Here is a 121,896-nt window from a genome sequence, read left to right as displayed (position 1 = left end):
TTTGTAAAAATTTCGGCAGAATTTATCTTTGGCTTCAGCCAGCTTTCTGTACCTATAACGATTTCAGCTCCGGTGCTTTCTATCAGCGCTTGAAGTTCCGGTACTTTACCAATGCAGCTTCGACAGTTTACAATTACAATACCGATTGCTGCCCGGTCCCCGCATGTCCTGACTTTGCCCCGCACCCTTTGAGGCTGTTGCCCTTTCTGTACTTGCCCGAGGCCATCTAACCTAAAAAACCGCCCAGCCCACGCCACACAACCCCTGCTACCCGTGTAGCCGCTTGTTGCGTGTAGTGTACTCCTGATCTATCCAGCGGAAACCGAAACCCCACCACCCTGTGGCGCAAGTCTACCCTGTATGGTGAGTAGCAATCTATTGTTCTCATAATATTCTTGTTATTGTATACTACACTTTCCTTTGTCTATAAAATTTCTGGTCAAAAAGTTGAACGATTGAGAAAATTTATCATCAGAGTGGCATAATATTGTGCGACATACATATTAGGACAGGGTGAGAGGATGAATTTGTATTGGAAAATAACAGTGAGTCATATGTTACAAAATAACACTCCGACAACAGTTCTAGAGTAAGCATTCCTTTCAGTCAATAATTACAATAGTAATGTATTTATTACAATTAATTCAGCTACTGTTGCTGCTGCTGCCCTTACTGTCGCCCTTGCCACTGCAGACAGACAATGATGAGAACAATCTGTAAGCACCACATTCTTTTGTTTTTGACACCATGCAAGCACAATTAGGTATCATAGGAAAATGTGGAACATTGTGCATCAGCTGCTAACATCGCCCCTAGGCTACTGTTATTGGTCAGTCACAAAGATATTTTATTTGGGCTATAAAATATTTTTTCAAAAGCGTATAAATATCAGATCTTAAGTCTTGTATTAATATGAACATTTAGTTTAAAATGAAGTTACACAAAGTAAACAGTAGATTACTTTATAACAACACATCAGATCAGACTTCTGTTTCACTTTTACACTACCACTTACTTTCAGTAAATCAGAAACAAAATTGTAGAACACTGGAAAGTAAAAATATATGATACTTCAAACTTTGAATGAATATGTTAGCTCACTTTAAGAAGGAACATAAGAAAATGGTGTGATTCAAATAATTAGAGTAAACACAAAGGAATTTCCATTTCTCATAGTAGAAGCAATAAAGGTTCAGCACTTTACAGGAGATTGAGCAACACATACCACATCTTCATTGGTGCATCACACACTGACTTCTTACTTTTGCATGTAAATTTGCCATTATTTTACACTCCTCATACAAATTCTGGTTGTACACTATATACACTAGCCTGTTTTCAGCCCAAATCTCCCGCAACACAAGTATCACTTACACTTTCAACAATGCTCTGTTGTTGCAGAATTTGATTCAATAAAACATACGAGAATGTCCATACAAAGAAATGAATGGGAAATTTGCTTAATTAGAGTGTATGTAACACTATAGCTACAACTTTTTCCCCTTAAGTTACAATGAAACTGCCAGACATACTTAAATAAAGTTTCACCAGAAGCGCATAAAATTCTGATACATGAGTGCTCCAAAGCTTAAGACACTAAGTTAAGTTTCCTCATTGGAAATCAAATGCATTGGGTTATATCACTTTGATTCAATCTATGTATAACAACATAGCAAGGTTTCAATTGTTTAACAAGGTCATCTACTCCTAAATGGCTTTGGTCTTTCACCACTGCCACTGTTTCGAGTGACTGTGCACTGCTGTCATTGGTGCTATGGTTGTCATTTTCTTCTCTTTTAAAAACTATTTTACCAGGATTTTGTATCCGTTCTAACACTATTCTTAAATCTTTCAATTTCCGTTTCTTCTCTGGGATATGAATACATTTATCTTGCTCAAGCTTTTCAGGCCTAATACGTGAAGATCTCATATTCTGCTTAACATTTGCCAGTTTACTGTGTAACTGTTGATCTGGCTCACAACTGCTGCAACATTTCACTGCAGATTTAGTGGCTGTAGAACGACGTGTAAACATCCTTGTTGGCTGGTAAGTGGTGTTTATAGGTTTTGCAACTTGAGTAGCTGCCTGTGATGAATCTGTACAGGTGTCGCTACTCGTCGCATCCTGCACAACGGCACTGCCCGGACGTGGATTCACTGTACTTGTAACTGGAAGAGAAATTTCTAGACCTGAATTAGATCTTTTCCTTTTACCACTCACTTTTTCAGAAATTACTTCAACATCTTCATGAGAAAGAGTGTTGTTATGTCCATTCATACTTTCTCCACTGCTCTGCTTATCAGTGTTTGCACACAACTCCTGTGAAACGCTTATATGGGAGGATGGTAAATGTGCTTTCCACCTTTGAAGATTGGCAGTAAAACTCCTGTTCACATCTGTAAGTTTCTTGCTGGCAATCTCTAAAAATTTATTAAAATTATTAATCATGTCATCATACGCTTGTTTCTGGTGAGGCTTACTGTCTAATTCTTCTTGAATACACGTTATGCGAGTTAACATGTATTTTGCAACATTCTCTGCTGCCAACAGATTTTCTTTGAACCAGTTTATCTCTATGGCATCTATATTACTTGAAGGCAATTCTGGACAGGTCTGATTCACAACACAAGCCTGTGGAATCTCTCTCATTGAGGGCAATTCTTGGCAGGTCTGATTCACAACACGCCCCTGTGGAATTTCACTCCTCAAAGGCAATTCCGGACAGGTTTCACTCACAGCTTTAGCCTGTGGAATTTCTCTCCTCGAAGGCAACTCTGGACAGGTCTGATTCATATCAGCAGATTGCAGAACTTCTGTGTTCGAAGAAGTACCATTAACTGGATTGGAGGAATCTGGCAACACATCAGTTAATATGTTTTTTAACACACTGGTAGCCTCTAAACTGGCTGTACTGGAAGTGAGCCCACTTACTGGTTTATTTTGTGGATATTTTTTTGAATGATGATCTGTAAGCAAACTATTAAGCATGCTTTGGTCCCTTGCCAACGATGTAGGTGCTGAAGGAACTGTTCCTGATGGACAATCTGGTAATAAAGAGTTATGTATGGACTGCTGTTCAGCACTTACAGAACTAAGTGATTCACTCACTGCCAAAGGACTATGTTCAATATCCGATACTCTAACAGACTGCAATGCAGTAGGACTTCTCACCTGAATATACCTACTTTGCGTTTTTGATTTTGTATTTACAGTAGATTTTGCATATGTTTTTGCTGTACATGCAAGTGTTGCCGACATATTTTCAGAAGTATGACCATTTATGTTGGATTGATGTGGGGCTGCGTTGTTTATGGTGCTGTTATGGGCAAATTTAATACTGTTCTCAGGTTTTTCTTGCTGTTGATTGGGCTGACTTGTTACTGCATTGGTATCGTGATTCTGTACATAGTGTGGTACTTTACTAATCTGACTCGACTCCTTTGGTATATAGTGAAGGCTGGCACTATTATTTACATACACGGGCACATATGCGCCACTACTCTTCCTTACAACTACCAAAGGGGATGTTCCACTCTGAAAACGAAACATTGGATTTGGTTGTTGTGATACTGAACCAACTGGGGGACTACTGTTAAGAAGTGCACCTAAAGATAGTGAATCAGCTGGCGAGTTCTGCTGAGGGAATCTTATAACTGAAGTACGGTGTGGGATATGGACAGGTGGCATCACAACTACTCGCCCACTAGGTATAATCTGATTATTACTGAGAATGTTAGGTCTTATGCCATGATTAAGAAATGGAAGTCCTGCTGTTGGTTGTGAATTAATACTGGAAAAATGAGCCTGATTGATGAGTGGACCTACACCAATGTATGAGATGTTATGAGAAGCCATAGAAGCATGTACTCTTTCTTTGTTTGAATTGCTAGCAGCACCAGTTTGTTCACTGCTTACTATTTCTTCAGAAGCTGCGCTGTGAGTAAGAGTTTTTTGTGTGTCAGCTGACGTATTTTCAGTTTTAAAATCTTCATTTGAGTCCACAGTAATGTTCCTCAACATTTTCATTACAGATGCCTTGACTCTTCCTGCTTTGATATATTCTCCAAATGTAACCTCACTAGGCATGTTGCTCTTTAAACGGGGTATCCGCCGCTCGACAGTAGGTCCGCAGCAGAATTCTTGATTATGACCTGGGGTTTCGTTCTCTTCATCTCCTTTCCTATGGAACCACAAAAGAACAGTGTTACTGATTGCTGCAACAGGCATATTTCTGTTCGAGTTCAGGTCATCTCATATAATCTATTGTGAGTAAATAAAGGATGAGCAAACACTACATCTTGCTATGTGTACAAAGTGTCTCACACAAACTTCACAATCTTCCAGGCAAGTAGGAAAGAATAAGCTGACAGTGACAGATTCGTAACAGTGTGACCAATTATAGAAAAAAAGTATGTAACCACGCACAGCCTATCAGAAAATATGAGTACTTACTGCTGTCTGTGAAAGTACATATTTTTTGTAACACACTTCAGGGTGCCCTTGAATGAAAATATGGAGAAGTGTACAAAAAAAATTACGGTAAGACGTAGTGCTCACCGCAACACATTGGAGAGAGCACTGCAATGCCCTAGCTCGTCCCTTGCAGGGACAGTAAATTCTAGCATAAGCTAGATAAATAAGAATACAGTAAATGTATTCAACATGTGCAAAAACTGATTTGAATGGACCTTGCCCGAATAAACTGGCATCATCTTTTATAATCAACATTCAATAAAGTTCTCACAGAGAGAGGTGCCCCAAAACAATCTTCATTTAAGTTCATGAGCACTGGAAAAAAACAAGCACGCCAAACAACTTTTCAGAACAAGGCAGGTCTCCTCCTCTTCTTTGGTACCAAGTTCATTTTGAAACAACCTCATCTACGAGGTGCATAAGGCCTCCGATATTTTTTCTAATTAACTACTCACCCGAAATCGATGAAACTGGGGTTACTTCTCGACGTAATCGCCCTGCAGACGTACACATTTTTCACAACGCTGACGCCATGATTCCATGGCAGCGGCGAAGGCTTCTAAAGAAGTCTGTTTTGACCACTGGAAAATCGCTGAGGCAATAGCAGCACGGCTGGTGAATGTGCGGCCACGGAGAGTGTCTCTCATTGTTGGAAAAAGCCAAAAGTCACTAGGAGCCAGGTCAGGCGAGTAGAGAGGATGAGGAATCACTTCAAAGTTGTTATCACGAAGAAACTGTTGCGTAACGTTAGCTCGATGTGCGGGTGCGTTGTCTTGGTGAAACAGCACACGCGCAGCCCTTCCCAGACGTTTTTGTTGCAGTGCAGGAAGGAATTTATTCTTCAAAACATTTTCGTAGGATGCACCTGTTACCGTAGTGCCCTTTGGAACGCAATGGGTAAGGATTACGCCCTCGCTGTCCCAGAACATGGACACCATCATTTTTTCAGCACTGGCGGTTACCCGAAGTTTTTTTGGTGGCGGTGAATCTGTGTGCTTCCATTGAGCTGACTGGCGCTTTGTTTCCAGATTGAAAAATGGCATCCACGTCTCATCCATTGTCACAACCGACGAAAAGAAAGTCCCATTCGTGCTGTCGTTGCGTGTCAACATTGCTTGGCAACGTGCCACACGGGCAGCCGTGTGGTCGTCCGTCAGCATTCGTGGCACCCACCTGGATGACACTTTTCGCATTTTCAGGCCATCATACAGGATTGTGTGCACAGAACCCATAGAAATGCCAACTCTGGAGGCGATCTGTTCAACAGTCATTCGGCGATCCCCCAAAGCAATGCTCTCCACTTTCTCGATCATGTCGTCAGACCGGCTTGTGCGAGCCCGGGGTTGTTTCGGTTTCTTGTCACACAATGTTCTGCCTTCATTAAACTGTCGCACCCACCAACGCACTTTCGATGCATCCATAACTCCATCACCACGTCTCCTTCAACTGTCGAAGAATTTCAATTGGTTTCACACCACGCAAATTCAGAAAACGAATGATTGCACGTTGTTCAAGTAAGGAAAACGTCGCCATTTTAAGTATTTAAAACAGTTATCATTCTCGCAGCTGGCGGTAAAATTCCATCAGCCGTACGGTGCTGCCATCTGTGGGACGTATTGACAATGAACGCGGCCTCATTTTAAAACAATGCGCATGTTTCTATCTCTTTCCAGTCCGGAGAAAAAAAATCGGAGGCCTTAGAACTTGAATACACCTCGTATTTTCACCACATGTTCCTCCCACAACTACAAACAAAGAAAAGATCCACCACTAATATGCAATCATTACCATATATGCTACTAAAACATCATGATTGATTAAATGAAACAATGGAAAATCCAGGCTGGAAAGTAACAATATTAGGAAGGAAAGTTGCTACTCACCATACAGCGAAGATGCTGAGTCGCGACAGGCACAACAAAAAGATTCACACTATTATACCTTTCGGCCATTAAGGCCTTTGTCAGCACTACACACACACACACACACACACACACACACACACACACACAGAGAGAGAGAGAGAGAGAGAGAGAGAGAGAGAGAGAGAGAGTTTTTTGTGTGTGTGTGTATTGTGACAAAGGCCTTAATGGCTGAATGCTATAATTGTGTGAATCTTTTTGTTGTTCTTTCGCAACTCAGCATCTCCACTGTATGGTGAGTAGCAACTTTCCTTCCTAATATTGTTACATGATTGATTAAAACTATACATTACAAATTTTAATGGCCTTAATTGTAATATAATGTAATAACACTAAATGATAACCAGTTTCAGTTGAGTAACCATCCTCAGATCATGATTCACTATATGTGGCAGCTAAGGGCAACTAACTCAAGTGTGTCTCAATTTTACACTGATTTACGTGAAAACTACAAAACACGATTTCTCTTTAAAAAAAATAAAAAATAAAAAAAATAAAAAAATAAAATAAAAAACTCTCCAGCGTGGTGGCTGGATGAGATACAGGCACACACAATCACACTCTAAAACAAATCAATCTGTTTGGTCGCCAAGTTGGCACGTTTAGTGATGCTGTAGACTGCAAAACTCACCTGCTTAATTTTTGCTGCACGAATCCGCACACCCGCAGATGGTACATGCGTACACTTTGAATGAAATGATATGCCAGGAAGAGGTTGGTTGGCCAGCAAAGAAGTACTAAACTTTTCTGATAAAAACAGACTATGCAATTGAGGCCCTGTAACTTATTGTTCAAAATAAAGAGGTATGTGCAGCACACCAGAATTCAAGGAGCTTTCATGGGAGCCAATAATTGCGAGTAGTCATCTTTTCACCTTGCTCCGTATGAACTAATGACACCAGTGGGAGATGAAACAGGCAAGCATTACACCCACACGTTCAATGATGCCTCCAAAAAAAGATTCTGTACAGCAGGACTTCATATGGTACGATATCGATGTACTGCTTGGTACCATTCACAAAAGATTCTCCACTACTATTACACTTACCCGGGTTCGATTCCCAATACTGGCTGGGATTTTTCCTTGGTGGGAGGACTGGAATGGGGTGCACTCAGTCTTGTGATTCAACTGAGGAGCTGTCTGAGTGAAAAGCAGACAACAGCTGGGAGCGCAGTGAGCTGACCCTATGCCTTTCCATACCGCATCCAGTGAGACCACTGGCTGAGAATGACACGGCCATCGGTCGATTGTGGCTGGTCCGTTAATGTCAGAAGGCAGAGCTTTGCTTCTTTGCCCCTTCAGGGACAGGGATGAGTTCATCCTGTTGGGACCAAAGGGTACCTCTCCCCTCACACAGTGTTTTACTTTCTTGTTTCGCCAGAGGTGTCCCTATGACAACCTTCTAGAACATTCGAGAGACCACTTTTGTCCCTCTCTGTGACACAGCTTCCACCCACTTCTCCTGTGGCCGTTCTTCATCTCCTCATGTAACGATGGCCAAACATAGCTGCCTTGCACCCTTCCAGGATTCTGCTGTTCTCCTTGACTGAAAATTCCATAACACTCAAACCAAAAGTTGAGTTCAGATGTGGATAGCATCAACCAGTTGCAAACTTCCTGCAGTATATTTTACAACCAATGATAAATCAACTTATGTTTTCAATCAACTTCAGGGATTACATTTTTTTCCCCTTTCTTTCTTTCTTTCTTTCTTTCAGAAATGAGTGTGGACAGTGAAATAGCCTGTCACTGTAACAGGAGGACGAGGAGGTTAGTGTTTAACGTCCCGTCGACAACGAGGTCATTAGAGACGGAGTGCAAGCTCAGGATGGGGAAGGAAATCGGCCGTGCCCTTTGAAAGGAACCATCCCGGCATTTGCCTGAAATGATTTAGAGAAATCACAGAAAACTTAAATCAGGATGGCTGGAGACGGGATTGAACCGTTGTCCTCCCGAATGCGAGTCCAGTGTGCTAACCACTGCGCCACCTCGCTCGGTGTGTCACTGTAACATCTCAGAGTACATTGTTAACCACAAAGCATAACTTGAGTAATATACAAAGATTTATCAAAGTGTGACTGTTAATGTATAAAACCAGTAGGAGACTACTCGTATGCTAACAGTCATTCTTCAGATATTTACAAGTTATGCTTAGCAATGATGTTGTTGTTAACACTGTAATTAGACACCACTTATAGAGTAAATTTGATCTGAAGATAGTTTCTAGTAAACCAAAGCCAGTTATCTTCTAGTGTTATGTCATAACACAGGGGACAAAACCATTACAATTTATAATAAATAATACTGATCACTGTGTCTCCTTCAACTGAAAATTAATACTGAATACTAGACTGTAGCATTAACCTAGAACCTTGTCTTTTGCAAACAATGCTCTGAGTGACTAAGTTAGCTGATGGCACAGCTTCATTCCTGCCGGTACCACTCTTCTACTTTCCAGTCTTCAGAACGAAAGATTTCTTGTGCACTTAGCAATCCTGGAAGACAGAATATCACAGAGCTTAGCTGCAGCCTATGAGTGGCCTCCAGGATAAAGGTGTCACTCTTCAGCAGAGCCTATGCATTTTGAAAGTTACTGATATGTTAAAACTATTTTCCAGACTTTTAGGAGGTGGCTAAGGCACTATAGTGTCTATTATTCCTTACGGAAACAGTCTGAAGGCCAAGCCTTAGAGATATCCTCAACTGGTCACAGGTACACACTATTGTTCACAGTGGGACTGAACGTTCTAACGATTTCATATATGATGAAAGGATTGCATGAATGTATGGCGATGTAAAGAAATATTTAATTCACTAAAGGTGGCAGAAATTTCATTGTAATGGGGCACTCGAATTCGATGATAGGAAAAGAAAGAGAAGGAAAAATTGGAGAACACAGACTAGGTAAAAGGAATAAAGGGGAATAAAAGGAATAAAGGGGAAGACACCTGGCAGAATTTTGCATAAAAAAATTTAATCATATCTAACACAACGTTCAAGAATCATGAAAGAAAATTGTTTACATGGAAAACACTTGTAGATAGAATAAGGTTTCATACACATTATGCAATGTTAGAAACAGATTTTGAAATCAGATTTTTAAACTACAAAACACTTCAAGTAGCAGATGTGGAGTGACTAATTATGTACTCCACATTAAAACTGAAGAAACTGCAAAATGGTACAAGATTAAGGAGTAAACTAGATAAACTGAAAGTGCCAGTGGCTGCTGGGAGTTTCAAAGCAAGCATTAGGCAATGATTGATCAAAACAGGGAAAAGAAATACAACGGATGATACATAGATAGTGTTGAGAGGTGAAATAGTGAAGGTAGCAGAGGATCAAATAGGCAGAAAGACAAGGTAAAAAGAGAGCGATTGACAGAAATGCAAAATGGCTAGGCAGGAATGGCTAAAGAAGAAAACGTAGGCAGGAATGGCTAAAGAAGAAACACTAAGTTGTAGACGGACACGACTATGATATTACATATAGGAAAATTAAAGAAACCTTTGGGGAAAAGGGAAGCATTTGTATGAGCATCAAGATCTTAGATGATAAGCCGGTAGTATATAAAAGTGGAAGATAATAAATACTACAGAAGGGGAATGCGGAGTAGATGAAGATGAGATAGGAGAAATCAAAACAGCAAGAAGAATTTGACGGAGGTCGGACAGATGCCAAAATGAGGCATCTGGCTTAGAAGACATTCCTCGTAATTACTGGGATCCTTGGGAGAATATAAGGTGACAAAACTATTCCATCTGACATGCAAAGATATATGATACAGATAAACACTCTCAGGCCTCAAGAATAATGTCATAAACTTAACTGCAATGAGGACAAGTGCTGATTGTTGATGTATGTGAATATTACTGAATTAACAGTTTAATAAGTTATGGTTGCAAAACAGTAACATCAACTTTTTACAGCAGAATGAAAAGACTGGAAAAATACAAAAATACGCAAGACAATACTGACCTCATCAATTATCTTGCAAGATTGTCTGGAAAAAAGCAAGCCTACATTTACAGCATTCATAGATTTAGAAAAAGCTTTTGACAATGGTGACTGGAATACATTTTTTGAAATTCTGAAAGTAGCAGGAGTAAAATACAGGGAATAAATTATATCCAATTTGTACTGAAGCCAGACTGCAGTTATAAGGGCGAAAAGAAATTTATGGCACAACTTGACTAAAAGTTGGGATTGCTTGCTAGAACACATTCTGAGGCATTAAGGAAGAGTTGGTAATGAGGGAAAGGGGTGTCTTTGGTTCACCTTCACTGCAATATTTTCTATGTGTTCTCTCCAGTTTAAGTTACTCATAATTGTAATTCGTAGGTATTTAGTTGAATTTATGGCCTTCAGATTTGACTGATTGATTGTGCAACAAAAAAAGCATTCATGTGGATGACCTCACACTTTACATTATTTAGGGTCAGTTGTCAACTTTCACACCATGCAGATATCTTATCTAAATCATTTTGCAATTGGCTTTGATCTTTTGATGGCTTTACTAGACAATAAACGACAGCATTATTTGCAAACAACCTAAGACAGCTGCTCAGATTGTCTCCCAAGCCACTTATATACATAAGGAATACCAGAGGGCCTATAAAACTACCTTGGGGAATGCCAGAAATCACTTCCGTTTTACTCAATGGCTTTCCATCAATTACTATGAACTGCGATCTCTCTGACAGGAAACCACGAATTCAAGTGTGTAACTAAGATGATATTTCATAAGCATGCAATGTTATTACAGGCTGCTGGTGACGTACGGTGTCAAAAGCCTTCTGGAAATCTAGAAATACGAAATCAATTTGCAATCCCCTGTTGATAGCACTCAACATTTTGTGAGAGTAAAGAGCTACTTGTGTTTCACAAGAAGCTTGAGCACCTAATTCTACCAGTCTCAAAAGAGTCTTTTGTCGGCCCACATTACAGTAAAATTTTTGGAGGGAAAAATGGAAGTCAAAGCTGATTTGGGGCTCTGACATTCACCACACAAGTACCCACAAAGGAGTTGAGAGCATGTGGGGAAATGTTAGGCAGAGGTTAGACAGAGAGTACTTATATAATTTAATAATGTTCAGCTTATATTCTCATGATTTAATAAAGTCAGGAAACTTCCCTAAAACTGTAATTAAAAGCATGTTTGTGACATATAAATATGAAAGATAACACTTTGAGAAGCAGTTTAATAGTGACTAATACCTCATTTGCTTCATTAATTACGATATCCTGAGAAAGAAACCGAAAAGCCATCTAGACTCTTACATAATACAGATTGATACATAATCTGACAAAATATTTAGCTTCAGAAGCTACAAGTTTGTAAGAAGTCATTACCTTTTTATACTTTACAGCTGACTGTAAAGCTTATAGGACGGAGTATATACAACGCACTTTAAGTCATGATGAAACAGTTATGTTGGTCGTTGAACACAGAAATTGTGTCTAAATTCATATAGTAAAACACACTTAATTCTCAAAACTACTGACACTAACATCCTAATTGGTTATTTGTAATATTGAAACAATTTAGAAAAACTAAAAATTCGTTTTCAGGGAAAAGTGGACATTAAAGTATCATAAAACCTGCATAAATAGAGTTCCTTGTTCTGTTAAAAACAGTAATGCTACATTCTGCAACTCACCCATCTACTGTAGCGGTGGGTTGAATAGCACATACTGCAGCACAGCACTGTGCTTCTGCAGCCAGCTACACAATGGGAAAGTGATTTCCTGTCACAATACACACCACCAGAACAAGTATAAATGCTCCCCACTCAACCATTAGCAACGCTTCAGACTTTCAACAGCGTCTTCAGTCTCCACATCAGTCATTGGTCAAATGCATGGCCAAGTAACTAAAGCCTCATCAAGCAAACAGCACGAATTAGGCGAACAAACTGTTCTACGAACCATCAGCTAGTCCTAATGAACCTGGACTTCAAACAGGTACTTCCAAGGCAGGTCACCCATTGGGCCAAAAATGAGGCATCTGCATTCCCCTACCAGTCATCTTGACATGTGTGCAATATTTACCACTGAGCAGTATCACCATACCTGCTGCAGAACTGACTCCCATTTTGCATCACCAAGGCCGCATGTCCCCAGCCAATGTTATGCTGTCTCAGCATTCTGCTGCCTCAACATACTCACTCACCGGAGTCATCAACCTTCTGTATTGAAGCAACAAATAAAAAATAATGCTACTGTTCAGTAAGCATTCCTGATCCTGTGTTTGCCAAGGTACTGGAAGTTCCACCCCACAGCTTCCACACATTACATTCTATGATAGACATGTGCATCTAGCAGCTCTGGCATCAGCAAAGGAGTGAACACACACACAACCACATTACAAGTGGTGTCAGAGGAGCTGGTCAATATGAGTAACATCACGGAGTGATGATCTGCAGCATCACTTCAACATAGTAAGTGAAAACTGACTTTTTATGTTATTGGTGTTGGTTCCTTTCCTATTGTATTATTCCAATTTACTGTGGTCTCAGACTTTGCAATGGACAAAACATGGGTGGAATAAGTTTACCTCTGTAGAGGCTGTTCAGACTTTGTTGAATCAGATGGTACAAACGTAGGAAAACACTACGGAGATGCGCAAGGAGTTAGATGCATTAAGACAAGACAGGTTCCCACCCAGTATATCAGTATCCATCCTATACCCTGCTGCTACCCTCATTTCTCCTTTTACTGTAAAGACAGGAGAGGTTATTTTAGCTTTATTAGAGAACTTTCTAACTGCCGCTAAGCTGAGGAATTGGACCCAGGAACAGCTTTAGAATATGGCAAAATTATGTATGGTGAAGATGATGGAACGTTTGGAATGTATCATGAGTACTTGAGAAAGCTGACATTTGAAATTCTGAGGTGTGTGTGTGTGTGGTTGGGAGGAGGGGCGGCTTGGCATATTTATAAAGAAGAGAAATTGCAGTAGATATGATAGGGAACAGCTGAGCAACATCACAAAAACAGATAGAAACCCTTGAAAACTTTGTAAATACACAGGAGTTGACGGAAAGCGATAACACCAAAAGGCTCCTTCTGCGAGAGGCACAATAGAGGGCACTGAATAAAATCTTTATATGGTGGTGTTAGTCAATGTGTCAAGAAAAGTACAGGCAGGGTTTCCGAAGAAATTAGCTGAACCCACAGCAACTGCGAAGTTACTGGAAGAGATTGACACAGTGATACGAGTTCAGGATAGAAAAAGAATTGTAACTGTGGATGTTCAATGTTACAGGTGTGGACAAACAATGCACATATGCTGGATGTGCCTTGAGAGACAATGTAGGTAATGTGGACAAATAGGGCACCTGGAATGAGACTGTAGGCGAAAGCCTAACAAGGGGTGTGACAGGTGAACATAGGATGAGAATAGCAGCCTACCATTAAACCAAAATGGGGGTTCTTGAGCGACTGCTTAGTGCTCCCAGTGAATATAAACACAGCAAAATCTTGTGCAGTAGCATAATTTTGATCAGATAGCTTATTGGATGGAAGGTAGCATTAAGTTACAAAGGTTTGCAGGTGTCAGTGGACCTCATGGGGGAAAAGGAGGTTGGGCCCACAACAATACATTCACTGTTTTCAATGGTACTTTAGTTTTTGGGTTGGGGCAAAAAATTTCTGGGTTTGTATGGAAGTTTTGCCAGGTATAGGTGAGGGTTACTGTGCAATCTTAGGGTCATGCTGAAGTTGATTTGAAATGGACACAGTTGAACTGGATGTAAATTTTTCCATCTATGTTCTATAGCCGAGGACATGAACTTCTGCAAAGCAGGTCCCACACAGCCACCTAATCTGTGTGCAGGGGCTCTTTGAATTGACTCGTGAGGCAACATGCCACAAGGTACAGGGCAACTCCTGTGGGTTAAAAAGGGAAATAATTTGTTCAGGGTGTATACGTGGACAAGGAAAAAAAATTCCCGGGTTTTTCCCGGATTTCCCGGTTAAAAATACTTTCTCCCGGGTGAAAAAACACTTTTTCCGTATTAAGTGACAGTATACTCTTATTCGGCACTGTAAGACTCATCAATCCTTTGAATGTTAATGGTTTTATATACCGGAGTAGAACTTCTCGGCACTTTAGAAAACGTAACTCAGGGGGAAAAAATACATTTTGAAAGACCTTTGATGTACAGCAACATGTACACTGCATATTTTCATATTACGAAGGTATAAATTCGAATTCCACCAAACACTGCATGTCACTTTCCAAAGCATTGAAATCGAGATTGCGACATGCTTTTGTAAGCCAGTCATAGCTCATGTCACATGATCTCGCCAGCTGATGACAGCACAGGACACGTGATGTAGTTAGCCAATAGCAAGCTCACTCTTAAGTAGCGCAAACACACAAGTAAGAAAAGTTAACGGTTTAAATTAATATACATAGCATTCACCTATAGTACTGGTCTCTAAGATTAATAAGCTGGAAGAGAAGCTAAGCTTCCACATATAATGTTGATCTATTTTGCGCTTGTTACACTTTAAGATACATCACACAGATGTGCCAGTAAAATTTTTAATAATGACGTAAATGTCTGATCTTCTGGGCCAGAAATTCTTCTAAATGGTCGTCCTCAAAGAGTTGATTTTTAAATGAGAGTCAAATGCTTGGTGATTTAAGAAATTCATCGTACATTCTCGTACATAGCTTATCTTACATAAAAGGAAACCGCCATTCGCAATATTTTCCCACGACCTGTTAGAAATAGGTTCGTTTTAGCAGTTGCAAGATAGCGCCAGATAACAAGCGTCACCGCAATTGCGCAGCTACGATGATGCAGGAAGCCCATATGTTCGTACGTGTAAAACATTAAAAGATTTTACATTATGTCATAAAAGAAACAAGACATCAGAGGATACTTCAAGAGCGTCGGAATTTCATGAACCATACTAAAACGCATAATTCGGCTTAAAATGCACATTCGTATGCAAATTTTCTTGGAGTACCAGTACTGTATTATCTCGTGTTTGGTTCTTTATTATGGTATAATGCCATACGTGCACTTGAAATGCAGCGAACAGTTGAAACTAGCAAATAGTGTGAAATTAAACATTTCGTTTCAAATAAATTGAATGCCTCAACAGAAAAGATTAATAAAAGCCAAATCTCTTTAGCAGACTGGTCAAAATAACTTCATTGTTATCCGTTTTGTTATCATTTAATGTGAGAGCAATAAATGAAGAGGAAACAACAAAATCACTAAACTTAAACACAGGTCATGTGGAGACGATCCACCGCCCCACCACAACTCAGACTGCTCTGTGCATCAGCCCCAGATTTACTAATTTCCGAACCGGGGCGATATTAAGTAGTGGCGCCCAGCCACACATCTGTAACAAGAAGCAGAAGATACTACTCATACGTGACTCAACTGCGCATGCGCAAGAGCCCGCCCGCAAAGGCTAAAACGAATCTAATTTAAACAGTTGTCACGCCACGCTCATCGGAGGCAATTTGTTGTTACAAAGCATTGCGTAGTCTTCCTTAAGCCTATGACACACTTTGCTGTTGGCAGATGCTTGTATGAGCACTGTTTTGTTGTTGTATACGGCGCATTTCCTTTGCAACTTTATTTTTTATTTTCTTTCTTTCTTTTTCTCCTGTTCATGTTATGTTGTTGCAGTATTATTCTGCAGTAGCGGGACACAGTAATATCCTTTGTTAGAGTATTGGTTCTTACCAGTAAAAATAACATAAATTTAACTGAAAACTAAAACAATGAAAAATTCCCCGAATTCTAAACAATTCCCGGGTTTTTCCCGGTTTTCTCCCGGATGAAAAAATTCCCGGTTTTTTCCTGGATCTCCGGGGTCGTGTACACCCAGTTGTTTGTTAATGTATTAGGAGTAGTAGAGCCCCCCCCCCCCCCCCCCACACACACACACACACACACACACACACACACACACACACACACACACACACACACACACACACAAGATAATAATAATATATGACAAGTTCCTGGACCCAAGGCTATTGCCAGGAATGTAACAACCGAGATTTCTGGATACCCCAAGATAATCAATAAGGAAATGATCGATACTATAGTGAAATATACAAACAAATATATTCAGCTCAAACCAGAATTACTGATTATCAGAGAGAAAGAGACAAAAAAGAAATGACGAGGAGTCAAATACTATCACTCCTTGGGTTGCTTTATCTCTTTGGAATGAGGAAAGCTAACCACACCAATGTAATGGAACTGTGGAATACCGATGGATTGGGAATCGAAATTGGAAGAGCTGTGATGAATTACAAGCTGTTTCTATACCTGCTGCATTGTATTCGTTTCAACGATAAAAGCACTAGCGAAGAGAGGTGAAGATCTGATAAGTTAGCCGTAGTACGTTCGATTCTGGACGAGTTTGTAACCAATTGCAAAATTGCCTACAGCATCGGTGAGTTCGTAACCATTGATGAGAAACCTCAAACTTTTTATGGCCATTCTGGATTTGTGCACTATATCCCCAACAAACCTGCCAAATATGGCATTAAGATGACATCTTGGGCTGTCAGGTGTTCTGATGGGTGTCAGCGTTGTTCTCGCACAAGAATGACGCTGATATCTGGCACAACACCTGACAACCCAAGATGTTATTAGATTGCCGGAAATGCCTGAAGCGTTACATGGCATTAAGATATTTGCACTTTGTGATGCAAAAATATTTTTTACAAGCAACCTTGAGTTATATTGTGCAAAGCAGCCCGAAGGACCTCGTGCAGTATCAAATTCAGTGTTGGAAATAGTTCACAGACTTGTAAGTCATATTGAGGGATCCAACAGTAATATAACTATGGACAATTGATATACAAGTTGCCCCTTGGCTATATCGCTATTAGGTAAAAGGCTTACATGTATTGGAACACTCAGAAAGAATAAACAAGAAATTCCCTTGGAGTTCCTGCCTAAGAAATATCAAGTACCTTTCTTCGGATATAAAAACGATTTTACGTTGATTTCGTATGTAGCAAAGAAGAACAAGGTTGTTGTTGTCAACTATGCATGATCCAGGTACTATCGATGAAGATTCTCGAAAGCCATAGATTGTGTTAGATTACAATGCCACTACGGGTGGTGCCGAAACAGTCACCCAGATATGTGGCACACATTCGGTGGCTCGTGTAACAAGAAGGTGGCCTTTGCTAATCTTTTTTGCTCTAATGGACATTGCTGGTATCAATGACCAGAACCTTTTTTACTCAAATTTACAAAATCAAAAGGTTGTGAGACGAGTATTTCTGAAGAACCTGGCTTATGACCTCACGAAACCACATCTAATAGTAAGAGCCAAAATTCAGAGCCTTCCAAAATACGTATCGCTGTTCCTTCAAAGGTATCAGACAACATCTGAGCAAGCTGAGAAGCATTCTGCTAAGAAACGGGGATGCTGTGCTATTTGTGGAAAGGCCAAGAATATTAACACAACAGTAAAGTGTGACTCTTGTAATAGTTTTGTTTGCAGGAAGCTTACGAGTGTTAGTTACACCTGTGAAAAGTGTCAAGTTACACCTGCACACTCAGATGACTAGTGATTTGAATCTTGACATCTCTTAAATTGCTAAGTAGTGAACATGGCCTATCTGTAAGCTGTTATAATATGGTTTCCGTATGTATTCACTATGAATATATTAATTTTCAACTACGATAGCGAAAAATACATTTTCAGAACTATGTCATTTATGTGCTTTGATGTATATCAACTTTTCTAAACAAAGTATAACTAACAGCCACGTTAAATAACTTAACATTCTTTCCCACTATAAGTGAGCAACAGTGTATAGACATTTCTTGGCTAGATATAAATTCTTTTTTCTTAGTATTTTCCACTGTGCCCATAATAAATTATCTGTATTAATTGCACAATAAAATTTGTTATTTCAATATTATTAATATAATTATGAGTGATACTATAGCTAACCTTAAAAACAATAAACTAATTAATATAGATACTAGTGTGAGAGCATATGAAAATAACTACTGAACTGAAGAGTGAAAGTGACGCACAAAATGTGCTGTGCAACTGCTTGTGCCAAAAAAACCACGCCTGCCAGAGGGTTAATTACACTGAAGCACCAAAGAAACAGATACAGGCATGCGTATTCAAATACAGAGATATGTAAACATGCAGGATATGGCACTGCGGTCAGCATGCCTATATAAGATAGCAAGTGTCTGGCGCAGCTGTTAGATCGGTTACTGCTGCTACAATGGCAGGTCATCAAGATTTAAGTGAGTTTCAACGTGGTGTTATAGTCAGTGCACAAGGGATGGGACACAGCATCTCCAAGGTAGCGATGAAGCGCAGATTTTTCTGTACGGCCATTTCACGACTGTACCGTGAATATCAGGAATCCGGTAAAACATCAAATCTCTGACATTGCTGCGGCCGGAAAAAGGTCCTGGACAACCCTGCAGGATTCATGGTGTCAATTCCTTTGAGCACTACTTCAGACATTAGTCAAGTCCATGCCTCATCGTGTTGCGGCACTTCTGTGTACTCACAGAGGCCCACAAAATACTAGGCAAGTGTACCAGTTTCTTTGGCTCTTCAGTGTATTTCATCACTGTATAAAACAGTAGCTTAAATTTATTAGTTGTGCCTCTCCTTTTGCAAGCAAAACTTTTTTTAAGATTTCCATTATTAATACTTTCAAAATGACATTAAAAAATAGAAAAGTTCAGGAATTACTTGAAGGGAACGATTAAGGACTAGGATTAAATTAGTCTATGGATAATTAGAAAGAGTCGGGAAATGAAAGATCATTAGAAATGTTTGTCAGGGACATTATGAAGTTAATAGTTGTAAAAAATGATATGGCTGGAACAAACAATTGAATCTCCGAAAACAACTCTTTAAAAAATGACTGGGCAAGAAACAGCGATGTGATCAAAAATGAGTTAGATCAAATTTCCAAAACAAACAAACAAATTTCTGGAACAATAAAACTGCTGAAATGAACAGTCAAACTGCTAAAAGCAGTGATGCTTCCAGAAGTGAGTTAAAAATTAGCACAAAACAGCTAACGTACTTTCGCATGTAGAAACAGTGAAAGAGGTAGCAGTCGACACCTCACATGTGGAAGCAGTGACAAGTGCCATTGATTACAACATCCTTGCACATGTGCAACACATTTATAGTGAGTTATGTGGCATACTACAAAAATCAAAAGGTTCGAGGTTACAGCTTGTGACATTACCTGAGGCAAATGTAGAGTTATACTGTGACGCAGCAGGAGGAAAGATACGCCCATTTGAGCCACAGCAATTCAGAGCACAAGCAATAGCATCAATGCACAATCTGGCACCCAAAAGTAATGGGCACTGTCAGATTAGTCAAATGAAGCTTTTTATGGCCACATAAAGACTGCAGAACATTTGTGTGTGTCAGAGGAATAAAATCACGTCTGAGCACCATTACGTGAATTTCTTCCACCAAATCAGTGTTTTGAATGCAACTGCCTGCTGGTATCATAGGCCCACACACAGAATCAGCAGGTTATAGTTATTGCCTGAGGTTCACAAGGTAGCCTGAAGCATCTCCAATTAAGGACATCATGGCAGAAACTGTAGCGCGAACATTTTTTCGTGGTTGGATTGCCCAGTTCGGAGTCCCGCTGAAAATTACAACTGATCAGGGACAGCAATTTGAAGGCTACGTTTCCAGAGCAGTGGCCATATTATTAGGTACAACACACATACCCCGCACTACTGCATACCATCCCACAGTATAGATGAGTGTCTTCAGCACCATAAAAGCAGCATTGAGATGTCACGCACCACTGAACTGGTCAGAGACACTGCCTGTCATGCTTTTAGGTCTATGATCATCATTTAAGAGTGATTTGAGGAGTACAGTAACGGAACTAATATTTGGACAAACGCTATGCCTACTGGGAGAGTTTTCACAAAACATGGTGGATGACACAATCACCACCTCAGACTTCACCACCCAATTAAGACAGCATAATTATATGTGAGCTGAGGTCAACAGTGCCTAGAAACCAGTCAGAAAGACCTCCTTTTTGTGAAGTGAGATGAGTGCACACATGCTCTTACGCAATGGTACAGTTTGTAAGCCATTGCAGCCACCGCACAATGGACCATATCTGATAATCAGTATGAAGCAGCGATACTTTCCGCATAATGATCAACGGCACACTCGCGACAGTCGCACTGGATTGTATCAAGCCAGTGTTTCTGGATGCAATAGACATAACAAAGAGCATGGGCTGCAAACTTGAGACGAGAGAAGAATCAGCAACAAGAGGTGTTCCTGTACCCGATGACCACCACGGTGAACCAGGCACTGCATCGCTGAGACTGACGTCGAGAATCACTAACCCATTCCTGTTAGAACCACTGACTCACATGGTGCACCACCCAGTTTCAAGCAAGCAGTAGTTATGGGGGTTGGAAGGCACGTTAAATTCAACCTGTGCTACCATTAGCAATAAAGAGGGAGTCACGTAGTGGCCTTTTCTGATGTTTTGTCCCAGCAAATGTACAGTGGTGATAAACGTTGCATGTGGTGGCAGTTTCTAGGTGTACTGATGTAGTTGTTTCAATACCTACAAATATACTGTTTCTCATTGCATTAGTAATTTGTGTTGTGTATGTATTTTGTCATATTGAAAAGGAAACCTCAGAGGGACACGCACCCTTTTATCTCAGAGGGCAAACACCATTTATATCTCATGTCCTGTGGCGGAGACAGGGGTCTCGTTGTAGTGTCACTATTTCTACCTTAGTTTTCTGTGCTGCATCTGTTCTTCTTCTGCCCTGTCAAACAGTCAATATTATATCTCTCTACCAAAATTATCATACTTTATTAGTGAGGGATCCTTAATTATTTTGTTTTATAATCAAACTCAGCTACACTACTATGAACCATGAAATTGTACATGAAATTATGTTCCTGGAGGAAGGTACTCGTTACATTATTCAATTAAGATACACATACACCACTGAGTTGAGTCTGAAATTATACTATGTTATGAGATTTCACTACATGATGAACACTGATGATTATTTACACTTCCAATAACATTCTGATGATATTTATTATTTATTTTGAACTACTGAATGTTAATATTTGTCTATGCTGTGTGAAATATTAAGGTTATGTGTTCTGTCATACTGCATGACTCAGCATTAATGCTCTGTCATTATACTGGCTTGACTGTGCTGTATAAACACACACACACACACACACACACGTATCTGATCTTTGAAAACTGTTCGGGTAATTAATACTTACAAACAATATTGATTGATTATTGCGTTATCTTATGGATCGTAGGAAGTAGTGGTTACTGAAATTTATATTTTACTTAAATTTGTACTTATTGGCATTTTGATTATTTCTACTATGCGCTGGTATGACTGTCAGTATACAAGGTCATTCAATAATTAGAGAGACAAATTGGTCTGGAGAAAAAAGCGTTTATTTTTACAAAACAGTACTTTATCTACTTTTCAACTTAATCCCCTTTAACATTTGTGCAATTGTTACAACGGCCTACAAGCTTTTTTATTCCGCCTGCAAAGAACTCTGTCTCTTGATGTTTGAACCAATTTCCCCACAAACTTTTCATGTCCTCATTGTCCTGGAACCTCTTCATACGTAATGCCTCCTTCAATGCACCAAACAAATGGAAATCACCAGGTGCTAAATCAGGACTGTAAGGGGGACGAGGCAGTACTTCCCAGCCCATTTTGTAGATGGTTTCACATGTTACTTGAGCAATATGAGCATGTGTGTTGTCTTGCTAGAGAATCAGACCTCTCCTCTGAGATCCACAAAGTCTCTCTCTCATGGCTGGTTTCACTTTGTTTAAAAGCAAGTCCGAGTAGCATTGGCTGTTCACTGAACACTGCTATTCGATACAATTACAAACAACAGGACCTCCAGCATCCCAAAACACCATCAACACAACTTTTCCTGCAGATGCTTGCATTTTGAATTTTTTCTTGACAGGTGAGTTGGTGTGCTTCCACTCCATGCTTTCTTTTTGATTCTGGCTCATAATAGTGAAACCAAGTTTCATATCACGTTAAAATTTTGTTGAGGAAGTGCTCATCTTCCCTTTCATGATGTTCCTTTAGCTCTGTGCACACTCTCAACCTAGTTTCTTTGTGTAGCTATGTCAACTCCTTTAGGAGCCTTTTGCACATGTTTCACGTTACTTCAGCTTGTTACAGATAATTTTATGAGCTGTACCAGTACTAACTTGAACCCTATCAACTATTATTTCCACAGTCACACGGCAGTCGGCACGAATAATGTCATCAACACGACTTTCAAATGAGGGAATTGAAACTGCAATTGGTCGGCCAAAACGGTGTTCGTCAGTCACTGAGTCACGACCATTTTTGAACTGCTATACCCACTTGTAAAAATTTGCATGATTCGTACAACCTTAACCATAAACTTTAGATATTCTACAGTGTATATTCATTGTTTTCTCGCCTTCAGCAAGTAAAAATTGAATAACAGAATATTGTTCAAATAATGTGGATGTTTCAAGTGGACCCGCCATCTTGAAATGTAATTTTGAGGTTATAAACAAAACAATGTTGATACATCAGCTGATCAGGGTCCATCCCTGTGATGCCAACTTAAAGCCAGAAAAGTACCAAACTTGCCCCACTTAAGCTTTTTCCCCAGACCAGTTTGTCTCTTTAATTATTGAATGTCTCTCATATTTAGTTACATATTATAATATGCTGTTCGCTATTGTTCTGCATAGGCTTTCCCATTTTTCCTCACACAGTATAAAGCTTGTTTTCTCATCCCCTGTGAGACAACTTGTCCATTGTTTTGAGATGGCAATTATACATTTACAATTTTCCTATTATGTTACTTGTGTCAGCTAACAAATTCTTTTGCAACGTGATTACATTTTGCATAACATGATATTTCATTTCAGCAAACATTCGGGTTTTCACTTGATTATATAATGACATGCACTTTAATCCTATATTTATGTCAACTTATGTCAACCTATGACAATCATAGTTTCTACAATAACCATATATAAATAAGCCAGTAATACACGATAAACCATATGTGGAAAGAACAGAAGTTTTGTCAAAATTGGTGCAAGAACATGTCACAGAAGCTATCTGTAAGGAGTACTACATTCATATTAGAATACAACTGCAAAATTGGAAAAAAAGGTTGCTGCAAATCAGACCATACGGTGTGAAAATGAAAAGCTTTAAATGCAGTAAGCTATGAGTGTTCAGGCCATAATCTGGTGGTAGCGACGCTGAATATATGGAAAAAGTTATATTTATGGTTTTCTAGATTGGCTGGTCAGGTAGTGGATACTAATGTACTAATTTCATGAGATGTGAGGAATATACTGGAATGCAGGGATTTTTCATGAATTTAGTGCTCAAGGAATACAATGATGATATTGTCTTGTAATGTTACATGTTGGAAAGTTGTGAGAAGGTATGTGCATAGTTGTATTATGGTGAAGGAAATGATGGGGATAGGGGTAAGGATTCAAAGTCACTAAACGAAGTATATCATATTCATTAGATTATATGGAATGTAATTAAAGAGAGGTGTTGATAATGTTGTAAGGAAATAAATATTTGACCAATGACAACAGAGAATTGTAGTAATCTAACTGTGGTTATTTTGGTATTATAATGTACAGAAAAAATCTGACAATTTCACTGCAGCAAACATGTTGGATACTGTGCCAAGGAGGATTATTCCAAAAATAATGTAATCAGCTGCTGATCAGTCTTATCATCCTATAATAATTTAGAAAAAATTTTGGCAAATATAAATGATGACTGTCACGAAAGATGTAGCAAGAAGGTGGAGGGTCAACAGTACTGAAAAAATAGGAAAAAGCTTTGCTGTATTAAACTGATTCTGTATGAACAAATTACCTGAACGTTGAGACATGCATTTAAATTATCAGTGTTCATATCCTGATATATGTCAATACATTCTTGCGGTTCTTTCAACTTACAGGGTGTTTCAAAAATGACCGGTATATTTGAAACGGCAATAAAAACTAAACGAGCAGCGATAGAAATACACCGTTTGTTGCAATGTGCTTGGGACAACAGTACATTTTCAGGCAGACAAACTTTCGAAATTACAGTAGTTACAATTTTCAACAACAGATGGCGCTGCGGTCTGGGAAACTCTATAGTACGATATTTTCCACATATCCACCATGCATAGCAATAATATGGCGTAGTCTCTGAATGAAATTACCCGAAACCTTTGACAACGTGTCTGGCGGAATGGCTTCACATGCAGATGAGATGTACTGCTTCAGCTGTTCAATTGTTTCTGGATTCTGGCGGTACACCTGGTCTTTCAAGTGTCCCCACAGAAAGAAGTCACAGGGGTTCATGTCTGGCGAATAGGGGGGCCAATCCACGCCACCTCCTGTATGTTTCGGATAGCCCAAAGCAATCACACGATCATCGAAATATTCATTCAGGAAATTAAAGACGTCGGCCATGCGATGTGGCCGGGCACCATCTTGCATAAACCACAAGGTGTTCGCAGTGTCGTCTAAGGCAGTTTGTACCGCCACAAATTCACGAAGAATGTCCAGATAGCGTGATGCAGTAATCGTTTCGGATCTGAAAAATGGGCCAATGATTCCTTTGGAAGAAATGGCGGCCCAGACCAGTACTTTTTGAGGATGCAGGGACAATGGGACTGCAACATGGGGCTTTTCGGTTCCCCATATGCGCCAGTTTTGTTTCTTGATGAAGCCGTCCAGGTAAAAATAAGCTTCGTCAGTAAACCAAATGCTGCCCACATGCATATCGCCGTCATCAATCCTGTGCACTATATCGTTAGCGAATGTCTCTCGTGCAGCAATGGTAGCGGCGCTGAGGGGTTGCCGCGTTTGACTTTTGTATGGATAGAGGTGTAAACTCTGGCGCATGAGACGATACGTGGACGTTGGCGTCATTTGGACCGCAGCTGCAACACGGCGAACGGAAACCCGAGGCCGCTGTCGGATCACCTGCTGCATTAGCTGCGCGTTGCCCTCTGTGGTTGCCGTACGCAGTTGCCCTACCTTTCCAGCACGTTCATCCGTCACGTTCCCAGTCCGTTGAAATTTTTCAAACAGATCCTTTATTGTATCGCTTTTCGGTCCTTTGGTTACATTAAACCTCCGTTGAAAACTTCGTCTTGTTGCAACAACACTGTGTTCTAGGCGGTGGAATTCCAACACCAGAAAAATCCTCTGTTCTAAGGAATAAACCATGTTGTCTACAGCACACTTGCACGTTGTGAACAGCACACCCTTACAGCAGAAAGACGACGTACAGAATGGCGCACCCACAGACTGGGTTGTCTTCTATATCTTTCACATCACTTGCAGCGCCATCTGTTGTTGAAAATTGTAACTACTGTAATTTCGAAAGTTTGTCTGCCTGAAAATGTACTGTTGTCCCAAGCATATTGCAACAAACAGTGTATTTCTATCGCTGCTCGTTTAGTTTTTATTGCCGTTTCAAATATACCGGTCATTTTTGAAACACCCTGTATAAGTTGGTATAAACACCAACTTTTTACAACGCTATATTTGTTGTATACAACATGTATGTATACTCGTAGTTGTTTAGTTGTCATTTGATCATCCAATCGATTACAGTTTAATGAGATCTTGTGATTTTATGTAGGTACTTACAGACACTGATTAGTGGTGACACTTGTACTCTCACTGAGACTGTTGTAGACAACTGTTGTGAATCTAATAGCATGCTATACAGTGAATTTTTGAGTTTTCCACCCAAGCTGAGGTTAACCTTGAATGTGCACGGACTAAAGTCGACTGTTGCATTTTAAACAATTTCACAAAAGGTATAAACCTAACACTGTGCTGTAAAGACAGTTATCATGAGTTATCTGAAACAACCTAGCTTCATACATGAAATTTGTTTCAGGTTAATAATTATTGATAATGCTGCTTGTATTGTTGTAGAATAAGTTGTGTACTGTTATAAAATCTCACTTCAAGTTCTCTGGTTCGTTTTACTGCCAATTTTAACACTACCATTTCAGTTTGATGCTTTATTTTGTGTCTATTTTGTCATGTGATATGGGAATGTGGTTCTGGGTTCTAGTACTAAGAGTGTAATTTACAGGTAAAAATTGACGGTAAGTCGATAAGGTAAAAGACTGCTACCATTATAGTTGAGCAGTTGGACACTACAATGGAGTTATGACGACGGAATGGACAGAAGAATAGAGTAATGACCATTTATGTTGGCAAAATTGTGATAAGAAGAACCAATCGTAAGTCAAGACATTACAAAAATAGCAGCATATCTACTGTCCAAACTAGTAATTCTCCACCTTAAAAAACTTCTCTATTTTTATTTCTGTGATAATGAAGAAAATTCTATTAAAATTTCACCATATTGTGGAGATGCTGAGTCACAGACAGGCACAACAAAAGACACTGTCAGAATGTACCATCAAACGCAGGGCCACCAGTGAAACCAGTCATGTGATCTACAAGGTGAGCTGCAACAACTGTGCTGCATTCTACACGGGCATGACAACCAATAGACCGTCTGTCCACATGAATGGCCACCGAAAAACTGTGGCCAGAAAACAGCTGGACCACCCTGTTACTGAGCACACTGCCTAACACAATGTTCTTCATTTCAATGACTGCTTCACAGCCTGTGTCATCTGGATTCTTCTCACCAACACCAGCTTATCTGAATTTATCTGAACTGTGCAGGTGGTAGGCTCTCCCTGCCATATACCCTTCTGGCCTCAACCTTTGTTAGTCATTGTCCTTACCCATCTAGCCCTTCCCTGTTCCCATTGCAGCACTATATTGCCTTCTGATCCACCAGTGAACCCACAGTGTTTTTAGTTTCTCTCCTTTTCCGTCCTTCCCTCCTGCCCTCCGTGTAACTTCCTGACTGCGCCTAGCTGCTCCACCCTCACTCCACCTCGGCCCTGTATGCTCCCACAAGCAGCACTTTACCACCCCCCACCCCTACCATGTTATCCCTCCCTCTCCCCACCCCAGCCACCTCCTTACCCCCACCAGCCAGTTGGTCCTCCCATCATGTGTTGTTGCCCACAGTGTGGCTTCACCAGCCAGAGACTGCAGTCATGTGTGTGTGAGCAGCATTTGTGCCGAGTGTGTGTGCGTATGTTGTCTATTTCTGATGAAAGCCTTGTTGGCCGAAAGCTCATTTTCTGCCAGTAATTTTGTTGTGTCTACCAGCAATTCCACTAAATGGCGAGTAGCAACTATCCTTTTCATAATATTGTTACATTCCATCCGGCATTTTTCATTCTTTTATTAAAATTTCATTACTATCTGCTTGTTTGCATCACTTTGCTAGTAGAACCCCACCAATAAATGTTTATGTATGGGATTCCTGGGAAGTATTGCAATGTAATCAAGCCTAATGTACATTAAGAACACACTGATATCGGAGGGTATCGATAATTTCATATGTAAGGCAATAACCTCATTCAAAACCATATGTACAAAAATGCAACATTTTATGCATTGCTGTTTACATTTTATGTGATTAGACTATTTCCAAAGTTATTTAACACCAATAAATGTAAATCTATTTTCTACTAGGTTATCCTAAATTTATGTAAATAATATTTATCAGTTAATATAAATAATGTGATGTAAATAATTTAAACTCTACAAAAGTAATCATTGATCTCTCTCTCGCTTGGTAGGAAGGGTAGTTGTAGAAAAGTGTCTTGTGAAGTTAACTGAAACGGTCAGATATGTTTTGTACATATATAACAAACACAAAGAATTCTGAAATACAAAAGGATGAAAGGACAAACTATTATTATTATTATTATTATTTTGTAGTTGGAATGATCCAACAATCCTATTAGTCCTAAAAAATTACAGATTGTCTTCGTACAGATAAAACTCTACCATAATACCCCTCAGAAGAGACAACGTGACCAGCAAAATAACAACCTAAACAACAAAATTTTAAATTTATGAAAGTTGGTGTTGCCCAGCAATTTCACTCAGAACTGATGAACATCTGTATAATGGATACATCATAACAAACAGATATTCATTACAGTAACAGCACATCACAAGGTGCAGGGATAAATGTAGACACAGTGTTACCAAATTGTTTTAGTAGTTCACAGATTCAGCAGCAACCTGAATTTTGGCAGACCTCTGGTGAGGGGGAGGGGCAGGGATTGTTGCAGCATCAGCCTCCTCAAGCAGGTGATTGCAACGTGCGAAAGGGTATGCAAGGCAGGCATCCACCCACATACCTCTGCAGGTGTGCACTAAAATAATGCTGACATACTGTTCTGCAATGCAGCTGTTTACCAGAAAGGTGCATTGGATTGCTACACGCAGTAGCACAACGTTGCACTTCTGCAGCCAGCTACGTAACAGGAGGCAAGCTCATAACACACCCAGTCCGAGCACATATTAATGCTCCCCACTCAGCCATTAGCAAGATTTTAGACTTCCAATGGTTTTGTGACAGTCTCTGCAATGGTCATCAGCCCAATATGTGACCAAGCAGCTACAGCTTCATCAAGCAGCATCACCAACCAGGCGAAGCAGTTGTTCTACGAGCCGTCGGGTAGCCTCGGTGATTTCGGGCTTTGAACTGATTCTGCCAACCATTGGGTGCCATCACCGGATGCTCCTTCCAGTCTCCGGGAATGCTGGGTTTGACGTGGGGCATCTGCATATCCTTGCCAGCCACCTTGTGCTGTATGCAGTGTTCATCATTCAGCAGTTTTACCATGCCTGTTGCAGAACTGACACACGTCTTGCATCAGAAAATCCGCAGCTGTTATGCTGTCCCAGTATTACGCATTGCCTTAATGTACTCACTCACTACCTGTTAGCAGCGGCTGGCCCCTGCCCAGTCACTGACCTCCTGTATGTACACAACAATTAATAGAGAGTGCTGACGACGAGTAAGCATTCTTGACTCCACGCTACCTGCAGTACTGGAAGATTCCATCCCACAGCCGTTGCACACACCATTCTGGGGCAGAAGTGGCCATCTTGCAACTTTAGTACCAGCACATTGGTACCACAAAAGCAGTCGACCTGCGCTTGGCCTTGTTACGTATGGTGTCAAACTATTATGGGGACATGCTGATGTGATGGGCTAGGAAGAGAGACTCATTATATAAACGTTCCCTATGCATTGATATTGGGCAATGTTTACAAATTTCGTAACTTTGAGAAATATGCTGAGAAAGAAGCTTGAATAAATTTTCAAGATTTTTAAAATCAATGGCCGAATTTATTTATGAAAATTTAAATCCATTATGCATGTTCATGTAAAGCATGGACTTTTAAGTCTGAAGATACTAATTACACTGTTTGATTTCACTGAGCACTAAGTTAAGTATCGTGTCTGCTTGCTTTCATGGTAAGTAACAGAGTTGGAAGTGCTCCACTCATGTCGGGCATGACGATATGTGCTGATTCAGGCAGGAATGGTTGCAAGAGTCAACATACAACTGTAGATTCCTCACAGGGCAATTTGTATGAAGACTTCTTTGCACTTGTAGCATCTTTTATTGTACATAACAACTTGGTGGGAGCTACGATATACCACTCTATTCCACGACCCTATGAGTCGTTCAGGTATTGTTGTCCATGAATCAGGATTCAGTATTGTTAACTTCAAGGAATCCCTTTTGTTCAACTCCAAAACCAAATAACATACAGTCCCTTGGGATTCCAACATGTCTGGAGGTCTGGATAAATATGACTGATCTTTGGTCTTTTGTACCTCAGAAAAAGCTCTTGAATGGATGAATACCAGCAGATGACATAGATGACAAGAAGTCTCACGTGAGCATGTGTGAATGTGCTGAAGAGCTGTGTAGGATTTTCCTGATTCAGGTTTTCTGCGATTTTTCTTAGTGACTGAAAGGAAGTGTTGGTTTGGTTTCTTCTGTGAGGTGTCTGCCGATTCCCTTCCATACCACTGATCAATCAGGGCTTGTGCTTCGTCTCTGGTGACTACAGCGTTGAGCTCTGCACTTTGGACCATAATCCCATCATAATGGATAATAGTTTTGCACTGAAGACACTACATTCTGTTAACTGGGATGTTGTTCACTGTTACTTGCCTGTATTCAAGGCACAGCTCATTTGGCCACACCATACATTGTAAATAATTCTTGAACTCAGGAATTCATCCACCATCAAACAAAATAGTCATCTTAGATTAGATGGGTCTATATATCTTTTCGGCTGATGTCTAAATCTACACGAAACTGTGTGCAAAAAAATGGCTCTGAGCACTATGGGACTCAACTGCTGAGGTCATTAGTCCCCTAGAACTTAGAACTAGTTAAACCTAACTAACCTAAGGACATCACAAACATCCATGCCCGAGGCAGGATTCGAACCTGCGACCGTAGCGGTCTTGCGGTTCCAGACTGCAGCGCCTTTAACCGCACGGCCACTTCGGCCGGCAAACTGTGTGCAAGGGAACCTCCAAGATGTTTATGGTAATTATGATGTAGAGGTTTTTAGAAATGTCTTGTGCAGTACAGAGAGGACGGATCACAGAATAGCCAATTTTGGCATACCGGATTGAGAGCATTTTTGCGAGGGTTGTGTCCTTTCATCCAGGAAAAGAACATGGTGGTCAGAGGATCTCTGATGCAGCATACATGGACAATGCAGTTAAGCAAAGCTGTAAGAGGGGGGAGGAAGTGGCATGAGGCTCATCCAGTTGTGCATCTCACATTGATAAACTGGGCCTAAAAGACATATAACAAATGCTGATTCATACACCGTGTTCCCATATCCCATAAAGGAGAGTACAAGAGCTCTGCCAAGTAACAGAAAGCTGAAGTGATCGGCACTTCAAAAAGTATTGCTGAGGTAGGGTAGAGTATTAAGTTTTGCCTAACTAAGGGGATTAGTGTTTAACGTCCCGTCGACAACAAGGTCAATAGAGACTGACCACAAGCTCAGTTTAGGGAGGGATGGGGAAGAAAATCGGCCGTGTCCTTTCAGAGGAACCATCCCGCCATTTGCCTGAAGTGATTTAGGGAAATCACGGAAAACCTAAATCACTGTGTCACCTCACTCAGTTTTTGCCGAACACTTTTGTTTAAGCTGGCATACATGAATTAACAATGCAAGATTAGCAACAAGAGATGATCACAGAAAAAGTACATCTTTACTACCTTAAGTAACCCATCACGTAAATATAGGTCACAGTGTGGGTGACTGTTAAGTAATAACAGATTACACACGTTTTGGAAGTAGTAAATTGGTAAGCATGACTGATGGCGAACAGTGGGCATTTTTATGGTCCCCTGCAGTTAGCATTCTGTTTTTCTCACATTTGAAAACCTGTAATAGAGTAAATGATGTATTATCCAGAAACGGGGAAGGTGAGACTGTAAGATCAAGGGCAACTGTATGTTACACTCAGAATGAAGCCACATGGGGCAATTTCTTACTGGGTGTAGTGAAGACAGTGGAAAGTGCCTACTTGAACACAGAAGGATGAAGGACTGAAGATAAAAAGAAATTACTGCTGAAAATTGAGAGCACGGAATGCCCACCCATGTAGAGTATTAATAATATGATGCCACAAAAGGTTTCGTAGGTCAAGAATAATGGCAATAAGATGCTGACAGTGGGTGAAGGCTGTTCTGATGGCAGATTCCATGTGAATTATGTAGTTGCTTGCAGGCTAGTCCTCCAAAGATCCACACTGAAGCTAAGATTGAACTGGTTTAGTCTCAAGGGTCCAAATCACACACTTCATTCAATCCACTCAGATAAAACATTTGTGAAACCAAATGGGGCAATAGTTGTTCACCTGGTGATGTTCCTCACCAATTTGAAAACTAGAGTAACTATGCTTTCACACCAACATGGGGTAAACTCACCCTCATGCCAGATGTGATTGAAAAGCGCAAGAATATGACAGGGAAGGTGGAGGAGATAGTGGCTGTGATGGAAAGGAGAAAGGTAGATATTTTAGGCATGAGAATCTGAAAGACGTTTAATTTTTATAAATTGTATCAACTTAGTGGGCTATATACTAAATGCATAAATAGTTGAGGTCTGTAAGTCATCTCATTAATAAGTAGTAAACTCCATCAGAGGCCCTGGCTGACCCAGCAGTACCTAACGGCCGCTGTGTCATCTTCAGCCCACAGGCGTCACCAGATGTGGATACGGAGGGGCATGTGGTCAGCACACCGTTCTCCCAGCCGTATGTCAGTTTCTGAGACTGGAGCCGCTACTTCTCAATCAAGTAGCTCCTAAGTTTGCCTCACGTGAGCTCAGAAGTAGCTCTCACACGATAGGGAAACTGGTGCCTGATTAATGACTGGGTACACAACCTTGACCTTTCAAACCTGAATTTATCAAAAAAGGTTAGAGTTAGGACAGTGTTATTTGACAGTATTACAATTAAGACATGTAGGTGTCCATATACGAAATATGACTAAATTCAGAAAGGGTCGTCTTATCACCCGCTGTGAGATTACATGGAATGACCCACTGTCTAAGAATATGGGATTAGTTTGCTAGGAATCGGTTTTGATGCAGCACAGTTCAATTCACTGGTTTGAGTGTTATCAGCTGTTTAAAACCCTCAAGTTGACTGATACAGCCATTATAGTTCCAATTCACGGTCATTTCAGGCATTTTTGGCAGTTGGTGGAAGTGGAAGTGGAGGTGGAGGTGGGGATGGGGCTGGGGTTGGGGTTGGGGTTGGGTGGGGTGGGGTGGGGCAAATTGTGTGTGTGTATTCCTAAGGGACCAAACTGCTTAGGTCATCGGTCCCTAGACTTACACACTACTTAAACCAACTTATGCTAAGAATAACACACACATCCATGCCCGAGGGAGGACTCGAACCTCCACTGGGAGTGGCCGAAGGTGGGACACCTTAAGTATTTTACATGATAATTCCCACAAGCACATTGGATTATCCATAGCACACAACTTCATCTAGACTTATCCCTCAGTCCAAAAGATACACAGACCAATCTATTCTGTCATGACTACTTTGATTGGTTGTGAATGAAGTCCCAGTGAACAATAATTCCTAATCCCAGAATGTAGTGTCTTCAGTGCAGAAGAAGAAGTCTTTACGTGGGCTCTTCAACACATCTGTATCTGTTCATATGCAACGTTTCTAATTTACAGTGATTCTTTGAATAGTTTACAAGCTATAGCTCACTGCTATCCCTTACACCCACTGATATAAGTCCATTCATGACTTTCTTTTTCGTATTCGTTCATTCAGGACTCTTTCCTGAGTTACAAATGACCAGAAGGTTGATTTTATTTCTCTGGGCCCCAAGCCATGTTGAAATCCAGACAATCATTTAGTGAAAGAGGTGATCAAAAAGGACACCTGGGAATTAAAGATACTGAAATGACCACACTATCCCAATGTCTCCTAACATCAAGGAATAGCAAGTGAAAGCAGGGAAACTTTATATTACAATTCAGTATCTACTGATATCACCTGTTGTGAGGGATTGTTGTCAATCGGTGTCATTTCTATTAAGTGACATTGGGAATCCAGGTCCAATGAGATTATCAGGTCCATCTTTCCCTCTGGTTTCTTCTTTTCTTCATTTTTCTTCTTTTCATTTTGGGGTTTTATCTCCAGTTGGGAAATGTCAGAGTGGGTTTCTGGAACTGAAGATGAACACGTTGTCTTATGACCCAAAGTTCGCACATCCTTCAGCAACTGATTGTTGTCGAGGTTTAAGGTGGTGGTAGTTTGTGGATTTGGTTAGAGAGGGGGTGATAGCCCTTCTTCAATTGATGTCCGTCACAGAAGATACTGCTCTACAGGTATAAAAACTACAAACCAAATTACTAGAAAGAATAAGATAAAAAAATGAGGCAAACAGCAATGTAACTGTGATCAAAGTCCCTATTATTAGTGTAACAATGAAATGCATGATGCAGTGGTATGGACACATTATGAGAATGGATGAGAAAAGATCAGACAGAAAACATTTTGAAACCAAGACAAAAGACTACGTGAAAGGCACAGAAAATGCTGGATAGATAAAGTGAAATTAGACCTGGAGGTGGGAAGATTCCAGTGGGAAGATGTCCAGGAACAAAAGACCAATGAAGCCAACAGGAGAGGGTGAGCACTTGTACAACTGTGAAACTGGAGTTGGGAAATGGTAATGGTAATAGTGGTGGTGGTGAAGAGGAGGAGGAGGAGGAATTTAGAGATCAAATGTGACAAAGTACCCCAAATATATTGAGTTTGGCTGAGATCCAGATAAGTTGATGGGCTGGAAGTATTCTTAAGACTTAATTATGTTGCTCCATTAAACTTCAGACACTTCTAACAACATGAACTATCTGTTAATGGGCTGCTATACAAACAGTACGAATTCTATAGGACATGCCGAAATGGGATCAAACCAAACTATCTCCACTCCTTACAGGGTACCCTTTCACTTTCAATCTAACTACTGAAACACACACAACTAACTCTGTGATACTCCCGCAACCTTTTTATCTACTTTTGCGCTTCCCCATGCAGACAGCTTAAATATTTTCATGTCTCACTATTGGCAATACAAATAACATTTTAAAGTCTCCCATTACAAAACAGATGCAATCAGAGGAACATAATCTGGAAACACATACATTTGCATCTTCCAGCTGAATTACAAGTATTGTCCAGCATTTTACATTAGTAACATCACCACCAGAATTGAGGGGTGAAGCATAATGTGCGAAGTGTGTACACTCACAGCCAGTATGTTGTTGCATATTCATGCCGTGTACTGCAACAGGAGTGACCTGTTTACTAATATCTCCCTGCAAAACCAGTATTTCAACATTCCGGAGATTTTAATGTGGATGTTGAGGATTCAACAGAAAAGCTTGCAAAATATTAATATCTTTTGTTCATGAATTTTATTTACATAAGCAGCTTTCAGTGACACTGATTAATGTATGTAAGCCATTGGTAACATCTACATCTACACAGATGCTCCGCCAAGCCACCGTACGGTTTCTGGCGGAGGGTACCCCCCACCACTACTAGTCATTTCCTTTCCTGTTCCCACTCACAAATAGAGCTAGGGAAAAATGATTGTCTTTATGCCTCCATATGATCCCTATTTTCTCGTACTTTGTCTTCACGTTCCTTACGTGAAATGTATGTTCGTAGCAGTACCTACCAGTAACAAATCTAACAGACTGCCTTTGAACTGCTTCAGTGTCTTCCTTTAATCTGCCCTGGTATGTATCCCAACACTTGAGCAACACCCGAGAACAGGTCGCACTAGTGTCCTATATGCCGTCTTCTTTACAGATGAACCACAATTTCCCAAAATTTTCCCAATAAACCAAAGTCAACCATTCGTCTTCCCTACCACAATCTTCACATGCTCATTACACTTTGTATCACTTTGCAGCATTACGCCTCAGGTAGTTAAACAATGTGACTGTGTCAAGCAGAACACTACTTATGCTGCATCCGAACATTGTACATGGTGGCAGCCAGCCAACAAATATTTTAGGAAACTGGTTTAAATTTTTTTATTTCATATGCCCAGTCAAATCATCATAAGTTTTCTCCCAGAGCAACTTCTGCTGTGCCGTATTTACTCGAATCTAAGCCGCACTCGAATCTAAGCCGCACCTGAAAAATGAGACTCGAAATAAAGGAAAAAAACATTTCCCGAATCTAAGCCGCACCTGAAATTTGAGACTCTAAATTCAAGGGGAGAGAAAAGTTTTAGGCCGCACCTCCAAATCGAAACAAAGTTGGTCCATTGTAATATGAGACACAATTTAGGTCGAATGAATGACGATACAGCTACGGTAGTTTGGTTTGAGTCGTAAGCTTAGCAGTTAAGCTTTACCAGGTAGCCATTGCTATGCGTCAGGCACTCCGTCAGTATTTATACGGGTACCCTTCCTTTTTCACGTGCTTCGTCTGGTTTGAATCGATTGCTTATTTTGCTTTGATCTGATAAGTGCCGTTTTCTTTGTTATAGGTGTTTACGCCACTGTAAGCTGAAAATGCATTACTGTACTGTGTCATGCACTGTTTGTCGCATTTGATAGTGCGTGTTTACGGCCTGTCGCCGCTCGCGGCATGGCTTGCTTTTGTGCGCGCTACCGCCGCTTACAATTAAAAAAAGAGAGGAATTGTCTCATTAGCAAAACAATGGCAAGAGACTGCTATTTGTTGTTACTTACACTGCTGCTTTCTTTGATAATGATCAACAAGAACCAAATAATAGACTGCGTATGATAGAACATGTTCTGAACGAGAGTTAGGCGAAAATTTTTCTCCGTTTGAAAATCTTTGCGGCCGCTTCTTTAGTACATCAAATTCTGCACAGAAATTAGTCATCTTAGATTTAAAAATCTAGTCAGTTGCTGTGCTTCATTTCTGACTGTATCACTATTAGGCATAAGAATAATACGAATATAAACATGACACGATACGTGTATTCTTCCGCGTTTGCTGTTGTCTCGCTCTAGTTTCGCAGTTTGTTAGGCAGACAGGATTTAAATGAGATAGCAGCAAACACGAAAGAATACATGGCAAAATGTTTATATTCGTATTATTCTTATGGTGAAGAGAATAGTGCATGTGATTCACATTTCATCAGGTTCCTATTAGCAACCATGTCTTCTCACAGGTAGGAAAAAATTCAGAACGTAGAGTTGGCCATATTGACAAACATCCCAAACAGTCTTGCCAGTCGTATTTTCGTAGTACATTCAAATTCTGCTACATTCGAAGATGAACAATACGGAATTTGTATTTACTTCGTTGGATAATGTATGAAAATGGTCGAAACTCGAGACGGAGAAAAAATGCTCGTCTTCCACCTTTTTTAAAAATTTATTTATTGACGCAGAGGTTTTGGCGCCAGTATTTATCTTTGTGTCTACAAAGCATGCTACATATATTCGACGGCAGAAGTTAGTTGTGGCGGCACCTACTAACATTTTTCAGAACTTCCGCTTGCTTTGCACTCGATTCTAAGCCGCAGGCGGTTTTTTGGATTACAAAAACAGGAAAAAAAGTGCGGCTTAGATTCGAGTAAATACGGTATGTGGCCCATGTCGCCTGCCTCTCAGAACCGAGGCAGTTCTGTCCAGTTAAAGCTGCAGACAAGAGGCACCCTCAGCCCTCTGCTGATATCACTAGCAAATTCACGCCATTAGGTTTAGCCAAAAGCATGCATAAAATACAGGCCATGTGTGTGGACACTGGAGGATTCTGCAGTGCAGAACACAGTTGCTTCCCTTTCTTGTGATCCACACCTCGAGCAGAACAGATGTCTTCTTAGGAGGGAGAGCCTACGGCTCTGTGTTCCATGGACCGGCAACTGACATCAATTAACGTGAACCGCCTCCCCTACCATTGCCAGTTTATTAGTTGTTCGACTTCCTTGACTGGCCTAAACCTGGCAACTTCAAACCCTAGGCACACACCTTGTATACCGTGCACTGAAATATATTTTCTTTATTTTACCCATTTTTCTGTTCTGTCATTTAATGGCAGCCCTGGATGCCCACTTACTTACAAGTGTGATGACTGCTTGACCTCCCGTACATGGTCGTTATAAGCTGAATGTAACAACCTTCTACTGTTTCCTTGCCCATGTGCATTGGTGTCAGAAATGCATTTCATTCCCACCATTCAGTCCATAGGGTGGCCGTTCACTTTTGGTTCATGTTTGATGTGTAGCTGGTCATTATTCACGGCTGTTATTCCACTACCAGACGAGCCCAGGTGCTGCAGTGCACCAGATATGGTGCTGCCCAGACACTGCATCTGCACATACCGGCACTCGGGGCAAAGTCTACTTCTTGCCTGTCACAGTGTGCCGCACCAATGCGTGCATGCTGAGTACGCTGAGCTGCACCTCACAGCGCACGTGTGTGCTGCGTGCACAGCAGCCCCATTTGATAGTGCAGCCAGTCCAGCTTCTCCGTATCCACCAGCAAATTCCGAGCAGGGTGCGGAGGCACAAAAGAAAATCGCAAGTTGCATTCGAACCACTCACATTTTGCACTGAGCGCACGGGTGTGCTACTCAATGCCAAGGTCACCACCAACTGACGACACCACTTTACCGAGTACAGTGTGGCAGGCCACAAAACCTCGCTGCCACGCACTGGTCAAGATGTCTGTGTTGCAGGCTCAGCTGTTGTCGCCCAGCTGCGCGGCCCACCTGCCGTCGCGCAGTGCAGAGGAACCGCCCCACATTCGTCGCCAGTCGGCTCCCTGACACCATCTCCGTTAGGGTCTTGGCCTCAACGTCCAGGCACGTAGTTTCACCACCGTGCAGCCAGCCGCCCCCCCCCCCCCCCCCCCCCAATGATGCTGCTGCGCAGGTACCGCACACATCGCAACGCAACGACTGCACTGTAAGTGTTGATATGTACTGAGGCACTGCAGCCATTCGTTCAGAGAAGAACTCAAATATCAGTAAATTATAGTATACAGTTGACTTTTGCACCTTATGCAGTTATTGCTTTTTGTTGGTGGAGCGACATTACTTATCATATTGATCTGAACTTCAAATTTTTATGAGTATAGTTACTGAGAGGTAAGCTGAATGTGTAATTGTTCGTAGATAAGCACTTAAGATGTTTGTTGGTTGGTTAATTAAACCTGTGTAATTAAGACACATTCTTCCATTGAACATGTGTACTGCAATAAATTTCTTATACTTGTTTTAGACTCTCTTGTCATCGAAGTATCTCATGCTTAGTTGTTGCGATGAAAAGTTTTTTAAGGTATATTTTTGAGAGCTTTTGATTAATCTCCAGGGATGTGCAACTTGCGCAATGTGTTTGGCAACCACAGAGTCTCCCAGCCGTTATGACATTTTCTTCCATTTCATTTTCGTGTCGTGAACCTTTCTACTTTTTCCCATCTTTCCTGTAAGCATAATTTCTGTGCCCTCTGATGAAAGTAGGTTCCCACACCTTGCCCCACAGAGTTGAGTGCCTTAAGGGCTCTGAAACCCCCTACACCTCCAAACAACGTCTGAAAGATTTCCGAAACTGTTGGTGGACTAAATCCTTTTACCCTGATGGGAGTTTGTTTTCATTTTAAGACCAGGCACAGATGCAAAATCAGCATCTAGTCCTTGTAAGAAAAGTGACAAACTGTGGATTCTGACAATCCTGGTACTGTCTGTAGTTTACTATTGGTACTAGGCAACTTGAGGCCCCAATAGCATACACAGTCTTAATTACATGATTAGCACCAGTGTTGCCGAAACCGATAGGACACTGTGTGATGTGCCAGACTGCGAAACGAAAGGAATGAACTTGTTCTGCCTTCTTTTTCTCTTGTTTCTGCATCACTCTACTTTCTCTTTCACGACCTTTTATACTTTTTAAATTGGCAGTTGCTTAACTGGTTAACTCAATGCAAGAATTTACGATGTATTAGGTGATGTATCGTGATAAGAGTTATAATGAATGAAAAGAGAATCGATCTCTTGTATCACTGTAAGTTGATAAGAGAGGATATGACGACTTCCAGTTGTTATCCCCCAGAGGGCAGCGAAGTTTTGTTGATACGAAGATATGTATGATGTGGTTGTACTGAGGTTATTTGTGAGCAGGCAAGAGGTTCTGTCTTTCATGTGGTTGGAGATAATTATGTGCAAGAAAGAGTTCCTGTATCAGTTGTTGTAAGTGATGTTATTTTTGTTGTACAGATAATGTTTTGTTGTGGAAGCTGAGGAGGATATAATGAATGCTAATTATGCAGCTGAATGTATGAGAGAAGATGATTCAGTGACGTTAAATGGTCTGTCGCTCCCACAGGACAGAGCAGAACCGCTAACCATGATTCATTTTACCATGCAGCGAGTTTCCAGTTGAAGCAATGTTTTTGGAGTAGTTTAAATTGCAGGCTATACTAGTAAACACTTACACTATGTGATCAAAAGTATCCGGACACCCCCAAAAACATAAATTTTTCACATTAGGTGCATTGTGCTGCCACCTACTGCCAGGTACTCCATATGTCTGTACGTGAGATTTCCACACTCCTAAACATCCCTCGGTCCACCGTTTCCGATGTGATAGTGAAGTAGAAACGTGAAGGGACACGTACAGCACAAAAGCGTACAGGCCGATCTCGTCTGTTGACTGACATGAGACAGCCGATAGTTTAAGAGGGTTATAGGAATTCCAAACTACATCAGGATCCACTGCAAGTACTATGACAGCTAGGCGGCAGGTGAGAAAACTTGGATTTCATGGTTGAGCGCCTGCTCATAAGCTACACATCACGCCAGTAAATGGCAAACAATGTCTCGTGTGATGTAAGGAGCGTAAACATTGGACAACTGAACAGTGGAAAAATGTTGAGTTAAGGGATAAATCATAGTACACAATGTTGTGATCTGATGGCAGGGTGTGGGTATGGCGAATGCCCGGGGAACGTCATCTGCCAGCGTGTGTAGTGCCAACAGTAAAATTCGGAGCCAGAAGTGTTATGGTGTGGTCATGTTTTTCATGGAGGGGGGTTGCACCCCTTGTTGTTCTGCGTGGCACTATCACAGCACAGGCCTTCACTGATATTTTAAGCACCTTCTTGCTTGAAGAGCAATTCGGGGATGGCAATTGCATCACTCAACACGATCGAGCACCTGTTCAAAATGCGTGGTCTGTAGCGGAGTGGTTACATGATATTAACATCCCTGTAATGAACTGGCCTGCACAGAGTCCTGACCTGAATCCTACAGAACACCTCTGGGATGTTTTGAAACGACGACTTCTAGCCAGGCCTAGCCAACCGACATTGATACCTCTCCTCAGTGCAGCACTCCATGAAGAATGGGCTCCCGTTCCCCAAGACACCTTCCAGTGCCTGACTGAACGTATGCCTGTGAGAGTGGGAGCTGTCATCAAGGCTAAGGGCGGGCCAACACCATACTGGATTCCAGCATTACCGATGGACAGTGACACGAACTTGTAAGTAATTTTCAGCCAGGTGTCCGGATACTTTTGCACATAGTGTATTATAAGCAGACACTGCATGGTGCAAACATGTGGACTGGCACAGCTGTTGCATTTCAATAAGCCAGACACGCCTCCACATGTTAGCACTTCGCTCCCTCTTCATCTGATCTGTCATAAATTATGTCTAATTTTCATTTGACTTTAAGTCATTTATTGCATAGGTTTTGAGTATTACATAGAGCATAAATATTAAGTGGTAGTAAGTAACCATTAATATTTTTTGTAAGAAGGATGCCAATTTGTATTATGTAGAAAGTTTAGGTACTTTGAAGATTTTGAGGCATTTGAAGGTACCCTCTCCCAACTACTGTATTGTCTTTGTCATGTGATGAATTAAGCTATCTGCATTATTCCACTTTGTCGTAGAATTTTGGAGTTTTACTACATTTCACTTGTAAATCTCTTGTTGACGAGGATCTTCTTCTGTCTTTCAAAAGAATGCATTAAGTTTACCTTAGTTATGTTTTTCTACAATGCTACTTTTTACAAGCCTACGTCTTCGAATTTTTCATTTGTTGTCAAACCTAGAATTATTGTTCAAAGCACGATGATACTTCAAATTTTCACCTAACTTTAGGAACTAATGTTCTACTATTCCACTGCTTTGCACATGAGCTAACTCCACTGCTGATTTATAAGCATTTATTTCCGTTTTCTTTCAACCTGTCACTAAGAGCTAAAAATGAGTGTGCATTTTTCATTCCCAAGTCCGCTGAATTGTTTCCCTTCGGTCTCTCTTTACAAAACTTTCCTGTCCTGTGTCCAGTGAAATTAACATTTACTTTTTTCTTATCTGTGTGTTTTACATGCTACATTAAGTCCTGCAGTACTCTTATCATATGCTCCGACCATTACGTATCAGAATTTTCGTCACTTTGAGGCGACTCTGTTGTAGTTTTTATGCAGACAACTAATTCCTAAAATGACTGGCCAATGTTTTCTGAATGTTCTGTTTGCTGCAATTCAACACAGAGATGCACTCTTGCCACCCTGTTTCTGTTTTAAATTTAAAACAAGTCCTGTACCGGCGGTCCCAACTAACGCGCTCTCTCTCTCTCTCTCTCTCTCTCTCTCTCTCTCTCTCTCTCTTTGTCATACAAAAGTTAAGAGCCTTTCATGCACAAATTTGGTGTCGCTCTATACTTGCTGTTTAACCTGCTGTCAAACGGCATTGTCTTACTCTGTTTTTGCGCATTCTTAGTTTTATCCCGCCAGTACATGCCACCAGCTGTGCTTCAAAAAACGTTTTCTTCAAGATCGCTTTAGCAAGCATATGTGTGCTGTGCTGAGTGCTGAAAGTGCCACCTCCCCCTCACCACTCTCGCCCTCCCTCCTCCCTTCTGCCTACCTCTCCACTCCTTCACCCTCTGTAAGACATGCATTACACCGCAGAAAATACCCCCCTCCATCACCCTACGAGAGAGAAGCGCCATTAAAATTTGTCGACGTCACACGTGTATATTTTCTTCCCCGTCGTGCTCCATCAATTGGAAGTTTGTTTACAAAAAGAGTGTGTGCTTCTGTCATGCATGTGCTTCTGTCATGCAGAACCACATTCTGGCTGTGAATATTTTCATACTTAATGAACTGATTATAAACTCACTGCTTTCTTTCACTTCTTTTATATGAAATTTTACCAACAGAACGAGGATATTGTTAACTGTTTTGTCACTGGGGACACACATTTTAATTATCTTTTCTAGATTTTTGCCTTCTGTCTCTCCATGCCTGTAACTTTATTTTACAAGCTTATATTACGCCAATGAAGGTCCTCCGATAATCTGAAAACTGTAAACTCTAACACAGTTGACAGGATAGCCATTTTTCTTGAAATCTGCCATTTTAGAGGAAAAAATAAGGTTGAAATCGATCCTCATTTTCAACTGACAATCCAAGTGCTGTTTCTGGTCTTGTCCTCCTGAATTTCTAGTTGTAGGTTTAGTTATAGAAGACAGTTTGTTAATAATTATTGTAACGTATTTGCAGAACATAGTGGTTGACTGACACTACTGGGAAAAACTTTAAACTTGTGTTTTATCCAGAACATTAGATCTTGTACTTTCTTGGAGCATTTTCATATTTTACCTTCTTAGATACTGGGGACTATTAATTTTTCACGTGTTTCATGCAAAAGGGACTTAGAGTGGACCATGGTCTTGATGAGTTAAGGGGCTCCGGAAAGGCTCAAAAAATCATGAAAAGTTCAATTTTTACTTTTTTACGTTTTCTGAATCTGCAGACTATTACCTTTTAATAGATATATAATTTATTCAATTCCGAAGACTACAACTATTTTTAATTTTTTTTTGAAATGTGTTCTACATGGGCGTGACCCACTGTGGCGCTGTTAAACTGCTGTCAAATGGTGTTATTATTAACGTCCGTGTTTATCAGGTACATTTTAGTGATGTGAGATAAAGTATGTGTTGTGGCTAACCTGTAATGGTTCAATATATATCACTGGTGTGATTGTCGATTGTTTCATGTTTATTTACTCTGTCGTTATCTCGAAAATATTCGTAATTAATTCTGTTTCTTGAGTCTCTGTTTTGTTGAAGTATAATAATGAGTAAAAGTAAAGTTATTAGAAATCCTCTGAAGGCTTTTAAGAAAAGGAGAAATGCTGGAAAGCCAAAGGTATGTGTTATTACTGTAAACAATAAAGACGATAACCAAGTGAGTGAACCTAACCTCTCAAGTACACCTGCCCATAGCAGTCAAAGTGGGAAAGAAAATACTTCACAGAAGAAGCTTGGTTCAATGAGTGAAAACTATGAATGTTTTATGGGCGAATCGGATGTGAATGAAATATTTGATATGTCGGTTTTCAAAGGAATTTTTTCAAACTGTGTAAGATGTATTCATTGTAGTGAAGTTGGTCTGGAACTCTCCATAATAAAGCACGTAGGACTTGCTAGTGAAATACAACTGAAATGTGATAAGTGTTCATACATGACCACCTTTTGGAACAGTGTTGCAGTAACTGCAACTGAAGAAAATGGTAGCAAAATCTACGAACACAACAACGAGCGATGCTTGCTTTAGACAAGGAACGCCTTCGGGCTGCAGACAGGGCTGTAAAGAGTCTAGAAATACAAGCAAGAGTAAACAGGAGGAGGAACAAGAGGAAGCTGGAGGAGGAGTTTGCAGAGGATGAAGATAATCCATCCTATGGACCTGGAATGCACTAAAAAGTTAATCCAATCTTTGTCGCTCGATTCCCAAAACTTTTATTTTCTCATACTAATTACATGTTTTCTAAGGATCTTCCAAACATATTTGTTTCAAACTTCCAGTAAATGTTACACAGTACCTTCTGCATAATTTAACACAGCCTTTTTCCAAAAAACTGTATATTTTTTAATATATAAATAAAAAATTGCAAAAAAAGTTGTGAATTTTCATTACAATTGAAAAAAAATCATCTTTAATAACTGAACTAAAATTTTGTAAAATCCCTTGTTAAGTTGTAGCCCATATTCCAATAAAGAATCTGTAAAAAGTTCAACTTCCTACCTCAAATACTTTGTGAGGAGAGATGTAATTTATAAGCGTTATTTTAACATTGCAAGTATAGGGCGTTCCGGAGCCCCTTAATGAGTAGTATTTTTACACAACATAATGGATATTAACAATTTATCACATATCTGTTACCTCTACTTTTTGCCTTACGTTCTTTTTATAATTGTGATGTAATGATGTGACACACGCTGATGATTTTATTTTGTTGGTCTGGGAATTAGATAACAGGGTGTATACGCAGACAAGGAAAAAAAATTCCCAGATTTCCTGGTTAAAAATCCACTTTCTCCCGGGTGAAAATACATTTTTTCCGTTTTAAGTGACAGCATATTTTCCCTGAGAACTGCAAAGCTATCAATCCTTTGAATGGATACGGTTTTATACACAGGCGTAGAATTTCCCGCCACTTTAGAAAACGAAACTCTTGGAAATATCTTTGATCTGCAGCAACATGTACGCTGCATATTTTCGTATTACGGAAGTATACATTGGAATTCCACCAAACTCCGAATGTTACCTTCCAAATCATTGAAATCAGATTTCGATGCGTTTTTGTAAGCCAGTCATAGCTCATGTCACGTGGTCTCGCCAGCCGATGACAGCGGATATTCCGAGCATAGGACATGTGATGCAGTCAGCCAACAGCAACATCATTGTTAAGCAGCACGAACACACAAACATGGAAAGTTAATAGTTTAAATTAGTATACATAGTGTTGCTACAAGAAAATATAATATTGGTCTCTCAGGTTAATAAGCTGCAAGAGAAGCTACGCTTTCGCATATGTTGATCTTTTTCGTGCGTGTTACACTTTAAGATATAGCACACAAATGTGCCAGTAAAATTTTTAATAATGACATAAATGTCTGATCTTCAGGGTTCAAAATTCTTCTAAATGGCTCATCATCGAAGAGTTGATTTTTAAATGAGAGTCAAACACTCTGTGATTTAAGAAATCCATGGTACATTCTCGCACATAGTTCAACTTACGCAAGAGGATATTTACTTTGAAAGTAACGCTTTTCAAACCACCATTCGCAATATTTTCCCGCGACCTGTTAGAAATAGGTTCGTTTCCGCAGTTGTCACAGAGCGCGGATAACAGACGACACCGTGCTTACGCAGCTACCATGACGTAGGAGGCTTGTATGTATGTATATATGTACATGTAAAACATTGAAAGATCATATATTATGTCATAAAAGAAACAAGACATCAGAGGAGACTCCAAGGGCATCGGAGTTTCGTGAACCATACAAAATTGTGCACATTTAAAATGCATACTTAAAGTGCACATTCATATGGCCAGATTCCCAATGAAGTAGACCTCGACCAGATATTAAGCTTTGCAGTGTGGTTTTCGTGATGTAAATGTTCTTGGAGCAGCAGTACTGTATTATATCATGTTTGGTTCTTTATTATGGCATAATGCCATACGTGCTAGAAGATGAAAACGTGCACTTGATATGCAGGGAACAGTGGAAACTAGCCAGTACTGTGGAATTGAACATTTTGTTTCAAACACATTGACCGCCTCTGTGGAAAGGTTATAAAAGTCAAATTTCTTTAGCAAACAGACAAAATTAACTTCATTGTTCTGCAAGGCGATTAATGCTTGACTGTCAGAAAGGTGGAAACAAAGTAAAATCTGGAACTAATAACATATATTACCCTTCCATAATTATGTGAATGTATTTTAATTCACTTGATAGCTCCTAGCCACAGAAATCCATTTTGTTTTCATTTGACCTGAGAGTAAACAAAGGGGAAACAGCAAAATCACTAAATGTGTTTAACGGGTCACATGGAGACTAACCCCCTATAACTCATACTGCTCTGCGCATCAACCCCGGATCTACGATATTTGTTAAACAGGTCAATACTAAAAAAAAATCGAATTTTCAAAAATATGTTCATTTTGAAGTGCACATCTTTCTGAAAAGTCTGAAGCATTAAACATGCGTGTTTGAGGAAATGTAAGACATGTTATTTGGTCTTAAGTGTGACAAAATGCAGTGCTATGCCTCTTCATACAGCATTCTTCTATCGCACATCACTGTATTTCGCCCTGTGGAATTGAAATATGTATACTTTGTAATGGATGCCATCAAACTATATTCAGGACAGTGGAAATTGAAATGTCGTGTGGTGCCTCTTTTGCTCCCATTCGGCCGGTATGACAGCCTGCCCCTCTTTAAAAAAAATCTAGCAATTAACAGCGGATTGGATTATTTCTAATCAGGAGAAAAAGAACTCTTCAAAGAAATTTGCACTTTTTATTGCCTATTAGGTAATAACTTGCTGTTTTGTGTGACAAAGTTAAATACAGGATACATAAAACCAATACAGACAACAGACAATAGAAAGTACACATTTCTTCAATCCTTAGATCCTAGCATCCCCCCCCCCCCCCCTCAATAATATGAATTTGGCACCACCTTTTCCCGGTATCATCTAGCTGCTTGTTGTGATTGCTTGCACAGCTAACAGCCATATTCCTGTAGACAGAAGCGGGAGAATCTACTATTCAAATGCGACTCAACTGCGCATGTGCATGAGCCCACTCGTAACTGCTAAAATGAATCTAATGTAAACATTTGCGACTTCACACTCATCGGAGGCAATTTGTTGTTATGAAGCATTCCATAGTCTTCCTAAAACCTTTGACACATTTTGAGGTTGGCAGATGCTTGCATGAGCACTGTGTGTCGTTGCTGTATATGGCGCATTTCCTTTGCAATTTAAGTTAGTTTCGTTTTTTCTCTCTTTTATGTTTTATTGTTGAATATTATTCTGCAGTAGCGGATAAAGTAATATCCTTTTTTTAGAGTATCTGTTCATCCCAGTCAAAATTACAAAAATTTATCAGAAAACTAAAACAATGAAAAATTCCCGGAATTCTAAAAAATTCCCGGGTTCTTCCCGATTTTCTCCCAGATGAAAAAATTCCCGGGTTTTTCCCAGATCTCCCGGGTTGTATACACCATGGATAACCATTTAAAAGTTCATGTAGTTTCTACAATTAATGAGTAATGTCAAAACTGTATTATGACTAGCAAGCCCTTATACTAGGTGCATTCACCCCACAAATACCTGAGGTCATACCAGATACTCATTTGGCAAATTGGACAATATTGTGGGATCTTGAGCACTAACTTACGAAAAATATCGATTACAGTTACCCAGTTTCGATTAAACTACTGAGTAAGTATTGTAGTATGCCATGTTTTGAAGGACGATTGCTCTACGAAGTAATTTAAGGTATTTTAAATTAAGTGGGTAGAATGTTAATATTAGAAATTCATGGGTTTTGATGTGTAGCCTTTGCTATCCCCCGATTTCATCCATAATTCCAGTATTTTATCAGTATAAGAAAAGTTCTGTACTTGTATATTAATATGGGTTAATATGGTTAAATGTCTTTATGTTTTACGGTACATCATCTATCGGTCTTCCTAACTGAATTCCACTTGTAACTATAACAGCGTTAATATTTTGTAACCTGCGGAATCTGTGCAACTAGTATCTGCAAAAATATAGCCAGAATAAGCAGCAAGATTTTACTTAGGTTATCACTGTTTTTCAAATGTACTTAATCCAATTCTAACCCAAGACAGATGTTAATGTTCTGCAGTAAGCTGATTTATTACGTTTTTACCCAAATATTTTGATCATCATAGAATTAGGTAATTTTTTTTTTTATAATTTTGGATTTTCCATTGTATTTTGTTATGTTGATGTTGCAATTTTTATTTTTGTATTAGTTCCACTTTGTAGCAACAAGATTAATATTTGCCAGACAATACTAACAACACCTGGAAACCATTGCACGATCAGTGCTGATTCAGTTCAGCCAGCATCTACTTTCTATGGCACTGAATTTAGCACTGCTACTGCAAATTAATAATAGATTTTTTTTCCTCAACCTAACAGAAACCGTAATAGTTCACTCCTCTTTTGTGAAATTTTCTGGCACAATTTTTACTTCATTTATCATAAGATCTGATAATTTGGATAACAATGATTCCAATTATTCCAGAAGTTACTGTATTTCTGCACAAAATCTGAACTGTTAATATTTTACTATTTTCTTAACTCATGAAATTTGATAAACTTGAAAAGGTCTAAGTCCCCTCCCACTTACACTAAATGAAATATTGTAACAGATCCCTCCCGCAGCATTAAGGCCCCTACTAGGGCAAACTGTCTTTCCGGGGAATGACTTGCATCCTTTTGTGAAAATGTGAAGGGGGAAGAAATGTACATGGTGGCAGCCAGTCAAGGAATATTTCAGGGAATTGGTTTACAAAACTTTATTTCATAGGCCCAGTCAACTCCCAGGGCAACTTCTGCTATGGCCGATGTGACAAAGCTGCCTGCCTGTCAGAACCGAGGCAGTTCTGTCCAGTTAAAGTTGCTAACAAGAGAAGCCCTCAGCCTTCTGCTGATATCACTAGCAAATTCACACCATCAGTTTTAGCAGAAAGCGTGCACGAGATACAGGTCACGTGTGTGGACGCAGGAAGATTCTGCAGTGCAGAACACAGTTTCTTCTCTCTCTTGTGATTCACACCTCGAGCAGAACAGACGCATTCTTACGAGGCAGAGCCTATGGCTCTGTGTTCCACGACTGGCCACTGACATCGATCAACATGAACTGCCTCCCCTTCCATTGCCGGTTTCAATTAGTTGTTCAATCTCCCAGAGTGGCCTCGACCTGGCAACTTCCAACCTTAGGCATGCCCCTTGTATACCATACATCGAAATATATCCTCTTTCTTCCACCCAATTTTCTATTCTGTCATTTAAAGGCAGCCCTGGATGCCCACTTACACGTCATGACCGCCACGTACAACATTAAAGGTTTGTTTTACCTATTCATCTGCATAAACTTACATTTTTCTACATCTAAAGCTAGGTGCCATTCAGCTAACTTGCAGAAAAACCTACAGCATATGCTCGATTCACTTCTGATGTCGATTTCTTGGACTAAAAATGCCTTCCTGTTCAACGTGTCACGGCGGACTGTTGCTCGACTCGTCTGGCTTGCCGCCACCAAAGCCTTATTTCTTCCCTGCATTCCCAAATAAATTTTCCTTCACCCTGCGATCACGAAACACCAACTTTCCCCTAGATGCTGAACAGCCAAATGCTATGACTTGAGTAGGTCACTGCAACAACAAACAAATGCCAAGCTGAGCCCTAAATCAATTTCATTCTTAACATATCAACAACCTACACGTCAACCCGGCTCCTGAATTTTCCTGACACTGGTGGTTACAAGCACTCATCATTCTGTGCCAGCAGTGAAACTGTCGACACAACAGTGTAAAATTATAATGAGAGCTTAACATCTTACTGTCTCCACTATGTGTACAGTGTAATAAAATGTGTGAAATACTTTTGGTAATACAATAAAATGTCCCATTGCAGGTGCACACACGTAATACAATAAAATGTCCCATTGCGGGCACGCGCGCGCGCGCGCACACACACACACACACACACACGCACACACACACACACACACACACACACACACACACACACACAAAGTTGGCTCTGCATAGCAGTTACAGAGTTAATTTAGCGATCAGCATATCAGAATAAAAATTACAGAAGTAAAATATTATAAATGGCAACTTACAAGGAGACATGATCTGAGGATTCATATGTAATCGCTGCACGACAAACTGCACGGTGTTCCCACAACGAGCAATAATTACAAACAAAGCACATCCATTCAGGGCTCGTTTCAATTTCTTTTATAGTACTCTTGGTATAATTTAGTTTGATGCATTTCTGTGAAGAGAACATAGTACCTATTACAACAGTGGAAATTATAGGAGGGCAATAACAAACAAGTAATGAGGACAGGGAGCAACTCACGAGCAGAGAAATGATATGGTGGCAAACAGGTCCACGGGCACACTTAAATATCAGTTGTTCAAGTAATCCTATACTTCATACACCGTTCATCTACAGTAACATGGGGGTTTATCTACCACAAACAATGCATAATATTTTATGTTACAACAACTAAAATTATGTACACAAGAGACAAACGATTGCCCTATAAGTGCATTAAGAATGTACGCAAAATGATCCGAGAAGACTAAACCACCTCAGTAACACGAGAAGGAAGACATCTGTTTCCACAACAAATTGTCATATGGAACACAGGTGTATGCCAGCACTTTGAATGAATATAGTAATAATAACTTAGCATTTTTAAAATAACTGATCACGTTTCAAAACTTGTGCCACTGCTGATGAATATTTGTTGGTGGCTTATTTACACTGTTTAATTTATTCTACACAGAAACAATGTCTTATGATTGTCTTCCTTTGACCACATCAGGTGTAGTAACATTTTACTCAATTGGACAGTTTCCTATTAAGAATAGTAACATATGAGGGGCAGTAATCCAGTTTTACCACCCTGAAAACAAAGATATGCGGTTAAGTTTTTGTTTGTTTGCAGGTACATATGTGCAGCCTTGGTACACATTAAAATCCCACTGGCACAGAACCGCAGCACACAGCTTGAGGAGCAAACCCAAAATGACACAGCCCATGTCCACTTTACTGACTACAACACACTGGCATTTCTCGCACATTTCATGGTTCTAGACCTTAACACTTTCGCTGCTGCAGATGTGCTATCTGAATTCCATGCAGAGGGCAGCTTATGTTACGGCTGTTCTGCTAACGAAACACTGGTGGCTGAACTGAGGGACGGTATTCCAGCCAATATGAAGTATTTACCACCCAATTTTTCGGTGAAAGGAATTTGATTTTTGCACATCTTAGTGTGATATCTTCACTCGACAAAGAACTGAATTTTGTTTCATTGTAAGCCATAGTTACTGCACTGCATCAAATTAAGTACAACATTGCACATAATTTTAAAGATTTTGCAGAGGTAAAAATCGATTGCAGAAGCTTTGTGTATGGTTGATTTTAGTCCATACACTACAGTGAATGAATTTTAAAATTGCACGCATAGACACATCCACAGCTCCTGAGGAATAGTGTAGCAGCACACAGCAGTGAAAGGTTTAAGATAAATAGAATTGTGGTTCTGTATTTATCGACCATGAATACTCTTCCGGAACACAAATCTTAATTGTATTTTCATTCACTTACACTGATGCCACAATAATGACATATTCAACAATTAATTAATAAAAATACTAATCAGTGTACAACAATACAAGAAGATCAACAATAATGTTGCACATAACATCCAAACCTGAATGTTTTGATTTAACGTTTCCTTGTCTTCGTGGGTGTTTTGTTGACATGCATGTTGGTAAGTCGATGTGAAGTCAGCCAGTACTCTGGTTGTCGACACCTCAGAGTGGGTCAATTTTTTTGTACAATGATAGTAATTGCTGTTTCTATGAAAAATCTCTAACTTTTTTGGGTCTTTCGTTTTTGAGTTATTGCTTTTTTTAATTTGTGTAAATTGTGCAATTATTGGCACTTTTTACTACTGGACCTAATTCATAAAAATGCTGAATTTTCCTGAAACCAATTCTTTTTCTAATTCTTAAAATTTCAAAGTGAGTACCATTTTTGTTATGAAGGGTATTCAAATGGGAACATATTAAAATCAATTTTATTTTGCTGTTAAGTACAGCATCCAGTGCATATCCTGGACTCTGAACTTGTAATAGAAATCTTAAATGGCCAAAAACCTTACAAAACTGTTAAATCAACATACCAGCGCTTTCTCGCTTGGTAAGTTACAGCATCTTTGTTTTATATATATATTATTCCCACGTGGAATGTGTCCCTCTATTTTAAACATAACTCTCATACAGATGGCCAGTGTCTTTTGCTGCCAAGGCCAGACTGCAAGCAACTGTGCATGTTGGTCGGTTGATTTAAAAGAGGGGGGAAGGGGCCATACCACGGGGTCATCGGTCCCTTGTCCTAATAAAACAAAGCCACAAGTGTGAGAATAAAACAGACGAGACATGTAACACAAAATGTAAAGAAAGGAAAACCACAAGAACGAAGGAAAAGCAACGAACACTAAAAGTAACAAAAGAGGACAAGAAAACAACAGAGACGCTAGAAACAGAAGTGAGTAAAACAAGAAAGCAGATTACTGTGGCTGGCTGATCACGAGAATAAAAAGGAAAAGCCAGCCACTCCGCAACACATTAAAACCTCCACCCTAAAAGCACTGGGTGGCGGACAGAGGGACAAAGGACATGTGTTAAAACTTAGATCAAATGATAAAACCCACCCTCACGAATAAAACCTAAAACTAAATCAGCCAGTGAGGCGCTGTCGGATAAAATGAGTGGCAACGAGTCCGTTAACCCAAGATTTCATCGCTGGGCAGTCAAAGTGGGACAGTGCACCAGAATATGGGCCACTGTCAACCGGGCACCGCACCGACACTGAGGCGGGTCTTCATGGCACAAGAGGTAACCGTGGGTCGCCCAAGCGTGGCCAATGCAGAGCCGGCAGAGGACAACAGATTCCCTGTGAGAAGCCTGCATGGAAGACTTCCACACATTCGTAATCTCCTTAATGACACGCAGTTTGTTGCGCATACTGTTACGCCATTCCATCTCCCAACGCCGAAAAACCCTATGGTGTAAGTCAGAATGCAGGTCAGGTTCAGAGATGCCCATCTGCAGAAGCAGCTTCCGCGTAGGATGGCAAGGGAAGCACTGGTCGATAGCTTGTAGGCTGCTCAAGGAGTCAGTACACAGAAGAAACGATTCCTCGGATCATGAACGGATATACTGAAGTACACGAGATATGGTTACCAGCTCTGCAGTGAATACACTGCAGCCATCGAGCATGGAATGATGTTCAATATGGCCTCTGTGGACAAAGGTGAAGCCAACATTACCATCAGATATCGAGCCGTCGGTGTAAACCACTTTAGAGCCCCGGAACACATCAACAATCAAGAGGAAGTAACAGTGGAGAGTGGCAGAGTTAACAGAGTACTGAGGGCCATGCGAATGGCCCAGGCACAGCTTCAGCTTACAGCTACACCAAAGAGGTGTATGTGAATTGACCCCAAAGAGGGGTGAAGGGAAGGACTACAGTTCAAGACAGAAGCGATCACATATGAACTGCAATCGTTAGCCCTGACCTGGGCCACCGATGCAGAAGGTGAACCGCCGTGGTTTGGAAAAGAAGACGGTAATTAGGATGTTCAGGAGAGCTATGACTGTGTCCAATGTAAATGGCAAGCAGTTGTGCTCGTCTGATCTTCAACAGAGGGACTCCAGCCTCCACCAGTATGCTTGTCACTGGACTCGTCCTAAAAGTTTCTCTCGCTAGTCGAACTCAGCAATGGTGCAATGGGTCGAGTAAACGCAATGCTGAGGGCACCGCCGAACCATAAATCACACTCCCATAGTCAAGATGGGATTGAACAAGGGCTCTGTAGAGTTGTAGCAGTGTGGAGCGATCTGCACCACAGTTGGTGTTGCTCAGGCAGCGGAGGGCATTGAGGTGCTGCCAACACTTCCGTTTAAGTTGACGAAGATGAGGAAGCCAAGTCAAACGAGCATCAAAAACCAGACTTCAGAATCAAAATGGCTCCACTACAGTGAGTGGATCATCATGAAGGTAAAGTGCTGGTTCCGGATGAACGGTACGACACCGACAGAAATGCATGACACACGTCTTCATGGCGGAAAACTGGAAGCCATGGGAAGGAGCCCATGACTGTGCCTTGTGGATGGCTCCCTGTAGGCAACACTCAGCAACACCAATACTGGAGCAGCAATACGAAATGCAGAAGTCGTCTGCATCAGAGAATGTGAGACAGAGGGTCTGACAGCTGCTGTTAGACCGTTAATGGTCACTAAAAATAGAAAGGCACTCAGTGCAGAGCCCTGCAGTACTCCACTCTCCTGGGTATGGATGGAACTATGGGAAGCACCAACTTGGACATGGAAAGTACGGAACGACAGGAAGTTCTGGATAAAAATCTGGAGCGAGCCCCGGAGACCCCACTCATACAATGTGGCAAGGATATGATGTCGCCAGGCCGTGTTGTATGCTTTATGTACGTCAAAAAAGACGGCAACCAGGTGCTGGCGACTGGTAAAGGCTGTTCGGATGGCAGACTCGAGGGACACAAGATTATCAGTGGTAGAGCGACCCTGGTGGGTGCCACCCTGACATGGAGCCAGTAGGCCACGTGACTCCAGGACCCAACCCAACCGCTGCTGCACCATACGTTCCGGCAGCTTACAAAGAATGTTGGTGAGACTGATGGGTTGATAGCTATCTACATCAATCGGGTTTTTACCCGGTTTGAGCACCGCAATGATGGTGCTCTCCCACCATTGCGACGGAAAGACGCCATCGCACCAGATCCAGTTGAAGATGACAAGGATATGTTGCTTGTAGACAGATGAGAGATGTTTAATCATCTGGCTGTGGATCTGATCAGGCCCAGGAACTGTCTCGGTGCAACGTGCAAGGGCACTGAGGAGCTCCCACTCTGTAAACAGCGCATTATAGGATTCACTGTGGCGTGTAGTGAGTGAGAGGACTTTCCCTTCCAGCCATCATCTGAGAGTGCAAAAAGGCTGCGGGATAATTCTCCGACGCAGAGGCTCGAGCAAAGTGCTCGGCCACGTTTGCATTGGTACATGGCACACCACTGATTGTAACGCCAGGGACAACTGTTGGGGTCTGGTACCCGAAAAGACGTTTGATCTTTGCTCACACTTGGGAAGGTGACATATGGCACCCAATGGTCGAGACGTACCTCTTCCCTCCTGCTAGCGTCATTTGGTAAGATGGCGAATGCGGGCACGGAGTCGTTTAAAGGCTACGATGTGCACTGCCACTGTAGAGCTCACCGACGCTCCTCAATTGCTTCAGCGACTTCCAGCGACCACCAAGGGACTGCCTTACACCGGGGGCACCCTAGCGAGTGAGGGATCGCGTTTTCTGCCGCAGAAACAATTGTTGTAGTCATCTGCTCAACCATCACATTGATGTTACCGTGTGGGGGAGATTCAACGGTGACAGCAGAGGTGAAAGTTTCCCAGTCAGCCTTGTTTAAAGCCCATCTGGGCAGGCGTCCATGGGCTTGATGCCGGGGCAGTGACAGAAAGATGGGGAAGTGGCCACTACAACACAGGTCATCATGTGCTCTCCAGTGGATAGATGGGAGAAGTCCTGGGCTGCAAATTGATAAATCAATGGCCAAGTAACTACCATGAGCCACACTGAAATGTGTGGCGGCTCCAGTATTTAAGAGGCAGAGGTCGAACTGAGACAGTAAAGTTTCGACATCTCTGCCTCGGCTGGTGAGCACAGTACTACACCACAAGGGGGTTATAGGCATTAAAATCTCGCAAAAGTATGAAAGGTTTAGGGAGTTGATCAATCAGTGCAGCTAATACATTTAGGGGTATTGCACCATCTGGAGGAAGATATACATTGCAGAAAGTTATTCCTGCGTCGTCCTTATTCTGACAGCCACAGCTTCAAGAGTGGTTTGAAGGGGCACAGTCTCACTGCAGACCGAGTTTAGGACATAAATGCAAACACCACCTGACACTCGATTATAGTCACTACGGTTCCTGTAATATCCCCTATAGCCACGGAGGGCAGCGGTCCACATTGCCGAAACCAGGTTTCCTGGAGATTAATGCAGAGAGCAGGTGTAAAGCTTAATGGTTGCCGTAGATCAGCCAGGTGATGGAAAAACCGCCACAATTCCACTGAAAGATGACGTCTTCGTGTGACTGGGAAGTCAGACCATATCCCCAGTCAACCCTAATCCTCCTCCTCCCCTCAGGAAAGTACTGCCCAGGAGTGCTCTAACTCTCGGTTGATTTCATCCTGGACTGTGTAACTGAATCATTTCCTTTGTCAGTGCTTTGACTAGTTATTGTCTTGCTTGGAAACAAGGAATATACGTTGTGCAAACCTTCCCACTTCCCTAAAAGTGGAGATCTGCTGCTGCCCCTCACCCCCACCCCTCCCTGAAATCTATGCAACACCCACTCTTCAACCCTTGCGATAAGGTAGGGAACTACCCACCCAAATTAATGACCGTAGCTCAACTATGGCCGAAAGCAGTATACACCACTAGTGGCAGATCACACTGCTAAATACAACATGCTCGATTTCAATGGCTGCTTCACAACCCATGCCATCTGCCTCCAACCCCCCCGCCCCCCCCCCCCTCCATCTTCGCAACACATCCTTCATTCCTGTAATCATCCTGGCTTCAATCTCTGCTAGCCCCCTGCCTCACACCCACTCAACCCTACCCCGGTATTTTAGCATCACTCACCCTGCACAGCCTAACCCTCTTCCCTGAGATCTCTACTACACTGTTCTGTCATCTCCTCCCAATCTACTCCTCCACACATCAAGCTGCAGGAGCTCATCAGGGCTAGTAGCCATGTTACATTCATATCCCATGCACCAGCTGCCTCTGCCTCCCACACGTTTACTCGCATCTTCCTCCCAACCATGAGCCATCCTTCCCCAACCCTTCCAATCCTCCCTCATGGTCCCCTCTTTCTCCCTACCCAGCGGTTCCTACCCCTGTAACCGACCCCGCTGCAAAACCTGCCCCATGCATCCCCCCACAACCAACTACTCCAGCCCCGCCACTGGTAAAACATACACAATTCAAGGCAGGGCCACATGTGAAACAACACATGTCATTTATCAGCTGACATGCCTGCACTGCACAGCCTTTTACATCGGTATGACGACAACTAAACTGGCTGAGCGCATGAACGAGCACAGACGAACTGTCCGCCTAGGAGATGTCCAATACCCAGTGGCAGAGCATGCCCTCCAGCATAATTCTAGGGACCTAGGAACCTGCTACACCATACGTGCCATTTGGCTTCTCCCACCAAACACCAGTCCCGCAGAACTGCGGAGATGGGAACTTGCACTCCAACACATCCTTTCATCCCGCCATCCCCCTGGACTGAACCTACGTTAACCAACCTCACTCCCATTTACTCTTCAGTCTTCTCCTTTTTCCCTCTCCTCTTTAGTCATTCACGTGTCTTTTCTTCCTACATAGTTGTGTTTATCTTTATACTATATACCTCTTTACTTCTGTATGCATCCTCTTTGGTTTGAAGCTGGCACAGTACTTACAGTAGAATTATCTTTGGCTTCCCTCTGACGACCATGCCTCCATCATTACTACCCTCCCTGTTTACCTTTCCCTATTGCTTCATAACCTGGGTTGTGAGTAACTGAATCCACTTTCCCTTCTTCCCTTTTTTCCCCCTCTCTCCTCCCTGATGAAGGAACAAAGTTCCGAAAGCTAGGAATGTAAATTTTCTGTTCTGTTTTGTGTATCTATCGGCTGTACTGAGCTGAGGTTAAGTACTGGCCAGCCTCTCTATCTCTTTGTTAGTATTTGTTTCACATCTTTATATGAGATTTTCCATTAATCATTTAGTAATACAAATATTGTGAGGGTAAATGGTTTAATCATATTCTATGGTAACGCATTTAATGTGAAAGTGGTCAACATCCTTGTAATATAAATCAGTAACATGAAAATAAAAATACATTCATTCATCTAATTATAGTTAACAGAAAGTCTTTGATGAGTAGTCTGTGGCTCTAAATCCTCTGATGAAAAATGTAACTACTTTGTAATACAAACATAATAATGTGTCGCTAAATGTACAGTGAGAACCAAATTCAACATATTTCCTGTAGTTGGAAAATTAAATATATTTTTTATATAAAGAAAATGGTCTGATGTTTCTGACTGAAATGTACTGTGGCTGAATTATTCTGCTATTAGTAGTGCAATATGTAACAAGGACTTACTACTTTCCCCTGTTCATGAAGTAAAGGTACTTCATGACGCACGATGTTAAATGTATTACTCCTTTACTACCAACTGTACTATTTTCACAGACAGTATGTACATATGGCGCTGAATTTAAGTGCAAAATTATATCATTTTATGTGCATGGTTCAGGAGACATACCTGTATGACTGTTAGCATAAGTCACATTTTGTAGCACAATTTAGAAAGAAATTGCTGAATCATTCAACTCCGAAAACATGTATGAATAATCAGACCTAAACATATTTAACCAGCAACTGAATTTAATGTGCCATCAATATTCAACCCATCATAGAGGGAAGCAGGCACATGTCAATTACGATGCCTAAGCAATAGTTTGTAATGAGTCAAAAGAAGATGATAAATTATAATTTATGAAATTTTTAAAACCTTTCAGTTCTCATTAATAAGAACACATGAAGCTACAAGAAGAGTGCTTTTATAGTTTTCACAAATGTTCACTATCAGTTTGTCATTCTACTTACGCTGTTGAAACAAAGTGAGAGGGGTTGATAAACTCATTGCTTAAATATGGAATGCATAGCAGTCATAGTTTGGTTTCAAGAGCGTGTGAGTCATCTATTCATACAAACACTGACCATATAATAAAATTCCAGTAAGACAAAATAACACCAGTTGAAATCTCCTAATACTTATCCCAGAAATTAGATAATGTCAGTAATAACACTGTATTGGAGACATTAAATTTTATATATTAATTATTCAGTTCATCTGTGATTTACTTCTTTTTTACGGAAAATAACACAGGAAATCGCTCTGGTGAACAAAACAAGCCTTTGTTATTATACAGAGTGTCCCACATAAAACTGGTACACCTCACGCCCAAGATTCAAGTAAAAATGAACAACCAAAAAAGGATAGATAACAGTAATGTTCAAAAACGTGTAGTTATCTGTTTAAACTATGAAAAATCCAGGATGGAATAATGACAATATTATGAAAAGGACAGATTGCTACTCACCATTTAGGCATCCAGGCCACTTCACAAGCAATTCGACTAGAGGTGGGTAAGCGGGACGTTAGGCGTACTGGTTTTACGTGAGACACCCTGCATTTTTTAGGTCAGACACCTCAAAACCTCCAGGAATATTCATTACAATAAGAAAACTTCAAAATCACATGCAATGTTTTAATGTCACTTATTTATTGCAGGTGCAGCTTAGACCATGTTGCATACTATACATACGTACTCTAGCATGGATGGCGTGTGTATTAGTTTACTGAAGATATCGACAGTGCTGTTCTGTTCTCTACCCTTTTTTTTGTCACTTGTGGTGACAGATTGGTTTATTATGTAGCCTGAGGTCTAAGTTGGGCTGCTACGTGATACACTGGTTGAGAGTTGGCAAACCAAACTCATGAGTCACGACATTTTTTAAATACATAAATACAATGAGTATTCAATAGTTACAATCACATTCCACCATAAATCTCCATTTTTCCACTGTTGTCTGTTATTTTCAAGCTATTAATGTGTTTCAAGGTCCTAATAACAAAATTCCCAGCCAAAAAACCCTATTAATGTGAGGGTCCCATTAGTATTTTGTTTTCCTTGTGTTTTCATGTTGTGAACGATGTCATCTGTCGGTAGCTTCTTTGAGGCTCATATCTCCACTATGCTAATGGTATCACTGGTCTGTTGGCACTGTACTGCATTCTTCACTGATTCCTAGAAAGTTATGTTAAGTTGTTTTCATACTTCATAAATGGACTAAGCATCCTCTATATGGCAAGAATGTTCAAATGGCTCTAAGCACTATGGGACCTAACACACAGAGGTCATCAGTCCCCTAGACTTAGAACTACTTAAACCTAACTAACCTAAGGACATCACACACATCCATGCCCAAGGCAGGATTTGAACCTGTGACCGTAGCAGCAGCGTGGTTTCGGACTGAAGAGCCTGGAACCGCTCGGCCATACGGCCAGCCTATATGGCAAGAAATCACAAAGAATGTTTTATAAGGTTCAATTATTGATGTCTTGCTCTTTTTAGATGCTTGTGAATGATTCAAAATTTTATATTAAATGGGAAGTAGAATTAGAGCTTACTGTATACTATCAAAGTTGTGGTTTAAACCAAACAAGTGATTAACAAACTTACTGTCTGTATTTGTTACGCACTCATAATGAACAAGTCTAACAATTCCTAACAATTTAAAAATCTATATAGAAGTCTATAATACACAAAAATATAATAAAATACCCAAAGATAGATACTGGTAAGCATACAACATTGCTAACAGTTTCCAGTCCTTTTACTCCTTTCAGTTTGACATTAAGCAAGCAACATATAAATAATGATTACAAATGAATAGCTTGAGTCAATAAATTGACCCCACAGACACAGGTCCCACACAAGCACAACATACACTGAATCAGATCATACAACAAACCTTGCAAAAGACAGCTGAGCAACTGCTACAACAAATTACACTTCCACCTTGGCCACACCAGCAACAGAATGATTCACTTCCATCTTCTGCAACTGGAAATTCACCTGCACCATAAAATGTAAAGCAGTCCTTACACAAGAGCGTTCCCAAGCGAACATGCCTCATGAGCACAGAACCTGGTTTACATCCTAAATGGGTATCACAGACGGTGCAGTGTAGTCGCAGAAACCGCACAGTTGACACATCTGAAAGCAAGAATCATAAATCACAGTGCCTACTTTCACTATAAAGAGCACACACACACACACACACACACACACACACACACACGAAGAGAGAGGGAGGGGGGGGGTGGGGTGTATTACTCATCCATCAGCACTTTAGCAGTTGGGAATCAGAACTGTCTACATATTTAAAATTAAGATAAAACAGCTGTTACAAAAATCTATTACTTTAGTTTTCAAAGCAGTTTCCCTTCAGTAATGAAATTTTGCAATGCGTTACCTGAAATGGTTAACATGACCACAATCAAAGTCCAGTTACAGTAAATTCTGAACATTGTATGAAAATGCTCAATAAATTTATTTTGTCATTATTATATGCCTTCGGGATAATACACCCGTCCACAGGAGTGCTAAGCAAAAAAAGGAGAACTTTTGAAATGAGAATCATCAGAACATCCATGCCTTTCATCACCATAAATCCAAATCTCCCTTTTTCCCCTTCCATAACTGTGAGGAATAATGACTCATAAAATCTGACCATCCCTGAAAGACAACTACAGCTTCCTCTAGAAAATGGAAATTATTGGCTGGTTAAAACTAAAAAGCCCTCCCACACCAAACAACTATAGGAAGGGCAAATGATTGGGCCTCCTAGCTCTGAATAGCCGACAGTCGCCTCTATATGTAACCCATGAAGTGGCACAAATTTTGGTCACAGGTTTCTGAGACTGCAACTGTGTCACACCATTTTAACTGCATAGACCTTGAATGGGATAAAATTGAGGGCTACGAAAGAAAGAATACTACAAAACATATGTTGGAAAACTCAAACAACTGAGAAGCTTTATCTTAGTGGCATAAAATTGTTCAACACATAGTAAGATGTAATGAAAATGTGAGGGAATTGTTATGTATTTGAAAATGACATTGAGCTACATGTTATTTCATTACACTCTGGCTACAGTTCTAGATAGGCTATTTGTTATTTCAAGATATTTAGTATGTGAAATTGATACTTCTCTTTCAACGAACCATTACACTACTGATTTTTACATATCAGAATCACAACAGCTACTGCTGTTGCTGTTACCCCCACTGCCGACAGGTTGTAGTGAGAACAATCTGCAAGCACAACATTCTTTCTATTATCACCATGTTTGCATTATTAGGAATCTTTGGAGAACACGGAATATTATATATCGCCTGGCAACATTGCGCCAGCCACTGCCAGGTCACAAATATATTGCACTCGGGCTATAAAATATTTTTTTCAAAAGCATATAAACATTAGGTCTCAAGTTTTGTATTAATATGAACATTCAGATTACAATGAAGTTACACAAAGTAAAGATTATATTACTTTACAACAACACATCATATCAGACTTTTGCTACCATTTTACTGCAGTAGCATCTACATTCAATAAAACAAAGTTTATAATACAAGTATTAACCTTGTAACCTTGTGCTTCCGCGTTTTCTGCCGAGTTGTTGTTTCCATTTTATGCACAATATTTCAACAGCCACCCCTGCCATCTCCTTCAGATGCTGCGAGTTTTGCTGCCGTGTACTTTCTCCTGGACTCCAACCAGACTGTGGACTATTGTTGGTCTCATGTGCTATTTACAGCCAAGTTTGAGTCCCTACGTTCACTATGCTCTATAGGGTACCTTTGTTTTTCAGAGCCCGTACTGATATTCCACGAACACAAATTCCCTCTATGCCTTCCAAATTTTGTGGATGTGATGAGCAGCAAGATTCTAATAAAATGCATTCTCGACCCCAAGTGTTACTTAAATTGAAACCGCCATCCCTGTTTATTAAGTTTCCTGATATCGCTATCTTGATAAGACTCCTCAATTATGCTGTCCCAGAAACTTGACGTTTGCACAATGATACTGGTCTCATCATATTTCATTTCATGGTTATGTTATAGGCAGTGCTCGGCAACAGATAATTTGTTTGGTTGATTCAATCAGGTATGTTGCTGACACTGTTTGCATCTCTCCTTGGCTGTTCTGATAGTGTGCCCCATATAAGCCACATTCACATGAAATGCAGTACACACCCGGCTTTCGGAGACCTAGATCATCCTTAATATTACAATGGATACTTAGTTGAAGGGAACTAAATACACTGAATTCCCAGTTTCTGTAGAAACCTACTGATCTGTCTGGATACTGAGTCACAGTGTATACAGAAAACCCATGCACACTGACCCGTATCTCCACATCTCGACCCATTACCATCTGTCACAAAGAAATTTGATGCTCAAGACTCTTTTTCCATAGGGCTCCAACATTTTCACATTCAAGAACAGCATTCTAAAGAAAAGGGTACTCAGATCATCAAATTGAAAGGGTGATGCAGTCAAAGTCAAGAACAACTGAGAAAGAAGTTGAGGCAGAGACAAAGGAAGAGAAGCCAAAAACCACTTATCTACCTTACGCTGGCCCAATATCTGGAAAGATAGGTAGTCTCCTCAGACATGGAATCTGTTTCGTGAAATCTTCTCGGGTGATCAGCCGAGTAAAGGCGTCGTCTTCTCGCAATGTTTCGAAGGGTTTCGTACCCATCATCTTCAAGCGAAGATGATGGGTACGAAACCCTTCGAAACGTTGCGAGAAGACGACGCCTTTACTCGGCTGATCACCCGAGAAGATTTCACGAATGGAATACGCCGAGAAAGTCTCAAATCACATGGAATCTGTTGTATTTTGCTCCCTTAAACTAAGATAAAAAGTATTCTTTGTCGTGTTAAAGACAATCTACATCTTCGAAAGTGGATATGTATCGCATCCCATGCAAATATGGCATGTCTTACATGGGGCAGACAATCAGTACAATCGAGGAGAGATGCAAGGAACACCAAAGGCATGCCCAATTAAGGAAACCAAGTAAATCTGCTGTCACCGAGCACTGTCTACAATACACTCATAAAATTAAATACGAGGAGACGAGTATCACTGTGCAAAAGCAAAGTTTCTGGGACAGCATAATTAAGTTGTCTATCGACATAAAAATGTCAGAAAAAATATTAAACAAGGACAGTGGTTTCAGTTTAAACAAAACTTGGATTATGGCACTCAATTACTTTATAGGAGACTGGACCGCATGGGCTACATCTTTGTTGGTACATTCCAAATCGACTTCCTACTTTTGCACATTTATTTGGCATTATTTTACAATGTTCATTAGACAAATTCTAGATGCAAACTTTACACACTAGCTTGGTTTTAGCCCAATTCTCCCTTAACATAAAAATCATTTTTTCTTTCAATGATGCTCTGTTGCTTCGGAATCGGGCTCAACAATACATAAGAGAATGTCCATACAAAGAAATAACAGAAATTTCCTTAATTTTAACGCTATTACTAGTACTTTTTTGCCATTAAGTTACAATCAAACCGCCAGGGAGTACTTAAATACAGTTTTACCACAAGTACATAAAATTCTGATACGGGAGTATTCTAAAGCTCAAGACACTAAGTTAGAGCAGACAAATATATTATTCATAATAAATTAACCCCCCCCTCCCCTCCCCCAATGAACCATGGACCTTGCCGTTGGTGGGGAGGCTTGCGTGCCTCAGTGATACAGATAGCCGTAGGTGCAACCACAAGGGAGGGGTACCTGTCGAGACGCCAGACAAACATGTAGTTCCTGAAGAGGGGCAGCTGCCTTTCCAGTAGCTGCAGAGGCAACAGTCTGGATGACTGACTGATCTGGCCTTGTAACATAAACCAAAACGGCCTTACTGTGCTAATACTGTAAACTGCTGAAAACAAGGGAACTACAACTGTAATTTTTCCTGAGGGCATGCAGCTTTACTGTATAGTTAAATGATGATGGTGCCTCTTGGATAAAATATTCTGGGGGTCAAATAAATGATGATGGTGCCTCTTGGATAAAATATTCTGGGGGTCAAATAATCCCCCATTCGGGTCTCACGGCGGGGACTACTCAGAAGGGCATCATTATCAGGAAAAACAAAACTGGCGTTCTACAGATCGGAGCATGTAAAGTCGGATTACTTAATCAGGCAGGTATGTAAGAAAATTTAAAAAGGGATATGGATATAAAATCAAATAGGGATAATGGCAGGAATACGTTTAACGATGAATAAAAAAAATAGGAGCATGGGTAAGCTACTATGAACAGGATAGTGAATGCATTGTTGTAGCCAAGATAGACACGAAGCCCACGCCTACCACAGTAGTGCAAGTTTATATGCCAACTAGCTCCACAGATGACGAAGAGGTCGAAGAAACATATGACGAGATAAAAGAAGTCATTCAGATAGTGAGGGGAGACGAACATTTAATAGTCATGGGGGATTGGAATTCGATAGTAGGAGAAAGAAGAGAAGGAAAAGTAGCAGGTGAATATGGAGTGGGGGTAAGGAATGAAAGAGGATGCCACCTGGTAGAATTTTGCACAGAGCATAATTTAATCATAGCTAACACTTGGTTTAAGAATCATGAAAGAAGGTTGTATACAGCATGGTCCATATCAATTCAGGCAGGCTAGGAAAAAATCTTACCTTCATAGTCTCTGATGTTACTGGATTTAGCATGTGTTAATATGAAGGACTACATAAGGAACACGTATTTTTTTTGTTCTTTTACTATAACATTCTGAACTTTCTTTATAATGTACAGGAAAAAAAATTTTCTATCCAAAAATGCCAATACATAAAATTTTGATTTTTTTCTGTTCGTTCGTACCAAATAGTTCTACATTCCCTGAAAAAGAGAGCTTCCACTTTTAGGTTGAACAGGTTTTATAAGCAACTGAAATTTCTGCCACACACAAAACCTGTTTCACTAACACATTATCACATAACAGGCTCATAAAAATAAAAATCTAGAATTATTTAACATAATTGTATATGAGAATGCAGACTTTCTGCCGTCTCGTCCCGGTGCAGCCTGTTTATTCCATCCTCTGCCACCGACCTGCCTCCATTGGTGCGCTCTCGTCTGATTCTTGATAATATTGTGTTCCACGCACTGCTGAGTTGGAAGCCACTATCCCCATTGACCAGGTTATCACTGACCCGTATCTCCATTGCCTCTTTAATAATAGAGTCCCAGAAACCTTTCACTCGACACAGTCTCTTGGTTTCTTCAAATTGAAATGTGTGTTCTTCACTGAGGCTGTGCTCCGCTACAGCGGATTTTTCTTTTTGTCCAAGGCGGACGCTTTTCAGATGTTCAGAGATGCGTTGTGTTATGCAACGCTGTGTCTGTCCGATATATTGTTTCACACATTCACAGGAAATACTGTCGACACATGGTGTTCTTAGACCCAAATTGTCCTTCATTGAGCCCAGCATATTTCTGATTTTTGATGGAGGATGGAAGGTAGTTTTTATCTTGTTCTTCTCCAGTATCCTAGCAATCTTGGCCATGGGCGGCCCTGCACACGGGAGGTACACCAGACCTCTTTTGTTCTCTTCTTCCTGAAGGTCCTTCTTCTTCTTCTTCTTCTTCTTCTTCTTCTTCTTGCCCATCTTGAGGGCGCATATCATCTGCGTTTTGGTGTATCCATTCTTCTGGAAGGTTTTCTTCAGGTGCTGAATCTCAGTAGATAAACCGTCCCTGTCGCATATGTCATGAGCTCTGCGGACAAGAGTACTGAGTACAGATTTCCGTTGTGCTGGGTGATGGCAGCTGTTAGCGTTGAGGTACAGGTCTGTGTGTGTTTTCTTTCAGTAGACCGAGTGTCCCAGTGTGCCGTCCGTTTTCTTCTTTATCAAGATATTGAGGAAGGGTAGGCACCCACTTTCTTCCAATTCCACTGTGAACTTGATGTTCTCATGTATGCTGTTCAGATGACTGAGAAATTCCATTAAGAGTGTCCTCGCCATGTGGGCAGACCACAAAAGTATCGCCCAAGTACCGATAAAACGCCTTGGATTTAAGGCGTGCTGTTTCCAAGGCGATATCCTCGAAGCATTCCATGCACAGATTGGCAATACATGGTGCCAATGGGGATCCCATAGCGATTCCATCCACCTGTTGGTAAAACTTGTCTCCTCACTGGTAATACGTGGTTATGAGTGCATGGCGGAATAATTCCACTGTGTCTTCGTCGAAAAGATTATCCAGTAGTTTCACACAATCCTCCCTTTCCAGGGCAGTCACCACATTCTTGAAACAAACAAGTCTCTCACTTTATGTCACAGACTACTAATGACTTCACACACCCAACCATGATGTCATATGTCACGTGCTCCAGTAAGTTCTTCAAAGTTACCACACAAAGTTCAAGATTCGTGCAGTACGCAAATAAACAGACATCTCTAGGTGGGTTTGGAACAACCAACTTGGGTCGTAGTGCGTAAAATTTTTATCTTCCAATACGTGAAATTGTATAGTTGCTCTTATAAATTGCAAAAGTTTCTTTAATATTGTGAGTTATGTACCTCTTCACTTTCACAACTTTTTGACCTTCAACTGTTACAGTTATAGTGTCTTTTTTATTGGCACTCTGGTGAAAACAGTCCCACTGATCTGCTGGATAAAATGACTGCACTATTTGAACTTGAGCTGCTTCTACAGGATGAACATAATTGGGATTTGGTCTTCCGAAGACTCCTTTTACAGAACTCACATTTCTTGATTTGTCTACAATGTACTTTGATACTGATGAAACGTGATTAAAAATTGTTTTCTTTGAAAATGTCTCTGGAATAATAGTTAAAACTTGCACCTTTTCACTGTAAGCTGCAGAAAGTTTAACAGCTTAATCAATATTCATGAAAAATTCCCAGCAAGAGGTGCAAGAGTGCTATGGTTCATTTTCTTCTGAAGTGGAAATTTCTACTTTGAAGAGTGTTGTCAGTTTTGCTGTAGTGTATTCATCCATAGCTTTAGCAATTTCTCTGTGCTTTCTTGATGCACAGAGCTTATGACTTGACTTTACTGATCACGGTTACTTAACAGGACTAATACCTACCTCCGTAGTTAACTGATTCAGGGTATTTAATTCTTCCTCTATTGATGCAAAATCTATATCATCTGCACCACAAGAGGCTTCACCTCGTTCAGATACTATCACTGTCGTTATTCTGTCAAAACATTTGGAACACAGAAAATCATCACTGGAAACATCTACACTTTGAAACAGAGTCTTCAAATGAGAACACTTATTCTCAACCTGAACAAAGTCTATTTTTTTCCCTTTGTCTTATATGTCACTCTTTCATGGATATGCAAATAGTCAGCACACTTCACACTCCAGTGGCCCCAGTCAGAAGACATTTCAAACGGTCCTTTTCACCAAACATACTGCAACTGTGTCAACTGACAAATTCCTCAGGAAAACACAGAACTTACTGGACGGTCTCAAATTCCTTAGAAGCCTCTTCAGTAAACAAATTAGCACTGAACAACTACAATACAGAAACCTGCAATGAACGACCACAACAAAAAAAAATGACAAGAAACAAATTGTAAGAAATATCTGCAACAATGAAAGTGAAAAGAAATAACTGCAACAAAGACAATAAAAATAAATATTGTAACAAAGAAATTAGTAAGAAACGACTTCAGTGAAGACATACATTACCGCTGAAAGTTTAAAAAAAATGATATTTTTAAAATAAAACCTATAAAACGTAAAAGTGGAAGCTCTTCTTTACAGAGGATATAGCACTACATGGTACTAATCAACAGAAAAAAAATCTAACTTTCTGGATTGACATCTTTCAAAAAAAAATTTTTTCCATAAATTATAAAAAAACTCAAAAGGCGACAGTAAAAGAACTGTGACAGATATGTCCATAGGAAGGATACTGTTGTAATCATTGCAATTATCTTTAAAATAAAACAATTCTAACAAAGTATCTAAAACTGTTACAGAGATGTTGTTGTTGTTGTCTTCAGTCCAGAGACTGGGTTGATGCAGCTCTCCACGCTACTCTATCCTGTGCAAGCTTCTTCATTTCCCAGTACCTACTGCAACCCACATCCTTCGGAATCTGTTTAGTGTATTCATCTCTCGGTCTCCCTCTACGATTTTTACCCTCCATACTGCCCTCCAGTACTAAATTGGTGATCCCTTGATGTCTCAGAACATGTCCTACCAACCGATCCCTTCCTCTAGTCAAGTTGTGCCACAAGCTCCTCTTCTCTCCAATTCTATTCAATACCTTCTCATTATTCATGTGATCTACCCATCTAATCTTCAGCATTCTTCTGTAGAACCACATTTTGAAACCTTCTATTCTCTTCTTGTCCAAACTATTTATCGTCCATGTTTCACTTCCATACACGGCTACACTCCATACAAATACTTTCAGAAATGACTTCCTGACACTTAAATCTATACTCGATGTTAACAAATTTCTCTTCTTCAGAAACGCTTTCCTTGCCATTGCCAGTCTACATTTTATATCCTCTCTACTTCGACCATCATCAAATAGCAAAATAGCAAAACTCATCTACTACTTTAAGTGTCTCATTTCCTAATCTAATTCCTTCAGCATCACTTAATTTAATTCAACTACATTCCATTATCTTCGTTTTGCTTTTGTTGATGTTCATCTTATATCCTCCTTTCAAGACACTATCCATTCTGTTCAACTGCTCCTACAGGTCCTTTGCTGCCTCTGACAGAATTACAGTGTCATTGGCAAACCTCAAAGTTTTTATTTCTTCTCCATGGATTTTAATACCTATTCTGAATTTTTCTTTTGTTTCTTTTATTGCTTGCTCAATATACAGATTGAATAACATCGGGGAGAGGCTACAACCCTGTCTCACTCCCTTCCCTTTCATGTCCCTCGGCTCTTATAACTGCCATCTAGTTTCTGTACAAATTGTAAATAGCCTTTCACTCCCTGTATTTTACCCCTGCCACCTTCAGACTTTGAAAGAGAGTATTCCAGTCAACATTGTCAAAAGCTTTCTCTAAGTCTACAGCTGCTAAAAAAAAGGTTTGCCTTTCCTTAATCTATTTTCTAAGATAAGTCGTAGGGTCAGTATTGCCGCGCGTGTTCCAACATTTCTACGGAATCCAAACTGATCTTCCCCGAGGTCCGTTTCTACCAGTTATTCCATTTGTCTGTAAAGATTTCATGTTAGTATTTTGCAGCCGTGGCTTATTAGACTGATAGTTTAGTAATTTTCACATCTGTCAACACGTGCTTTCTTTGGGATTGGAATTATTATATTCTTCTTGAAGTCTGGGGGTATCTCGCCTGTCTCATACATCTTGCTCACTAGATGGTAGAAGTTTGTTAGGCCTGGCTCTCCCAAGGCTGTATCATATCTCCTATTTCATCTTCATCTACATTCTCTTCCATTTCTATAATAGTGTCCTCAAGAACATCGCCCTTGTATAGACCTTCTATATACTCCTTCCACCTTTCTGCTTTCCCTTCTTTGCTTAGAACTGGGTTTCCATCTAAGCTCTTGATATTCATGCAAGTGCTTCTCTTTTCTCCAAAGGTGTCTCTAATTTTCATGTAGGCAGTATCTATCTTACCCCTAGTGATATGCACCTCTACATCCTTACATCTGTCCTCTAGCCATCCCTGCTTAGTCATTTTGCACTTCCTGTCGATCTCATTTTTGAGACGTTCGTATTCCTTTTTGCCTGCTTCATTTACTGCATTTTTATATTCTCTCCTTTCATCAATTAAATTCAATATATCTTCCGTTACCCAAGGATTTCTATTAGCCCTCGTCTTTTTACCTTTTTACCATTCTTCTTGTACTGTATTTCTTTCCCCCATTCTTGTCAATCATTCCCTAATGCTCTCCCTGAAGCTCTCTTCACCCTCTGGTTCTTTCAGTTTATCCAGGTCCCATCTCCTCAAAGTCCCACCTTTTTGCAGTTTCTTCAGTTTTAATATACAGTTCATAACCAACAGATTGTGGTCAGAGTCCACATCTGCGCCTGGAAATGTCTTACAATTTAAAACCTGGTTCCTGAATCTCTGTCTTACCATTATATAATCTATCTGAGACCTTCCAGTATCTCCAGGCTTCTTCCGTGTATACAACCTTCTTTTATGATTCTTGAACCAAGTGTTAGCTACGATTAAGTTATGCTCTGTGCAAAATCCTACCAGGCAGCTTCTTCTTTCATTCCTTACTCCCATTCCATATTCACCTACTATGTTTCCTTCTCTTCCTTTCCCTACTAGCGAGTTCCAGTCAGCCATGACTATTAAATTTTCCTCTCCCTTCACTATCTGAATAATTTCTTTTATCTCATCATTCATTTCATCAATCTCGTTGTCATCTGCGGAGCTAGTTGGCATATAAACTGGTACTACTGTGGTAGGTGTGGGCTTCGTATCTATCTTAGCCACAATAATGCGTTCACTATGCTGTTTTTAGTAGCTTACCCGCATTCCTATTTTCCTATTCATTATTAAACCTACTCCTGCATTACCCCTATTTTATTTTGTATTTATAACTCTGTATTCACCTGACCAGAAGTCTTGTTCCTCCCGCCACTGAAATTCACTTATTCCCACTATAACTAACTTTAACCTATCCATTTCCCTTTTTAAATTTTCTAACCTACCTGTCCGATTAAGGGAGCTGACATTCCATGCTCCGATCAGTAGAACATCAGTTTTCTTTCTCCTGATAACGACATCCTCCTGAGTAGTCCCCAATTGGAGATCCAGATGGGGGACTATTTTAACTCCAGAATATTTTACCCAAAAGGACACCATCATCATTTCACCATACAGTTAAGCTGCAAGCCCTTGGGAAAAATTACGGCTATAGTTTCCCCTTGCTTTCAGCCATTTGCAGTACCAGCACAGCAAGGCCGTTTTGGTTAGTGTTACATGGTCAGATCAGTCAATCAGTTTTTTCTGATATCCGCATCTTCAAAATGGTGTTCGCAGTTTTATCTTTGGAGGCCTATATCTCAGGGCAGGAATTTTTTTGGAGAAAACAAAAAAATTACACGTTTCTTACCTACCCTGAATTTTAACATATGCTAAATTCAATAACATCCAAGACTACGAAGGAACCCCCCCCACCGCCTGAAGTGATACGGATTATGCCAGATGTAGAGGAGGCCTGGAGACACTGGAAAGTTTCAGACAGATTATATAATGATAAGACAGAGATTTATGAACCAAGTTTTAAATTGTAAGACGTTTCCTGGGGCAGATGTGGACTCTGACCACAATTTATTGGTTACGAACTGTATACTAAAACTGAAGAAACTGCAAAAAGGTAGGAATTTAAGGAGATGGAACCTAGATAAACTGAAAGAGCCAGAGGTTGTAGAGCGTTTCAGTGAGAGCATTGAGAGCATTAAGGAACGACTGACAAGAACGGGGGAAAGAAAGACAGTAGAAGAAGGATGCGTAGCTTTGAGAGATGAAAATGTCAAGGCAGCAGATGATCAAGTAGGTAAAAAGGCAAGGGCTAGAAGAAATCCTTGGGTAACAGAAGAGATATTGAATTTAATTGATGAAAGGAGAAAATATAAAAATGCAGTAAATGAAGCAGGCAAAAAGGAATACAAGCGTCTCAAAAATAAGATCGACAGGAGGTGCCAAATGGCTAAGCAGGGATGGCTAGGGACAAATTTAAAGAGGATGGGGTATATACTATTAGAGGGTAAGATAGGCACTGCCTACAGGAAAATTAGAGAGACCTTTGGAGAAAAGTGAAACCCTTGAATGAACATCAAGAGCATAGATGGAAAACCAGTTCCAAGCAATGAAGCGAAATCAGAAAGGTGGAAGGAGTATATCGAGGGTCTATACAAGGGTGGTGAACTGGAGGGCAATATAATGGAAATGGGAGAGGACTTAGGTGAAAATGAAATGGGAGATATGATACTGCATGTAAGAGTTTGACAGGGCACTAAATGACCTGAGCTGAAACAAGGCCCTGGGAGTAGACAACATTCCATCAGAACTACTGATAGCCTTTGGAGAGCCATGCCTGACAAAACTCTACCATATGGTGAGCAAGATGTATGGGACAGGCGAAATACCCTCCCTCAGACCTCAAGAAGAATATAATAATTCCAATCAGACAGAAAGCAGGTGTTGACAGGTGTCAACTGAACTATCAGTTTAATAAGTCATGGCTGCAAAATACTAACAAGAATTCTTTACAGACAAATGGAAAAACTGGTAGAAGCCGACCTTGGGGAAGATCAGTTTGGATTCCATAGAAATGTTGGAACACATGAGGCAATACTGACCCTATGAATTATGTTAGAAGATAGATTAGGGAAAGGCAAACCCACTTTTCTAGCATTTGTAGAGTCAGAGAAAGCTTTTGACAATGTTGACTGGAGTACTCTCTTTAAAATTCTGAAGGTGCCAGGTGTCAAATACAGGGAATGAAAGGCTATTTACAATTTGTAAAGAAACCAGACTGCAGTTATAAGAGTCGAGGGGCACGAAAGGGAAGCAGTGGTTGAGAAGGGAGTGAGGCAGGGTTATAGCCTATCCCCGATGTTATTCAATCTGTATAATGAGCAAGCACTAAAGGAAACAAAAGCAAAATTTGGAGTAGGAACTAAAATCCATGGAGAAGAAATAAAAACTTTGAGGAGGTTCGCCGATGACATTGTAATTCTGTCAGAGGCAGCTAAGGACCTGGAAGAGCAGTTGAACAGAATGAACAGTGTCTTGAAAGGAGGATATAAGATGAACAACAAGAAAAGCAAAGTGAGGATAATGGAATGTAGTTGAATTAAATTAAGTGATGCTGAAGGAATTAGATTAGGAAATGAGACACTTAAAGTAGTAGATGAGTTTTGTTATTTGGGGAGCAAAATAACTGATGATGGTCGAAGTAGAGAGGATATAAAATGTAGACTGTCAATGGCAAGAAAAGTGTTTCTGAAGAAGAGAAATTTGTTAACATCGAGTATAAATTTAAATGTCAGGAAGTCTTTTCTAAAAGTATTTGTATGGAGTGTGGCTATGTATGGAAGTGAAACATGGACGATAAACTGTTTAGACAAGAAGAGAATTGAAGCTTTCGAAATGTGGTGCTACAGAAGACTGCTGTAGATTAGATAGATAGATAGATCACATAACAAATGAAGAGGTATTAAATAGAATTGGGGAGAAGAGGAATTTGTGGTACAACTTGACTAGAAGAAAGGATCGGATGGTAGGACACAATCTGAGGCATCAAGGGATCAACAATTTAGTACTGGAGGGCAGCAAGAAGGGTAAAAATCGTGGGGGGGGGGGGGGGGGGGGAGGACCAAGAGATGACTACATTAAGCAGATTCAGAAGGATGTAGGTTGCAGTAGGTACTTGGAAATGAAGAAGCTTGCACAGGATAGGGTAGCATGGAGAGCTGCATCAAACCAGTCTCTGGACTGAAGATTACAACAAACAACAATAAATTAAATACAATGGTTTACATATCTCCGATTCAGCCTGTGTATAACAACATAGTACGCTTGAACTGTTTAGCAAGGACATCTGATCCTAAAAAGTTTCAGACTTTCACCACTGCTCCTGCTTCCAGTGAGGATGCATAGCTGTCATTGGTGTTACAATTTATAACAGTATAACAATGAAAATAATTTTTGACAATATAATGTAACTGGACTGAAAACGAAAGAAAGCACTAAGGAAGCGGTGACAGGAGAACACAGACATAAAAAAAAGGTTATACTTATGCAAGCGTTTAGAGCCAGTAGCTCCTTCTTCCGGCAGAAGGGTTGAAAAGGAAGGAAGAGGGGTGAAGTTAGGATGAATGGGCATAGGTGGGGGACATTTACCGGCAACCTTGGTGCCTGTTTCATCACCGTGACATCTGGAATCTTCCCCCAGCACCAGTTTCTCAGGGCTCTGCAGGTGGTAATTGGCACTAACACGTGTCCTTGGTTCTCGCTATCCACCTGACCTTAATTTACGATAATTTCTTCTGTATAACCATTTCTTCACAGGAACTTCTCGTTTCTTAACTCCATTTTAGCTTTCTACCTCTTGCATTTTATGACCTGTCTATTTTTCATCATCCCTCTCCAACTTCTGTTACATACAATGCACTTAGCTTTTCACTCTTATTAGTCTATGCATGATGTTTTAGCAGTAATCTCTGTTTAGCATATTACCCTGTCTTCCACCTTTAAGGTCTCAGGTTTTCAACTTGTCCGGTGGAGTCCCCAACAGTCTTTCCTTATCCCATCTGGTAAGTCTCCCCTGACCCACAGTTCCGAGTGACACTTCTCAAATCTACCCCTCTTTCTAATCCACCCCAGTCCTCTTCCTTCCCCTTGAACCCTTCAGCCAGGAGGAGGAGCCACTGGCTCCAAAAGCTTGCATAAGTATAACCTCCTTTCATGTTTGTCTTCTCCTGCCAACGCTTGGTGAGTAAATTTTTTGATTTACACCATTAATGTCATTTATTTCTCTTTTAAAAAAGTATTTACAAGGATTACGATTCTGTTCCTAAACAATTCTTACTTCTTTCTATTTCATTCTTTTCTCCAGGGTGTAAAGATATTTCTTTTATTCAAGTAACCTTTGAGACTTGATACATGAAGACTCATATTTTACTAAATATGAAGTAAAAGGACTGGTGAGGTTTAGGAAATAAGGAGAGTTATAGAAAATTCACCCGGCACCTTGGGTTTTCATCTATCCAAATACATTTTCGAGAATTCACTATTTTCATTTATGTACTAGCAAATGTTTATTCTGTAACTGCAGCTCTGATTTATTTACAACTGTTAATGCAACATTTGACTGCAGATTTAGTAGTAGCTCTGTCTGGTTTTGACCTGTGTGTGAATATCTTCACTGGCTAGTGTGTGGTGTATTGGGATTTTGCAACTTGACTAGCTGCCTGTGGTGACTCTGTACAGATGACATAACATCTTGTACCCTGTATGATGTCATTGCTCAGACAAGGCTCTGTTGTGCAAGTAACTGGAGGAGAAAGCTGTATTCTGAATCCAATCTTTTCATGCTGTTGTTGTTGTGGTCTTCAGTCCAGAGACTGGTTTGATGCAGCTCTCCATGCTACTCAACCCTGTGCAAGCTGCTTCATCTCCCAGTACCTACTGCAACCTACATCCTTCTGAATCTGTTTATGTATTCATCTCTTTGTCTGCAACCTACATCCTTTTGAGCATGCTTACTGTATTCATCTCTTGGTCTTTTAGTTTTTCGAGAATTTCTGTTTAACTTCTAAAACCACTCAGCCTCCTACCATCTCGAACACGCAGTGTTTTAGACGTGAGTGTGGGATTATAGAATCCTACCTACTGTGTGTCACATGTCTGTGTGTGCACATTTAAATTCAGTCGCAGGAAGAGAATGTAGACGCGGCAGTCGAACGGCACCAACGATTACCTGTCGGGCGATCCATCGAAGTCTTAGTGAAAGTGCATACAAGAGTACCATGGAGTATTTACGTAACTCTGTGATAATAGTGTCAGTTACTGTTGTTGTAATAACGAGAACAGCTGAGAAGGTACTCTTGAGAAAAACTTTTGTCTTAGCCTTGTAAATTAGTTTGTTTCTAATGTTCGACAGTATGAGGTACTTACAGAAAGTTATATATGCATATTGAAAGTAAGAATTTTATTCTGCTTGAAAGGCAACTATACCAACAGTGTTGCCAAAAGAGCAAAGTTTTAGAAGAGAATTCCTATTAAGAAAGTTATCACAAAACGTTAGAACATGGCGACCAGTGAAACAGGACTGAAAAACCAGGAATTCTTTGACCAAAAAATGAGGAAAGAAGCTGTTGTATGTTGCCATAGTTACTAAACCAAATACAACAAAGAATTTACTCCGAAACAAGGGAACATGCTCAAGTATTTAAAGGGGCAAAATTCTGAATTGAGAAACAGAGAAGAAGATTCCAGTGTGTTTCTCACGCTGCCGACACCAGCTGCTGTTCACCAGTGTTGACCTGCCTCCACATCCGCTCACCAACGCAGCGCTTATTCTCCGCAGGGTGAGCATAAAACAGAACTTTATTGTTTTAGTTCAAAGTGGTACAAACTGTTCAGTGAACTTTATTAGGGTAGTTACCATACTTACAGTTAGTTACATGCTTACAAGATCTAAAGCTTGCAATAATATGGATAACATACAACAAGCCGAGGAAACTCAAGAACCAGCTATGGCCATGAGAGTTAGTAAAGACGTGCCAGACTGGGCTGAGGTAGTAAACTTAATCAAAGACCAAAGAGCAGCTTTAAATGCGACTAAGTGAAAAACCAGGTTCAGTACATTCTCAAACAAATGCCCAGAGTACAGCTTTAAATGCTCAAAATGCGACTAAGTGAAAAACTAGACTGAGTACATTCTCAGTTAAATAACCAGAGTGAAACCCTAAGGAGTCAAGCGGCAAATGTAGGTCTGTTTTTACCAAAGTTGACTCACAAAGCAAAGAATTTAGTAAAAAAACAAAGATGAGGTGACTTACCGAACAAAAGCGCTGGCAGGTCGATAGACACACAAACAAACACAAACATACACACTAAATTCAAGCTTTCGCAACACACTGTTGCCTCATCAGGAAAGAGGGAAGGAGAGGGGAAGACGAAAGGAAGTGGGTTTTAAGGGAGAGGGTAAGGAGTCATTCCAATCCCGGGAGCGGAAAGACTTACCTTTGGGGGAAAAAAGGACAGGTATACACTCGCACACACGCACATATCCATCCACACATACAGACACAAGCAGACATATTTAAAGACAAAGAGTTTGGACAGAGATGTCAGTCGAGGCATAAGTGTAGAGGCAAAGAAGTTGTTGAAAGACAGGTGAGGTATGAGTGGCGGCAACTTGAGATTAGCGCAAATTGAGGCCTGGCGGATGACGAGAAGAGAGGATATACTGAAGGGCAAGTTCCCATCTCCGGAGTTCGGATAGGTTGGTGTTGGTGGGAAGTATCCAGATAACCCGGACGGTGTAACACTGTGCCAAGATGTGCTGGCTGTGCACCAAGGCATGTTTAGCCACAGGGTGATCCTCATTACCAACAAACACTGTCTGCCTGTGTCCATTCATGCGAATGGACAGTTTGTTGCTGGTCATTCCCACATAGAATGCATCACAGTGTAGGCAGGTCAGTTGGTAAATCACGTGGGTGCTTTCACATGTGGCTCTGCCTTTGATCGTGTACACCTTCCGGGTTACAGGACTGGAGTAGGTGGTGGTGGGAGGATGCATGGGACAGGTTTTGCATCGGGGGCGGTTACAAGGATAGGAGCCAGAGGGTAGGGAAGGTGGTTTGGGGATTTCATAGGGATGGACTAACAGGTTACGAAGGTTAGGTGGACGGCGGAAAGACACTCTTGGCCGAGTGGGGAGGATTTCATGAAGGATGGATCTCATTTCAGGGCAGGATTTGAGGAAGTCGTATCCCTGCTGGAGAGCCACATTCAGAGTCTGGTCCAGTCCCGGAAAGTATCCTGTCACAAGTGGGGCACTTTTGTGGTTCTTCTGTGGGGGATTCTGGGTTCGAGGGGACGAGGAAGTGGCTCTGGTTATTTGCTTCTGTACCAGGTCGGGAGGGTAGTTGCGGGATGCGAAAGCTGTTTTCAGGTTGTTGGTGTAATGATTCAGGGATTCCGGACTGGAGCAGATTCGTTTGCCACGAAGACCTAGGCTGTAGGGAAGGGACCGTTTGATGTGGAATGGGTGGCAGCTGTCATAATGGAGGTACTGTTGCTTGTTGGTGGGTTTGATGTGGACGGACGTGTGAAGTTGGCCATTGGACAGGTGGAGGTCAACGTCAAGGAAAGTGGCATGGGATTTGGAGTAGGACCAGGTGAATCTGATGGAACCAAAGGAGTTGAGGTTGGAGAGGAAATTCTGGAGTTGTTCTTCACTGTGAGTCCAGATCATGAAGATGTCATCAATAAATCTGTACCAAACTTTGGGTTGGCAGACTTGGGTAACCAAGAAGGCTTCCTCTAAGCGACCCATGAATAGGTTGGCGTACGAGGGGGCCATCCTGGTACCCATGGCTGTTCCCTTTAATTGTTGGTATGTCTGGCCTTCAAAAGTGAAGAAGTTGTGGGTCAGGATGAAGCTGGCTAAGGTAATGAGGAAAGAGGTTTTAGGTAGGGTGGCAGGTGATCGGCGTGAAAGGAAATGCTCCATCGCAGCGAGGCCCTGGACGTGCGGAATATTTGTGTATAAGGACGTGGCATCAATGGTTACAAGGATGGTTTCCGGGGGTAACAGATTGGGTAAGGATTCCAGGCGTTCAAGGAAGTGGTTGGTGTCTTTGATGAAGGATGGGAGACTGCATGTAATGGGTTGAAGGTGTTGATCTACGTAGGCAGAGATACGTTCTGTGGGGGCTTGGTAACCAGCTACAATGGGGCGGCCGGGATGATTGGGTTTGTGGATTTTAGGAAGTAGGTAGAAGGTAGGGGTGCGGGGTGTCGGTGGGGTCAGGAGGTTGATGGAGTCAGGTGAAAGGTTTTGCAGGGAGCCTAAGGTTCTGAGGATTCCTTGAAGCTCCGCCTGGACATCGGGAATGGGGTTACCTTGGCAAACTTTGTATGTGGTGTTGCCTGAAAGCTGACGCCTCAGGCTTGTCTGACATTTGGCATCACCCCCAAAGGCCTCACACTTAAAGTTCCCATCTCTGGCTGCAACCCTTCCTTCCATCAGTCCCTATACCAGTTCCAAACTGAACAATCCATTGCCCTCACCCACCTAATCCTTCACCTACACATCGACTCAGCCAATGAACACACCCGTCAACTCCTATCCTTAATAAAAGTCCTTAATCTTTCCTCTCCCACATCCACACCGACTGTTCAGAGCATCCTCCTACAGGCCAACCGTAAATTAGAACAGCATGCCACCCTCCACCTCAAAAAACTATCCAATCTCCTGGTTTCCCACCTCCGGAAAGGCAACTCACTCACCCTTCACAACCTTTCCAGCAAACCTCAACCTCCTCTCATTGCACACAAACCCAGTCTCTCCCATCTACTCAATCTCCCACTTCCAGCTCCACTCCCTCCAAAACCTCAAAATTCCGAGCAACACAATCTGGAACCACAACACCCTAATTCAGTAGTTAACCTTTCCTCCAAACCTCTCTCCCAATCCGAAACCTCTGTCCTATCCAAAGGCCTCACCTTCAGCCCCACTCCCAGATTCAACCAAACAGCCCTCGTCAAAGATTTACTGTCCTACACTCGTACTCTCTGCTGGAAGTATCACTTTGCCACGAAGAAAAATGATCCTAATCCTACTCCTAATGATCCGACTCCTCAAGACACCATCCAAATTGAACCCTGCCTGGAACAGTTCCGTCCTCCGTCACAGCGGGACCCACCTCCTCTTCCTCAAAATCACCCTCTCCAAACCTTCCAGGAATTTCTGACTTCCAGCCTTGCATCTCAATCCTTCTTAAAAACCCTTAATCCTACACCCAACATCACCACTGCTGAAGCCCAGGCTATCCGTGATCTGAAGGCTGACCGATCCATCGTCAACCTTAGGCCCCCTGCAAAACCTTTCACCTGACTCCATCAACCTCCTGACCCCACCGACACCCCGCACCCCTACCTTCTACCTTCTTCCTAAAATCCACAAACCCAATCATCCCGGCCGCCCCATTGTAGCTGGTTACCAAGCCCCCACAGAACGTATCTCTGCCTACGTAGATCAACACCTTCAACCCATTACATGCAGTCTCCCATCCTTCATCAAAGACACCAACCACTTCCTTGAACGCCTGGAATCCTTACCCAATCTGTTACCCCCGGAAACCATCCTTGTAACCATTGATGCCACGTCCTTATACACAAATATTCCGCACGTCCAGGGCCTCGCTGCGATGGAGCATTTCCTTTCACGCCGATCACCTGCCACCCTACCTAAAACCTCTTTCCTCATTACCTTAGCCAGCTTCATCCTGACCCACAACTTCTTCACTTTTGAAGGCCAGACATACCAACAATTAAAGGGAACAGCCATGGGTACCAGGATGGCCCCCTCGTACGCCAACCTATTCATGGGTCGCTTAGAGGAAGCCTTCTTGGTTACCCAAGTCTGCCAACCCAAAGTTTGGTACAGATTTATTGACGACATCTTCATGATCTGGACTCACAGTGAAGAACAACTCCAGAATTTCCTCTCCAACCTCAACTCCTTTGGTTCCATCAGATTCACCTGGTCCTACTCCAAATCCCATGCCACTTTCCTTGACGTTGACCTCCACCTGTCCAATGGCCAACTTCACACGTCCGTCCACATCAAACCCACCAACAAGCAACAGTACCTCCATTATGACAGCTGCCACCCATTCCACATCAAACGGTCCCTTCCCTACAGCCTAGGTCTTCGTGGCAAACGAATCTGCTCCAGTCCGGAATCCCTGAATCATTACACCAACAACCTGAAAACAGCTTTCGCATCCCGCAACTACCCTCCCGACCTGGTACAGAAGCAAATAACCAGAGCCACTTCCTCGTCCCCTCGAACCCAGAATCCCCCACAGAAGAACCACAAAAGTGCCCCACTTGTGACAGGATACTTTCCGGGACTGGACCAGACTCTGAATGTGGCTCTCCAGCAGGGATACGACTTCCTCAAATCCTGCCCTGAAATGAGATCCATCCTTCATGAAATCCTCCCCACTCGGCCAAGAGTGTCTTTCCACCGTCCACCTAACCTTCGTAACCTGTTAGTCCATCCCTATGAAATCCCCAAACCACCATCCCTACCCTCTGGCTCCTATCCTTGTAACCGCCCCCGATGCAAAACCTGTCCCATGCATCCTCCCACCACCACCTACTCCAGTCCTGTAACCCGGAAGGTGTACGCGATCAAAGGCAGAGCCACATGTGAAAGCACCCACGTGATTTACCAACTGACCTGCCTACACTGTGATGCATTCTATGTGGGAATGACCAGCAACAAACTGTCCATTCGCATGAATGGACACAGGCAGACAGTGTTTGTTGGTAATGAGGATCACCCTGTGGCTAAACATGCCTTGGTGCACAGCCAGCACATCTTGGCACAGTGTTACACCGTCCGGGTTATCTGGATACTTCCCACCAACACCAACCTATCCGAACTCCGGAGATGGGAACTTGCCCTTCAGTATATCCTCTCTTCTCGTCATCCGCCAGGCCTCAATTTGCGCTAATCTCAAGTTGCCGCCACTCATACCTCACCTGTCTTTCAACAACTTCTTTGCCTCTACACTTATGCCTCGACTGACATCTCTGTCCAAACTCTTTGTCTTTAAATATGTCTGCTTGTGTCTGTATGTGTGGATGGATATGTGCGTGTGTGCGAGTGTATACCTGTCCTTTTTTCCCCCAAAGGTAAGTCTTTCCGCTCCCGGGATTGGAATGACTCCTTACCCTCTCCCTTAAAACCCACTTCCTTTCGTCTTCCCCTCTCCTTCCCTCTTTCCTGATGAGGCAACAGTGTGTTGCGAAAGCTTGAATTTAGTGTGTATGTTTGTGTTTGTTTGTGTGTCTATCGACCTGCCAGCGCTTTTGTTCAGTAAGTCACCTCATCTTTGTTTTTTTATATATAATTTTTCCCACGTGGAATGTTTCCTTCTATTATGAAGAATTTAGTAATCTATGCGAAGGCATGGATGCTTTAAAGACTGAATTCAATGCCTTAAATAGTAAGGTAGAGAATTTAAAATTAGTTTTAAAGAATGAATTGACTAGTTCCTCGACCATTCATGTAAATCAAATGTTCACTGACTTTAGTCAGAAACAGAATGATAATTTTCAGGATTTGATAAAAAAAAAGGTAAGAACTGAATATTGAAGACAAATGTGATAGTGTAGAATCAGAGCTTAATGAGAAGTTAGGACCAATTGAAAATGTGTGTAATGTTACATTTAATGCTGTAAAGCAAGGGTTGAGCACGTTGAAAGAGAGTGTTGTTAAGCAGGATAATTTAATGCCATTAATTCAATTGCAAATTACAGGTGTTAATACACGAGTAGATAATGTGGAAAGGAACTTCAAAGAGAAATTAGTCAACTCTGATATCATAAATACAAGTAGTTTGGAGGAACAGGTTGAAAATATTATAGATCAAAAAGTTACTGAGAGAGTAACATCCGGAAACGTATCTCCCATTCTATCTTCTGAACTTAATGATAACAGGAAAGATATAGATGACCTGTGGAAAGAATTCAAGCTTATCCAGGATAAAGTAGATAAAAGGATAACTTCACGTAATGTGGTATTAACTAGTGAAGTGATGACTGATCTGCAAAGGGGGGGGGGGGGCTAATTCAGGGTTATCTAGACAATTCCCTAAATTTAAGCCGGACGGAGATGACATCCGACCCATTTCTTAAAAAGATTTAACCAAGCATTACCAAAAAATTGGGAAGATTCTGAGAAGATAGAATTTGCTGTGGTGTACCTTCTAGGCGAAGCCTCAGAATGGGGTACAGTAAATATTGAGAATTCATCTTGGGAAAACTTAAAAAAGATTAAACAGGATGTAAACAAGGACAAGAAAAAAAAAAATCCCGGATTTCACGGTAAGAAATACACTTTCTCCCGGGTGAAAATACACTTCACCCGCCCTCCCCCCCTTTTAAAAAAAAAGGCATTTTGGAAAAATATTTCATGTGTAGCAACATGTGCGCTGCATATTTTCGTATTACAAAAGTATAAATTCGAATTCAACCAAACACCACATGTTACTTTCCAAAGCATTGAAATTGAGATTGCGATGCACTTTTGTAAGCCAGTTATGGCTCATGTCACGTGATCTCTCCAGCCAATGACAGCAGAACACGTGATGTAGTCCGCCAAAAGCAACATCACTGTTAAGCAGTGCGTACAGAGAAATAGGAAAAGTTAATGATTTAAATTAATATATATAGTGTTGTTCCAAGAAAAGCAAAGCTTCCACATATAATATTGGTCTCGAAGATTAATAAGCTGCAAGAGAAGCTTTCACATATAATGTTGATCTTTTTTTCGTGAGTTACACTTTCAGATACATCACACAAATGTGCCAATAAAATTTTTAATAATGACATAAATGTTTGATCTTCTGGGCTCAAAATTTTTTTTTAATGATCGTCCTCACAGAGTTGATTTTTAATTGAGAGTCAAATGCTCTGTGATTTAAGAAATTCATCATACATTCTTGCACATAGTTCATCTTGCATTAAAGGAAATTTACTTTGAAAGTAACGCTTTTCAAACAATCATTCACAATATTTTCCCGCAACCTGTTAGACATAGGTTCATTTCAGGAGTTACCAGAGAGCACAAGATAACAGGCATCACTGCGCTTGTGCAGCTACAATGACGCAGGAAGCCCGTGTTCATAATTGTAAAACATTAAAAGATCTTACATTATGTTATAAAAGAAACAAGACATCAGAGGATACTCCACGAGCATTGGAATTTCGTGAACCATACTAAAATGCATAATTTGGCTTACAGTGCAGATCCATATGTAAATTTTCTTGGAGTACCAGTACTATATTCTCATGTTTGGTTCTTTATTATGGCATAATGGCATAGGTGCTAGAAGATGAAAACATGCATATGAAACACTTTGCTTCAAATACATTGATTGCCTCAGTGGAAAAGATTAATAAAAGCCAAATTTCTTTAGAAAACTGACAAAAATAACTTCATTGTTCCGCAAGGCGATTAATGCTCAACTGTCAGAAAATTGGAAATAAAATAAAACCTGAAACTAATAATATGTTTTACCCTTCCGTAATTATGTGAATGCATTTTAATTCACTTGATAGCTCCCGGCCACAGAAATCCAATTTGTTTTCATTTGACATGAAAGCAATAAATGAAGAGGAAACAGCAAAATCATTAAACTTAAACACGGGGCACGCTGAGACTATACATCTCCCCACTACAACTCAGACTGCTCTGCGCATCAGCCATGGATCAAAGATATTTCCCAACCTCGGCAATACTAGATAGTTTTCCTGCACAGAATTCCTTTAAAATCTGAAACGATTCTGTCATCTATTCCTAACATCTTAAACTATCCTATAGTTTAGTGTTTAGAAAAACTGGATACGACTACAAGATAAAGAAAACTCAGGAGAATCACAGAATAAGAAAGAAAGTGATATCGACACAAAATAAAATGAATAGAGTATTATATTTATGGTAATATAATATGAGGTGAATAATTAAACAACTGTGATACTATAGTGTATAAATTTTCTATTTTGCATAGAGTATTTTATACCTTTTATGAGATGTGATGTAAATGAGAGGGTTTGTATAGGTTTTGAAAGGGGTGGGTATTGTAAATAAAAGCATGGTTTACAAGAGTAAATAAAACATGGCTAACAAAAAAACACACATCACACCTTTCAAACATCCCTCGCAAACAAGTGTGCCCAATTCTTCACCATTTGCCGTTTCCATAGGATTGCTAAGATATCCTTCGGGGACCTCAAGGGTGAAGGTGGGAATGTCCGTTCTGTAGGAGACGATTTAACACCAAACCACCTCCGGCGTCTCACCCAAGTACCTGAGGGGTAGGGATCCTGGAGGAGGGGAGGTGGGAAGGGTTTCCTGTCTTTGGGGCTATCTTCTTTCTCTTCTTAGATCTTAGCAACCATATCTATTTTTTTCTCCCCCTTTCTTACTTCTCGTTTGAGGACCTATCTATTTTTCCCTCTTTCCATACTCACAAACTTCTATCAATGAAGTCCTTTCTTTTTTCCGTAGTTTCTAATAACCTACATCTTATCTTTAGATAAGAAGGCCGAAGAATCCGACTACACGAACACACATCCGCATACATACAAAAATACATTTAGACACAAATATTGAAATTACAGACTAAAAAGCCTGTCACGATGTGAGAATCACCACATATTGTAAAGGAAAGAATATGTGTACAAAGGGAAATATGCACATGTGCGCGCGCGCAAACACACACACACACACACACACACACACACACACACACACACACACACACACACACACACAGAGGGAATGTCAGCTTAATAAGTACACTGACGAATTGTAGGATAGTGGGACTTGAATAGTACATATAGACACAGTATCTACTAAGAGTACAGAAGTTGAGAAGTAGAGTAGGACTCTAGGGAGTAAATGATGCAGTAGTTTTGTGGATCACTTCTACTACCTTTCTTGTAGACAGGTGTGACCTGTGCATTTTCCGAGAACTGGGCACAGTATTTTGTTTAACGGATCTATGATAGATTCCAGTGAGAAGAACGCCTAACTCAGCCAAAAATCATTATACACTCTGACAGGGATTCCATCGGGGCCTGGAGCTTTCCTCAATTTTAACAATTTCAGCTGTCTTTCAACACCACTGACATTAATACTTATTTCATTCATCTCTTCAGTGGTACAAGGATTAAATTGGGCCAGTTCTCTTGGGTTTTCCTTTATAAAGAAACATTTGAAAACAAAGGTAAGCATTTCAGCTTTTGCTTTGCTACTCTTAAGTTCAGTTCCTGTCTCATTCGCTAGGGACTGGACACTAACTTTGGTGCCACAAACAGCCTTTACATATGACCAGAATTTCTTTGGATTTTGTGAAATGTCATTTGACAATGTTCTCAAACGGTAGTCACTGGATGCATCACACATTGCTCTCTTGACAGCCGAATGAGTTCCATTCAGAGGAAATACGGAAGCGTCCGATCCCACCCGTCGGCTTTGACCCATGACGTCACAAATATGGCGGAAACGACCATAAATGACAATTCCAATATGGCGGATATAAAATCGTTGCATACGTATCATAAAGACGAAAATACATAGAAAAACAACACACACACAGGTTTCACAAAAAGCCTAATGACTCTAAAGGGACAAGCGTGGGAAATTGGGGGTTTTTGGGTGGGGAGAAACTAAATATAAACAAATTTAGCCATCCACCGCCATACAAAACCACGCAAGACGACGAAAAAAATCGACATCACAAAACTCACCAAATACCAAAAAAAACATTATTATCTGGAATCGGACACTTCCCTTGACCTATATAGATCTACAGTAGCTCCCGATCCCATAAATTGGGATCGAACACTTCCCTTGACCTAAATAGCTCAACAGCAACTCCCGATCCCACCTCCCAATACAAAAATCAAAATACACCGCAAAACATTACGAACAAACACTTCCCTTGACGTACATATATCTACAGCAGCTCCCGATCCCATAAATTGGGATCGAACACTTCCCTTGACCTATATAGCTCAACAGCAGCTCCTGATCCCATCTCCCATTACAAAAATCAACATACTCCACCAAACATTCAGACTGAACACTTCTCTCCAACTATATAGCTCAACAGCAGCTCCCAATCCCATAACTTAGGATCGACCACTACCCTTGACCTACGTAACTCAAAAACATCTCCCAATATGAATACCAATACCAACCTTCACAGCCACAAATTTCAATGAAACACTTCCCTATACCCCAATACACAACACATACGCCAAAAACAAAAAAATGAGAACTTACCACAAGAAAGTTCCAGCCCCACAAACTAGATTGGCCACCACAATCACACACAAATGCACACACACACACACACACACACACACACACACACGCACGCACGTGCGCGCGCGCCCACACACACACACACACACACACACACACACACACACACAAACCAACGAAAAAATACTGAACCAAAAGAAAAACCCAACCCACCCACACCTCAACCCCCCTCCCCCCCCCCAACCCCAAAATAAAAAACCCACAAACAAAAACCAAATGCAACATAAAAAACATCTCAATCACACACTACAACTCAACAAAAACTTCAACAAAATAGATCCTCCACAACTAAAACAAAAAACACACTCCCCCCCACCTTAACAAACACTATACAACAAAATAAACCACCCACCCCACCCTGAACCACAGCCACCCACCCACCTACCTACCCACCCCCACCCACCTAACTAACCACTTTCAGTCTATACATTTTACCCACGGCCCTTAAAAAAACCCGAACAATACAATAGCCCTCTGGGACACTCTTCCGCCAACAGTACTCATCTAAATGAGACTGAAGGTTGGAAGAGCGCCTCTTCCCCCTCCCAAGAACTGACTTAACCGCCCCCCACATCCCCTCTATTGTATTAGTACAAGCCCGCCTCATAATTCTTAAACTCTAAACTATGGTTCACTACTAAATGATTAAATCCCCTCTCACCCAATCCCCTACGAGAAAAAAAGCATCAGAAACTATTGTGGACCCCGGCTCTATATATTCCTCAATTAACCCCACTAATTCAGCCTTCGACCTCCCTTCCACAACCCTAAAAACACATTCGGAACCCCCACCCCCCGGAACAACAGCCCCCCCACACCCAAAGACCAGCCACAGACTTCCCCCTCCCATACTTCCTTTTCCCAAACTGTGACTCGTCCACCTCCACAACCACCCCATGCCCCCCAACTTACCCCTGTACTTAATAAATTCCGAACACACTTCACGACAAAAGGAATACCAATCTAAAACAGTCCTCTCACTCACACCAGTCTCATGCGCGCAAAAACTCTGTGGGGATCTATAACAAAAATAATATGTAACAAGCACAATCTCAAGCATGCCCAATCTAGACTTCTCGAACCAGGTACCGCGCCGTATGGAACGCCATACGTCATCTTTGCGACAGCGCCACATGTAACAGCCCTGGTCCGAGAGACCGGAACTTTAACCAATTTCATTGGTTCATGGCACACACCGCACTTCACGACCTCGGCAATTAAGCCAAATAGCTGAAGGAATTTAATCAGTTCTAAAGCTGTGTCCCCCATCATAGCCCTCAACCGAGAACTATTAATCTGGTCTTTCATATCCATTCCTGAACAAAAAACCACAACCGAATACACTTAATAACAAACTCACCCGACGTACAGCAATCATCATTACATTAACCATCACACAAAACCGTTAACTCACTGATACAAATTCCGCTTCAAAAATACGCACGCAGCACTCACCACTGAGCAAAAGCAAACTGAGCCCAACACACCAAACAAACGAAAACCATGAACATACCACCAGAGGGCACAACAAACAACAACACGACATCTACAAACACGCCACACTCACAAACCAAACTCCGCACCGTAATGACGTCACACACCACAACTCCCTTACGTCACGGGTCAAAGCCGACGCGTGAGATCGCATGTTTCTGTTGACCCCATTCAGAATCTCTCTATCTACAGACCAACACTTTGTTCTACACCTATTATGTAGTAATCTCTGTTTCTTTAGAAGTTTCTTTACAGTGACTGTATATAATGGAGTCTCCCTCCCATTATGAACTGTTCTACTGGGTGCATATCTATCCACTGCGTGATCAACTCTGTTTTGAGTACCTCATTGAGATATGACATTACTGATTTTTTATCTAGGTTACTGAACATATATGTCTTTATGCCTGATATAGTTGTCCTTTGTACTCTGGTAATCGTTGTTGCCACGACTGCGTCATGGTCACCGATACTGGTTTCAATGTGGACACACACGAAGAGGTCAGGTCTATTTGCTGCCGTTAGATGCAATGTATTTCCTTCAACACTGGGGTTCCTATCTATCTGTTCAAGGTAGTCTTCAGAGAAGGTATTTACTGAAGTTTCACAGGATGGATTATCCCGCCCACCACTAACAAAATTGTAATTTTCCCAATTAAATGGTGGATGATTTAAAGTCTCCACCGGTGTTTTGCTATTTGGGTAGCAAAATAACTAAAGATGGTTGAAGTAGAGAGGATATAAAATGTAGACTGGCAATGGCAAGAAAAGCGTTTCTGAAGAAGAAAAATTTGTTAACATCGAGTATAGATTTAAATGTCAGGAAGTTGTTTCTGAAAGTATTTGTATGGAGTGTAGCCATGTATGGAAGTGAAATGTGGACGATAAATAGTTTAGACAAGAAGAGAATAAAAGCTTTCGAAATGTGGTGCTACAGAAGAATGCTGAAGATTAGATGGGTAGATCACATGACTAATGAGGAGGTACTGAATAGAATTGGGGAGAAGAGGAGCTTGTGGCACAACTTGACTAGAAGAAGGGATCAGTTGGTAGGACATGTTCTGAGACATCGAGGGATCACCAATTTAGTATTTGAGGGCAGCGTGGAGGGTAAAAATCGTAGAGGGAGACCAAGAGATGAATACACTAAGCAGATTCAGAAGGATGTAGGCTGCAGTAGGTACTGGGAGATGAAGAAGCTTGCACAGGATAGAGTAGCATGGAGAGCTGCATCAAATCGGTCTCAGGACTGAAGACCACAACAACAACAACAACCACCACCGACGATTACAGTATGACTGTGGAACTTATGTACAAGTGAACTGAGGTTTTCTCTTAATTTTTCAGTTACATCACGAGATGAGTCTGGTGGGCGACACAATGAACCAATTATTTTTTTCCACCACTGATACTGAGTATTTCCCAAACAATTTCACATGCAGCTTCAATTTATATCTTGGTGGATTTGAGTTTTTTGTCTAATGCAACAAATACAGCACCTCCACTTTCCATGTGCCTTTCCCTTCCGCTTGAATTTCCCCCGAAAATCTCACTGTTATCAATTTCAATTAATGGGTGCGAAACCACCAGTTTTGTGTCTTTACATCAAGATCAGAGGTCACTACAAAATCTACAATTCCCATAACAGAGTAATGCTGCGTAACAGGGCCTATGTGTTCTCTCACAATGCTCTTCAACCAAAGCAACTAGCATGCAACCCTTCAAATACTGCACGGTAAATGAGTTACTCTACAGAGAAATGGTATAAAAATGTCGGAATATGTACATTCAAACACAGAAACTCCCAGTCTACTCTGTCAGCAAATATGGGATGATAAATGTGTTGAACCTACTTTGTTCTGAGCCTTACCTTTGAAGAGATCCTTGTAGAACGTATCCTCTTCCAAATCCATTCCCCACGCAATCTGAATAGGATCCAAATTACAGTCTGGCACACAATTATCCAGCCCTGTATTTCTAACATAACTAATGTTACTGTTCACAGGGTCTTCTCCAAGCCTATTAGGCCTGCTCTCTAGGCCGCCATCTTTCAAAGGATCTAGAAAACATAATCACATCTGAACTTTTGCTTAACTGGTCATATCATAATGACTATGGTCATTTCTGATGACAGCACTTATAAGGTACTGGGAAACACAACGATTAACAACAACAAACAGAATGTAGTGTTGCAAACCTCTTAAAGAAGTACTTTGGTTTTGTAACTCACAGCCTGGTTATCAGGTGCAGTGAATAGTGCAATGGAATATCGGGTCTAGTGCAGCAGGGGATACAACCCGTTGGCTTTGGACAATGATGTCACAAGTCGCCAGATAGCAGTTTACCATTTTCGCTTTTGCTGTTATGTTTCAGTTTTGTTTTTTTACTGATTGCTTAATAAAGTGGATCTGTTTATTCTATCTCGTGAGATTTTTTTTTAAAAAAAGCCAAAAAACACTTATCAGCCACTGAAGGGAGCTACAACACTAAGAAGTATCGCTTCTCGATTGGCGACTTGTGACGTCAATGTCCAAAGCCGACGGGTTGTATCCCCTGCCACAAAAGTCCCGGAATATCTGAGACCAGTCTTTACAGATAATTTTAGTAAAATGATTACTTACATCTCCCTAAGAAAGTAGCAGTCATCACAAAATCCTTAAAATCAAAATATTCTAGTTGTTATGACAACAAATCAACAAAGTCAATCCAAGAGTGCTCATGCAAGTTGAGTTCTATCAAAGTTATTTGTGTTATCAATCTGTTATCGGCAGAACATCTCCAGACTGGCTAAAATATGCTGAAGTTGAGCCTCTTTAAAAGAATGGGGACAAAGAGATACCATCAAAGCATCAATCAATTTCACTCTTGCCAGCTTCTTCAAATATATCTGAAAAGGACGTGTTCAAGCATCTGACTGCAAGTAATATATTGTCCAAGTAACAATTTGGTTTTCTTAATGGTTCCGATACAGAGAAGGCTATTTATACATACAGTGAGAACGTCCATAATTCATTAGATAACAAATTAGAGGCTACTGGCCTTTTCTGTGACCTGTCAAAAGTCTTTGAATGTGTGAATCACAGCACACTCTTAAGCAAATTAGAATATGGTGTCACTAACAGTGCTGCAAAACGACTCAAGTCTTACCTACCAAACAGGAAACAAAGAGTGTCATTGCTAAATACTTGTGGAGTAAGCAATCAGTCTTAATCTGACAGGAAATTAATTACAAGAGGTGTTCCTGATGTTCCATGTTGGGTCCCTTGCTTTTACTTCAGTACAGAAATAACATTTCGTCTGTTACAATGCCAGATGCTTAAAGTTTCTTTTGTTTGCAGATGACTCAAACATTGCAATAAGTAGCAAGTCAAGTACAGATTTCGAGATCGCTCCTAATCAAATTTTCACTGACAGTAATAAATGGTTTAAAAACAAATCACTGTAATTAAACTTTGAATAGACCCACTCTATGGAGTTCAGATCCTGTAACCAGCATGGTTATAATATATAAAGACATGCTGATTGAAGACGCTGGCAGAGTTAAATTTCTGGTATTACAACTTGATAATACCTTCAGTAGGAAAGGGCTACCACAGATTTACTGTAGTGCCTAAACAAGCCTGTATTTGCAGTGAAAATAATGTACATATAGGAAATATACATATAAAAAAAACTTGCGTATTTTGACTACTTTTAATCAATCATGACATAAAGGATCATATTCTGGTGTAACTCGTCAAACTGAGAAAAAGTTTTCAGTGTACAAAGCGTGTAATAAGACTCATTTGCGGTGTAAATTCATGAACGTAATGTACAATCCTGTTATGGAACTTTGTATTCTAACTACTACTTCTCAGTATATTTCTTAATGAAATTTGTTGCAAGTAATATGTCTACTTCCAACCAGTAGCTCAAAACATAGTAACAATGCTAGGAATAACAATCTACATGAAGACCTGAATTCACTCACCAATATTCAGGAACATTCAGTTTCAATAAATTGCCAAGAAAAATTAAAAACTTGGTTTCAGATAAAATACAGTGTAAACAGAGTTTGAAAGACGTTTTGGTAAGGAACTCCTGCTTTATAGATGAATGTCTTAACTGGGCCTGTTAGATCAGCTTAAGTAAAAACTTCTGTTAGATTTCGGTGTTCACAGCACTTGGTCACAACAGTAAAGAATGTTCTTTTGTGTATGTTCAATTTATTAAAAGTGCATAACTATGCTTCATTCTGGAAGGGTATTTATTCTGTAATATTAGCAGTTCCACTTCACTGTAGGGTATTCACATATTTTGACAATCTCCTGATAAATGAGCAGGATAGTAAATATTATATCCAGATGTTTTATACTTTTTATTTTAGATTTTATGGCTTGTTCCAAACCCACGTGAGTCAATTCAGTTTTGGGTCTATGGAAGAAAAACTGAATCTAAGCTAATCCACAGTTCTAGCAATGTAATCTTCTGCGGCGACATACAGTGTAAACCGAGGTCCTGCACATTGTGTACTACGGCAACATGAAGTTGTCAAGTTTTTTATTTGGCAAACGACAAGCGACTCTCTTGAAAATTGGTTTATACGATAGTCTAATTTTCTTAAAACAACAACAACGGATTGTTACGAAACGTAAACCATTAATTTCCTACCAAACAGGCACATTTAACAGACGCTTAAAAAGAGATTGCCCTACATCTTTCTTTAAATTATGTATAACACAACGCTAAAATATAACTGATTCTTCATATTACCTCCTTCACCAAGTGTAGGCGTTTCAGCAGTCGTATCTTCAACAAGATTCACTTCTAGTAAAGAGTCCAATGCTACGAAGGGTTCCTCCCCTTCTTCATCCATATTTCTTCTTTCCCTTTGCAAGTATATACATCAAAATATTCGTATAACTTCCTATATAGTTCGCTTTCTGTTATTTTACACCGTTACTATTAACAACAACCACCTATGCAACAATCCATAAAATCTGCATTCTTTCTGCAAAGCAACAAAACAAACGTCACCCGCCAAATGCGCCACAAACATTTGTCGCACAACATAACAAAGATATTCCCTACCATACCTTCAACATAGAACCTTGCGCAATTTGCATGTTCGCGTCAGGATTGTGTAATGCGAAGAACATACAATTCAGGAGACAACACAACATTCTCTTTTTGCGCTACTGTTGCGTCAAAAAAATAATGCGCAGTATATAGTGTGTTGGAACAGGCGATGTTGCCAGTTCTCCTCTCAGTGCTTGCATATAATGATAGAAAGGTCTACGATCCTTTTCGCTTTTAACCGTTACTAAAGAGTTCGGATTGTTCGAAAGCTATAAACTTTATTCAGGAAGTATCTCTGAACAAAGAAACAAAGGTTTGAATAATCTGCGTTGCCATATCTCTCCAAACGTTCTTGTATTGGCGCTAGCATCGCTTATGACATCATGATGACGTCATGCGCAGCTTTCAAGGACGAAGGACAAAAGGGCCTTGCTCCGTTAAGCCCGGTCCACACGCAACGATGTGTCTGCGCAGACATCGGCGCAGATTTCTGTACATGCAAAAGATCGCTGCAAATGTGGTGTGTTCACACGACACAAACCCCAATCTACTACTCGCCCGCCATTTGTCGGTGTAGAAAAGAAATATCAGTGGCAAACGACTACGCTCACCGTAAACGTCAAAAATTTAATTCAGTTATTTTGAAATATAGCCAGCACAGGAATGGGGTAGGAATAATTTTAGATGAGTATGCTAGTAAATCTGTCAAAAGCATTTTACCAATCTCAGATAGAGTAATCAGTCTACATTTACAAACGAAACAAACAAATATTAATTTAATCCAAATCTATGCTCCAACAGCCGACAAAGACCAAGAAGAAATAGGAAAATTTTATGAAGAATTAACACAAGCAATAGGAACCTCAAAAAGCAGAGACATTATTATCATCATGGGAGATTTTAATGCCAACATAGGTGAAGGAAGTGAAGGTGATCTTATTGGACCTTTTGGTTTAGGAACAAGAAATGAAAGAGGAGATTAGCTGTCACAATTTTGCCAGGAAAACAATCTGTCTATTACAAACACATTTTTTAAACTCCCTAAACGAAGACTTTATACTTGGAAATCACCAAGAGACTGTAATGAAGAAGTTTGCAGAAATCAAATTGATTTCATACTTATAAACAAGAGGTACAAAAATTCTATTCATGGTGTGAAAACATATCCAGGAGCTGATATATTTTCTGATCATAACCTTTTAGTAGCAAAGTTCCATGTGAAACTGAAAGCCATACAAAAGAAACAAAAGAAGGACTATATAAATACAACTATTCTAAGAGACCCCTTGACTAAACAAAAGACTTCTGAAGAGATTAATAAGGAATTAGTTAGGATAAAGAATAATCAAACAGAAGACATTGATGGCAAATGGGAACTTATAAAAGACACATTAAATAATGCATGTAAAAACACTATGGCGACCAAACACGACAACATGAAAAAGAAGTGGATGACAGAGAAGATATTACAATTGATGGAACAAAGAAGAATACTTAAAAATAGAGATGAAAGTGAGTATAAAAGATTACATGCAGAAATACGAAAAGAAACACGGCGAGCAAAAGAAGAATGGTACAAGGAACAATGCTCTGAAATTGAGAGTTATGAAACAAGACATGATAGTTTCAACTTACACAAAAAAGTTAAAGATTTAGCTGGACTTAATAAAAAGAAAAGTACATGTTTATTGTTAGATAAAAATGACAAAATAATTCCTGATGTTAAAGGTAAACTGGACAGGTGGACAGAATATGTCAAAGAACTATTTGAAGATACAAGAAAAGATCAAAAATTTCATGATAACATGATCGGAGAACGAGGACCAAGCATATCGAAAGAAGAAATATTACATGTTATCAACAAATCAAAGACAGGAAAAGCCCCTGGACCGGATAAGATACCAAATGACATCCTGAAACTCACAGGAATAGACCATATAGATATATTTGTACAATTGTTTAATGATATTTATAATTCGGGAATTATTCCTAGGGATTGGTTGACATCTACCTTTGTTACATTACCCAAAAAGGCTAATGCCAAAATTTGTAATGATCACCGTACAATAAGCTTAATGAGTCACACCTTAAAGATATTTCTAAAAGTTATACACCAACGAATATACAAAAAAGTAGAAGAAGGTATAAGTGAAACACAATTCGGTTTTAGAAGTTCCCTCGGTACAAGAGAAGCATTGTTTGCTTTTAACATATTAGCGCAACGATGTATGGAGGTTAACCAGCCACTATATGTGTGCTTCCTGGATTATAATAAAGCATTTGACAAAGTTCGTCATGATCATCTCATAGAATTGTTAGAAAAGAAAACACTTGATAAGAAAGACATCCGCATTATATATAACCTCTACTACAATCAAACCGCAACCGTGAAGGTAGAAAATGAGTTATCGAATGATATAGAAATAAAGAGGGGTGTGAGACAAGGTTGCGTTCTCTCACCCTTATTGTTCAATATGTATTCAGAAGACATAATCCAGGCAGCTCTATCAGATGAAATAGCTGGCACTAAAGTGAATGGGCTAAACATTAACAATGTTAGGTTTGCTGATGACACTGCACTACTAGCTGGAAACCTCAAAGATCTACAATTACTTCTTGACAAAGTCGCAGAAAAAAGTGAAGAATTTGGATTGACTCTTAACGTAAGCAAGACTAAGTTCATGGTGATATCTAAAACACACCAACAAGAAAATCTTACAATCAATAGGGAAAGAGTCGATCAAGTACGTAAATTTAAATATCTCGGAACAATTGTAAATGAGGAGATTGAAAGCTCAGAAGAAATTAAATCGAGAATAGGACAGGCCAGAAGTATCTTTAATAAGATGAAAAATGCATTCTGTTCGAGAGACATTTGTTTAAACACAAAAATGAGGTTGCTAAGATGCTATGTATTCTCAAAATTATTATACGGAATGGAAGCGTGGACATTGAAAAAGAAGGACATGAACAGTTTAGAAGCTTTTGAAATGTGGGCATATAGAAGAATACTTAGAATTAGTTGGGTGTCGAGGATTACTAATCAAGATGTCCTAAGAAGAATGGGAAAGGAAAAAGAATTAATTAAAACTATTAAAGTAAGGAAGCTACAATATTTAGGCCATGTTATTAGGGGAGTAAATTACAAAATATTGCAAATAATACTAGAAGGGAAAATTTGTGGGAAGAGAACGAGGGGTAGAAGACGGACATCCTGGATTGACAATTTAAAAAATTGGTACAACTGTTCAACGTCAGAACTCCTTAGATCAGCCAAATCAAGATCAGAAATTGCCATGATGACAGCCAACCTTCTTAGAGGAGACGGCACATGAAGAAGAAGAATTTTGAAATATAGAAATGGAGGAAGTTCTGTTGTGGTCTGTGTTCGCAGCTTGTGTTGCAAAAAAAACATTCAGACCAACCGCAGGAAACAGAGAAAGCGGTCAAAATGGTGTAGACAGTGGCTGCTAAAGCGAAAGCAGTTTTCTCACGTACATTTAGTGCGCGAGTTGCAGGGCGAACCTGTTTTGTTTTACATTACGTGGTGTTCCATTTCCTGGCACACTGACACCCCAATTTCATGTCCTGCTTGGTCTTGGCGTTTCTTGATCACTAAGAAAGCCAAGCAGATCAAAATACCATAACATTGGCTGGTATACTTGATGTACTCTTACACCAGATCTTCTAGATTTCTGAACTTTGGATAACTCTTTTCGGTAAACAGTTCGCTGACAGACTTAATTACTTGGCTTGCCTTCATGAATCATCCTTCAGGAGAGCGTAAATAGCTTCAAATGTCTTGGGTATTATTTTACTCGATATTGCAGTTGAAAAGTCCAAATCCTTGTAGCTCCTTCCTGTTGCTAGGAATCTTAATGTTACCGCCAGCCGTTCATTAGGAGAAATTGCCCTTCTCATACAAGTATTTTTTCTCATAATATGAGGGGTTACAAGCTTTAAGAGATAATTATAAGTTTCTACATCCATCCGCAAATAATTTCGCCAGTTCGCAACGATTTTTTTTTTTTATTACCGTTTCTCTGTTTGCCGAGGCGTCAACTGCCCGCAATATTTCAATTAGAGCATTGTATGCTGCTGTCTTGTCTCGGTCATTATATTCTTTACTTTTAATCTTCCACAAACATGGGTGGTTTCTATATATTTCAATGAATTCACTTACAAACTCTCGAGAACACTGACGAGTATCAGCCATTTTAATGCCCTGTGCGCACAAATCCAAACACTAGACTGAGTAAACAACTGTTTCGCGCCAGATTTGCGGCGATCTCCTGTACACACGCTCCAACTTGTCTGTGCAGATGTGGTTTGAACCCACAGATTTGAGAGGTTTCGCTCAAACCTCCAACTCCAACTTCCAGGTTTGCACACACCTCAGGTTGGTGCAAATCTTCTGTCCACACGCAACGATCTGTCTGCGCAGATATGATGTGCGCAGACAGATCGTTGCGTGTGGACGGGCCTTTACACGTGAAGAGTGCAGAGGAAGTATAACCTGATACTCAGAGCGCTAGCAGATTAGAGCCTAACCTACGTCGACGACTGCAAAAAATTTGAGAGTGGAGAAGGAAGAGACAATGTCTCCTTTCAATGAAACCATTTTGACATTCACGTTATGCAACTTTGGAATTCACGAAATAAATGAGCGAAATGTCTTTCTCACAACTGAGCTTATGTGATGATTCCATTTCATATTCCTACAAACTGTTACATACAGCTAATGTGTAAGAGTTGATTGATTTCGACTGTCACTTATTGTAATCATATTTTGTTAAGTGCCGGAAACCGGATAGAAATTTGAAGCCTGAACCTCTCGAACTGACTTGACTGTGTAAATCACAATATCCTTTTAAGGAAACAAGAATATTATAGTGTAACAGTAAACGCTGCAAAATGGTTCAAATCTTTTATCTCTAGCAGGAAACAAAGGGTGTTATCAGGAATGAGACATGTATCAAGCTATCAGGCATCATCCAACTGGGAACTAATTACATGTGGGGTCCCACAATGTTCCATTTTGGGGCCCTTACTTTTTCTTGTGTATATCAATGACCTTTCATCAGTAACATTACCAGATGCCAAGTTTGTTTTGTTTGCCGATGATACAAACATTGCAATAAATAGCAAATCAAGTGTAGTCTTAGAAAGATCAGCCAATAAAATATTTGTGGACATGAATCACTGGTTCCTAGCCAATTCTTTGTCATTAAACTTTGAAAAAACACACTACATGCAGTTCAGAACTTGTAAGGGGTGACCCAAGAGTGTATGTCTAACATACGATGACAAGAAGATAGAAGTGGACAGTGTTAAATTCTTGGGATTACAGTTTGATAATAAATTCAACTGGGAGGAGCACACCACAGAACTGCTGAAGCGTCTTAACAAATCTCTGTTTGCAATGCGAATTTTGCCAGACATAGGGGATATAAAAATGAAAATGCTGGCATACTATGCTTACTTTCATTCCATACTGTCATATGGGATTATTTTTTGGGGTAATTCATCAAGTCAAGCTAAAGTTTTCCGGGCACAAAAACGTGCGGTAAGAGTTATATGTGGTGTGAACTCAAGAACATCCTGCAGAAGCCTGTTTAGGGAATTAGGGATACTAACTACTGCTTCCCAATATATTTATTCCTTGATGAAATTTGCCATTAAAAATATATCACTATTTCAAACCAACAGCTCAATTCATGGAATCAATACTGGGAATAAGAATAACCTTCACAAGGATTTAAAGTCACTTAGTCTAGTACAAAAAGGTGTGCATTATTCAGGAACACACATTTTCAATAACTTGCCAGCACCCTTAAAAAGCTTAACAACCAATGAAATTCTGTTTAAGAGAAGCCTAAAGGATTTATTGGTGACCAACTCCTTCTACTCCATTGATGAATTTCTTAGTAAAACCAACTGATTTGTATATAAGTACAACATAACTTCTGCACAATTTCAGTGCAGTAATGTGTTCATTGAAAATTTGTGTGTGTGTGTGTGTGTGTGTGTGTGTGTGTGTGTGTGTGTGTGTGTGTGTAAGTATAATCTAACTTCTGCACCATTTCAGTGCAGTAATGTGTTCATTGTAAATAAGTATTACAGTAGTTGTATTACCTTATAAATAAATAAAAAACTTTTTTATTTTAAATTCAGTGCATCAGTATTTGTAAAATGACTCTTAGTGTTCATTAAAAAATGACGATCATTCCACTTGGGACCTGTGGAATGGTACATTAGCTTATTTGTTTTAGTTGTAAATATTTGTGATGTATTGTTGTTTTTCTGACATGTTCCACATCCTGGAGGACCTCCTCACTACGGATCAATTGGAATGAAAGTAAATCTAATCTAATCTAATTAATCATTTACTATAGAGCCTTCGTTAAATCTCCCATCTTGTAGTACCAGCAAGTAGAGAACGTATCTATAATGAAACAAAATGTGTTCTGAGAAAGGGAACATATGTTATTCAGCAAAATATAAGCATTTTATTAATGCAGCAGAGTTGATAATTCATTTTTGTCCACTAAATTTGGATAACTGACTTAATAGTCAATATCACACATTGAAAATGATTGTATTAAATTACATTCAAAAGACGCTACAGATCAGAAATCAGATTCGCCAAATGTAGAGCAAATAATAACTTCATTTAAAAACCCAATAATAAATGTAAGGCTGTGCAGAGGGAGTAAAATTATGAACAGGTGTACGTTATGTAAAAGCTACAACTGCCTATTTGAATTTATTTGTCAAAAAATTAATTTATTTCTAGGTGCATGCATTGTTGAGGTGCTGAACTGGAAAATACACACTGAGGATCTGCTGAAACGTTTGAGTTCAGGTAGTTATGCTATTAGGGTCAATGCAAATTTTGGCGATATACATCTCAGTAAATTGGCTTACCACACCTATTTTCATTATCTGCATTCATATGGCATCATATTCTGGGGTAACTCATCATTGGGTAAAAGAGTGTTCATTGCACAAAAGCATGTAATCAGAATAATTGCTGGAGCTCATCCAAGATCATCCTGCAGATACTTATTTATAGAGTTAGAGATCTTCACTGTAGCCTCACAATATATATATTCACTTATGAAATTTGTTATCAACACTCCGAACGAATTCAAAAGTAAGAGCACTGTACATGGCTACAACACTAGGAGAAAGGATTATCTTCACTACACAAGGTTAAATCTAACTTTGGCTCAGAAGGGGTTAAGTTATGCTGCCACAAAAGTCTTTGGTCACTTACCTAATAGCATCAAAAGAAGTCTGACAGATAGCCATATAGCATTTAAAAGGAAATTAAAAGAATTTCTTAATGGCAACTTCCTACTCAATTTTTGGATATAGTAAGTGGCTAATTTCCCCAACTCCACTAAAAAATTAAAAATATTAAGTGTCATGTAATATTTTGTGTAATGTAATATCTTGTATAGACACCTTTTATTAACCTGACACGTTCCACATCATTACGAAGTGTGGTATTCATGACCTATGGAACAAGTACTAATCTCCAGAATGATATTTTCACTCTTTAGCCGAGTGTGCACTCATATGAAACTTCCAGGCAGATTAAAACTGTGTGCCGGACTGAGACTCGAACTCGGGACCTTTGCCTTTCGCGGGCAAGTGCTCTACCAACTGAGCTACCCAAGCACGACTTACGCCCCATCCTCACAGCTTTACTTCTGCCAGTACCTCATCTCCTAACTTCCAAACTTAACAGAAGCACTCCTGTGAACCTTGCAGAACTAGCACTCCTGAAAGAAAGGATATTGCGGAGACATGGCTCAGCCACAGCCTAGGGAACGAGGTACTGGCAGAAGTAAAGCTGTGAGGATGGGGTGTGAGTAGTGCTTGGGTAGCTCAGTTGGTAGAGCACTTGCGCGCAAAAGGTAAAGGTCCCAAGTTCGAGTCTCGGTTGGGCACACAGTTTTAACCTGCCAGGAAGTTTCAAGTACTAATCTAATCTAATACATTGACTAAATCTCAGTATGGGTTTAGGTCCCAGCTATTAACGGTTAAAATTGTTGAAAACAATATTTCTTTTGTGCATTCCTCTTTTGAATCAGAATTATCTGCTGAAGCTGCACTAGTGGACTTGAACAAGATATCTGAGTCTGTATACCACAGAATATTACTGGAGAAACTATTATGTTATAGAATTATAGAGCTGGGTCTCTCCCTTATTAAATGATTTTTTCGGCAACAGGAAACAAATTTTAAACTATAATGATCAAAATTCACAGTTTCTGAATGTTAACAAAATATATAAATGATGCGCCCAACAACATGACTTGCAAATCGTTGCTTTATGCAGGTGATACAACTTTCATTAATTCTGGAAAGGACATAAATAAACTGAAGGAACAATGTAAAGATTATCTTAGATTGATCAACATGTAGCGTGATGACGATGGATTACCTGTTAACTACGAAAAAACTGTAAATATTTCTAATAGCTTGTGCAATGTTGATGTTGAGTCCACTTCTACCGAACTCCTCGCATATTCCTAGGTACGAAATTAACTTGGGAGAGTCACAAAGAACATATGTCTCAAAAGCTTTCACAAATTATCTATTTCATTATCTAATCTATGGTGTCTGTCTATGGTGTAAAGATCCAGGGGCCAGGAAAAAATTAGTTGACAGAAGAAAGCCATCAGGAGCATATCTGGAGTGCTATACAATATTTCCTTTATTTCAAACTATTAGATCTAATGCCAGTCCCAATACCTTATACACACAATCACAGTTTTTACATTCAGGAAAATTCCTACAAATATAACCATAGGCAAATTGTTCATAGTCACAACACACATAAAAACTTAAAGACAGACATGACTACAACACGAAGTTAAAAAAAGTGCAGTTACAAATATGTAAGTATTAGGATTTTCAGTGCATTATCTGTGCAGGCACACGCTGCCTCTCTTAATTCCTGTAAAAATAAGACCTCAAATGGCTGAAGAAGATAGTGTTTTATACTTTTAAAGAATCTAAAAACTGACTAAAAGTTGATAAATTTGTACCTCCATTCTAAACATTTTTGTTTCTTCTAGTTTCTTATTCTCTATGTGCATAATGAATATGCAAGTACCTAAATAATGTTCTGCAAATATTTTACTATTAACTGCAATGGGAAAATTGTTGGACACACCATCTATGCTTTTGCTGGATATTCCTTCGGAAGTAACTTAACAATGTGGAGAATGTTTTGTGTATCACCCATGTTGTTTCATCATCTATCTTCTTTTATTATGTGTATCTTAATTTCGTGTAGCACCATAGTATACATGTTTCCTAACTTGTTAGTAAAGCTTTATATAGTCTCTTGTACATTACTCATGATGACATAGACTGCACACAAATGCATAACATGGAAAATAAACAAATAAACAAGTAAAGCTCGACGTGCAGTCTCAATTGATTAGTTAAAGTCTAGATAATATATAATGACGTAATTACCAACATTTAACGAAGAAATGTAGCATAGTAATCAAAATATTGCATGCAAAATGTCAACTGTAAATTTCATCAGTTTCCAGGAACATATCCTACAGCAATGAGTGACTCAACTACATACAAGAAAATCAAATAGAGAAGATATTTTATTTATAAACAGTACACATACCATTTGTACAAATGAAAAGGTATATACCAGAATAGAACAGAACAGAATGTTTATTAACATGTGAAATCATTTGACTGAAACATTGTTGGCTCATTAGTGAATATAGTTATATAGCCTACATAGCCACATATAAAAAGAAAAAACACATGTATTAAAATAACACACACACACATATGCACATACACACAAATAGATTATAATGCAAAAATTGAAACATGTGTTACATATCTACTTCTTTCTTAAAATTTTCCACTCTGTAATAACATTTTTTTCTTAAGTGTTTTCCAATGGTTGCTTCTGTAGTATATATAAAATATAATAAAATTCCTTTATTTAGTAGCTTCCAGTGTATGCTTTCTTAGTTCTTAGTTTACAGCCTTTGATTTGGACCAAGTTATATTGTTAAGCTACAACTATAAATAGAAATTTTAGGCAGTTTCTTGATAACATTAAAATATCTTAGTTTATTGCACACTGAGTTGAAGGTTTGTCAGCAAGAAAACCCATTAGTCAGAAAAATCACAATGTTTGGAAATCAAAAAACAAAAACAACGAGTGTCTTCGTCCCATAAGTTGTTCATTCGTTTTTCTTTTGTCTAAATATCCTGTAGGCATCAGGAATGCTATCAGAACTGATTCAGGAGAACGAAATTACATTCTCTGGGTGTGGAGAAGGAAAATGGATTTCACTAGGGGCGTTTCTGCGGAATTCAATGTAAATGCTACTAATATATTGAATAATATTATAGTTACATATCATGTGTATGTTATTGGAAAATTTGAAGTAATGTCTTAGGATTTGTGTTATTTAAAAACTTAATTGCTAAAGGTAGATAACGAAAAAGTCATATACACCATACAATGACATCTCAAAACATTAATCTTCATCTCCATCACTATTGTCATCATTGTCTACTGGTTGTTGATATCAATCCTTTGATGCAGCTGTACCAAACAGTCTTGTGTAGTTGTCATTAGTACGACGATTTTCGATATTCCGCAAGATTTAATATATATTTAGCCTTCACAGGTTTCACTCCAGGAGGGGATGTGGAAGTTCTTGGTAAGTTCATTGTGTTGGGAGTTTTGAACTTTAGAGCTATTATGATGTGACAGCTCCAAGTTACTATGGTATACAAACATATAGCTTTCTTTGTTTAAGTGAAATTGCCAGAATACTGGCTTTTCGTTTTTAAAAATAAACTGGTGATTGCTTTCATAAAGTCCTTGAAATCATGGTGGATGAGCAACTCCAAAAAAATGGAGGTAGTTGCGTCTGGGCCAGCGAAATCCTTTCATCCCAGGTTTTGGGAAGTTCAGCGATGGCAGTCTTCCTGGGTTGAGCAGAAATAAGTGAAAAATCCTGTCAATTTAGTAGTAGCTTTGACCACGAATAGGGAAACAGTGTGCAATTCTTTAAAAAAAATTGACAATGAGTACCACACTGAAGAGTAGTAACCCATTGTTTTATTTTTGCTATGCCCTGGACAAGTGTCATTTATTAAAAACAGCTCCTCTGTTAAATCTGAATGTCAAATGCAGATTATGAAATATAGCAGTATTATGATGACCTCATAGGGACCTTTCTTTCCCTCATTTTCCAAAATTTCTTGTTACCATATCGTTTGTCTCAAAGACATAGTACCACAACTGACACATTTATCTGCAACACTTGTTAGTAAATGAGGAAGAGCTAAATTCTGCATAAAATCAATCGAGATGCAGTTAACTTTTCCCTGTCCAGCTTTCATAATTAACACTCATGTTTCATCCAAGAAAGCTTCCACTTTTCTGAGGTGAACAGCTTTCTTTTCCTTAAAAATTTCTCACTGCACCTTCTTTAGCTACTTTTATATTTTACTGAAGCAAATTGCATTCTTTGGAAATGTCAGATCTGGGTCATCCGAAATGGCTGTTGAAAGTTCTGGAAATCTGCAAGTAAGGTTTATAGGGCACATTTATTCAGTAGTCGTTAAGGAAGTCGTCATGCACATCCTTGACAGTGAGGTCTTCTGGCAAAAACAGTGCCTATTGGGATTAGGTCTGAGTGGGAAATGGAATGTCCAGGCAGGGCAGTATATGATATGGACTTCAATAATCTTTACAAGCTGTTCTGGTGCTTGGCACTCCTGGTTCAAATATTTATCAGTGTTGTCTTTTGGTGAGCTCCCACAATGAACTAAGTTATTTTCCAGTTTTCCAAATCTCTCTTAGCTATCTCCAAGAAAACTTAAAAATACATTTTTGCAAACAACACTTCCTCTTGTTACCCGCACTTTACAGCTGAATGTCGTTGCCCCAGATGTCATATTCATCTCACCATCTGTTCTTGGCCGAAAATTCGCATTACCATCCATGCCTATTAAACTACTGAGATGACCATCTTGAGATTACTTCTAAATCATTTTGTTAAAGTCTTCAATGATGCTATGCTGGGCTTCTTTCACCACTTTCTCAAAAGAGTGCAGCCTCAAACCCATCTAAAAACAGACAAAGAAACTGATTATCTTTTAAAGATAAACTGATTAAGCGCTGCATATGTCTTAGATAAGAAACCAAAGAAATTATAGAAAGTAACAAGAACAATGATCATATTTAAGGTGGCTATTCGTGCTGGTTTTACCAGTACAGTATTGGTTCTTTGGTCAATGCCTAGATTGTTGTGAAATAAAACCAATACAGTTGTGAAAAAAATTAGAAGGCTTTAAACATCATATATACATTTTGTTCTGCAAAATTACTTTTATAGTACAAGTAAAAGAAGTACATTTTATGTTATTCTTCGTCTTAAATTTAAAAGAAGGATGAAGACAAATAGAATTAAAACTGACATTTGAGCTATTTCGAATGTACTAATTTTGGATTTTTAAAAGTGGTCACCTTATGGTAATGTCTGTAATACCAATGAATAATGGCAGTATAATAAATATATATTGCTATTAACCTGCAGTCCTTTAATGTCATGCGAGCTGGTACCAAGTTCCTGTGTGGTTGACGTATTTCTCACCATACATTTTGGCATCATGTATATTATCTACATTTTTCGTTTTTCTTGTTCTCTTTTGCGGCCACTCTGAACGATTTGTGTCGATTTTAACTTAAAAAATTGGAGAACAGGTGTATAACCTAGAAGAATGACGGAAGTTCTAAACAAAGTGTAATGTGTCGATGGTTTATCCAGAGTTCAGCAGAGCTGTAGCTGCCTGAAGCACCAATAACTATTGGTGCTCTGGCTAGCTACAGTCTAGATTTGTGGGGTTTTTGCAGACGTGCCGTATTTTTATCAGCCTATGCAGTACGACTTGAGGTGTTTTTGACAAAAGCAGTTGTGTAATCGTGTGGTTAATGCTGAACACAGCATGACGACGCCTTAACTCATTTTTCGATTTTTTGGACTAGTAGTTTTTGCTAGTAAACCCAATTATTTTACTCCGACCATCTCTTCTTTGATAAATCCTTTTTCCTTCTTTCTTTTTTCGGTTTCTACTTCAAATGGGTCTATGATGTCCTTGGTTTTTTTTGCTTTATCTTTCTGTTTGTTCTTGTACTTCGCTATTTATCATTCACATTAAATGCTGCTTCATTGTAACACATCGGTAATGGAATTTCTGTACTCACATTGTCATTTGGTATGTAAGCAATATATTGCCCAAGATAAAGGAATTTATTAACTTAGTCTGCTGCCTTATTATTAATTATACGTTTAGCTCTACATCTACACCTACAGGCCTACTCTACAAATCACACTTAAGTACATGGCAGAGTGTTCATCGAACCAGCTTCACTCTAATTTTCTAGTATTACACTCTTTAACAGAGCACGGAAAAAACGAACACCTATATCTTTCCGTGCGAGCTCCGATTTCCCTTATTGTATTATGAAGATCGTTTCTCCCTACGTAGGTCGACGTCAATAAAATATTTTCGCGTTCGGACTGTAATGTCGCGAGTCAATCCGCAATAGTGTTTTAACGCAGTACGGGCTCGTAGCTTTGGAGCCGGTGGTGGTGACAGCCGCTTGTATCTCGGCGTGATTCACTCACACCTGTCGCTAGCATGGCCGTGGGATGTGCTGCTTGTGTCAGTTCCTGCGACAGAATATTCAAGCACCTAAGATTCTAAACAAATAATACTAAATAGTATTCAGTTTTGATAAAACTTAATATGTAGCATTAAAAAGAAGCTGGTTGCAAAATCTCAGCTTTCTGGTTGGGGTATTTTCAAAATTAGAGAAAATTACCTGAAATACCAAAAACTGACACTTAGGGAATTAAATTCATTTAGGAACTATAATAGTTTGTCTATTGGTTTTATTTGAAAAAATAACCAGAACTTTCAGTGTGCAGAATTAATTAATTGAGATTTTCATATTAAAACTATAATTTTCATTTTCGTAATATAAAATTCAGACAAAATTATTATTTGTATCTTATGTCTTTTTGGGAGTAAATGAGAGTGAGTGAGAGTGTGTATGTGGGACAGATGTTAAATTTCAAGATTAATTTTATTTAATATATTACGCAATCATAGCATGCGAAAGATGTTTGTACCCACATTACTCTACAAATAACTATATTTGTAGAGAATATGATCTTGAAAGAGTGATCTGATTGGCTGTTCATTTGATCAACCTATCAGAGTGAAGTCTTTTCTGCACTCTATCAAGTAGTATATGCGCTGTGAGCAATGGCATCAAGAGAGTTGCGGACGAGCTTTTGAGATGCAAAGGTCATGTTAAATGTGTCCGTCCATAAAATGTGTAAGATGATAAAATGTTCGCTCCTTTGAATTCAGATAGCTTTGTAATGGTAGCTTTTGTTGCTATGAACATTTTGTAAAAGTTTGAGAGTTGTGAGATATTTTGTTGGGGAGATGTATGCATGTGACTTGGATTTAGAAAATTCTGTGTGTTCTACTACAGAATAATATATTTGGCGAGCAAACTTTCTGAAAGAAATCCACTGAATGACTTAATGTAAGAAATCAACGCTATGTGTAGAAAGTGACTGTATACTCGCGTGATTATTCTTGGAATTGACTTAGGACAATTCTGGCTGCTTTACGTGTGACATAAACTGGGAACTTATAATAGGAGTTTTACATACTACATGTTGGCTGATGACACATGTCTAAGCAAAGAAAATAAAACCTACTTTTACCAGATTTCCGAACTTTCAATGAAGATCAGGACTCCGCTTTCCACCCAAGAACTTATTATGCATATTTACAGGAACAATCACAACGAGATTTACGCGGCCTCAGTAATTGTAGATATTAGGTACTGTTTTCGTCAACACTGCTTTTTCACCGCCTTGTAAGCATCTACATTGCAGAGTGAAGGGACACTAGCAGACGCCAATCTGAGGTAGGTGAATATCAATTTGCAACTTGCTTCAGTGACAGTGAAACTCAGAACAGTTCCATTGCAAGAGGATATAATAGGTTGCTGAAGTTTCGTGATAAGATCCCACTGCAACGAAAACGCCTCTGGTTTAATAATTTCCATCCCAAATGCTGTATCATTTCTGTGACACTCTCTCTCCTATTTCTCAATAATACAAAACGTGCTGCTCTTCTTTGAACTTGGTTGGTGTACTTCATTAACCCTATCTGGTAAGGATCCCAAACTGTGCAATAGTACTCCAAATGAGGACAGACAAGTGTAATATAGGCAGCCTCTTTAGCATATCTGATGCATATGCTAAATCTTCTGTGAATAAAACACAGACTTTGGTTCTCCTTCCACAAAACGTTTTCTACATGTTCTTTGCAATTTAAATTGTCCATAATTGTAATTCCTAGGCATTTAGTTGAATTTAAGGCCTTTAGATTTAATTAGTTCATCATATAACCGAAGTTTAACTGATTTCTTTTAGCACTCCTGTGGGTGACCCCGCACCTTTTATTATTTAGAGTCAATGGCCAATTTTTGCACAATACAGACATCTTATCTAAATCGTTTTGTAGTTGATTTTGATCTTCTCATGACTTTATTAGACGATAATCGACAGCTTCATCTGTAAACAATGTAAGACGGCTATTGAAATTGTGTCCCAGATCGTGCATATAGCTAAGAAACAGCAAGGGCATATAACAGTATTTTGGGGAACGCCAGAAATCGCTTCTGTTTCACTCGATGACTTTCTGTCAATTAATACTAACGGTGACCTGTCTGACAGGAAATCAAGAATCTAGTCACATAACTGCAACTATATTCCATACGTACGAAATTTGATTACAAGCTGTTGGTGAGGTATGGTGTCAAAAGCCTTTTGAAAATCTAGAAATATGGAATCAATTTCAAATCCCTTGTCGATAGCACTCAACACTTTGTGTGAGTTAAGAGCTAGTTGCGTTATACAAGAAGGATGTTTTCTAAACCAATGTTCGCTATGATTCAATACAATGTTCTCTTTGAGGCAATTCATAATGTTTGAACACAATATATGTTCCGAAATCCTGTTGCATGTCGTTGTTAACGATGTGGGACTGTAATTTAGTGGATTACCCTATTACCCATCTTCAATATTGATGTGACCTGTGCAACTTTCCAATTTTTGGGTATGGATCCTTCACTGAGCAAGCGGTTGCATATGATTGTGATTGCATCAGCGTTCCTTTCAGGGTACTAAAGGAACCTAATTGGTATACAGTCTGGCCCAGAAGACCTTTCATTGATTTAAGTTGCTCCAATACCCTGAGGATATTCCTAAATGGTTTTCATCCTTTAAATCCCACCACTTCTGTTTTGATGTGGAAATAGTTCAATTTTGCCAGTGGCTATGTCGGCAACCAGGTACCGTACAAGTTGTAGATCCTGTTCTGTCCAGCTATAATCACTATGTTGTCTGCAAAGAGCGGTCTACCTGGGCGATTTATTGACAGGGTTTTGTTTATAATTGTTGAGATTTCTGTGATGCAGTCAACGAATAACTTAAAGAATGTGGTTCACAGTTATCAAGTCCTTGAAATATTCCAGCTTGTATCATCTCATTAAAATTTCTGGATATGTAATAGACACTTATTTTGGACATAAAGGTACAAATAAATAGTAGTTGTAGTAGTAGTAATAGGTTGGAACATAAGTTCGTAGAATTTTTGGGTAAAATTTTTTCGGTTTTCGAGCCATTTCAGTTCTAATAAAAATCTCAAGTTTTTGGTGGCTATCCAACCATCGTCGTCAAGAGTTAAACTACCGACTGCAGGGACTGGCATGGTTTTCCTCTTATATAGGCATAGTTGCAACATCTGGCACAAGTCGGAGAGAGCTGAAAAGACATGTGCGCAGAAGCTGAGTTGGGCAGCTCATATACGCTCCTGCCGCCGTTGGCTGAGTGACGTCAGGTGGCGCAAGGGGCTGGAACTACGTTTGAAACTACCACTCCACCTCCGTACAAGCGTCAAGCATCCATCATTGCTTTCTTTCGACATCCAAAGTAGCGTTTCTGTTTTGTGTATTATTATTTCTGTTGCTATGGGCTTATTTATCGATTGTATTTTTCTATTTAAAGTTAATTGTTGCTATTTGACTTTACATATTATCACTGGAAGTTGTGAGTGGAACTGTGGACGCTAGAAAATGGAGTGGCAAGCGGAGAAGTCGGAATATTTCCGACATTTTCTTCTCTTTGAGATTCAAATAAATCACTTTGCAATGTGCAAGGTCAGTGGTGACAATACCCTGATTGTAAAAAACAAGACAAATGTGAGTAGGAGTGGTGCTCTGAGGGTGCTGTACAAACTTAATTATGAATGTTTATTCTCTGTCCAAACAGGCCTTGCGAGGACCAGCAGTACTGACCGACCACCTTGTCATCCTCAGACCAATAGGTGTCCCAGGATGCAGATATGAAACAGCATGTGGTCAGCACACTGCTCACCCAGCTGTTGTCAGTTTCCATTAGCAGAGCTGCTATTTCTCAGCCAAGTCGCTAAAGAATTGACCTCAGAAGGTCTGAGTGCACACCACTTGCCAAAAGCACTCAGCACAACTGGATGGTCACTCATCTAAGTGCTACCAAACCCAATACCTCTTCAGTGATCTGATAGGAACCAGTGTTTCCACTGCAGCAAGCTGCTGGCACAATTACATATGTAGATAATAATAATAATTTCGTGTGGCTCAGTGGCGTGGTGCAAGTCTTTCTATTGGGTGCTGCTTTGGTGATTTGCATGTCCCTAAGCTACTTCAGTTATCCAACTGGGGAAAAGAGACCTACAGTTTAACGTGGAATCTGACCCATGTGTTGCTTCTGTTGACTCCTTACATTGTTGAGAGGTTATAGTTAGGTTAAAGTCGAGACGAAAACAATTTGTCATCCAACCAAGATCCTACAACTTCTCGTTTTCAGGAAGCATTTCACCGCTAGAGCACCAGGTCTGGCATCTAGATAGAAAGTTCGACTGTAGGTTTTAATATGTGAGTTTGCTAGTATCAGAGCATGTCATATATATGGCTATATCTTTCGACATCATTGACTTAGGACCTTAAATTTTTTACCCCACCAAGAGACAGTAGACTTTAGTGTTGGACATAAATTTTAACTAGAAATGTATACCCCATCGTGAGAAAAACAGACAGGCGGACAACAAACCGCAAAATATATGTTTATGTGTGATATAATTATGAACTTCCAATTTTCGGATTTTTTTCCTTTACATGTGCTATGAAACCTTGCTTCTTCCCAAATTTATAATGACAGGTAAACAGAAAGTACCATTTAACTTCTGCTGAGTGTGTATGCAAGCACAGAATTATGCGACATCTTAGCATGGGACAGAAATTTCAACTTGTTACCTCTGCCCTTTCCTGAGAAAGAGAGGTCTTAACCCTTGGGTGCATGAGTGTTTGGAGTGACATTATGCACGATGGGGCCTCAAAAGCCCCCATTGGGATTTCCATAAAATGATTATTTCTCAGCTTTGTTACATTATTTATTATGAAATCTTACAGTTATAAAACATGTATGTAGCTAGTTTAATTAGAAAAATATTAAAGAAAAGGTGTAGACAATAATTTCCATGGAATAAGTTTTAATTCAATGAATACTAATTTTATTATTATTCCAGACAACTTTTATTGACATTCAAATAAACTATGAACTGTACATTGGAGAGGCACAATGCAAATCAGTATGCATAAAGCATCCAAATACAAAACAGAAAGAAAGAAAATGGCTAAGTTGCATATAACATGGGCACACCAAAATTGAGGTACACAGTATATTATACAAATAAAGATTATGCTGCCTGTCACAAAATTTTACACATTACTGGAAACAATCTTCACAAAAAAGCACATTATTTTCATTGCATACATTGTCAGAACATTTTGAACAAAACTGAGCAATTTTACCTTCCAGTTCACGTGGACACAAAAAGCATCTTCCTCTGGGCCCTCTTCTTTGATGGTTGATATCCACTTCCTGGCACCTTTTGACGCCACATCTAGCCAATGCTTGTATGACATTTATTTGCAAATTTCAAGTTTTGGCTCTGGATTCCATATGTGGACGAGTAAGTTGTAGAACCAAGTCTTTCAAGAAAAGCCTCATTTTATGTGATTTCCCATTGTGATATTCAGGATGTTGTTTTTTGAGTAAACAGAAAGCATTTACAGCTGTTACATCCAGTACATTAGCCCACAATACAAACGGCCATTTCCTTCCCTGCCTTTTGCAAGTGTATGCACACACCATCTGATCAAGAGAATCTACAACCGAGATTTTGTTTTGTTATAAAATAGGGTTATTTCTGGTTTCTTCTTTTTATGAGTGTCATCAACTGTGGCATCGTATTGAATGGAACGTAGTAACACCACACTCTTATTCTTCTTTGGTATGTAGCTCACAATAGTCAAATCATCTCTGAATACAAATATTGAAGACAAAACCTTTCGTGTCTAACATGGGTTCATTTCAGGTGGAATTTGTGGTTTGTTATGGTGAAGAGTGCCAACTGCTGTAATTTTATCGTTCAATAAATCTTGAAACAAGGAAATACTGGTAAAGTTTCCTCTGAACGACTTTGCCTGAGTCTTCACCACATGAGCTCCAAATTAGCTTCATGATGGCGATCTGGAGTTTTTCATGACTACACCAGCTCATCTATAGCATATGATGTCAAAGAGTCGCAGAGCCAGAACATCTTTATTCCATATTTTCCTGGTTGGCGTCGAATAAACTGTAGAAATTTACAATTCCTTCTGAAAAACACTAGCTGTCCATCTATTGTGCAGCTCTCTCCAGAATGAAACCTTTGCCTGCAGTTGCTTATGAATAGTTCGCACACATTGCAAAAAGCTGACATATTATCATCTTGGCTCCTAGCTTGTCGAGTGTGGTATAGTCGAACCTTATGGCTCTCCTTTTTTCTTCAAACCTTTTTATAGAAAAATTTGCCATATAAACAGTGTTGCCAGGAAAGTTGTGTAATAATTCACTTATAGGAACGTAAGCTAAGTAACTGCCAGCTAATAGGAGAATTCCAAAAATTGCATTCAGTTCCTCATTTGTGACATTACTCCATGTTTGACCTTTTATAGCTCTTGAGCGTCGTCTTTCCCGATTTGTGCAATGAACTATTTCATCCACAATCGTATCTGTGGCATTGGCTAGATGTGGTGTCAAAAGGTGCCAGGAAGTGGATATCGACCATCAAAGAAGAAGGCCCAGAGGAAGATGCTTTTTGTGTCCACGTGAACTGGAAGGTAAAATTGCTCAGTTTTGTTCAAAATGTTCTAACAATGTGTGCAATGAAATCGTATCTGTAACTCCCAGCATGTTTTGATATTGGTGTGTGACTTCCCCTGACAAGACCTGGAGAAATTTTCATTATTATTATCCGTAAGCTTTCTTCTGCCAGAAGGAGGTGGTGCTTTGCTCCAGTGATTCCCTCATTAGGAGAAGGAAGGGTAAACTGGCAGGGCACACTAGTATTCATAGATGTACCTCTTTTTTAGACCAATATCAGTGTCCAATGAGAAGTTCAGGCAGGCAGGTGCTAAAGAGGTCCAAAACTCACAAAATTCTCACAACAGGAAAGTAAATAATAATGTTACCATATTTAACCAAGTATTGATGGATTAATGAAAGAAGTAGATTCTCACAAAAGTGAAGGAAAAAAATAGTGATTTTTCACCAAAATATTCCGGGATTGAAGAATAAAGTTAATGAGCTCCTGGTTTGTTTAGATGACATTGAATCTGATAACGTAATAGATATACTATGCCTTTCTGAGCATCACATTGTGTCTGATATGGAAAAGGTAAATATCAGTGGTTATAAACTAGCTGTACATATGAGTAGAGAGAATAAGGTGAGAGGAGGAGTTGCCATATATGTCAAAAGTTATCACTGTGTAAAAAGCTTATATACAAAAAAGTTTTGTCTAGGGTAACATATAGAAGCATGGGCCTAACAACTTAAACTGAAGGAGGGCTCTTCTATAATTGTAACAGTATATAGGTCCCCTTCAGGAAACTTTCATTTATTCTGGGAAAACTTGGATGCCTTGATGTGCTATCTGTCAGATAGGGGAAAGCAAATTATTATTTGTGGGGACTTCAATGTTGATTCACTGAAAGAGTGTAATAGGAAGAATGACCTGGAAGTCTTGCTTGGTTCTTTCAGTTTGACATCTGTCATTAATTTTCCTACTCTGGTAGTAAAGGACAGCAGCACATTGATAGATAACACTTTTATAGACCAAGATAAGTTTAAAAACATAAATTCTTGTCGTGTTGAGAATGGCCTTTCTGATCATGGTGCTCAGCTAGTTACAGTATATGACATAGCTCCATTCAGTAATTCAAAACTACCCTCCAAAGTTGTGCATTCAAGTAACGACTCAACAATTAGAAATTTCAGAGAAAATCTTCAGCAGTTAGACTGGGATGAGGTGTACAAGGAACCCGATGCTAATTTAAAATATAACTTATTTCATGATACACTTGTAAGAGAATTTGAAAACTGTTGCCCCAAGAAAGTAGTTAAATCTAATTATAAGAAACCATGCAAAAGAACCTTGGCTTACTAAAGGAATAAAAATATCTTGTAACCACAAAAGGGAACTGTATCTAACAACAAGAAAGAGTAATGACCCAGAAATAGCCAAATATTATAAAAACTACTGTGTTACATTAAGAAAGGTTATTAAAAAGTCCAGAAGCATGTGCATCATGTCTGAGATTAATACCTCTGATAACAAAATCAAAACAATTTTGAATATTATTGCAAGGGAGACAGGGCAACCAAGAGTACAGGATGATGACATTACCATCAAAGCGAATGGAAACTTGAGAAATAACAAACCGGAAGTCGAAAACATTTTGAATAATCATTTTTTAAATGTTGTAGAGAAAATAGGATCTAAATGATCATCAGAAGAAGCAAGGCAGTTAATGGAAGAGGTCTTGCCCACACCATTAGATACAATTGAAATTCCATCCACCTCTCCTTCTGAAATTAGGAAGATAATAAACTCTCTCAAGAATAAAAGCTCACATGGAATTTATGACATTTCCAGCAGGATAATAAAAGCTCATTTCCAAGAAATAACTTGGATTCTTAGTCACATATGTAATAGCTCTCTGAAGCAGGATATTTTCCCAGACAGACTGAAGTATGCCATTGTTAAATCACTATACAAAAAAGGGCATACGTCTGATGTCAACAACTACCGCCCAATCTCTCTTCTGACCGCCTTATCCAAAATGCTTGAGAAAGTAATGTATTGCAGAGTAGCTTCACACCTTTGTAAAAATAAAGTTTTAACAAAATGTCAGTTTGGTTTCCAGAAGGGTTTTTCAACAGAAAATGCTATATATACTTTCACTAATGAAATATGAAATGCTCTTAGTAACTGGAAGTCACCTGTTGGGATTGTTTGTGATCTCTCAAAGGCTTTTGATTGCGTAAATCATGGAATACTTCTAGATAAGCTAAAGTACTGTGGTATGAATGGGACAGTGCTCAAATGGATTAAATCATACCTAACTGGAAGAGTGCATAAAGTTGAAATAAGCAGTTCACATAATATGCAAAAAAAACTGGTGATTTCTCAAACTAGGGAACAATCAAGAATGGAGTGCCGCAAGGTTCAGTCTTGGGTCCTCTGCTGCTCTTAATATATATTAATGACTTGCCATTCTATATTCTCGAAGATGCGAAGCTGCAACTTTTTGCTGATGATACAAGTATAGCTATCACATCCAACAGACACGAATTAACTGGTGAAATTGTAAACGACGTTTTTCAGAAAATCATTAAGTGGTTCACTGCACATGGTCTCTCATTAAACTTTGACAAAGCACAGTATATACTGTTCCACACAGTAAATGGAACGACACCATTAATAAATATAGACTTCGATCAGAAATCGATAGCTAAGGCAGAATATACAAAATTTCTAGGTGTATGCATTGACGAGGGGTTGAACTGGAAAAAACACACTGAGGATCTGCTGAAACGCTTAGAAGGTGATTGTCCATACTGCTGTTGGCATCTCTGACGACAAATAATGGAAATTCCGTAAGTGTCAATAAATGGTCTTGACGGAATTTGGCAGGAGAGAAGAGGGGGGCTAAATAGTGCAGTATGTACTTTTTTTGTTTGTGTCCAATTTCAGTTTTTAGGGGTAAAACACATCCCAAAGGGTAATTTGGCACTTTGGGTTTAGACAGAATATCTTCAAACCGATTATGTCTAGAAAATATTTTCATGTAAAAGTTGATATGTAATTAATGCCCTTGAAAACTATATAATCAACTTCTTTAATAATCTGAAGATTTGCAAAGTACCCCACCATCATCAAATAATTTTGAAGAAGGAAAACTTTTGCTACAACATAAATTAAAGAAGCTTTCAAGCTATGTACATCCTTGTGTAATAAAGCTGTGGTCCGAAATAAAATTTCTAGAAAATAAGCTGTACTCAGTGTTCTGTGGAGCATTGAGAAACACATAGGTGTATGTTGTAACATAAGTTTACATTTTGCAAAATTATTTAATGGTGGTGAGGTATTTTACAAATTTTCAAATTATTACAAAAGTTGATTATACTGTTTTTGAGAACATTAATTATATATCAAATGTTACATGAAAACATTTTTAGACATCATTTCGAAGATATTCGCTCTAAACCTAAAACGCCACATTATCTTTTAGGGTGTGTTTTAGCCCTTAAACCTGAAGGCGGACACGACAAAAAAATATGTGCTGCACTATTTTGCTCCCTCTAAACAAGTGCCAAGTTTCATCACAATCGTTTATTGACACCTGTAAATGTTCCCTTCTAAGCTATTGCAGTGTATCTTCCAGCTTTTGTAGTATGACACAATGTGAATGCAGCAGACAAAAAAGTGTTTACTATGCATTAGTCTTTTTATTGTCTACCACATTTCCATGGAATACAAGCTCCAGGGTCTGAGATATCCCCAGGAAACTCAATCTTACAGATGTGCTTGTTGAATCTCTTGCAGTGGCATGAGGAACAGAAAAGCAGACCTCTCAACTCCACCCTGCAATTTTGTGTTTTTTTACACTGTTTACAGCAGACGTAATAATTCAAAACAGGTGCACATCTTAAGATATGGCAAGACTAGTTAATGGCTGACCACAGTCTCCAGCAATAAGATAACGCATCCACCTGGAGGCGGTCACAAGATGTTGGCCTCGTGGTATGTGCCCAAACAATGTAGTTAGATGAAGCGATTCCATACATTCTGCGAGATATCTCCTGCAACCAATGGAATTTTCTACAATTACGTCTTTTTATACTTTAAGTAATAATGGAAGATCCTCTTCAGTGAATATTATTTAATTGTCACGTGAATTACTGTCTCTCACTTTCGATTAGTCATCATTATAGCAAACTCCCCCAGCAAAAAATTGCAAATTGCAAAATTAATATGAAATGTCTCTCCTTTGCCTTTATGATACCCTGAACACTGCTAGGAGATATTAAATGAGACATCTCAATGTCTGTAGAGGAATGACAGTTCATTCTTCCTCAATGGCCAAAACCAGTGACGTTGGATGCTGAAGTCTGGAGTTAAGTCGGAATTATAATCAACCCAGAGGTGTTCCATTAGGTTCAGGTTGGGACTCAGGGCAGACCAGGAAAGTTTAGGAGTGTTATTATCCACAATCCAACGTCTCATAGGAGCTACTTAATGACAGGGTGTGTCGTCATGTTGATAAAATCAATTATTGTATCCGAACCACTCCTCTAATGTATGCAGCACACAATGCTCTAAACGTCTGCGTATCATTCTGTTTTCGGCACTTTCTTAAATGAATAAGGGAACCACGCCCCTATCACGAAAACCAGCATCACCTCCATATTTCACTGACAATTCATCGCTTCAAATCATCATTTCCAGTCGCCCCCTGTCCAATAACATTGCTCTTTAAACCACTTCAAGGGCCATTTAGCATTGATTACAGAAATATGTGGGGCTGTTCGACCATTGCATTCCATTCTGTTTACATTGTTCTACTAACTAGAATGCTGACAGCACATTTCGTTCAAAATCTCAGCTCCGATTCTATTCCGCTGTTTAATCTGATTTGTAGTGTTCTATGAGGTGTTTACAAAATTTCGGCTGTCTCATTAATCTAATAAACATCCAGCAACAGCCTATTTATCATTTTTCCAACCTTCTGCTTTAATTTTGTACCTATAAGATGAGTTTACAGGATGACCATAACATGGTTTAATTCAACTTTGTGATGCAGAGTAGGGATTACTTTCAGGCCCAATTCGTTTCCACTCCTTAATCTGATTTGCACCATGGTGCGAGGCATTTTAAATTTTTCAGCAGCTTTCTCATCGATTAACCTCCAACAAAACCCAGTCACCCATTTTCACATCTTCTGCCGTCCGTTTAGCTTCTTCTGTCTTCCTTATATATTTTCTAATCGTCTGAAACATGAAAATTGGTACTATTGGGGTAATCAGTAGGTGAATACTATTACCCTGAACACATGGTTCCATTCAACAACTGTGTAATACAAAGCAGGGCTTATCTCAACGCTGAGTAATCAGTAGTATGTTAGAAGAAGGCAGTTAGTTGTGTTCTGAACCGTGGCTTCAAACACTCTTACTCATTTAAGATCTAATCGTAACTGACAAGGTAGTTGAGAATAATGTTTATTTGACAAAGTGGGCAACATTATTCATTTGTTTTTTCAAACATACTTTTTTATTTATTAGAATGAATTTATAAATAAACTAAAAATCATAATAAGTATAGAAAACATTAACTAAAGTAAGAGGTTCTACTTTTTTATTGTGCACACAGGTCACTGTGGGCCAGCCACGCAAATACTTTGATGATGATGTCTTGTCACATAGCCCTGAAAGACGTATTGAGGCAAACCTGGGCCAGGTGGATAATTGCTTGGTATTCAGGTCTACATCTGTCACATCAGGGGCATTCTGAAGCTTGTCACTTCTGAAACACTCTCTCTCCCTCTCTCTCTCTCTCTCTCTCTCTCTCTCTCTCTATATATATATATATATATATATATATATATATATATTGTGTATATATATACAATAAAAATTCTTCTCCAGAAATACTAAAATTAGCCATTATAATACAGTATTAAAACCTGAAATCTGAGACCCTGACAGTCTACATAGAAGATAACCCAGAAAACTTATTAAATGAATAAAGTAACATCATCAGAAAGATACTAGGGCTAAAGGAAACAGAAGGGGGATATAGACCATAATCTCGTCAAACAACTGAGAAATTGTCCAACCTTGCAGCAGACATTAGAAAAAGGCGATTAAAATTTTATGGGTGCATCTCTAGGCTTCTCAAAACAAGACTTATGCACAAAATTCTTAAACACATAGAAGTACTTTAAAACTATGTCCTAAGTACAAGAGTTCAAAAAGGACCTACAAAAATCTCAGATAAGTGATTCAGATATTTTGGATAGAAAGGTACTTAAGCAGAGAGTTGACAAATGGGAAGTTAAGTCAGAGAATGAAGCTCCAAAGAAAGCAGAAACAAAATGAATAGAGGAAAGGAAGGGAGTCCATGCAGAAAATATAAGAGCAATGTCGAAAAAAGGAAAAAGAATTAATAAGCTTTGTATGATCTAACAGGGTCTAATCGCACATAATAATAATAAACCCCGTGGAGGCCCGGGAAAAGAATAGGCATTCTGTATGTTCTGCCAGTCGTAAAAGGCGACGAAAAGAACAAACCACTAATAGGGCTAACCCCCCTTTTAGTGTGATTAGTTGGTTCAGGACAGAACTAATGAAGCCTCGGACAAGCGCTGTCATGGTCTGGGACGACGCTTGAACCCTATGCCCGTCCACAATGGTAACGACACTGCTAGCCACACGGAAAATGATTTAAATCCAAATAGGGGTGTTTTGCAGGATATGCTTCCTGCAACCACTCTAGAAGGAAAACAAAGACAGAGGATGAGATGGTCAGATGAAGTTAACCGACACCTCATGTTCTGTTATTACCAAGCAACGAACTTAGGAACAAACACAACTGGATACAGATCACAAGTATACACAACATTTATTACCAGACACCCAGAATTAAAATTTTTAACAGAACAACGACTAGCTGATCAGATCCGTGTAAAATAACAGGATACCTCAGTCAGAATTAGAAAACATCAAACAACAAGTATAACAAACACTAGAACAAAATAATGTGCAATCAGAAGAAGA

General features: G+C 39.8%; 1 protein-coding gene across 1 annotated transcript; it reads right to left on the bottom strand.

Moving 5' to 3' along the window:
* Positions 1 to 902: 902 nt before the first annotated feature.
* On the bottom strand, positions 903 to 94,690 carry LOC126475057 (uncharacterized). The gene is made up of 6 exons (XM_050102608.1): positions 94,543 to 94,690; positions 94,220 to 94,457; positions 91,338 to 91,526; positions 61,262 to 61,506; positions 50,646 to 50,800; positions 903 to 4,181 (listed from the first exon to the last, which is right to left on the bottom strand). The coding sequence occupies exons 2-6, from the start codon at positions 94,320 to 94,322 to the stop codon at positions 1,622 to 1,624; spliced, it is 3,252 nt and encodes a 1,083-aa protein (XP_049958565.1). The 5' UTR covers positions 94,323 to 94,457; positions 94,543 to 94,690; the 3' UTR covers positions 903 to 1,621.
* Between the last annotated feature and the right edge of the window lie 27,206 nt (positions 94,691 to 121,896).

This window comes from Schistocerca serialis, chromosome 4, assembly GCF_023864345.2.
Source record: "Schistocerca serialis cubense isolate TAMUIC-IGC-003099 chromosome 4, iqSchSeri2.2, whole genome shotgun sequence".
Taxonomy (NCBI): domain Eukaryota; kingdom Metazoa; phylum Arthropoda; class Insecta; order Orthoptera; family Acrididae; genus Schistocerca; species Schistocerca serialis.
The sequence above is the reverse complement of the archived record's forward strand: the minus strand, read 5'-3'. Positions and strand labels throughout refer to the sequence as shown.

Excerpts from the sequence above, each read along its gene's own strand:
- LOC126475057 (XM_050102608.1), bottom strand. The coding sequence starts at position 94,322 with ATGGATGAAGAAGGGGAGGAACCCTTCGTAGCATTGGACTCTTTACTA. Across the intron at positions 50,801-61,261 it reads GCTCAGCTGTCTTTTGCAAG|AAATGCATCAAACTAAATTA; the intron begins GTTTGTTGTATG and ends TTCTCTTCACAG. Across the intron at positions 4,182-50,645 it reads TCCTCAGATCATGTCTCCTT|GAAAGGAGATGAAGAGAACG; the intron begins GTAAGTTGCCAT and ends GTGGTTCCATAG.